Consider the following 144179-nt stretch of genomic DNA (forward strand, 5'->3'; position numbering starts at 1 on the left):
GTAGTTAAATATGTATTGGAATCATAACCAAAAGGATTTTGCATGACACAAGTTATAACATAACGATTTCTTCCACGGAAGCGAGGTGGGGTCGAAGTCACAACACTGCGCGATAAATTTCTTGCTACATTCACATGGTTAATGTCCACTCACCAGTATGTAGATACTAGTCAATGTGCGTCTTTATATTTGGTCTTATAATCCTAATTAGTTTATTATCATACTTTATGCATTTTGAAACTAAATAAAAAGCTGACGATCTGCTGATACTTATAGTGAATTTATAACAGAACTGTAATATCTAGACATTTTATAGTTTGCCAATGTGAATCATAATTCGCACACACACCCTAGTGTATGTTGTCTGTCTCATTACACTTCACGGCGAAAACAATGATTCTGTTGAATGCTACGACAAAATGAATCAAAAACAAAATGCAAATATTAAAATTAAAACAGATTAAAGTTATAGGAACAATATCAGGCCATTACCTTGTTTGAGGAATGTATCCATCAATATCCACAAAACTGTTCCAAATGATGTGTCTTTAACAGTTTAATATACGAAAAAAGTGATAAATCTTTTCAGGTATTGGTGTATAGTCTCATTGGTCACCCAAGATAGCACACCTGGCAACTAATTGCATAATGTCCGCCTTTCATTAAAAACAGCAATTTAGTTAGCTAATAATGGGCAATCAATCAATGTATTGCCGGTTAATCCTTTGAAAGAAGGACGTTGTTTTACGCAGACACCGACACGGCAGAGTGTATTCAGTATAGATTAGTAAATCTGCATACATAAACACTACCTTTTGACAATTCCGCTGTGTAAGATAAAAGTAATTAATCAATCAGCGTGTTATCGGTTAACTTTGATCGATGTTTATAATGTTGAATATTTACTCCAGACACAAGAAAATGCCAAATGGGAACCTTTGTCGGGTAATCTAAGTGTGTTACCACTAATAATTATACCTGTTATAAATTCATTAACTGACCATCAAGTGAATGATGACAAATAACATGTGTAGGTTTATACCACCGAACACGGGTTACAACAAGGGAGTATTAATTGCTGTATTGCATGTGAAAATTTATGGGCCGACACTGTTTTGAGAATACAAACAGATTTTTACATGACATGATTAAATATCGAGGTAAAAAACACAGAAATGGGATCAATTTGGATCAGTCATTATACAAATAGGGCCTAACGACACCAATCAATTGTGACAGAAGCGTCTATGAAAACAAGTTGTAACTCGGAAACTAGGCAAAGCAGGAGACAAAATTAAATGCCAGTAGATTGTGAGAACATATAGCTTTCATTTTCCACAACAATTGTCACGATTTCAGGTTTATACAAGCCTGTAAACAAGATAATATACCCCTAAAATGTAGATGAATTCTGCATCGGCCCCTCAAAGCTATTCCCTCATATGACGTCACAGAGTCGCGCCGCTCTGATTGGTTGAAATTTCGTTCGCGGGTGAGGATTGTGCACTGTTGTCAAAAAGGTCGATTTAAGCCAATTAAAGGTCGAAATGAGTAGTTTTAATGACGGGGTTTCATTTATAACGATGCCAGTTAGTGATTTATGTATTTTACCCCTAGGGTTTATGTGACCTTTAAACAGTTTTCGGCTGTGTCCAACTTCGGATAACTCGAAGTATTTATGCATGTCCCTTCAACTTCGACACAAGGCGTTTGTTATTTTGTACAGCCATTGTTTTTCCTTTGCTGTGAACTTTGTAAACTTTGATCAAAATTGTAAATTTTCTTTGCAGTTCATCATTGTTTGTTGATTCCTAAACGAGTTACAAACTGATTTCCAATTGTCTTATTGTCATCTTGGGAGTCGACATGTAACAACACACGCACACGCATGCGTTGCCTCATTATTGGAATCATTTTAAACATGCCTATAGACACCATCTGACCTCTTCAAACAATAAGAGTTTGTTTAATGATAAAACTAAATGTTTCTTTGTTTCTTGTATGAAGCCACACTATAGACACCATCTGACCTCTTCAAACAATAAGAGATTGTTTAATGATAAAACTAAATGTTGCTCGGCATTAATGGGTACAACAAGGACTGGTCGGCTCGGAGTCAGTATAATGTGTTTGAGTGGGGTAATCATGCTTCACTGTGGAATGGTATCTCAGTGGGCTAGCACTATAAAACCAGCTTAAGTCTGGGCTAGTACAAGCAGCCGCACATACACATACACACGCACGCACGTCGTCATATGAGCGAAATATTCTCAAGCACGACGTTAAACCCAATTTCACCTCACCTCACCTCAAACAATAAGAGTTTGTTTAATGATAAAAATGAATGTTTCTTTGTTTCTTGTATGAAGCAACACTATAGACACCATCTGACCTCTTCAGAAAATAAAACTTTGTTTATTGATAAAAATGAATGTTTCTTTGTTTCTTGTATGAAGACACGCTATAGACACCATCTGACCTCTTCAGAAAATAAGACTTTGTTTATTGATAAAAATGAATGTTTCTTTGTTTCTTGTATGAAGCCACACTATAGACACCATCTGACCTCTTCAAACAATAAGAGTTTGTTTAATGATAAAAATGAATGTTTCTTTGTTTCATGTATGAAGCTACACCTGCCAATATTGTAAGTTGTCAAGGTGGGACCAGGTGAACACGTGTTAGGATCAATGAAGTACATCCACCAAGGCAAAGGGTGTCACAAATCTAGAAAGTCACCATATCTGACCACCCGGTGTGCTTTAGATTTTAAAAATTTACGTGCAATTTCAATCCACTGCACAGGAAATGTAAAACCAATGGACTTACATCAACTTGCTGGCTTGTCAACACATTTTCTTAAAGCCCAACTCTTTTTGCTGTTTGACAGATGGCACCAAAGCTGATGTAGGATGTTTAACGATGCATGCAGACATAAAGATTCGTGGTTGCGGGGACAACAATGCACTAGAAGGTGACAATCCTGGGACAACAATCCCCAACATGGTGACAATGCAGGGACAACAATCCCCAACATGGTGACAATGCAGGGACAACAATCCCCAACATAGTAAAAATGCAGAGACAGCAATGCCCTAGAAAGTGACAATGCTGGGACAACAATGCACTAGGAGGTGACAATCCTGGGACAACAATCCCCAACATGGTGACAATGCAGGGACAACAATGCCCTAGAAAGTGACAATGCAGAGACAACAATGCTCTACATGGTGACAATACAGGGACAACAATGCCCTAGAAAGTGACAATGCAGGGACAACAATGCCCTAGAAAGTGACAATGCAGGGACAACAATGCCCTAGAAAGTTACAATACAGGGACAACAATGCCCTAGAAAGTGACAATACAGGGACAACAATGCCCTAGAGAGTGACAATACAGGGACAACAATGCCCTAGAAAGTGACAATGCAGGGACAACAATGCCCTAGAAAGTGACAATGCAGGGACAACAATGCCCTAGAAAGTGACAATGCAGGGACAACAATGCCCTAGAGAGTGACAATACAGGGACAACAATGCCCTAGAAAGTGACAATGCAGGGACAACAATGCCCTAGAAAGTGACAATGCAATGTGACAAGGGACAACAATGCCCTAGAAAGTGACAATGCAGGGACAACAATGCCCTAGAGAGTGACAATACAGGGACAACAATGCCCTAGAAAGTGACAATGCAGGGACAACAATGCCCTAGAAAGTGACAATGCAGGGACAACAATGCCCTAGAAAGTGACAATGCAGGGACAACAATGCCCTAGAGAGTGACAATACAGGGACAACAATGCCCTATAAGGTGAAAACAATGCCTTACGTGGTGACATTTTAGGGAAAACATTGCCCTAGAAAGTGACAATACAGGGACAACAATTCCCTAGAAGGTGACAATGAAAGGACAACAATGACCTACGTGGTGACAATGAAGGGACAACAATGCAGCGACAAAAATGCCCAAGAAAGTGACAATGAAGGGACAACAATGCCCAACATGGTGACAATGTATTGAAAACGTTGCCCTACATGATGACAATGCAGGGACAACAATGCCCTAGAAAGTGACAATGCAGGGACAACAATGCCCTAGAAAGTGACAATGCAGGGACAACAATGCCCTAGTAGGTGACAATGCAGGGACAAGAATGCCCTACATGGTGACAATGTATTGAAAACGTTGCCCTACATGATGACAATGCAGGGACAACAATGCCCTAGAAAGTAACAATGCAGGGACAACAATGCCCTACATGATGACAATGCAGGGACAACAATGCCCTAGAAAGTGACAATGCAGGGACAACAATGCCCTAGAAAGTGACAATGCAGGGACAACAATGCCCTAGTAGGTGACAATGCAGGGACAAGAATGCCCTACATGGTGACAATGTATTGAAAACGTTGCCCTACATGATGACAATGCAGGGACAACAATGCCCTAGAAAGTAACAATGCATCCCCCACACACCCCTTTTCTCCTGAAAGTATATTAAATGACCATTGTAACTCGTGGAAAGGGGTGAAATTGAACTGTGCAACACCCCCCACCCCACCATCTCCCCCTTTCTCAAAAAGCTGCATCCACCCTGTAACTATACCACATACATCGACGCAGTACTTACATTTTGTACTTGATGTTACAAGAGTGGAGTGGAGCCTCTCGGTCGGCCGTCGTCCAACTGTTGTGTAGTTCTCCCCCGATCAACCCAACGCTGCAGACGTGACTATATAGTGGTCGATGTTTGAGCTAATGCAAACGTCAAAACCAACTAGGTGCGTGAAATCAATCGTCTCTCGTGTTGTAGTCCATTCATTGGCTTTCTATCTCCTACGCTGGATTTTCCGTACGAATATTTTAACAGATGAATTTGAAATTGATTATGAAAGAAATTATATCATAAGATGCCTTCTAAATTAAAGGGGCGGTGGGGTAGCCTAGCGGTTAAAGCGCTCGCTCATCACACCGAAGACCTGGGTTCGATTCCCCACATGGGTACAATGTGTGAAGCCCATTCCTGGTATCCACCGTCGTGATATTGCTTTAATATTGCTGAAAACGGCGTAAAACCATACTCACTCACTCTGAATTAAACTGTTTTCAATCGAATATTGTTTAAGCCACTGCGAGTTGTACACTGTGAGTGTTCTGGTCGTCTATTTTTGTAATTAAGTCTGGGCCAGACGAGAGAAGGTTGATATGAGGAGCAACATTCGCTATCAGGAAATAACTATAGTTACAGACCCGTGAAGGTCCGGGTTAGAATGAACCTTCAGTAACCCATGCTTGTCGTAAGAGGCAGCTAACGGGATCGGGTGGTCAGGCTCGCTGACATGGTTGACACATGTCATCGGTTCCTAATTCCGCAGATCGATGCTCATGTTGTTGCTCACTGGATTGTCTGGTCCAGATTCGATTATTTACAGACCGCCGCCACATAGCTGGAATATTGCTGGGTGTGGCGTAAAACTAAACTCACTCATTCACTCACTCACTATAGTTATATATCATAGTGGAGTACCTCAACCTGACCATGCCCCATGTAAGGCTCAACGGGACAAGTGTTTCTCTCCACTGTTTTTCGTTATGGATACTTGGACATTATGACCAACAAACCATGTTTAACCACAGACGTCGCAACGAAGTCCTGTTTTTTGTGGGGCGGTGGGGTAACCTAGTGGTTAAGCCGTTCGCTCGTCGCGCTGAAGATCCGGGTTCGATTCCCCACATGGGCAGGAGGGAGGGGAGGGAGGTTCCCAATTGCGCAGGTCGATGTTCATGCTGTTGATCACTGGATTGTCTGGTCCAGACTCGATTATTTACAGACCGCTGCGGCGTAAAACTAAACTCACTCACTCACTCTACACAGTAGTCGTAATTCAAAATGATCCAACTCAATTGTCCGTCCACCAATCACTTGATTGTCTGCTTTGTTAGCGGCCGCCCTCGCGTGGCAGAGGTACTGCAGTGAGGCTTCAAGCAAAAAATACTTTCCTTTTTAGGCAGACTTTTTTTCCCCTAAACCAGAAGGAATTGTTTCTGAGGATAGCAAAGACTGGGTGTTTTTTTGGCTGGTTGTTGTATATCGCGGTACAATAGTCCAGCTATATGGCGGCGGTCTGTAAATAATAGAGTTGGAGCATAGAGATGGTCGAAGTAATATATCTGATATTTGACGTTTTAACATCAACAGGGGTATTACACCCACTGGTCAATTAACCGGGTTGGAATTGGTTTCCAGTAACCCATGGTTGTCGTAAGAGACGATTAGTGAGTGAGTGACTTTAGTTTTACGCCACAGTCAACAGTATTCCAGCCATATGGTGGTGGTCTGTAAATAATTGAGTCTGCACCAGACAATCCAGTGATTAAAATCATGAGCATCGATCTACGCAATTGTTATACGATGTCGTGTGTCAACCAAGTCAGCGAGCCTGACTACCCGATCCCGTTAGTCGCCTCTTACAGCATGAGCATCCTTGCTTTTCCAAAATTCTCTTACAAGCTTTGACCCGTGAAGATCGTGGATCGATGCTCATGCTGTTGATCACTGGATTACCTGGTCCGGGAGTAAAGCTAAACTCAATCACTCACTCACTGTTACAAGCTTTCGTGGCAGCTAGATGTCACGTCACACAGTTAATCATTAACGTGTTCAAGATACGTCTTTTAATAATGAAGACTTTAAGCCACAGTTGGCATTAATAAACACAGAATTAAGATTTGCTAATAAATGAAAAATGACGTTCAGGAATTTCAATTTATGACCATATAAATAACGAATTGTAATGTGACAAGCCTCGTCAACTGAAGGAATTTCAGCCAACTGTTTAACGTTAATTATGGCATAAATACATAATTACTATGCATCTTCACATGCAATCATGTGACGCTCGTCGTTATGTCATGAATTTCATTTCGAAAGATGTATTTTGTGTTTAAAGTGGAATCAAGTTTGGAGAAAATGTACAGCCGTTTGGTTAAAATAACTGAGTGAGTGAGTGGGTTGGGTTTTACGCCGCTTGTAGCAATAATCCAGCAATATCACGGCGGGGGACACCAGAAATGGGCTTCACATATTGAACCCATGTGGGGAATCGACCCCGGGCCTTCGGTGTGACGAGAAATAAAAGACTATTTTCAAATGATGGCTCGATCACTCTGTATATAAGTGAGTGAATATGATGTTACGCCGCTTTTAGCTACATCATGCCGGGGACACCATAATTGGGCTTCACAGATTGCACTCATGTTCGGAATCGAACCCGGGTATTCTACAAAACAACTTTATGCACCATTGCAGGGAACTTGGCATCATCTTCAACCCAGGTGCTGGTGACGTAGTCGTTGAAGGCTGCTACTCTGTCGCCGTCGGGAGACTGCTCGATGACTTCAAACCAAGCATCTTGGACCTGGTTCAGGGAAGGAGTGGCAAAGCAGCTGCTCGTCGAACGTGGGCTTGACTGCTGGGTTGTTCATGTAGTCGCGAGACAGTCCCCTCTCCAAAACTTGACGCCACAAAGCTTGAGAATAATGGAATAGGCAACCTCGGACGGAACTGTCGGGGAAGACTTCACTAATAGCACTGATAACTGCTGCTTCATAGTCGATCTGGAATATTTCTGGTGAAAGTTCGATGCCAAGTCGTCTCACAACAATATCCTTCAGCAAAGTGAAAAGCCTAACATACGTCCGCTTGGTCTTGTTGGGAAGCAACGCAAAAGCGACAGGAAACATTTTACCATTCACCAGACAATGAATGATGTACACTTGTAGCCACAGGTTAGGACACACAAAGAATGTACCATCCATAAAGAGAATGTCAGCGTCGCTCAATAATTCCAGCATCTCGGTTGTAGCAAACAGCAAAAGTCTGTCATCTTCACCGTCGTCTACACAGAGGAACTCTCGGCCATCATCGGTCTGGGTCCATATTCCTTCTAGAGTGACGCCAGCCCTGCTCTCAGGCAGTGGTGGGATGGACTTAGCTCTGTGTCTGTACAGTGCGGCCTGAATATTAGAGTACGTGGGTGCAGTTGCGGCATCATCTTCATCAAGGAGGTCGAGCTCGTTGTTGTAGATCTGCAGCACCGGTGAGATGTCAGTCTTTACACGCTCTTTTACACGGGCGACGAGTCGGATGTGTTCTCCATTCTCAAAGGGTGGGTGGCTGTGAATAGTGGAGGACACTACGTGGTCTCCGATGGTGCTGCTGCGACCATTGCATCCTGTGAGGACACACTTCCAGTGTGTAGCAACCTGTCGCTTGACATTGAGCCTGTACCGGTAGCCTGCATACAGTAACTGCTGTCCACCTCTCTGTGAAGTCACGAACTCAGCTCTCTGGAGATTTGCCATTTTGATACCGACTAAAGATCAGTGGCATGTATATATACTTTGAGAAAATTATGTTGAGATGACCCCTCATTGCAACCACAACAGACCTAATTATAATCTTTTTACTTTTATAAGATAAATCTTTTGAAGTATTAATTCTAATCAAAACAATGGGATTATCTCACCCAGGGGTAAGCATAACCCCTTCACTAATATCCTTCACTGTATACTTAAAACAAATCATGTATCAATAGTAACTTCTCAAAAGTCTTCTCTCCCATTTAGTTGCATTCGATGAAACTACAGTGGAATAGGGCCATTCCATTCCCCTGAACAGGGTAGATGGGATTTGACAGGATGTTTATATAAGCTGTAGGCGAAATAGTGGTGTAGGCGATATGAGGTCAAACCCGGGTATTCGACACAACGAGCGAACTCTTTAACCACTGGGCTACCCCATCGTCTCTCTGTATATGACCGCACCGCACCGCACCGTACCGCACCGCACCGCAACGCAACGCAACGCACCGCACCGCACCGCACCGCACCGCACCGCACCGCACCGCACCGCACCGCACCGCACCATTTCCCCTACCCAACCCAACCCAACCTCCCAATTTGTTAACATGACAACCCGGTAAACAAATGCATTACTGATCACCAAAACGCACCTGCGCATTATTCTGAAACAGACTTTGGAAAAGATCATCACACAACACAAGGGTTTCAACCTTAGATAAGCAATTTGTGGGCGTTACATCTGACAAGCGAATGTTTACACCAAAAATGTCATGTTTCAGAAGATTACGAAAGGGAGCAGACAGTTACATAAAATGCCACATTTACGTAATAATATCTTTAAACAGCTGGTGACAAGACTGGTAGTTTATCAAACGATGTGTAAACAATCTCGACCCATCCCATGTTGACACGTGCGCGACAATAACAACATGTCAATGTCATGTGCTGTCATTTGTGGACACTCGTTTGGGTCCAGAAGCCCTTCTAGCACAGCCCCCATCGTGTATACATATATCATTCGTGCATGCTTTTATTATTATTAGTTATATCGGCGTAGAGTTCAAACATGACACTTTCATTTCTTTAAACTCGAAGATCACTATAAAGATGTTTGTCGGAGAGAAATGAGATACATCTGGTGAGGTAGGCTGGGATCAAGGTATTCTTTTCAATCTATACAGTTTTCCAATAGAATATGTCTGTCTGTGTATGGGCGTGCGGGGGCGGTGGGGTAGCCTAGTGGTTAAAGCGTTGGCTCGTCACGCCGAAGGCCCGGGTTCGATTCCCCACATGGGCACAATGTGTTAAGCCCATTTCTGGTGTCCCCCGCCGTGATATTGCTGGAATATTGCTAAAAGCGGCGTAAAACTAAACTCAGTCAGTCAGTCAGTATGGGCGTGCGTGCATGCGTGTATGTGTTCTAAGCGCGCGTGCGTATGTCTGTCTCTGTTTGTGTGTGTATGTCTGTGTGTCTGCGTGCGTGTGTGTATGTGTGTCTTTCTCTGCGCGCGTGCGCGTGCGTGAATGTGTGCATTTATACCTTGTTTCTGTTGGTATTCGGTAAGTCAGGACTGTGCTATATTTAGACTGAGCGTTCTGGAAGCTACTGCAAGGTACATAAAAACGAATGGAACGTTCCAGCATAGTCTAACCCAGTATATTATGGAACGTTCCAGCATAGTCTAACCCAGTATATTATGGAACGTTCCAGCATAGTCTAACCCAGTATATTATTGAACGTTCCAGCATAGTCTAACCCAGTATATTATGGAACGTTCCAGCATAATCTAACCCAGTATATTATGGAACGTTCCAGCAGATAACCCAATTGTTATATTATGGAACGTTCCAGCATAGTCTAACCCAATTAGCTATGGAACGTTCCAGCGCTAGATCTAACCTTAGATATGTGGAACGTTCCAGGATAATCTAACCTAGTATATTATGGAACGTTCCAGCAGAGTTCCACCCAGTATATTATGGAACGTTCCAGCATAGTCTAACCCAGTACATTATGGAACGTTCCAGCATAGTCTAACCTAGTATATTATTGAACGTTCCAGCATCAGTCTAACCCAGTATATTATGGAACGTTCCAGCATAATCTAACCTTAGTATATTATGGAACGTTCCAGCAGAGTCTAACCCAGTATATTATGGAACGTTCCAGCATAGTCTAACCCAGAACATTGCGGAACGTTCCAGCATAACCCAGTATACAGGAACGTCTGTTAATAGACCCAGTATATTATGGAACGTTCCAGCATAGTCTAACCCAGTATATTATGGAACGTTCCAGCATAGTCTAACCCAGTATATTATGGAACGTTCCAGCATAGTCTAACCCAGTATATTATGGAACGTTCCAGCATAGTCTAACCCAGTATATTATGGAACGTTCCAGCATAGTCTAACCCAGTATATTATGGAACGTTCCAGCATAGTCTAACCCAGTATATTATGGAACGTTCCAGCATAGTCTAACCCAGTATATTATGGAACGTTCCAGCATAGTCTAACCCAGTATATTATGGAACGTTCCAGCATAGTCTAACCCAGTATATTATGGAACGTTCCAGCATAGTCTAACCCAGTATATTATGGAACGTTCCAGCATAGTCTAACCCAGTATATTATGGAACGTTCCAGCATAGTCTAACCCAGTATATTATGGAACGTTCCAGCATAGTCTAACCCAGTATATTATGGAACGTTCCAGCATAGTCTAACCCAGTATATGTGTGTGTATGTCTGTGTGTCTGCGTGCGTGTGTGTATGTGTGTCTTTCTCTGCGCGCGTGCGCGTGCGTGAATGTGTGCATTTATACCTTGTTTCTGTTGGTATTCGGTAAGTCAGGACTGTGCTATATTTAGACTGAGCGTTCTGGAAGCTACTGCAAGGTACATAAAAACGAATGGAACGTTCCAGCATAGTCTAACCCAGTATATTATGGAACGTTCCAGCATAGTCTAACCCAGTATATTATGGAACGTTCCAGCATAGTCTAACCCAGTATATTATTGAACGTTCCAGCATAGTCTAACCCAGTATATTATGGAACGTTCCAGCATAATCTAACCCAGTATATTATGGAACGTTCCAGCAGAGTCTAACCCAGTATATTATGGAACGTTCCAGCATAGTCTAACCCAGTACATTATGGAACGTTCCAGCATAGTCTAACCCAGTGTTACAAGGTTCAGAATACACAATACATAATGGGTGTGTTTTTGCCTCTGTCATCTCACATTACATCATCTCACGTTACAAAAATATCATCAGTTGCGTGAAGATCATTTTTCACCCTCGATACTCGGCCTTGGCCTATTTTGGAAACTTGACCACTGTTGCAGCAATTTGAATATTATCACCACTTTATTGCTTTTATCACTGTTTTCATTGCCACTGGATTTGAATGGTCATTGAATTTTAACTGCCATTCTAACACTGAGACTGAGAAAAGCATATAGCATATAAATTTGCAATATTGTGAATACAAATTAAATAAAATACACAAAAATCAAACAAAATCAAGTAAATATTATTTCTAATAACTATATAGATAACTATTCCGAGTTTTCATTCCCAATGCCACAATTTCAAACTTTGGATAAAAAAAACTAAGAAAAGTATTTACATCAAGGAAAAACATTTTCCAAATACCACAGAGGCTTGTATTGCTGAAAATAATACGCCCTGGGTCCTACAAGCGTACACTGATATCCATATACATATAAAAAATGACTTCTTTATATGTATATGGATATCAGTGTACGCTTGTAGGACCCAGGACGTATTATTTTCAGCAATACAAGCCCATGTGCCAAATACTTGGCTCATCGTTAAATAGAAATGACCTATATTGAGGGTTTCTTAGCGTTTTAATCATATAGTTTGTTGGCTCTTGTTACTTCATTTATTAAAAAACGTTAAAATACGACCAGTTGCAATGAGTTACGAAAATCAAAGATTTTCGACAAATACACAGGTTGGATCGACCAATTTTGATGAAAAACGCACACATTTTAAGAAGTGATAAGCAGACAAGAGTAGCCTCCCTTGTCATTACCGGAAGTGATAGTGTCAGTCACCAGCTGTGTTGGGGAAAGTGTTTAGTATGGACATTTAGCGTTTTGGTACCTTTTTATTTTCAAATTTCACTATGATTAAGGCCATTCTCGTATTTAATAACCATGGGAAGCCTCGAATGAGTCGATTTTATCAGCACTACGTGAGTATAGCGTCTGAATTTTCCCTATCGCATTTCAAGATGTCTGAATTTCATTTTTCCACTCTGTAAACTGAAATGTTTTGCAGCACTTGGTATCATCGACATGGCTGTCGTTTTCATTGACTATTTCGCTCTTGTCATTATGATCAGTATATCGTACCAGATCTTTTCCAATCCTCAATAGATATCCTATTGTTTCTCGATGCTGTTCCTGAAATGACACACCCCTTTTTCAGTATTGGCCCTCACTTTAATCCATGTAAATACTACACAGTAGGCATCTCTCTCTCTCTCTCTCTCTCTCTCTCTCTCTCTCTCTCTCTCTCTCTCTCTCTCTCTCTCTCTCTCACTCACTCACTCACTCACTCACTCACTCACTCACTCACTCACTCACTCACTCACTCACTCACACACACACACACACACACACACACACACACACACACACACCAGACTCCAAAACACTTTTGAGTTGAGGCCTATAGATAAGCACAATGGTTTCAACTTGGCTTAACTGCTACTGTGTTTGCTTACAACTAGACAAACGTCACATGCTGTGCAAATTGACTCGTTGTGATGTAGTGCTAACCTAGTTGCAATGTTAAACAACAAACGCAAAGAATATGCCTCGTAAAGACTTGATAATTTACACGTAATGGTAAGAGTTCCTCCCGTTCCACCATCCCAAATATTATTTATAAATATACAAAAATTATTAACACAACTTAACACAACAATTACAAGAGAACTCACAAGCTGTGAACAATATTTACATCCATACGTTTTTCAACACTTCATGTTGTATTTTATGTTGATGTTCTTGTTGGCATTTTTTACAGGCAGAAGACATTCAGCAACAGATCATCAGGGAAACATTTCATCTCGTGTCAAAGAGGGACGACAATGTCTGCAACTTCTTGGAAGGGGGAACGTAAGGATGTCTTCAGTGTCATTTTTAAAATTAAAGATTACTCTTTACAATGTACCACACTACGGGCCATATTATTCCGGGTCAGAACTGACAGTTTGCTGCTGAATGAGTTACATGTTTCCGTTCTCCAGTATATACTGGATTTTGGCCCAGGACTGATAAATTTGGAGGCTATCGGTCACTGTGTCCAGTAAAATACAAAAAGTATTTTTTGTCCTGCTTAAAATGTTACCAAAATTAAATTATAATTGCTAAAATAATCCTCTAATAATAGAAATTAGAATCGGCTACTTACGATTTTTGTGTGTGAGACAAGGTTTCCTTCTTAATTCATTATGCTATGCGCAATGTGATTGGTCAGTTTGACAGTCATTCGGAAATGATCAATGTATTTTGTACCTCGAAATGTCACAATAATTGCTTTTGTCATGAGAAATGACTGAAAATATCGATGTTATCCAATTGTTAACAACCATGTATTTGTTCAAATGGCAAGTGGAAAGCAGACAAAGCTCTCCAATTTGGGGAAGTTGCCATCAGTCTTCAAAGCTAAGACCTAGTAAATTATGGAAATTTAATTCAGACTGTGACCGGCAGATTTCATGCAGGACCGATAAATTAGGAGATCGTGGGACACGGTGACCAGCTGTTAAAAAACTAGCAGAAACACTGTGTTTGTGGGTCATTTGTACCCATGTGGGGATTCTGTGTTCGAATGGTTCCCTGATAATCTGCAATGTTTGTAACAGGCAACCGAGTTGATTGGGTGATCAGAACAGGTTCATAGCATGCACTCCGACCCTGACGGTGTAGATATTTGCTCACAATATTGATCTCTGGATTGTCCAGACTTGATTATTTACAGACCAAGCAACCTAAGGATTTTTCTTGCATTTCAAACAAAGATTCCCCCCCACAATGAAATTGGGGAAATCGTGATGTGCTAAAAGTTCATGTATATACAGGGGCGGTGGGGTAGCCTAGTGGTTAAAGCGTTTGCTCGTCATGCTGAAGTCCTGGGTTCGATTCCCCACATGGGTGCAATGTGTGAAGCCCGTTTCTGGTGTCCCCCGCCGTGATATTGCTGGAATATTGCTAAAAGCAACGTAAAACTAAACTTACTCACTCATGTATATACACTTATGTTGCACTTAAGTGTATATACACTTAAGTCACCAAGATGTTTAATCCACTTCAGGCTCATCGGAGGCTCTGATTACAAGTTGATCTACCGTCATTACGCCACGCTGTACTTCGTGTTCTGTGTGGACTCCTCGGAAAGTGAACTGGGGATTCTGGACTTGATACAGGTCAGTGTACTGATGTCAACCTGACAGTTACTTGTTTTATCCCCTGTAACCCAGAGCACAAAACACAAAAACTGTGTAGTCATATAAATATACTAAGAGTTTATCGGGATAAGAATAAGTGTGTTTGTCACAACCTGACTGTGAGTCCAACACAACCCGACTGTGAGTCTGACACAACCTGATTGTGAGTCCGACACAACCTGACTGTGAGTCTGTGAGTCTGACACAACCCGACTGTGATTTTGACACAACCTGACTGTGTCTGACACAATCTAACTGTGAGTCTGATACAACCTGACCGTGACATCGACACAACCTGACTGTGAGTCCGACACAACCTGACTGTGAGTCTGACACAACCTGACTGTGATTCTGACACAACCTGACTGTGAGTCTGACACAACCTGACTGTAAGTCCGACACAACCTAACTGTGATTTTGACACAACCTGACTGTGAGTCTGACACAACCCGACTGTGAGTCTGACACAACCTGACTGTGTCTGACACAATCTAACTGTGAGTCTGATACAACCTGACCATGACATTGACACAACCCGATTGTGAGTCCGACACAACCTGACTGTGAGTCTGACACAACCTGACTGTGATTCAGACACAACCCGACTGTGAGTCCGACACAATCTAACTGTGAGTCTGACACAACCTGACCATGACATTGACACAACCCGACTGTGAGTCCGACACAACCTGATCGTGACATCGACACAACCCGACTGAGTCCGACACAATCTGACCATGACACAACCTGACTGTGAGTCCGACACAACCTCGCAGTGACATCGACACAACCTGACCATGACATCGACACAACCCGACTGTGAGTCCGACACAACCTGACCGTGACGTCGACACAACCCGACTGTGATTTCGACACAACTTATTTGCGAGTTCAACGCAAAGTTTCTGTATGACACACCAGGTTTGACCAGTACATCAAAATTTGTGAGAGTATGGGAACATGACAGTCATTTAGTCCCTTTCAATAATCTGACATAAAATTGAATATGCTGAACATTTTGTTTGTGGCACCACGTGATTCAGATGTCTGTTGTTGCAGGTATTTGTGGAGACGCTAGACAAGTGTTTTGAGAACGTTTGTGAGCTGGACTTAATCTTCCATGTCGACAAGGTATGTGTGTGGTCCCCCTCGTAAGAAATAACGAAAAGAGACAACAAAGTAATGATCGTTTGTTAAACAATGTTTTATTCGGGTGTCCAAAATTATGAGACAAATCATCAGATTTTGTCGATTTCACGGGACTGTGCAAAATTTGGTTTTGTTACAATTATTAGATTTTGTGTTAGTGAGCAATTCATCGGTCTAAAATGAAATCAAACGGACTAAATCAACAAATCTTGATGGGCATATGCTGGGATGTATCTATCTGTAACTCCACATACATAGGCTCACACACACTGGTACATGTGTCACAGTGGATCAGCTAACTAAGAATTTATCTTCCCCATGTGAGTCGGCTACCAGAGATGCCATACCATACAATTTTTTCGTATTTGTTTCGATTTGACACCCAAATTTACACCAGTCCCATCTTCTTGGAGAAGGAACAAATTTCTGAATTATTTTGCATGTGGTTATTTGATATTATTAAAAGAATGTGTCTCGTTCTATTGTGTAAACCATTAACAACACTTCCATCTGTGAAACTAGTGAAAGTTTTGGACATGGGTGAGCCAGTTATGTTCGTCAAAATAAAGTGTTTGATAAATATTGTTTCAGTCTTATTTTTAAAACTGGGTAAATATCACTTTGAACTTTCCTTTCACGTCAAACAAAATTAATCCTAACGGCGTTAGTTTGAATTTCTACTTAGCGCCCCCCCCCCAAATAAAAATGTCAGTTCACGGTTACCCGATCAACACTAAACCTATTTTTAACCAAGTCAAAATCATGACTGGAGTGCATTTCAACTCATCATTTTCATCCAAGTGGAGTATGATATTTTCATGTTTTTCAGTGTACGTTTGCATGGATGGATTGCATTGAATGGATTGCATTGAAGTGTTATAATGGCCTCTCACTGACAAAACCTGCAAATGAATAACATAAATAATGATTTGATATAAAAATCTTTCAATGTTTCATCACAAGGCATTGTAACAACATGATATGGTATCCTTGAAGACATTCTCAGGTGCCCACCTGGTGCTGCTAAAAAAATTAAAAGTGAAAAATAGAGATAAAATCAACCAACCTACCCTATTTTTAAAAAGCATGTAACAGAAAACGGACATATAATTTTTTTGGCCTTAAATCCCTTCTTTTTCCCTCACTCACTCAGGTCCACTACATCCTGGCGGAGCTGGTGATGGGTGGTATGGTGCTGGAGACGAACATGACGGAGATTCTCACCCGCATCGAGGAGCAGAACAAGATGGAGAAACAAGAGGTAGTCACACAAACATTCATCCTCCCCTGGGCTGGCATATTGGTAGCATTACAGCAACCCCAGATCCCCTACCCATTAATGCCAAACGGCAGGCAGGGACCAACAAGTACCATATTTTAACGTTTGGTATGACGCAGCCGGGGGTCGAACCCGTGACCTTCCACTCTCTGGGCGGACACTGTAACCACTACACCACTCAGGTTGTTGATATCACCAACCCAACATTGAGGCTTATTATCCCCCGCAACGCGTTTTGCGGGGGGTATTAAAATGGACTCCGTCCGTCCGTCCGTCCGTCTGTCCGTCCGTCCGTCCGTCAGGCACATTTGTCTTTTCCGGAGCAGAACTCTAAAACCGTTCAATATTTCTTCACCAAACTTGGCACATACATGGATCTGGTGGTGTTGTGGTGCCTTTTGGTAGTTTTGGAATTCTGAATAAAATATTTTTGGTGTTTCCATGGCACAAGTTCGACTTAGACTGAAATTGGTGGTAGTGCTCTTTTCCGGAGCAGAACTCTAAAACCGTTCAATATGTCTTCACCAAACTTGGCACATAGATAGATCTGGTGGTGTAGTGGTGCCTTTTGGTAGTTTTGGAATTCTGAATCAAATATTTTTGGGGTTTCCATGGCACAAGTTCGACTTAGACTGAAATTGGTGGTAGTGCTCTTTTCCGGAGCAGAACTGTAAAACCGTTCAATATGTCGAGTAAGCCAAACATGGCACATAGATTGATCTGGTGGTGTACTGGTGCCTTTTGGTAGTTTTGGAATTCTGAATCAAATATTTTTGGCGTTTCCATGGCACAAGTTCGACTTAGACTGAAATTGGTGGTAGTGCTCTTTTCCGGAGCAGAACTCTAAAACCGTTCAATATGTCTTCACCAAACATGGCACATAGATTGATCTGGTGGTTTACTGGTGCCTTTTGGTAGTTTTGGAATTCTGAATCAAATATTTTTGGCGTTTCCATGACAACAAGTTTGACTTAGACTGAAATTGGTGGTTGTGCTCTTTTCCGAAGCAGAACTCTAACACCATTCAATATTTCTTCACCAAACTTGGCACATAGATAGATCTCGTGGTGTACTGGTGCCTTTTGGTAGTTTTGGAATTCTGAATAAAATATTTTTGGCATTTCCATGGCAACAAGTTTGACTTACACTGAAATTGGTGATAGTGCTCCTTTCTGTTGTTATTCACCCTTGTATTGATCAGCTCATTAGAGTAGCATAGAGAATCAAAGTGGCTGATGAAAATCAAGAATGAGTCAGTATGGTTTAATGCCACTTTTAGCAATATTCCAGCACTATCATGGCAAGGGACACCAGAATGGGCTTTACACATTGTACCCATGTGAAGAATCGAACCCGGGTCTTCAGCATGACATTGACAAGCAAACATTTTAATGACTAGGTTACCCCACAGCCCCTGAAAATCAAGAGTGGGTGCTTTAAGATCACAAGAGTCATTGGAATGGATCCAGGGTTGGTGTAGGTTTACCAAAATGTGATGCCTGAGATACAGAGGATTACTAACATTGTTGATTGATAGTGATTTGCCCTAAAAGGCCCAATATTTAGCAGAACTGTCAAGTTATGATTTTACATGAAAGTAATACATAATGAATTACCTTGCAATGACATTGGGTGTTAATTAATCTCCATAGCAAAGCAAAACTTTCCTAGTACAGCTATGTAGTCTACATGCATGCTGAAAGCTTTTCCCTTGATTATTAGATGTCACATCATATTTTCAATCTCAACTCCCTGGGAGCATACAACTCGTGCAGCCACGAGGCATGTCAAGTTAATATGGCTTTCCCAACCTTGTGTGTATTCAACTAGTTATGTAAATATGTGTGTCTATAGATCCTTAAAATTGTTCATTGGGGCTTTAAAAGGCTCTAAAAAGGCTTACCCATGAAGGTCCGGGTTAGAATATTGATCTTCAGTAACCCATGCTTGTCGTAATAGGCGACTAACGGGATCGGGTGGTCAGGCTCGCTGACTTGGTTCCCAATTACGCAGATCGATGCTCATGCTGTTGATCACTGGATTGTATGGTCCATACTCAGATTATTTACAGACCGCCACCATATAGCTGGAATATTGCTGAGTGTGGCGTAAAACAAAACTCACTCACTCTAAAGAGGCCTACAATGTGATGGCTGATAATCTGTACGAACCCTGAAGTGGATGACTCTTTGTTTCAGGCTGGTATTGCTGCAGCTCCAGCTCGAGCTGTGTCGGCCGTCAAAGACATGAACATTCCACAGAAGATCAAGGACATCAAACTCCCAGACTTACCATCAATAGGCAACCTGAAGTTCTAACTGCCCTCATCGTGTCGATGTACATCAATCACAAAGATACCATTGGTTGGCAATGTCAAGGACAGAAATTCCTTGACTCGCCACCAATGGGCTACATCAAGCCCTGACTTTCATGTGTCGATGAATATCAATCATATAAGTTACCATCAGTTGGCAATGTCATGGACAGAAACTCCTTGACTCGCCACCAGCGGGCAATGTCAAGCTCTGACTTTCATCGTGTCTATGTATTTTAATCATATAGGTTATGCTGGATCAATCAGTGTCTGAAATGAAGAGAAATTTGCGTGTCCTTAAAGTTTTGAATTTAGTGTCTTCAGACCAAGAATAATGTTAGGTTATGACAGGGACCCATTGATTTTCATCCTTAATTCTGTGCTCTGATCCTGATCAAAATATCATTATTCCTGAGGTCTCACTTAGTCCACTTCACATGATTTAGAGCTGGAATATACCAGGACGATTAATGACCGTTTGTGCATGTTGAGGTGCATGCATTGTTTTGTGTACATTAAGTGCAATCTTCATTGTGTGTCTGTTTGTTGAATCATTTGGTGATAGACATGATCATTTATGGGTATCACTTATGGGACTTGATGTCGAGAAGGTGCCTGTTTGTGTTTCCATTATTAAAGGCAGAATATCACATCTCCATTATTTTTGTTCTTTTTCAGCTCAGGCCAGACCAATTTTATTTCATGTTTTACGGATCCACTGGTAATATTTATTCAAGAATATGAAAAAAAAAAAAACTTAATTTTCCTCCGCTCAAAAAATACAATCCCAATGTTCTTATTGGCCAAAAATGTAAACTTACAAGAATTTTTTTACATTGTTTTTTTTAGCCATATACACTTCATAAATTGCTTGACGACATTAGAATCTATGTCGAAACATCGCCTATGTAGAATAAGGAAGTTGTATATCCATAAAAAAAATATAGTCCTCATTCTTCATCTACCCAACTTCTAGAATGCCGGGGCGGTGGGGTAGCCTAGTGGTTAAAGCGTTGGCTCGTCACCCCGAAGACCCGGGTTCGAATCCCCACATGGGCACAATGTGTGAAGCCCGTTTCTGGTGTCCCCCACCGTGATGTTGCTAGAATATTGCTAAAAGCGGCGTAAAAACCAAACTCAGTCAGTCAGTCTAGAATGCCAATCAGAGAAGTCAAAAGTTAAATACTTTTAGTATTTAAAAGGAATATTACTATGGCTGATGATATTTTTTTTTCCTCCTGCCTTTAGGTTTTCTGACAAAAATCTGTAAAACAAGAAATAAAATTGGTCTGGCATCACCTAAAAATTAGGTGAGCTTGTGTCAAGTATCAGTCGTCCATCACACACATCTTCTGAGAAGCCTGTTGACAAATGAAGCTGAAATATCACATGCTTATTTCAACCAATGATGATGAGAGAGAGAAGTCCCTGTGGCTTGTCAACAACCTATCGCTGTGGGATCAAATCCCTGTCTACCCTGATTGTTTCTAGGTTTATCTGTACCATAATCCATCAGAGTGGTTGATGTCCAAGACCTGTATCATTTCAGAGTTTCCTCCCACTTTAAGTGGGGTAGCCTGGTGGTTAATGCGTTTGCTCGTCACGGCGAAGACCCGGGTTCGATTCCCCACATGGGTACAATGTGTGAAGCCCATTTTTGGTGTCCCCCCGTAGTGATATTGCTTGAATATTCTTAAAAACGGGCGTAAAACTATACTCACTCACTCACTCACTCTAATGGCGAACAATTCACAGAGTGTGACCATCAAACCATCAATGCTGAAACCTGTGACCGTTAGAATTGGTCTTCAGCAAAGCAAACATTTTCAAGAACTGAATTATTTGTTTAATTCATGTAAAGTAGAGATTTTCACCAGGCAGATAAAAATACCTTGTGTTAGGTTAGCATCTAGAATATTGTTAAAAGCGGCATAAAACTAAATTCACTCGCTCACTGGAATACTGTCTAAAGTTAAAACCAAACTCTCATTCACTCTCTACGACATGATAAAGGACTATTAATAGTCCACATTCTCTTGAAAAATAACGTAAATTCAAATTTGGTTGCAATTGATCCAACTCAACCGGTTTGAATGTACTCGAAGCAGGATTCAAAATGTCTTTGTGCAAGAGGTCACAAAATGTGTGTGTGTTGGGGGGTTGTTGTTTTTTGTCCCTCTCTCCTTCCACCCCCCAACACACACTTTTGAGATTGACTCAAGACCACATAGAAGTTAATGTTTTGCAGTGGCGGAGCCAAGGTTGGATTCAGGGGTTAAGCAAGTGTTGCTTAAAATGGCTTGTTAATTTGAAGCGTGGAATATGTTTGTATGCAAGTAGTACGAAACATAAGTCCAGACAAGACATAGTCACGCACATTGTGCTCGCGCTCGTGTGTGTGAGAGAGAGAGAGAGAATGTGTGTGTTGTTTGTACGAGAGATTCAAAATGAACTGAGAGTTGAATACTGGAAAGGGGTGGGGGTCATTTCGTGACAACAGCCAATGAAAACGATGAAAAAACTTGAACCCGGCATTGTTCAAAGCTGATTCCCTCTTATCGCGACGGAAAGCTTCTGAAGTGGAGTAAAATCCTTCTAATTGCCTTGTAAACCATTATACTGATGCAAGACGATGCAGAACTTCCGACATTTCTATGATATCATTAATGTTAAGTTGATGGTGATGTAAGTTACAGTCAGTGGCCAAAAGTCTGTTCGCACCGGTGACGTCACGGCTATTTCTAGCGGAGTCGGGTCCCCTTTTAAAATTCGCGTATCTATGTAAATAATAAAGGTACTCACCTCAAATTTTCAGAATTTAGAGATATGACCGTGTGCTCTTAGGACATCTCGGAGTCGTCTTGGTAAACTGTCATATAGACGACGAATGTAAACGGGACTAAGCCCAGTCCAAATGTCATTCACCACACGGATGAGATCTTGTCTGGAGTTAATGTCACCTAATCTGGCTTTGAGTTGATATTTAACAGTTTTCCATACATTTTCAATGATATTGAGATCTGGACTTTGTGGGGGCCACGGCAAAGTCGGAATATGATTTTCCTGTTTCCAACGGTTAGCCCGAATGGACACATGACAAGGGGCATTGTCTTCTTGGAAAATCCAATTGCGGTTGACAAAATGCCTGGCAACTACAGGCCACAAGTGGTTATCAAGAATGGCAATGTACTTTATCAGTGTTCATGTTGCCATCAACGACAGTTAAAGTTCCCATCCATACGCAGACACACACCCCCAAAACATCACTGAAAACTTCGAATTTCGTTCATGATCGGTACGAACCCCCAAACAATCGGGTCGTAACCGCTCATGCGACTTTCTCCACACAGAAACTTTTCTGTCTATCCCGATCTGGACTTGTGTCTCATCACTGAAAATGACATTATCCCACTCATTTCTTCCCCAATGCAATTTTGTCCGACAAAATCGGAGTCTCTTCTCTCTGTTAACACGAGAAATGGTGATTTTCTTGCTTACCACATGTCTACGGTACCCCTCAATGAACAATCTTCTTCTGACAGTGCGAGAAGACAGAGTAGTCGGTCCCTGATTGTTATATTTTGCTATCAAATCCCCAAGTGTTTGCCGGCGATTTCTTTTCATAAGACGAAAAAGCCGTCGTTCGCTTCTTGGTGACGATTTTCGGGGCCGCCCACTTCTCGGCAACGATTTAACTGAACCTCGCTCCCGAAAACGTTTTAAAATTTTCTGAATTGTTCTTGGGTTTATACCTGTCAAATCAGCAATTTTGTAGCTTGATTGGCCTTGCTGTTTCAAGTCAACAATTAAATTTCTTTGGTCAGGTGTCAATTCTCGGTTGACAGGCATGATAGCAGACGACAAAAATATAAACAAAGCAAGGGAGATAATCGCATATTATCGGTGCTAAACATATTTTGTGACCTGTGAAATTTGTACCCCAAATCACATTGTTGGCTTATCAGCACGGCGAAACGCTCTCAAAGTCAACCTACCCCTCAAAACATGGGCAACGTAACATGTTTTGCGAACAGACTTTTGGCCACTGACTGTAAATTTACATATGCACCATTGTCCGTCCGTCCGTCATCACTTTGGGGTTTCCTCCCCCCATGATACTGGCATACCGTGAAATAAACTTGAATACAGTTTAAACCGCTTCTATAGTTGACTTTATAATAATAATAATAGTCCAATTTTCATGCGCATTGCTCCATGCACAATGCATGCTCGAAGCGCCCACACAATCTGATTATTATTACCCCAGATAACCCAATCTGCGTGTAAGTCGCTAGAAGGTTATAGTCACATGACTTTTTCCCCACCGGGTACCCATTTACTGCTGGGTGAGCAGAGGCAATTTTGAACAAGCTCACTGCCTAAGGTGAGACCACATGTATCACATGTGCTTCGTTGTGGGGAAGGACAGAAGTCTCTCCGGAGTCAAGCTGCCAAACACGGTCACCCATCCGAAGACTCTCCGCGCCTAACGCTGCTTATTATAACTTCACCTGATTTGTGACCTGAGCTCTATGCACAGGACCACGTGCCACCACTTCTATAGTTGTAAAACATGTAACGGTAAACTTTGGTCATTATCACATTAACCTCGATTCGGGATTTCAGTATCATCATGTCGCATTATCTTTATGTGGGACTGTGACTCCCAAACCAGTGTGTCTGACATTTATCACTTTTCTGAGACCACAAGCAGGTATGGTGCTCACAAACCATCGGACTGAATTCAAACCTAGGATCTTCTGTTAAGTCTAACAGACTCGCCCCAGCAGAGGCACCGAAGACATTTTCATGTGATGATGATGATGATGATGACTACCCCCAACATCAAAGGAGAAACAACATTTAATTTCATTCTTATTTCTACAATACTTCTCAGTTTCTCAATTTAAAGAGCAACTATTGCGAAAAGCAGAGAAAAACAATACTCACTATATCCATCTTATATATTTTTTAAGTCAAAATGATATCTTGTACCTCGATTTAAATTAGGTTAAAAAAATTATTTGAATTTTGAAAAGCCATGGAATAGTGTTTCAATTGACTTGCAGTAAATATGTTTTTGATTCTCAATTACATTCATCAGTAAATGTATTCAGTTTATATAAATTGTATACACATATATGTCGTGATCGAGAGGCAATGGGACTAATCTGACTTGGTTGGTGCAGGTCATTGTATGCTAATTGTATAGGTCGGCGCTCATGATGTCAGTCTGAACGACATCTTATTATCAATCTCTTTCAGCCACCGAGTTATAGCGGCTTTCCCATCCTTACAAGGTACCCATGGGCGGATCCAGGAATTTTGAAAGGGGGGAGGGGGTTGGTTTCAGGGGTTTTTTGCTCCGCCAACGCAAAAAAAACAAGCATTGTCACTAAGGTGACATAATCCCCGGCCGCAAATTATCAAATCAAACTTAAAAAAGTAATGAAAGTGAAGGTCGTAATTTAAGATGAAGTTAAATGTCAACAAAAACATGACGAGACAACCTCTCTTGATATCTTGCTCTGTAGTTGTTCAAACGCACAAATATTTTCAAGACTCACTTTGACCTTGACATAAATGTCTTAGTGTATGAAAAAAAATTTAGTAATAAAGACATTGCTTATTGAAAAACATCCAAGGGAAGTCTTGAAAGTCTATGAAGAAAATCCAGTGAACTGCTCTTGAGATATCTCGCTGACAACCTTAACATGCTGAAATCTTCAAAGTGTCGCCTTGACCTTGAAAGTTATGTGAAGGTCACCAAAATCGACTGGGCCCTGTGCCTTCCCTAGATGAAGTTTGGTGTCCAATATGAAGAAAATCCAGTGAACGGTTCTTGAGATATCTCGCTGACAAGGGTAAAACGTTAAAGTCCCCTTGTGACCTTGAAATGAAGGTCAAGGTCACCAAACCTGACTGGGACCTTTCTTTTACTGTGAACCTAGGAACCAAATATGAAAAGAATCCAGTCAACGGCCCTTAAGATATTCCAATTCGTACGGACGGACGGACGGGCGGAGCCTAATACTATATCCCCCGCTTCGCGCTAAACGCGCGATGGGGGATAAAAAATCTTCAATGTGGTCTTAAGTCAATGTCGCCATTTGACATCTCAGTGTCCAGATATCGCCAGCAATGTCCTAACTTTCTTCTAAAAAGAAGCTACAAGATGGTTTAATGTTTCCGATTCGGGCTTTTAGGCAGCGAGCAGCAGCAGCAACTGGGTGTAGAGAGTGATAGCGAGAGTGAATCGGATTGTGAAAGTAACTGACGTCTGCACGTTGTAAAGGTAGTAAACCAAACTAGATAGCATATGACTGTATAAACCAATTCAATTAAAACATGAAATGATTGTTTTTGCAGAAGTGTTGTTTTCCGGGACAAGTTCTGTAACGAATCCATGTATCCATGTATGCTTCGCACGAAGCAACATTAATAACATTCTCTGCTCCCCTATTAACGACCTGCCGTTTGTGCCATTTGACCTCCCGGGTCATGCATATGTAGCGTAGCTCAGGTCAAGCTGAACAAACTGTAGAACAATCACAGTTATGCACAGTTATAGTCAGGAAACAGCGTATCACTGAACACGCAGAAGCCAGGTGTAAGAAACAACACGTTTAATGTATATAACAACAATAGGTTCACTTTGTTAAGATTCTGAACTTTTGAAGCGTAAATTTCAGTACGACATTGATTAAGTGAGTGAGTGAGTTTAGTTTTACGGCGCACTCAGCAATAGTCCAGCTATATGGCGGCAGTCTGTATATAATCGAGTCTGAACCAGACAATCCAGTGATCAACAGCATGAACTGCAACCTACGCAATTGTGTTACGATGACATGTGTCAATCAAGTCAGAGAGGCTGTCCACCCGATCCCGTTAGTCGTCCCTAACGACAAGCATTGTTTGGTGAAATAGCATAGGCGGATACAGGTGTGCGTGTGTGTGCGTGCGTGCGTGTGCGCGCACGTGTGCAGGGGTGCGCACCCCCACCCCCTTTTATCCTGAAAGTTTATAAAATGACCATTGAAACTCGTGAAAATGAACTGTGCACCCCGACTTCTCCATAAACTGTCCCTGAGCCTATTTGAATATTTACAGACCGTGTCGTACAGCTGTAATATGTCAAATGCGGCATAAAACAACAAAAACATAGACAATGTTTTAAAATGCATTTCAATAGTGCATGCATACACACCCATAGGGTCTTGTAACGAAAAACTATCCGTGAAGATCAGGGTTAGAATTGATCTTCAGTTGATGTCTCTTGGTCCGAACACCCGTGAAGGTCCGTGTTAGAATACTGATCTTCAGTAACCCATGCTTGTCGTAAGAGGCGACTAACAGGCTCGGGTGGTCAGGCTTGCTAACTTGGTTGACACATGTCATCGTAACCCAATTGCGTAGATCGATGCTCATGTTGTTGATCACTGGATTGTCTGGTCCAGACTCAATTATTTACAGACCGCTGACATATACCTCTGGAATATTGCTGAAACTAAACTCACTCATTGAAGACCCCGTCAGTGACATTATATACATTGAAGACCCCATCGGTGACATTATATACCTTGGAAGACCCCGTCATTGACACTATATACCTTGAAGACCCCGTCAGTGACATTATATACCTTGAAGACCCCATCAGTGACATTATATACCTTGAAGACCTTGAAGACCCCAAGACCCGTCAGTGACATTATACCTTGAAGACCCCACCAGTGAAGATCCTTGAAGACCCCATCGGTGACAGTATATACCATGGAAGACCCCACCAGTGACATTATCTACCTTTAAGACACCGTCAGTGACATTATACACATTGAAGACCCCGTCAGTGACACTATATACATTGAAGACCCCGTCAGTGACACTATATACCTTGAAGACCCCGTCAGTGACACTATATACCTTGAAGACCCCGTCAGTGACATTATATACCTTGAAGACCCCGTCAATGACATTATATACCTTGAAGACCCTGTCAGTGACATTATATACCTTGAAGACCCCGTCAATGACATTATATACCTTGAAGATCCTGTCAGTGACATTATATACCTTGAAGACCCCGTCAGTGACATTATATACCTTGAAGAAGACCCGTCCAGTGACATTATATACCTTGAAGACCCCTGTCAGTGACATCATATACCTTGAAGACCCCATCAGTGACATTATATACCTTGAAGACCCTGTCAGTGACATATATACCTTGAAGACCCGTCAGTGACATCATATACCTTGAAGACCCCGTCAGTGACATTATATACCTTGAAGACCCTGTCAGTGACATCATATACCTTGAAGACCCCATCAGTGACATTATATACCTTGAAGACTCCGTCAGTGACATTATATACCATGAAGACCCCGTCAATGACATTATATACCTTGAAGACCCCAATCAGTGACATTATATACCTTGAAGACCCCATACCTTGAAGACCCCGTGTCAGTGACACTATATACCTTGAAGACCCCATCAGTGACATTATATACCTTGAAGACCCCGTCAGTGACATTATATACCTTGAAGACCCCGTCAGTGACATTATATACCTTGAAGACCCCGTCAATGACATTATATACCTTGAAGACCCCATCAGTGACATTATATACCTTGAAGACCCCGTCAGTGACACTATATACCTTGAAGACCCCGTCAGTGACACTATATACCTTGAAGACCCGCATCAGACCCTTGAAGACCCCAGTGACACTATATACCTTGAAGACCCCGTCAGTGACATCATATACCTTGAAGACCCTGTCAGTGACATTATATACCTTGAAGACCCCGTCAGTGACATTATATACCTTGAAGACCCCGTCAGTGACATTATATACCTTGAAGACCCCGTCAGTGACATTATATATATACCTTGAAGACCCTGTCAGTGACATTATATACCTTGAAGACCCCATCAGTGACATTATATACCTTGAAGACCCGTCAGTGACATTATATACCTACCCCGTGAAGACCCTATCAGTGACCCGCTTATATACCTTGAAGACCCGTCAGTGACATATATACCTTGAAGACCCCTGTCAGTGACATTATATACCTTGAAGACCCCAGTGACAGTGACACCTTATATGACATTATATACCTTGAGACCCGTCAGTGACATCATATACCTTGAAGACCCCATCAGTGACATTATATACCTTGAAGACCCCGTCAGTGACATTATATACCTTGAAGACCCGTCAGTGAAGACCCCACCAGTGACATACCTTGAAGACTCATGGCCAGTGACAGTGACATCATATACCTTGAAGACCCCGTCAGTGACATTATATACCTTGAAGACCCCATCAGTGACATTATATACCTTGAAGACCCCATCAGTGACATTATATACCTTGAAGACCCCACTATATACCTTGAAGACTGTGACAGTGACATTATATACCTTGAAGACCCGTCAGTGACATTATATACCTTGAAGACCCCATCAGTGACATTATATACCTTGAAGACCCCGTCAGTGACATTATATACCTTGAAGACCCCATCAGTGACATTATATACCTTGAAGACCCCATCGTCAGTGACATTATACCTTGAAGACCCCGTCAGTGACATTATATACCTTGAAGACCCCATCAGTGACATTATATACCTTGAAGACCCCATCAGTGACATTATATACCTTGAAGACCCCGTCAGTGACATTATATACCTTGAAGACCCCGTCAGTGACATTATATACCTTGAAGACCCGTCAGTGACATTATATACCTTGAAGACCCGTCAGTGACACCCGTCATGACATTTGAAGACCCTGTCAGTGACATTATATATACCTTGATACATTGAAGAAGACCCGTCAGTGACATTATATACCTTGAAGACCCGTCAGTGACATTATATACCTTGAAGACCCGTCAGTGACATTATATACCTTGAAGACCCCATCAGTGATATACCTTGAAGACCCCTGTCAGTGACATTATATACCTTGAAGACCCATCAGTGACATTATACCTTGAAGACCCCGTCAGTGACATTATATACCTTGAAGACCCCGCCAGTGACACTATATACCTTGAAGACCCCATCAGTGACACTATATACCTTGAAGACCCCGTCAGTGACATTATATACCTTGAAGACCCCGTCAGTGACATATACATTGAAGACCCTGTCAGTGACATTATACCCTGAAGACCCCGTCAGTGACATTATACCTTGAAGACCCCATCAGTGACATTTTATACATTGAAGACCCCATCAGGGACATTATACCTTGAAGACCCCGTCAGTGACATTATATACCTTGAAGACCCGTCAGTGACATCATATACCTTGAAGACCCCGTCACTGGCTTCATCGAGTGAGTGACATATCCCTTGTATATAAACGTTAACGCACTTTTACTGTAACATGGCAAAACATCTAATATTTATCGACCATTTACTCTACATCACATGACGTTGGGTTCTAAAGGATTCCTGTGTCACACACGAAAATGTCGCTTCAACGTTTTTTGTACAGATGCGATCTCAATGTTAACTGCTGTATCACAGAAGCCCCAGCCACCATGTTGTGTGTCACAACGCGACACACCCTCAAACAGTCACTTGTATTCCTAACATAATTGTAGACCACTTTGTCTCTCTATATTCACAGGCAACTTCTAATCAATATTCGTCCTGTTACCAACGATCACCTGTTACACTGTGAATATATTCCAACGCCTCCCACCTGCCACGCGCTGACCCCTGTCACCTATATCACATGACACTATATCGACCAATCAGGTTTGTCCACTGACTGGCTTGTCTCTTCCGGAAGTGAGCGTACGGTTTAAGCAGAGACTTGTTTATGTTTGAAGGCTGAACTTCGTCTTAGAATATTCTAAGCAGGTGGATTAGACTAACAACACAAGTGGTAAGTGAACTATTTTAACATTTTTTAATCATTATTTATTTTCAAGAGGATTTGTATGTCAGTTTCTCACTGAAACACTCACGCCGGGTTTTAACCACCTGTCAAACTGCTGTCTGCGAGAGAATTCACCGAGTCAATATTGATAGCATGTACTGTTGAGCAGGAGTGTGCAATATGGTAATTTCGCTTGCACTTTTCATGCAAACAGTCTGATTCATAACTTTACACAGGTAAACGTATCTCAACCTGATTACAGTACATTTCCCAGAATTGTTGAACGTTTCAAAGATTGTTGTCACGCTTGATGATTTCCACGTGATTTTATCTAAAAATAACACTGGCCTACTTTTCGTGTTCACCGAACCGTGAAATGATACCTGATGCTGGTTGTGACTGGAAATGGAATGTATACTGGGTGCAATGTAGGTCTATGTGTCAGTTTATTTCCAGAATACATTTACACCCTGAATTTTTTTTTATTCTTGTCAAATACAGTTCCCCATGTAGACATAATCAGGGCTCCAGATAATTTTTCAACATCAGGAGTACGTACTCCTTATTTTTTCAATATAGGAGTACTGGAAAAACTTAAGAGTACATTTAGAGTACTGAATGGAAATTAGTAATCAGTATTCTTGTGTTTCGTTTGGTATATGCACCACAACATTGCTACTCTTGTGTAAACAGGTCAATAAACAATAAAACAATACTTTTTCATATAAATACATCTGTAAATGATTCGTACACCATTGCTGTGGTGCGTATCTGCTACGTTTTCAAAATTATTTCCTACCGTATCGTGCATATTTTTTATCCGTACATATCTGGAGCCCTGCATTATCTTTCACTAAACGAGGCCAATAGGTATCATCAACAATAGTTTCGGTTTTTTAAGCAATTGAAGTTTTTTCCTACCATTACATGTTGAGTTGATATTGAGTTCCAAAGTTTGAAAACAATGGATTCATTGAAGCTAAATCCATGTTTATCTTTCTGAAGATAATATTAGCGTTGGGCGATTCTAGTGTCAACCCAAGAAAAAAATTAACTTGCATGAATCATCCTAGTTAATTATGTTAACTCCTGAATTCCACCCAATTTAAAGCATATATAAGTTTCTGTACAGATTTCAGGGTCTGTTTTATGGGGTACACCTGGGTACTTTTTTTTTTTATCCCTCCTTGTGATTGACCGCCTCTGTGCTGTAGTGGTTAGAGCGTCTGCCCGGAGAGCGGAAGGTCGCGGGTTCGATCCCTGACCGTGTCATACCAAAAGACGTTAAAATATGGTACTTGTTGGACCCTGCCTGGCTCTCGGCATTAATGGGTACAACAAGGACTGGTCAGCTCGGAGTCAGTATACTGTGTCTGAGTGGGGTATTCATGCTTCACTGCGGCATGGTATCTCAGTGGGCTAGCACTATAAAACCAGCTTCAGTCTGGGCTAGTACAAGCAGCCGCACATACACATGCATGCATGTCGTCATATGAACGGAATATTCTCAAGCACGACGTAAAACCCAATTTCACCTCACCTCACCACCTCCTTGTGATTAGATCTCTGTTGTTTTCATGTTGTTATATTTAAAAATATTCCTGTATTCCCCATATTAACTGATCTGTCCAATGAGAGCTCTAAACAGATTTTCTTAACCAATCAGTAATAAATGTTCATAAGATCCCACTGAACTTGCTGAGGGACAGAGCTTACTTGGACAGAGCGATCTTAGCGCAATGACGATCTCAACTCCCATACCTTATAAGAATAGTCATGGTGCATGGAGTTGGACTGCCCAGGGCCCTGTTCCACAAATGATCTTAATGCTACAATGATCGTAAGCCTAAGTTAAAGTATGGGCCTTACGATCAGCATTGCGCTAAGATCGCTTTGTTGAACCGGGCCCAGTTCAGTTAATAAATGAAAGGTTGGCAGATGCTCTTAGGACTGCATCATATTATATTCTCAGTCACCCGCCATCTCTGTAATAAATGTCCAGATCCTGAAACCATATATATGAAAATCCATAGTTGTTTCTACATGTCTTTTTTGAGGATGACAGTCAAAACATAGTTTAAACAGAGACTGTCACAAAACAGACAATCTGAATACTACTGCTATTTTTACCCTTATTACAAAATGACTTTCTCTGAGTTTAAAGATGTATCAAAAGTATTTTTGTCTTGATGGCACTCTTAGATTCCAATTTTTGGGGAGTGCCGTGTAGCACACTTGAAAAGACTCTCTCTCTATTTCACTCATGTGTGCAAGTGCAGTGTGCTAAATAGTTTCGTTCGTTATGCCTAGAGCCCAGGTTCGTTTCCCCACATGGGTACAAAGTGTGAAACCCATTTCTGGCGTCCCCCGTCATGATATTGCTGAAATATTGCTAAAAGCGGCGTAAAACCATATTTAGTCAATCTGATTGGATAGCGGGTGGTGGGGTAGCCACGTGGTTAAAGCGTCTGCTCGTCACACTGAAGACACTGGTTTGATTCCCCACATGGATACATTGTGTGAAGCCTATTTCTGGTGTCCTCTGCCGTGATATCGCTTGAATATTGCTAAAAGCAGGGTAAAACATTCTCACTCACTCTGACTGGATAGAAAGAAGGGAGATAATTCGTGTTGTGATTATTTGCTGCTAGGGAATTTTACGAGAACAGGGAAATATGGCCGTATTAGAACATAGGTTCTTAGGAAGATATGACTTGAGTAACCTCTGTGGGAAGAGAATGGTAGTAACCTTGACACTGCAGAAATTCTGCTCATATATGTTGCTATACATAAATCAGGGAAAGAAATCCAATTTTTTCAAACAGTGCCATAGGGTACCAGACCGATAATGTAGATGTGCCTTTGTAAATATATGTGCCCATACCTTTTGATGATCACAACAATAAGGTCATTTCAATTTATTGTAAATAAACCAGTAAACATCATTTAAATCTCTAAACTTGACAGTGGGGTAGCCTAATGGTTAAAGTGTTCGCTCGTCACGCCGAAGGTTCTATTCCCCACATGCGTACAAAGTGTGAAGCCCATTTCTGGTGTCCCCCGCCGTGATATTGCTGGAATATTGCTAAAAGCGGACGTAAAACTAAACTCACTCACTCACTAAACTTGACAGCGGGATTTCTTTACATGAATGCAAGAATAGTGAATCCTCATTTGTCCTTGACCCATAAAATAACCCAGGTGCCATGTTACCATAGTTTCATGTATATAGCAATGTATATCAATTTACAAGCACAGTACTTCAATGATGACTGATCCTGAAACATGTAATTTGTTCCTCCAGGTTGAGTGAGTGAGTTTGGTTTTACGCCACCTTTAGCAATGTTCCAGCAATGTCACGCAGGGGACACCAGAAATGGATTTTACACGTTTTCACCTATAAGGGGAATAGAAGCCAGGTCGAGCACCCTTAACCACTATGCTCCCCCCCACCATCCCTCCTCTAGGGAATTTAGAGGTCAGATTGGTTCCTATCACACAATGTTTGCTCTCCAGGCTAGGATTTACATCAGATGGTGAAAGCTAAACCTTGCTGATTGTGATTGGTTGTTCATGCTATCGACCACAAGTTTGCCTACAAATTGTTTGATTACTTGCACTCTTCCAGCTCAGGTTGTCTATTATGTTATTAATTTAATACGGCCTTTTACATTTTTTAACTAGAAAATCTACTTTAAGTTTCACATTAAGAAAATAAATGGTTGTCTTCAGTGAAGGACATAAAATGTTCACGAGTAGCATAAAATTCAAAGAATACTGATAGAGTGATATATGCTTTGGATCAGTCCAAACAGAGCTCCAGATAATTTTTCAACATCAGAAGTACTTACTCCTTATTTTTTCAATATAGTAGTACTGGAAAAGCTTAAGAGTACATTTAGAGTACTGAATGGAATTTAATGGAGTATGACTACGACAACACCAGTGCTCCACAGAGGTACAGATAAGCTGCGTATCTGAGTAAATTACGCAAATATTTATGTGAAAACTCAATTCCTATTAAGTCTATTGCGTATAGGTACGCTTGAATTTTTGTAAATACCCAATAAATGTGATCTTACATGCGTACACACAAACATGTCAAATCTTAGCTTGAGTACCAGTGGATAGATAAAATAAGTGAAGAGGTTCTATTTCAGGACATGAACTTGACAACTTGTAGTCTTTTTTTATTGTTTATCATATTACAGATCAAATATAAATAACAAACAGTAACATTTAAACTTTATTAAATTTTTACAATTAATGGAAATGGCAAAATACCCAATTGAGTTTGAGTGAGGTGAGTACAATTTATTTGGTTACTCAAAAGAAAATTAGGATACCCAATTGAGATGAACACAAGCGAGTACATAACTCAATGACCCAAAAAGTTATCTGTAGCTCTGGCTCCATTCACACTAAAAAATATGCAATGGCACTTTTTTTCAATGCTAGAGCGCCCATTGGTGCAACATTTAATATAATCCACAGGTCTTCTATACCATGGTTACCATGAATGGCAAAAGTCTCAACTGCATTGGCACACATGTTAGTAGTTAAGGTGGCAACTGGCAACACTCAAAAAAATTCTGGCTGAGGCACTGCAAGACGAACGAGTGATACTAGTAGCAGTTCTTTCATTATTCGTACAGCATTTTGATTACTTGACCGTTTACAACTACAAGTCGTTGAGGTACAGTCTTGTTTCTGAAAGAAACTTGTAATTTGTTTCTGTGCAGCCAAGTTTGACCAATCAAATTTAACTGAGATGATTCGCTGCAGTACGCTCTTTCCTTAGCAACCGGGATTCCGAAAACACAACAAGGGAAACCCCTATGTGTCGCTATCACGTCAATTCAAATATGGGACACTGCTTGAAATCAGATAGATATGTTTTAGATAAATACGTCTGTACATGATTCTAAGATCATGCACCATGACTGTGGTGTGTATCTCCTACATTTTCTAAATTATTTCCTACCGTATCTTGCATAGTTTTTATCCATACATACGCCTATAAGGTCCTTATCTGGAGCCCTGCCAACATGGTACGAGTCAATGGTGACACTTGTAACTATAGTCAATAGTGTAGAGCTGTGACGATATATTGTAATATTGAAAATCGTGATACTTTATCTAACGATAAATATATCGATACGTTTTTTCGTATCGTGATATGTATCGTTGACCTTAAAATTGTTAATTTTTTCTAGATATTGACGGTTATGTCAAAATTTACACTGTCACTTGCTATTAAAATAAGATTTTTTAAAGAACATAACTAAAGATAGCATATCGTGATATGCATCGAATCGAATCGTTCCAAGATATCGCGATATATATCGTATCGTGAAATTTCTGTATCGTCACACCTCTACAATAGTGCCTCTTTTTGGTCGAGCAGGAAAGCACCAATCTCCAGTTTTGACATTAAACTTGAAGCTCAAGTCCATCAGGGTTGTTAATTGTTTAATTACAATTTCATGGTTACATGGCATTGTGTAATCATATAATTTCATTGCTTAACAGTATTAGTTATTCAAAACATTAATTAGAAAAAAATCTGGGCAAACACTCTGAAAATGGTGATTACATTAAAAATGTATATATTTTGATTTCAATCAATAATCGTTAGCCACAAGTCCTCCAATAATCAATAGTGAATTTGATTTCCGATTCCAAACTCTATAATTCTTATGAAAGTGATGGGTGTCATGGAGACCATCTTTATCTTGTTGCTAACTTCATCATGTTAAAGACTATCTCCTGCATCATTTTCTTTCATTACTGAATCCAAGTTATCCCAAAGAAATGCTAGTACATTTCCATGGCAACACTTACTTTTTTGCTAATGTTTCTCAGAAACATAGATCATTTGTAAGTTATATTGTAATAAGATCTCAGCTCCATAATGGAATATAAAGATAAATGGCTGCCTTTGAGGTGGAACTGACAGTTATGGCGTCTGCTTGCTCTTCTGCAAGAGGAATAATAAGGAATAAATCGAGCTCTTGTCATTTTTTTATGAGCTCAACATTATTTCAATCTTGTATGCATGGTAACTCACCTGGTCATTCTTTGATAGTAGTCAGGCTCACTGACTTGGTTGACACATGTCATCGTATCCCAATTGGGTAAAATGATGCTCATGATGTTGATGTCTCTTGGTCCCATCACCCGTGAAGATCTGGGTTAGAATTGATCTTCAGTAATCCATACTTGTCGTAAGAGGCGACTAACGGGATCGGGTGGTCAGGCTCACTGACTTGGTTGACACATATCATCGGTTCCCAATTACGTAGATCGATGCTCATGCTGTTGATCACTGGAATGTCTGGTACAGACTCGATTATTTACAGACGGCGGGCCATATAGCTGGAATATTGCTGAGTGTGGCGAAAAACTAAACTCACTCACTGAATGCAAAACATATATGATGTTTCCAGGAATCAGTCTCTTTGGCCAGTCACATGCTAAACAAATACTGCAAAATATGAGTAAGTGAGAGAGTGAGAAGGGTAAAATCATACTCACTCACTCACTCTTGCCTCAGGATATTATAATAGATTAATAGTGAGTGAGTGTAGTTTTTAGGGACGTCACGATGCATAAGTTTCATGAATCGATACGTATCACAATACCCACATCACGATTCGAGACGTTTGATGATACCTATTTTCGTGGCATTATTGCGTAAATTTAGTTACATTTTGAACATTAATATTTCATATTTTATAATTGTCCATGAAAAGATCAACATTTTTTTATTCTCAGAGATTAAGAAGTTTCCCATCTTTGTGCATGAAAAATAATCATTTATAACTCTCATAACATAAAAACCATGATACAACTGGAAATGTAAACGATATATAAACATATTTAAACTGATACTTTCAAAATTAAATATTGATACAGTTTTGAATGTATCAATAATTGTATCGTTTGAGAAAAAGTATCGATGTATCATGGCATCCCTAATAGATTTATGTCACTTTTACAAATTCCAGCAATATCGCAGCGGGGGACACCAGAAATGGGCTTCACATAACGTACCATGATTGGATTTGAACCCAGGTCTTCAGGGAACTGACTGACTGACTGACTGACTGACTGACTGACTGAGTTTGGTTTAACGCCGGTTTTAGCAATATTCCAGCAACATCACGGCGGGGGACACCAGAAATGGGCTTCACATAACGTACACATGAATGGATATGAACCCAGGTCTTCAGGGAACTGACTGACTGACTGACTGAGTTTGGTTTAACGCCGCTTTTAGCAATATTCCAGCAACATCACGGCGGGGGACACCAGAAATGGGCTTTACACATTGTACCCATGCAGGGATTTGAACCCAGGTCTTCAGGGAACAAACGCTTTTACCACTAGGCTACTCCACCGCCCCTGGTTCAATAGAGATAATCAGACACATTGTCCTCTTTAAATATCCACTTGACCACTTGTTGACAAGAGAATCGTTGTGTGCATCAAGGAAAGATATCCCAATAAACATTGAAGCACTATATCAACAAAGAGCTGAGGTAGGATATTGACTGGGGTACCATGGGGCCTTACAGTGGGAAGCCATAGTGACAAGCGTTGTCAAGAGTAGCAAGCTTATATATCTGTATAAACAGGGAGACATAATTGTGGAGTGTTCATCGAGTGAATGCTGTGGCTAGTCCATTGAGGAAATACCTGACCATGCCAACATGGGTGCCATGTACGTATAGCTGTTAGCTGGTGTGGGATTTAAGTCCCTGGTCAATATTTACATGTTCATGTTACAGCACTGTAGTGTCACGGTGTTACAGATAACAGTTGTATTTACTTAACCGTAGACTGACTTCAGCAAAAGCTGTTGTATGATTCATACTGTGTGGCTCAGGATGGGATTTAGATGTGGTTGTGAATACTTTTGGGTCAAACTGTTTTATGTACCATAGTAAGTGACCGGTCATTTATTATGGCGGTTTGTTATGGGGGTGGGGGGGAAAGCGTGGTTGGCCTTGGGACTGTATGATATTTGCTGACCTCCAATCTTTTTGTATGACATATTTTTGACTCATTCGCTTCCCCAAACTCTCACCAACTCAACCCATAGTCGCTACATTTTGGTGTCCTGTCTCTTTTGCTCTTTCATTTAAAAAAAAAAAATTCATTTTCACCTGTACTCTCCCTCCATAACATGCTGTTGATCACTGGATTGTCTGGTCCAGATTCGATTATTTACAGACCGCTGCCATATGGCTGGAATATTGCTCTGTCCATAGCTGATACATTTTAGCAACCCCTCTCTTTTGCTATTTCATTTTTCCGACGTTCTCTCCCCTCTGTGCTGATAATGTCTCTTTTGCTCTTTCATTTAATCTGCATCCTCTCACCTCTGAGCGTTTCTTTTTTGCTCTTTCGTTTTTTCATGACAGTTCCCCTCCTCGTCATAGATAAATGTGATACATTTTGGCAACCCCTCTCTTGTGCAGCGTCATTTTTCCTGACAAACTCACGGAATAGGTTACCAGTCCTTCTGTCATTAATTTCATCCTTGTTCTGAAGTCATGGATAGAAACGTTTTCGTTTTTGTCACTGTTACCAGATTGACAACAGTGTTCTGGCATTTGTTAAACAGTGAGAATCTCGGGTGACATTCAAGATGTTAGCTTTCTAGGAGTATTTCCGAGCTTGCTGTGTTGCGAATAGAATTACCTGAATCATTGGGTTGTAGTTTTGTATGAAAAAAGAAGCGTATATCTACTTATAAAACCTGGAAAACCTCACGTTTCCTAAACATGTGACGTACATCCTCATAGTTCCGACCTCTGATCTTTTGCACAGGTTGACACCTTATAGATACAACATTTAAGTGTCATGTGTTATGTAAAGAGCATTAGGAACTTTTAATGGGCATTTGCATATATTATCTCTTAATAAGGTTAAAAAGAGATTTTAGAAAAACACAACATAAACGTGTTTGTTTTTAAACACAATCTTGTTGTTTCAACAATTCACATATATACGGTTTGCAAATGTCAGACAATTGCACAGTTATCAAACCTGTGCAATCTGTGTTTGAGAAACCTGTTTATTTACGACTGGCATAAACAATTATGCTGGGGGGATTTTATGGGACGCATTAATCACACTTGCTGGGTTCGCACCTGAATTGGTTTGTCACGGTGATTGAATTAATTAGATCTGAGCGCTTCACTTAATACCCCAGAGCACGCCCATCTCGTATCCAAAAGACAGTAGGTCATATCCTGTGTTTCCTCTGGCATTTTTACGGTAAAGTGATCGCGCTTTTCATTGTGCGCGAGACCTTGCACCCTAACAACCAATCAGAAAGGTAGAGGGGTTTGCAATGCGTCAATGCCACTATTTTTAGCCTGGGTTTTTTTCTTCTAAAACTGATATTTTTTGTTTGACAACACCTCAATGTCATTAAGTAAACATAATCTTTTGTCGAGGAGAAACAAAATTGACAGAGGTAATTAGAAAATTGATTTAAAAATTTGCTGGATATGATGACCGACAGCCTTTGAAATTACCGGACATTCTAACTTTTACATTCAATGTCCGGTATATACCAGATATTTACGGAAACATTATCAGGGGTTGAAATAACCCATTACCCGACGTCCGAGTCCAGTGTTTTTTTCTGTCGGGCAAGCAAATTTGTACATCACACTGTACCGGTCTCCAGTTGACTTTCCAATGTTTATTATGTTGTTATTTAAAAAATCAACAAGAAAACGGTTGGTATAGTGGGAAAATAATCAGGGCAAGTGACTTTACATGTGCCACTGTACCGGAGTACACTAGCAATTTTAAACTTATTTCCACCCCTGCACTATACATGTTACATTTGTGACTGGTTCTACTCATGCACTACTCATGTATCTTTGTAAACGTGGAACAGTAACCGCAAGTCTTTGTTTTTTCAAATGACCGTCACAAAAACTCATTCAAACACAATTGTTTTCACTTTCGCTAAACTACGAGTGTCTTTTTAGTCCTCCTGTTACGATTCACTCGCAAATTCCTTCAAATAAACTGCATCCCTTCATGAATTCAATTAGTTATTCGTGGTTACTAGAATCAAATATATTTGCAAATATATTTTCAAACAGTGTTTTCTCTTGGAACTTGTCCGATATTTATCTTAAGTGTGAGACGCAAAACTGGAATATATACCAGGGGTGGAAATAACTTTAAAATTGCTAGTGTACTCTGGTACAGTGGCATATGTAAAATCACTTGCCCTGATGATTTTTCCACTATACCGTCCGTTTTCTTGTTGATTCTTTAAATAAACAACATAATTAACATTGGAAAGTCAACTGGACACCGGTACAGTGTGATATACAAATTTGCTTGCCCGACAGAAAAAAACACTGGACTCGGGCATCGGGCAATGGGTTATTTCCACCCCTGTATACAAGTCATACAATAGCGTAACTTGTGTTGTTTTCCCAAGGCCCCTGTCGTTCAGCTATAAGTGGCATTGTCACAATGTGTTGCTTTTTCACCTTTACAAAATATCATGAAATGTTTCAACCTACACAGATACATATTTAATGTTTTCAACATTAAGTATTCATGAATAAATATTCATATTCGTTACCATATATTTGTGAAATATATCGTATTTCTCTCAAGGTGTATTTACTGCAGGCCTACTTTTTAGGTGTGCTACTCACATGATATATGGGCTGAAAGTTTAGTGAAAACAATCATATCACCTGATATCTTGACAGTAATGCAAATCTCAACATCAACATAGAGGTTTATCAATGCAAATGTCTTGACAATGATTCAAATCTCAACAGCAACATATATATCAATCCAAATGTTTTGACAATGATGAAAATCTCAACATCAACACAGAGGTCCATCAATGCAAATGTTTTGACAATGATGCAAATCTCAACAGCAACATAGAGGTCTCTCAATGCAAAGGTTTTGACAAAAACACCTCTATGTTTTGTCTCATAGGTACTAATTAATGGCTTGTAACAACAGGGATCTAGGGGGACGGGGTCTAGAGGGATGGGGGCTAGAGGGATGGGGCTAAAACAGGGACGGGGCTAGAGGGATGGGGTCTAGGGGCGGGGGCTAGAGGGATGGGGGGCTAGAGGGGCCATGGGATGGGGGCTAGAGGGATAGGGTGATGGGGGCTAGAGGAATGATGCCTCTATGATATTGCTGCAGTATTACTAAAAGCGGCATAAAAATAAACTCACTCACTCCTTCACATGTCGGGACTGAAGAAATAATCTGGTTTAGACAGCGTGTCGGATTGTAGAACTGACACAGTTACCTACGACTAGAACTGGAGCTAGTTTCAACACAGGATTAATTTGTGACAAAACACATCCGTCCGACTCCTGGCCACACGCCAGATTAGACAGCACTGATTACTATATAAACACATATTCGGCGGCTCATTTCATCCCGAGATCCAGAATTGACAGCCGCCGGATTGCAGAGCTTTTAAATGATGATAAATGTACTAGCCACGGAGGGACTGAGATTTTGACAGCTGCTGATTTTGACAGCTTCCACTGTACCTTAATATTAATAGCATGATTGTGATAGTCTTAAATTTTTACTTAAACTAGGTAGCTTTGGAATAGCGCCCTTGACTTTGACTTGGCGAATGAGTGCTTTAACCACTACACTGTTCACTACCTTGACACTTAAGTCAACTGAATCCCAACTGGATTTGAATTGTGAGATGTTAATGCTTACAGCTTCAATAGGGTTAATCAATAAGACGGACTTTGAACCTACGGTACCTCATCAGGATTTGAATGAAACTGAATAAAATGTTTAAAATTTTAAATGTTTGAGTTGCTCATTAATGTCTCTTTAATGAATTTCATGGAAAGGGAAAATATCACTTTATAATTTATTCATTCTGCTGCTACTTTAGCGATGACATTGTTGAAATATGTTTAAACAAAAATACTTTTGTTTATAGTTACCATGGAAACCGATTGTTTTTGTAATCAAAGAGTTTTTGTCACATCTATAACGTAGTTAGGTGTATGCATTAATGTCAAATATATTTTCCTACAACATGAAAGAAATAGTATTTTGTTATTAATAAAATTGCACATTTGTAGCGACATATTTCCTGAACCAGTAACAGATTCGCCTCTTGATAACACTCCAGGCTACTAAATTTAAACTACCAAGGACAATTCACTGCTTGATCCGAAAGTTCACGCCCACAAACCAGCAGTAAGACACAAGAATTTCCTGGCTCATACTCAATCTCACCTGTCACCAGCTGTGAGTCGTCCCTTGGTGGAACGAGTCGCTGGTTATCCAGCGGTCAGGGCCATTGACCTATAACCTACAGGCTTATAGCCATTTAATGTCAACAGTTACGTAATATGCCCCAGCACTTTCAAAGGATGGAGTGTTTCGATAGACTGACATCGAGTACATTGTGAATATTAATGATGAATTGACCGCGTGTGTGGGTGGCTACATTTGAGTGTTTCTCGGCCAGCTGGAGGTACTGTGGCAAGCTCATTGTAGACTTTGAGTAATCAATTGTTAGTGTGTGGAGTTGAAGACGCATCATTAAAGGTTCGTCTGTTTGGATTTGAAGAGACTGATTTTCAGGTACGTTTTTCTATGCATCTCTATAGCCACTTATCTGACACCCGAGTCAAATAAAATCTGTTTGGTCTGTTATGTTCGGTTAATAATTACAAACTCAATGAGATAACACTGAGATGTTAAAAATTATACTGAGACCCAACTTTGGCAGGTGGGCTCAAATATATTTGACACAGACTAATGAACTTGAAGTTTCCTTGAAAACTGAGAGGTAATTAAAAGTTTTTACTGATGAATTGCAGTATTTTCTCAATTAAAGTGTTCTCAGGGTGCCAGATGGGTTCATTTTTAGGAAATTGATTTATTAGCCAATATTGTCATCCAAATATCATCTAGTCACCTTGAATGATAACAGATGCTTAATAATGTTCTATTTTCTATTTGATTGGCAGTTGTTGTCATCCAAATATGCTATAGTCACCTTGAATGAGAACAGATACTTACTAATGTCAACATGTACACACAAAAAGAATTGGAAGAATTAATGAGTGACAGGGTTTCCATTCAGCTAATTTTCTTGGTTAATTTGCCATAGCTGCAATGAATGTATACTATGAGGAGAATATGTTTTATAGGAAAAGGGTTGTGAATACGGATATTTATTCATAAATACTTGATGTTTAATATTGAGGAAGTTAGGGATGCCACGATACATCTATGCATCAATACTTATTCTAAGACGATACAATTTTCAATACATTTAAAACTGTATCGATATTTGGTTTTGAAAGTATCGTTCTAAATATGTTTATGTATCGTTTACATTTTGCAATTGTATCATGTTTTTTGCTGGTATGAGAATTATAAATGATTATTTTTCATGCACAAAGGTGGGAAATTAGAACTTTTTAATCTCTGAGAATCAAAACTGTTGATCTTTTCATGGAGAATTATAAAATATGAAATATTAATGTTAACTAAATTTATGCAATAATGCCGCGAAAATAGGTATCGTGATACATATTGAATCGTGACATGGGTATCGTGATACGTAACGATTCATGAAACTTATATGTCGTGACATCCCTAATAAGGGGCTTCACGAAATGACATAAGTTACGCAGGTGTGTCTCAGGGTCTTGGGATCCTTGAAAGCTGCTGCCATAGTATTTGAATCGAGGAACCTTTGACAGCTTTGGGTTCCTTTAATTCTCATGCATAATTTTGCCATATGGCTTGTGTAGTACATCCTTCGGTGAATTAAATGTTACACTTTGGGATTTTTTAAAGTAAAGCTTTAAGTCGAGGGGCCCTTGACATATAATATGCATTGCTGAATGAAAAAACAAATAAACAAAATTATTGTCATATTTCTGATGTTGATAGTACCTAAATTCTAATAGTAACTATAAAAGCATATCATCGGGTCAGAGATGTTTTCGGACATCAAATGTTTTCCGACACAGGTACTATTAATAGAAGGAAGATGGCTTTTCTTTAAAATACAGTTGTCTTTAATAAGTTAGTGACATGTTTTACAATTGTTCATGTGACAATCGAGACAACAGCGGATGTTCTTAAGTATCCGAAAACCCATCACATGATGAACAACATCCCAAATTACCAGGATCTTGATTCAGATGATTGCTTTTCCCACATTTTTCAAATGATCACTAAACAAGCAAAGACAAGGATAATTCTGTTTGTTATATACAGTTTACAGGGGAATAATATGCACTCAACTTAACATTTTTTATATTTCAAAAGATTTTTTTATTCATAGTCTTTTAAGGCACAATTTAATTATTTTAAAAAGTAATTAATTTATGGGTGTGATCATGGGAAAATGCAAAAGCCTGTTGTCAATGAGTGATGTTTTCATCCAAGTAGATCATGGTGTCGACTGATGTTCTTCAAATAGAATTTAGATTCTTTATGATTCAGATCAGTATAAAGCCACTAAACATGTTGAAAGCTCAAAATTGGGCTAGCACTATAAAACCAGCTTAAGTCTGGGCTAGTACAAGCAGCCGCACATAAACATACACATGCATGCCCGTCGTCATATGAGCGAAATATTCTCAAGCACAACGTTAAACCCAATTTCACCTCACCCTACCTCTGGATAAGAATTGGTTGTCTGCAACCCATGCTTGTCGTAAGAGGCAACTAACAGAATCAGGTGGTCAGGCTCACTGACTTAGTTGACACATGTCAATGTCTCTCAACTGTGTAGGGGACAGTGGGGGTAGCCTAGTGGTTAAAGCGTTAAGTTAATCGTCATGCCAAAAACCGGGGTTCGATTCCCCACATGGGTACAATGTGTGAAGCTTATTTCTGGTGTTCCCCGACGAAATATTGCTGGAATATTGCTAAAAGCGTACTCACTCACTCACTCACTCACTCACTCACTCACTCAGCCCACTCAATTGTTGTTTTTTTTGGTTAAAGGGTAAATAGCCTTTACAGCATTCATGAGTTAGGGTAACATTTGAATGTACTTTACCATCCTATTTTGTAAATAAAAAATGTCTCTGAAAACAAGAGAAAAGAAAACATGACACAAAGCAGCGAATATGATCTAGTGACATTTCGTAATTGTGAAAGTCTTGACAAAGGCAGGTATACATCTGCACTGCGGAGGTCACACCACCTCGGTGAAATGCCAGGGCGTGTGGTATTGTAAACACCATCAGTTTGTTGAATACATTCTCAGTGATGACAAAAGGTTCATGACAAAGAGCTGACTTTGCCTGCTTAGTCATGTGGAGAGCTGTGTTCTTTAAAGTAAGTTAGTGAGTGAGTTTAGTTTTACGCCGCACTCAGCAATATTCCAGCTATATGGCGTCAGTGTGTATATAATCGAGTCTGGACCAGACAATCCAGTGATCAACAACATGAGCATCGATCTGCGCGATTGGGAACCGATGACGTGTCAGCCAAGTCAGCGAGTCTGACCACCCGATCCCGTTAGTCGCCTCTTACGACAAGCATGGGTTGCAGACAACCTCACTGTATTCACAGGGCCCAGTGCGCAAAGAGATCTAGCAGCATGACTATCATAAGCCGTAAAATGTTGGGATTATGATTCGCTTAGCTCTGAGCATGCTGAGACATCTTCAAGCTACGTGTGATGTTGAGGCAGATTGTGTAAGAGTTATTGCGTGGCTGTGTACATGTCTGAATTGAGACAGCAGACGTAGAAGTGGAATCATAGATATGCGAAATGGAGTTTATCACCATGATAAGGATTATTGCACTTCTTGTTATGACTTGCATTTGTTATCCTACCTGGTACCCATTCACTGCTAGGTGAACAGCAGGTAGGGTGAATATTACACTCTATATAGGCAGCAGACGTAAAAGTAGAAACACTGGCTTGTTTGACGTTAGGTAGACTGAGTATCACACTCATGCATGTTTTCACGTCTACGTCAGCTGTCTGTCTCATCTAATCTACGTCAGCTGTCTGTCTCATCTAATCTGTGTCTGCTGCATGTCTCGTCTATTCCATGTAGACGGCAGACGTAAAGATGGAAACACTGACGACCGAGTGACCTGGTGACCAGGGTAGACTGAGTATCGCACACATGTATATTTTCACCTTTACGTCTGCCGCATGTCTCGTCTATTCCATGTAGACGGCAGACGTAAAGATGGAAAAACTGACGACCGAGTGACATGCGTAACACAGGGTAGACTGAGTATCACACACATGTATATTTTCACCTTTACGTCTGCCGCATGTCTCGGCTCATCCATACAGACCGACATTTCCTGTCTGTGATAGGATGACCTCACAGAGTAATACTCTTATCTAAGCAGACGGCAACTATGCCCGGCAGATGGCATGTGTGTCTAGTGTATATGGATGTATGAGGATTTCAGTGATTCAATCTCGCGGTACCATATCACATTAATTTCGTACTTGTTGCCCTGTCTGACGATAGGTAATAATTAACAAGATAAAACGGAAGTGACCAGATCCATGTATTCTGTGTGTGAGTTGGCTATCCATGTAAATCTGTAGCATGGTATCGGAGTGGGCCTGTACAAAATACAAAATTGTTTTTCTCTCTGTCTCTGACCCACATTATATTCCTTCCACCCAGACCTTTCTGTGGCTAAAGTCCTAAATGTAGCAAATCTTGGTTTTCCTCGGGTTCTGAGTCCCCCATGTCACTTGGTCTCCTTTTAAATTTAAAATGAAAGAGGCGACTAATGGGATCGGGTGGTCAGACTTGGTTGACACATGTCATCGGTTCCCAATTGCTCAGATCGATGCTCATGCTGTTGATCACTGGATTGTCTGGTCCAGACTCGATTATTTACAGACCACTGCCATATATCTAGAATATGGCTGAGTGTGGCGTCAAACATCAAACTAACAAAACTTACTTCTCATCTCACTGCAAGTTTTGGTTGCTGAAGAATTCTAACCCAGGTTTTCACAGGTCTTTACAAAAATGGGGTTGGAGGATGGGAGTGCTCTGTTGGTGTTTTTAGCACGTTCAGGGTATTGAGTGAGTGAGTGAGTTTAGTTTTACGGCGCAGTCAGCAATATTCAGCTCACTCGCTCACTCAATTTAAAGTGGATTATTATTTTCTATATATTCAGATACTAAGTGTTAGTCTTTGTGTCCAGTGTGAGTTCATACAAGCACAAGCAGACAGCTTCACACACACGGAAACACACACGCACACACACGTGCACGCACCAGGGCTGGGACGATACACTATGTCACGATGCGATACGTATCACAATATTTTACCTGCGATACGATACGTATCATGATACATACGCCTTGAAAGAATGACACAGTTATTTAGATTTAAAATGATTTATTTGAAGGTATTTGTGTATAACAATAACACTGTTGTAATAATCAAACAAGTAACTCTATCATACTAACATATTTTTCTCTACATAAGTACTTTAACATGCTTATGATAATACAGTTTTGAAAAAAAGTTGTGTATCGGTTTGTATCGATACACCAGTTGATGATACGATAACTGTATCAAACTAAAATGTATCATGATGTATCGGTGAATCGTCCCAGCCCTAGCACGCACACACACACACACACACACACACACACACACACACACACACACACACACACACACACACACACACACACACACGCATGCACACACACTGCATGCACACAAATTCGTATCGCTGAGTAAGTGCAGGGGTGGAAATAACTTTAAAATTGCTAGTGTACTCCGGAACAGTGGCACATGTAAAATCACTTGCCCTGATAATTTTTCCACTATACCGGCCAGTTTTCTTGTTGATTTTTTAAAATAAACAACATAATTAACATTGGAAAGTCAACTGGACACCGGTACAGTGTGATATACAAATTTGCTTGCCCAACAGAAAAAACACTGGACTTGGACGTCGGGCAATGGGTTATTTCCACCCCTGAAGTGCAATAATCTTGAACAAGTCATTAAATCACATTTCCCCCACCTCTAATCATATCTCAGAGTATGTCCATGACTTCTGTCAGTGTAGAGACCAAAACCTCTACAGACTAGCATTGAGAGAACCTCAATAACTAGTCAGCAATGAATTATGAGCTAGTCCATGTTGATTCAACTCTTGACATCTTCCCGTGCGATAATAGGTCGTATTACTCTTCCCGCAAGATCTGGACTATAATCACCGTAGTGTCAACATAGGCACAATCTGTAACCATATGAAATCAACCATCATACTGAAGGGTCAGTTCAAATGGACGATAATGTCCCTCAGGTGCCTTTAATGGCTGACCAGGGTTTGTATAACACGGAGTTCCTCTCCTTCCATGGACATAATCACTTTACGATAGCTCTTCAGCGCCAGAGAAGTTCTTGTCAATTGCCATATAATCGGTGGCAGTAATTAGGCAGGAATGTTTCTGTTGGCACTGTGTTCTTGTGTTCTCTGTCTGTACTAGGGCTGGTGGGATAGCCTTGTGGCTAAAGCGTTCGCTAATCACGCCAAAGACCCGGGTTCGATTCCCCGCGTGGGTACAATGTGTGAAGCCCATTTCTGGTGTCACCAGCCGTGATATTGCTGGAATATTGATAAAAGCAGCGTAAAACCCAACTCACTCACTAACTTTGCCTGTACTGTAGATTCCTCCAGCAGTCCTGTAAACATTGTGAACGACAGATCCGAATCATATTTCTGTCTTATCCGTAGGGACCAACTATTATATTTTAGGGATTTTTTTTGTAACAAAATCTTTTGGGGTAGTTTTTGTGACTCATTTTTCTGACATTGTGAAACATTGAAAATCTCGGATGACATCTGATGGTGCAGGGTTCCCTCAAGACCTGGAATACCTGGAAACTTCACATTGCATTTTCCAGCCTTGAAAAATCATGGAATTTGATAAAATGGATGAAATCATGAAAAAATTATTGAATAATCTTGGGGTTTTTTTGTTTTACAAAACTGTATTATATATTCTATATAGGTTATATGTCAATATAGATAGTTAAAGAGTTAAAGAAAAATTGCTACACTTGATTTTTAAATTTTGTTGTGTCATCTTATCAATTAAGGTGTGAATGGACAGCTGTTAGGGGAGATTGGAAACCGTATATCAAATATTATTTTATTTCAGGCACATTAATATATGTTTACAGGTATCAAAATTCCCTAGGACATATATTGTTGTGTCAGGAAAAAAGCAATATTTGTCTGGAGAAATCATAGAAAAATATCACAAAAATGTGGGAAGTCTGTAGTGGTGATTTATTTAACATCAGAGCCAAATATTTTTTTAATGATATCATAATATTATTTCCATTGGAATATGTTGAGATACAATGATCAGGCAGAGATGAGGTGAGGTGAGGTGAGGTGAAATTACTTACCTGGCCTCCTGTATTTAACACGGGAGGGGTGCTGACTCACTGTTTAAGAAGCTGTAGCCGTCTACGGATGTACTGACTCTGCTACAGGTGAGCGTGTGTTCGAGGTGAGGTGAAATTGGGTTTTACGTCGTGCTTGAGAATATTTCACTCATATGATGGCGCATGTGTGTGTATGTGTACGTGCTGCTTGTACTAGCCCAGACTGAAGCTGGTTTTATAGTGCTAGCCCACTGAGACACCATGCCACAGTGAAGCATGAATACCCCACTCAGACACATTATACTGACTCCGAGCCGACCAGTCCTTGTTGTACCCATTAATGCCGAGCGCCAGGCAGGGACCAACAAGTACCATAATTTAACGCATTTTGGTATGACACGGTCGGGGATCGAACCCGCGACCTTCCGCTCTCCGGGCGGACGCTCTAACCACTACACCACGGAGGCGGTCACGCAGAGATGAGAATAGAAGTATCTGAATAAATGAGTTGCATTGTTGTGTGAAAGAAGGTATCATATACCTGCATGTTTATCTTGGCTAGAAAGTCCACATTTCCTAAACATGTTACATATGTTCTCATAGTACATATTTGCCATCATTAAGGTATAGACGACTTTGAAGTGTGCTAGTGGGCACCTGTTATGCTGTTATATGTGCCCTTTGGAATTTAAGTGTGCCAACACTTTGTGTGGATTCAGTGTTATAATAGGTCATGCTCATCTTTAGGTTTTTTAAAAAGATTTTGGGGAATTTTTAAAAAAAAACGAAAAAATCATGGGGAATATAGAATAAAAAGGTGTTTCAAGGATTGATTTTCAGTTCTTCTTTTTCTGAACTTTAGATGAGAATCCAATGAAAAGAATGTTTTTGAAACTGTATTTGTGTTGTCCAAACTCATTACTTTTTAGGCTATTATAATTCACTCACTCACTCACTCACTCTGGTAACTCTCTCTCTCTAATGGTAATGTGCATAATAATGTAGAGGGATAATCGTATTTCCAGCAGTTGCAATCAGTTACCATGGCAACTTGAATAAATAATAGCATGTAATCTTCCGAAAATTACAGGATATTTTGATCTCAGAGTGGTCAAATTTTCTTATCTTGTAAGGAGCCCATATCGTGGGAAAGGCAGAGTTGTTTACCAGAAAACAGGAGGAAATTGTACCTAAAAATATATCAAAATGCTTGTTTGTACAATTGTTGCTATGGAAATCATGTTAATACCAAAATCTTAACCTATTTATCATGTTTATCTGGATGGTTGGCCAATTAATTACCATCATATGGTCAATGACCTGGTCCAATTAGGCAAGGCTATGTTTAAACAATGGGGAAAGTTCTGTGGATATACAGCTTCTTTATTACAGTGTTAGCGACGATTCTGTGTAGATGCTAACACTAGTATAAAGCAAGTGTCAGCAGCTACACCAAAACATTGCTTACATTATAATAAAGAAGTTGTATATCCATAGAACTCTCCCTGTTGTTCATCACACCAACTACCGCCTCCATGGTATAGTGGTTAGAGTGTCCGCCCGGAGAGCGGAAGGTCGCGGGTTCGATCCCCGACAGCGTCATACCAAAAGATGTTAAGATATGGTACTTTTTGGTCCCTGCCTGGTGCTCGGCATTAATGGGTACAACAAGGACTGGTCGGCTCGGAGTCAGAATAATGTGTCTGAGTGGGATATTCATGCTTCACTGCGGCATGGTATCTCAGTGGGCTAGCACTATAAAACCAGCTTCAGTCGGGGCTAGTACAAGCAGTCGCACATACACATACACACGCATATCATATGAGCGAAATATTCTCAAGTACGACGTTAAACCCAATTTCACCTCACCTCATCACACCAACTTCTAAATGCCACTCAAACAAGTTCAGGTTGTGTCTGTGATGTTTTTTGGATCACAGATATAAATTAAGGTACTGGTATTGCTTGCAGATTAAGAAGAACATATTCTATTTGTACAATAGCTAAGGTCAATTGAAAAATTACTTTCCATTTTTTGTTTCATATCTTTGCGTGATGATATAGGGCAGTTTGGTAGCCTAGTGGTTAAGGCTTTCACTTTTTACAGGGAAGATCCAGGTTCTACTCCAGGTACAATGTGTGAACCCATTTCTAGTGCTCTCACCATGATATTCTGAAAACGACCAAAAAAACCCCTCACTCACTCACTCACTCTGATATTGCTGAAATATTATTAAATACAGCCTAAAACCTAGCTCACTCTCTCACTCACTCACTCACTCACTCATTTGCTTGATGATATATAATGTTAATAGCTATAGTAACCATGTAACCGATTTTTCTTGTCCAGTAAATTATATCGCCATGGTGATATGAACAAGAAATGAGGTGGCAAAATATGAAAGCCGTTACAGATTCAATGCTGTAGCTCAGGGGTTTTCATTGGTTTATTTTCTAGAACGTCGACTAGTTGTTATCCAAGATGCCTGCAGTTATTTTCAGTTTGAGTTATGATATGGAAGAATTCCATCAGAATTGGTAAAGTAATATGAATGACATTTGTATCTTGAAGATCATGGCAATTTCATTCTGTTTTCAATGTTACAGTGACAAAATTAGATGTCTAGTCCATATATTCTTTTCTTTCACGATTGAATCAAGTGACAATGTCACAATACTGGAATTAAGTTTTGAATGCTGATTCACATATACATGCAAAGTATTGCAAGAAAATGACTTATCTCTCCTGTTTTAGTACTCTGGGAAACATATCCAGATAAACGGTTGATGATATTGTTTATGTTTCGATATTAAAGATTCTGATGGTTGTCTGCAAAATGTCACAGTTTTGAATGTCCATCTATGCTGTATCATCTTTCAGAAGAGGCATTTTGATTGGTCAGTGATAGGTGTAAAACTATTTTCGGAGTGTTGTAGTGAATGAGGGTAGTTTTATGATGATTTTAGCAATATTCCTGGAAATTCATGTACAGTAAGGCTGTAATGATTCACTCGCATATTCAGTGAATCGAACCGTAGCCCTTCATGAATTCAATTCGTTATTCGTGGTCACCAGAACCGAATATTAACGAATATTTACGATTTTTTTAAGGGAGCATGTTTTACTTGAACCCTTATGTCCTTTCCAAAGTGAGATATGCAAGAATGGAACATGTACTAGCATTGCAGTAGAGCAAGTCATGTTAGTTTGCCAAGACTGCACATGGTACTGTCGATTATAACTATTACATACCAAATTTGAGTGTCATGTTATTGCTGTGACAAATCAAAACTGTCAACATGGGCATTCCATATTGTACATCAATCACTTAAAGAACCACTAAACTTTGTTTTTTGTTACTCTTTTAACCATTACATATGAAAGATTTGTGGTTAGTCTTATGCGGAACACCAAATTTATTCTTTAAAAACTTGTGGTTAATTAATACCGAGCGATTAAAAGTGGCCAAAAAGTAGCCTGCTTCCCTCTCGCACGCCAAGCGAAACCACAGACAGGTTACGTAACTCTGTCGCCAGAGCACTGCAGTGACGTCATATGAGGAACGATTTTCAGTTAGTTGTATAGAAAGTGTGTAGCACGCTCATCATTTTGATGATTTCTCGACATCAACGGCGACATGCCGAATCGTTGCTTTGTTAGCCAATTGCTCCTAGGGTCGGGCGATGGTGTCACCATGCACAGATTTCCACAGGACCCGCAGCAGTTCGTGCTAAATGGGTTATGTTTGTGAGTGCGTCGCGGCGCCAGGAAGCCTGAAACGATATCTTACTTGTGTTCAGATCGCTTCACGGAAGTTAAAGAATCAAAACTACTTACTAGTTGTAGTAAAATATGCATATGATTGATGACCATAAAGATTTTCTATGACACAACTTGTAACATAACGATTTCTTCCTCGGAAGTGAGGTTGTGGTCGAAGTAACAATAATATTGTAAGTAGTATTATATTGACACCCACCTCGCTGCCACGAGAGAAATTGTTATGTTATACGCTATGTCATGCAAAATCCTATTGGCCATCAATAAAATACATATTTTACTACCAGTAGAAAGTAGTTTTGATTTTAGTAATTCGGTGAAAACAAACCTAAATACCATTTATCCTCAGACTGGCGGATGTTCCCGACAGTATGCATTTTTAAAAAATAAAAATCTGTTAGAATTAATGAGATTATAGTTTGTTTTCATCAAGTTAGAAAATCAAGACTACTTTCTACTGTAGTTAAATATGTATTGGAATCATAACCAAACGGGTTTTGCATGACACAACTTATAACATAACGATTTCTTCCACGAAGCGCAGGTGGGGTCGAAGTCACAATACTGCTGCGCGATAAATTTCTTGCTACATTCCCATGGTTAATGTCCACTCACCAGTATGTAGATACTAGTCAATGTGAGTCTTTATATTTGGTCTTATAATCCTAATTAGTTTATTATCATACTTGTATGCATTTTGAAACTAAATAAAAAGCAGACGATCTGCTGATACTTATAGTGAATTTATAACAGAACTGTAATATCTAGACATTTTATAGTTTGCCAATGTGAATCATAATTCAGCACACACACCCTAGAGCATGTTGTCTGTCTCATTACACTTCACGGCGAAAACAATGATTCTGTTGAATGTTACGACAAATGAATAAAAACAAAATGCAAATATTAAAATTAAAACAGATTAAAGATAGGAACAATATCAGGCCATTACCTTGTTCGAGGAATGTATCCATCAATATCCACAAAACTGTTCCAAATGATGTGTCTTTTAACAGTTTAATACACGAAAAAAGTGATAAATCTTTTTCAGGTATTGGTGTATAGTCTCATTGGTCACCCAAGATAGCACACCTGGCAACTAATTGCATAATGTCCGCCTTTCTTTAAAAACAGTAATTTAGTTAGCCAATAATGGGCAATCAATCAATGTATTGCCGGTTAATCCTTTGAAAGAAGGACGTTGTTTTTATCATGAACACCGCACACCGACAGAGTGTATTCAGTATAGATTAGTAAATTTACATACATAAACACTACCTTTTGACAATTCCGCTGTGTAAGATAAAAGTAATTAATCAATCAGCGTGTTATCGGTTAATCCTTTGATCGATGTTTATAATGTTGAATATTTACTCCAGACACAAGAAATGCCAAATGGGAACCTTTGTCGGGTAATCTAAGTGTGTTACCACTAATTACACCTGTTATAAATTCATTAACTGACCATCAAGTGAATGATGACAAATAACATGTGTAGGTTTATATCACCTAACACAGGTTACAACAAGGACTATTAATTGCTGTATTGCATGTGAAAACTTATGGGCCGATACTGTTTTGAGAATACAAACAGATGTTTACATGACATGATTAAATATCGAGGTAAAAAAAACACAGAAATGGGATCAATTTAGATCAGCCATTATACAAATAGGGCCTAACGACACCAATCGATTTTGAAAAAATCGTCTATGAAAACAAGTTGTAACTCGGAAACTAGGCAAAGCAGGAGACAAAATTAAATGACAGTAGATTGTGAGAACATATAGCTTTAATTTTCCACAACAATTGTCACGATTTCAGGTTTATACAAGCCTGTAAACAAGATAATTTAACCCCTAAAATGTAGATGAATTCTGCATCGGCCCTCAAAGCTATTCCTCATATGACGTCACAGAGGCGCGCCGCTCTGATTGGCTGAAATTTCGTTCGCGGGTGAGAATTGTGCACTGTTGTCAAAAAGGTCGATTTAAGTCAATTAAAGGTCGAAATGAGTAGTTTTAATGACGGGGTTTCATTTATAACGATGCCAGTTAGTGATTTATGTATTTTTACCCCCTAGGGTTTATGTGACCTTTAACTACAATACTGTATTCGTGAATAACTATTTGTATTTGTTACCCAATATTCATGATACGTATCATATTCGCCACATAGTGTATTCGTTGCAGCCCTAATGTACAGTGACATGTATTGACAAAGTCAGCGAGCCTGACCACCTCATCCCATTAGTTTGCGGAAGACCAAATCCAGCCCGGATCTGCACGGGTTCCAAGATAGTTTAACATATGTTATATTTGGGATTACACTTTCTTAGTAAAGTACAGATTCTAGTACTTTTGTTGGGTTGAGTCCCATCTGGGATTATAACCCACACCCTCAGAGTCAGGCACCAGCACACAAAGTCAGATGCCTAGACCGCTCAGCCACCGCGGCTTCCCGCGGTAATCCCAAATATAGCATATGTTACATTTGACCACTTTCTAAAATGGCATTGTGTAATGGCAAGTTAGTTGTAAGACAGATGGAAGTTCTGTGGCAGGATTTCTGAAAGGGGTGAAACGGTATACCGCGGTATTTTGCCTTCAGTTCGGTATACCGTAATGCTATAAAAAAAAATTGAAATGTTCGGTTTTCGTATTGTCGTTTCTATCTAGTCATAAAATGACAGTTTTGTTCATTCAAAATAACAAAGATTATGATTATTTCTTTCCATGCTATTAAACAATATAAGGTTTGGCTCTTGTTGCTAATCAATATTCTGCATTACGATCATATCTCATATACCGCAGCAAAAGGGACTGAATCGAAGGCCTTGTACTGTAATACGTACTGTACCATAGTAAGAGCGTATCGTTTCACCCCTAGTTACGGTAGTGAAATGTCCAAGCTATATATTACAACTATTAAAATATATAATAGAGATAATTAATCATCAACTGAATATTGATTGATTATCGATAAACATTTCAGAAATTTTGAGCAAGACTATATTCTGTTTGAGTATGCTTGTTTATATCTGACCCAAGAGACTTCCCTTGCTATAATGGCCCTTTGTTATTATTGCTGGCCACAGGCCAGAGGGCCAGCAGTTAAACCAGCCTCTGGGGCCTGCAGTCATGAATATACTGTCATCTGACTTATTCTGCTCCATAGGGATTCTGGGTCAAGCGAGTTCACTAACATATTGAGGCATAGTGGGGTGGCCTAATGGTTAAACGTCCGCTCATCATGCTGAAGATCCAGGTTCGATGTCCCACAGGTGAAATAATTTTTCAACTCAACCTGACAGCGGGCTGGTGGCCCATAAATGTTGCCTGCCCAACTTGAAAGTTGCCTGCCCACTTTTTAATTTACATTTTGCAATAACTGACAAAACAAACACATATCATTCATAAATCAAATTTGTATTGATTAGGCAACATATTATGAGTGAGTGAGTTCATTTTTATTCCACACTCAGCAATATTCCAACTATATGGAGGCGGTCTGTAAATAATCGAGCCCTGGAAAGCAACTTATTATGAACAATAACTTAATGAACCATTAAATATTTACAACCTGTGCACTGTGTGCTTATACAACTTTGAGCTAGATATCAATGTCACAGTCAGAGTAGTCACTTTCGAGACAACAGATTCTTCAGAATCATAACAACTATCATCAGAACTGTCAGAGTCCTCTACTGTTGCCTTGAGAGCTGGATCTTGCAGTTCTGTTTCATTCTCAACATAAACAGTATCATTGTCATCTTTAGCTGTGAGAGTGGTGAGTTTTCTTTCTAGGTGTCGTGTTCTGCGAGGTTTTACTCGCAACCAATGATGGATGGCCTGAGTTGCATCGTAATCTTCCACCTCTTCAGAATTTAGTTGGACTGTCAAGAGATTTGACACTGTGGAGCTGCTCAGTTTGTTTCTGATTTCCGTTTTGATAATTTTTAGCTGAGAAAATCCACGTTCACATTCTGCTGTGGAGCCAGGTAAAGTCAACAGAAGGTCAATCATGTGCAGACAATTCTTGTGTGTCTCTCCATAGGTTTCCCACACAACATTCCAGGACAGTTCTGAAGGCTTGTGACTGAAAATAACGATATCACATTTTATAACTGAATGAAGGTTATCATTTTACTTTAGGCAGACTATATTCAAAACCTTACTAACATAAACATTTCTTCTTTACTTTCTTTAGTAATTCAACATAGCTGATGTTTATTTCCCATGTTAGTTACAAGCATCCATACTTGACAGTTCCCTTTTGAACATACCTAAACTGTAGATATGAAATGCAATGTACATCACCAAGTGTATATAAGCCTTTGCATTCATAGAGTGAGTGATAACCCTGAATGATACTTTCCACAGCATGCATCTTGTATTTGTCTATAGAGACTATAAAACACAAGTGCACTGTAATTACTGATGTCTATACAATAAGAAGAAGATAAATCATGGCCTGCAATTGTTTTCTTTACCTATTGTAGATCTTAGTTTTAGACTCATCCACTCCTGGTCAATCAGATCAAGCTCAATGTCAGTGCGGTTGGTGAGGAACTCTCTGTAGTGGTCTGTGTGATGGCTGTAAGTTTGTCTGCTCCAAACTCTTTGAAAAAGATCACATTTGCAAAAATAAATGCCATATGGAGCATTTGTTGTTTCATGATTGCAACTGACATGTTTCATGAATTGTATTATGAAATCATCATCTGTTAACATATTAATGGCGTAAAATGCCTCACATACTAGAATGCCTCTCAAAAGTTCATCCATGACATAAATACTCAATAAATTAGGAGTTTTTGCATAATATACAACACACCTGAATCAAATGTATCTGGCCATGACTTCAAATCTGCAAGGGAGGATGCAGAAAGTAGAGAATCAGTTATGTCGGAGAAACGACTTGACATGGATATGATGACTTCATTGAGCACCTTTTTCAGAGTGGGCGATGAAACAGCCTCTCAGACAGTGACTGGCCATGGAAAGTGTTCTTATTCTCTACTGCACGTAGATGAAATCCAGGTCTAAAATTAAACACAGTGCAAACTGTTAATAATGTAATATGCAAAATCAAAACATAGATGAATTTGCAATATTAAAAAATAAAACAAAAACTTTCTCAACAAAATGACTTACTTTTCTTTCATCTGTTCCAGAGTAGCAATAGTAGCCTTTAACTGTTAGTGGCACTCATGGATGGTCACATCCTTTCGTTGTAGTTCTGCTGATAGTTTGCTCAATGTGTTCAGGACGTCATGAAGGAAATGAGCATACACTATAAGTGATCTCTGTGTTAGGAGCTTGAAGAGGGACTTTGCTTTGATCTGAGCAGAACTGTCTGCACCACTGCCAGGCCCTGCTGTCTGTAACAAGATTAACATGAACACTGAAATTAGTAACATTGGAACTTGATAATTTATAGCAGTAACTCAATATTGTGCAAGATGGTTTTAAACAGGTGAGCTGCTTGTTTAGTTTTGAATTTTAGTTTTTTTCGTTTAGTCAGTGCCGAACCGGCAAAGAAAAGTTTGATATTTTATTAATATCTTTAAAAGATGCCAGAGAAGTTTGATGTTTCACAAATATCATTACTTATGTTACAGAAATATTACCTGGCCAGTATGGTGAACAAAAGCTTTATAGCCTTTCCACAACTGCTGCAGAGCTGTGACAGTATGCCCAACCCATCTGGTGCCCCAATCCTCGTAGGCATCACTGGTGCAACACCAAGTGATTCAAAAGATCCCTTTAGCATTGATCTGAATCAAAATTTTTATCATTAATAAAACACATAATAAGTTTGACAAATTCAAACAACAGTAAGCTCAACATCTAATTCTTTTATAACTGTCAAACACTGACTGTCACTGACAAGCAGAAAATTTAGAAAAAAGAACATTTGCCAAACTTATGCTCAAAGAAGCCATTATAATCTGATTGTATGATATTTTAAACAGTACTAAATTGATTGAACTCAATACTGAAGCAAAACTAAAAATAAACAAACCTTCAACCTTGAACTTGCAAGTAAGCTAATGAAATTATGAAGTTTCATGGCTGTACAATTTACTGAAATTAAACAAAATAAAATTGGTGTACAAATTATAAATTACAAAAACAATTATAAAAAGCAAAGACAATAAAATTATGTACTTCATGAAACAGAAGTTTACAAAACTAAAAAAATTACATAGTCAAATTAAAATTTATGAATAAATAAGGGTAAATTAAACCAACAATGAATGTGAAGAACTGAAGCCTTAATTCTTAACTGTCATTACAGTTTTAAAATGTGTATGCTAACTGCCAAGTCCTTCAGATTTTAATACCTTTCAGTTTGTTGGGTAAAATTAAACACCATGTTTTTAGTTATTTACAAGAGCAATTGAAACATTTAATTATAATAATCATTTTCACAAATTTGAATTACTTAAGCGGTATCTTATCTTTAATAACAAAAAGAAAGGATTGACATTAAAAGTTAACTTACCTTTGGAGATAACCTTTGTAGAAAGAGTAGAGAAGATGAAGCATTTTCATAACGTCTGCATACTGTTTTGATGTTTTGAAAGCTGCCTTGAAGCACAATTCAATCTGTGGGCCATGCAGTGAATCATGACAATGGCAGAAGAAATGTTTTTCTGAAGATGGACGATGACACCATTCTTTTTCCCAGTGTTAACAGATGCACCATCACAACCAAAGGCAATCAGCCTATTCTTGACTGGAATATCTGTGAAAGTGTTCATTGCTTTGAGCAATGCTTGATAAATGCCAAGAGAATCTGCTCTTTTGACATGGATTAACTTGACGAAAAATACAAAGATTTTTCCTCTGATAGCACATCTGAGGTAGACAATTTCATTTTCTTGTGTGCTAACATCTGTGGAGCCGTCACTCAATATTGAAAAGAAATTGGCATCTTTAATCTGTTGTTCAATTTTCAAATTCTCAGTTTCTGCAATAGCTTGTGTAAACGAAGCAGCAGATTTATCTGATGCATATGCTTTACCAGTTTCAATTCCTTTTCTGGCATCAAGTTTTCGTTGCCAAACGTAATCCATAAATGGTCTTGAATTTTTAGCTAGGGCATGACAGTTGCTAAACAGTGTATTCAGGGTTTTGAAAGCTTTTGCATTCAGTTTTCCATCGATTGCTCCGCTGGAGATTCCCGGGTCTCATTTCCTTCGCTTTGTGAAATTCCACGGCCCTAGTATGACCAAATGACAGATGATGGGTTTTTAAAGCATCGTGTTTCAAATTGAGACAACCAAGCACAAAAGGTCCACGTTTATATCTATCATAAGAGGAAGGAATCCTTGTTTGCGACAGCGGGCCGTAACACGATCTGCATACTTTACAAAACAGAGATTGTTGGTCGGTTATCAACCAGGGAAATTCACCGCTCCACTTACTCTGGTATTTACGTGTTCGTTGGGTTGTTTCATACTCCTTACTCTTTTCTTTCTTCTCAATATCCTTTTCTTCTTGTGTTTTGGTATGAAAATCTTTACAATTAGTCAAAAAACTGAATATTTTTGACTGCGACATCGTGGTCTCCCTCACGCCGCCATTTTGTAACCAATACAAACGAGTAAGTAACGCTCTCTTTGATTGGTTCTTTTTTAACCATGTGCCTACTGATATCCAATCATAGCGTAGCTTACTAAACCAGCCAGTTTTAGTGTCCTATTACTATCTTCACTGGCAGAAGAGTTGTCCATGTATACTCGTGGCTTCCATTCATCTTTCTTAAATCTAAATATGACATGACAGTTAAAATGGAATGATCGTCCTGAGTGCGAACTGAAAAATGTCAACCATAAAAAATTCCAGCCAGACCATCGGGCTGGTGGAGAGAATTTCCAGGCAGCCCGACTCAACGTTTACCGGCCACGGGCAGTCGGGCAGGCCGTTATTTCGATCACTGGCCCCGCCCCATAAGGTGGTCTCAGCTCTACGGTGTTAGCAAGTCTTGAATTAAGGCATTGAAGCTTCGATTCTTGTAGCCTTGAGTCAGTGCCCCGCCCCATAAGTTGATCTCAGCTCTACAGTGTTAGCAAGTCTTGATTTTGGTATTGCAGCTACGATTCTTGTAGCCTTGAGTCAGTACCCTGCCCCGTAAGGTGATCAGAGTGCTACGTTGAGAGCAGGTTTTGAGTTAATGTACAAGGGCTACAATCGTCGTAGCCGGAAGCCTGATCAGCCCCTAATTACCAGTCAGGACGCTGCGGCATGATAACAACTATGTATCTAGTCAGATAGTTAACTCGGATTAGAACGTCTGCTAGCCAGGCAATCAATAACCAATTACTGAAACCAACAATCAATATGGATTGGCTGGTTTTCTGAATCAATAAGCAATCAATTATTATCCCACATTCAGCATCACATTTGTCAGCCTGCCATCTTGATTTAATTTCCTTTGTGCGTGAAGTTTAATTACGATGCTGTTTTGATGTATTTGTCTCAATACGCATCATTGCATGGACAGTTTGTCGGCCATTCCAGAAAGCTAAAGAGTTGAAATGACCACCAAGGTTTTACATGACACATATTAACCTGACGTGTGCTTCTCACTATATATTAAGCATCTCTTGTTTTCCCGGAATAACCGCATTTGAGGTTTTTGTTTGCTCTCAGGTTTTGTAAGTAAGAGCTCTTCCCAGGTTTTACCTTTTGTAAGTAATACCTCTTTCCAGGTTTTACTTTTTGTAATTATTTTTTCCTAACTGTATATGAACATCAGCATTCAAATGATATATGAGTGTTTGAAATATTGAAAATATATCGTCCAAGATCAATTTCAAAGTGCAAATGTTTTCTCAAGCAGGATTAGAACCGCATCTACCAGGTTAATAAGCAGACACTCTACCTCATGGCCTCATGGTCACCGAGCCGACGAAGATGTTGGGGTTGAATTATCTATTTATAGTTACTGTCAATAAATTGATTTTACTTGCGCTTCATTTATTGTTATGTAGCTTCATTAAATGATCATTATAATTATCCATCACTGACGGTTTATATGTTAGGGAAAACACTTCCCCTCGGTTTTGGTAGAGAATGTAAAACCTTGGGAGGACTGAAATCCCTCCTCCCTCAGTTTTACATTCTCTACCAAAACCGAGGGGAAGTGTTTTCTAATTCCTGCATATTTGACTGAAATATTTTAAAATGCTCCCAAAATATTTCCATACGAGTCATAGCAGACACAAGATCATTTCAGTTTGTTGGCTGTACCAGAAGGCTAAAGAGTTAATATGATGAGCACCTAGCTGGGTTTTACAAGACACATATAATTCCTGCATATTTGACTGAAACATTTTGTAGAATGCTCCCAAATTATTTTCATACAAGTTATAGCTGACACGATATTATTTCAGCTTGTCAGCCGTACCAGAAGGCTAAAGAATTAATATAAACAGCGCTTATCTGGGTTTTGCATGATGTATAATTTGTGCATATTTGATGTAATTTTTTTGTAAATTTGTAAAATACTCCCAAAATATATTAATATGAGTCATAGCAGTGATGGCTGAATAGAAATTGCCTTTTAGGAAGTAGACAGATGAAAAATGGGTAATATTTAGGATTATCAGGGTTTTACCTTGCCTTACAAAAGCGGAGGTGTGGGGAACCCCCATCAGTAAATATTACAGGTCCTTGCTGGTATTATGAGGGTCCTGTAAAGTATACTACCTATCAAAAGATTACTTTCACTTAAAACAATCACTATATGTTATGTATATATATATATGGTTACATCGAAGATTAATTTCTCCACTAACTTGGGGGAACCAACTGCAAACCTTATGCAGATGAATTACACGAGGATCATGCATCAAATTGATGAAAAGCATGTGCAAATATTGTGCCTGTGAACAGCTGCGTTTTGGTGTAAGGTTTTGTTAAGAATTCGCCAATTTTCACTGATTTTTATCATTTATTGAACTCTTGACAATAATCTTTTCAACGTTACAAATTTGTTTTACAATACATCAGTTCATGTGTAAACAGTCCCTTTAAACATTATGGAATATTTTGCAAAATGTAGTTTAGAACAGTTGCCTGAAGTAAGTTACACTAGTGAGTGTAAACTATTGATGGGAAGTATATTTAAATGGTGTAGTGCACTATATGTTCAGATAATGACTTCAGAGCCTGGATTGAATCAGTGGTCATGTGGTACAGTGGTCATGATTGACGGAGAAATAACAGGCACTGATACTACTCTTGATGTACTGTTGGTAGGTTCTTGGTATTTTTGTGGTTCTCTCCGGACATGGTATTTTGGGTTTTATGTGTACATTCTCAACAAGTTTGCTTAGTTCACTCACATTTGGGCGTCACGTAAAATCCTGGATTACGCTTCCTCAGTGAAGTACAAATTCCAGATTACATGTTATCAGATTCCATTTTGTGGAAGCCTTGGTGGCTGAGAAGGTAAAGTCACTGAATTCAGGCGATTACTCCGAGTGTGAGTCCCAGATATGAATCGACATCCCAAAACTACTAGAATATTCAACTTTACTGATAGTGTAATCTCAATATATTATATACATATGGTTTTGTTTGTTGGAAGTGAGTGAGTGAGTTTGGCTTTACGCCTCACTCAGCAATATTCCAGCTATATGGTAGTGGTCTGTAAATAATCGAGCCTGGACCAGACAATCCAGTGATCAACATCATGAGCATTGATCTAAGCACATTGGGATGCGATGACGTGTCAACCAAGTCACCGAGCCTGACCACCCGATCCCGTTAGTCGCTTCTTACAATAAACATGGGTTACTGAAGATCAATTCTAACCCGGATCTTCAAAGGTCACAAATAAAGGGTAATCTCAAAACATACATATGTTTTTGTTTGTTTGGTAGCTGAAAGAGAAAACAATTTCAGTGATGTATCAGTCACATGTAGCAAAATGACATATGTCCATTTGTCATACTGATATAGCAAATATTGTCCTGACTATCAGTCGAATAATGCCCTGAATAGTTTAATGATGACAGATGTTACCTTGACCAACTGATAATGTTCTGGAATTGCTGGCTGCTTTCATGGTAATTTTTAAGGGTTTTTAGCTCAGGGGCACAGGTAGGCTATCGATAACTACAGCTTGTGTGTAGAATTGTTGTATCTGCCCCCTGGGGACTGCTGTAGGTGTGTTGTATCCGCTGCCATCTGATTGTGGCATCATGCTGTATCTTAATCTCTTCATCTCTTTGAGCTAGCCTAGTGGTTAAAGCAATCGCTTGTCATGTCCTGGGTCTGACTGCCCACAATGTGGACAGTGTGTTAAGCTCACTTCTGGTGTCCCTCGTCGTGATATTGCTGGAATATTGCTGAAAGTGGTGTAAAACTACTCACTCACTCACTCACTCACTCACTCACTCACTCACTCACTCACTCACTCACTCACTCACTCACTCACTCACTCACTCACTCACTCACTCACTCACTCACTCACTCACTCACTCACTCACTCACTCACTCACTCAGCTGTTATGCTTGGCCTTCTGCAATGCATGCTTTTGTAAGAGGTGATTGTGGATCATGAGGTCAGACTTATGTTGTTGTTGTATGGGGCCGGTAGTTTTAAATAATTGCAGACCCTTGTGGCCTTCAGTAAATTATCTGTCATTTTTTCTTTCAACTAGAATATTTCCCATAATTTGTTTCTTTATTCAGGAATCATACACGATCCACTCTGTTGTGACAACTCACAGTTTTACTTCCTGGTATTTCAGCGCGTTACACATAGGAATGTCAACACCAGTCTTTAACAAATAAAAACATCTCTCTGCGCCAAGGGCTTCGCTAATTGATTTTATAGAAACTGTGTGAATCTGTGTACAGTGTAGTCTATGATGATTTATTGGTTTGACTTTAATAAAATGGGCCTGCAGATTTCATTCAGGGCCTGTAGATCTTAAAGCCTGCAGGCGACAGCAGGCCCTGATGGCCAACTGGCAAATTAAAGTGTTGCAAACACTGGACAGACTCCCTGACGTGACTGGTGCATGTCATCATGTCACAATTATGTAGATAGATGGTCATGATGCCAATCACTGGATTGTCTTGTCCAGATTCTATAATCTACAGAGACCGCCTCCATGGTGTAGTGGTTAGAGCGTCCACCCGGAGTGCGGAAGGTCACGGGTTCGATCCCCGACCGCATCATACCAAAAGACGTTAAAATATGGTACTTGTTGGTCCCTGCCTGGCGCTCGGCATTAATGGGTACAACAAGGACTGGTCGGCTCGGAGTCAGTATAATGTGTCTGAGTGGGGTATTCATGCTTTACTGTGGCATGGTTTCTCAGTGAGCTAGCACTATAAAACCAGCTTCAGTCTGGGCTAGTACAAGCAGCTGCACATACACATACACACACATGCACGTCGTCATATGAGCGAAATATTCTCAAGCACGACTTTAAACCCAATTTCACCTCACCTCACCTATAATCTACAGACATCCATTAGTATGGATATTGCACAGTGTGGTATTAAACAAACAAAAACAAAAGCGAAAGACTGTCGATCACTGGATCGTCTTGTCCAGGTTCTATGGCGTACAGACCACCATATGGAAGGAATATTGACGAGTGTGACATATAACAGACAAACACAGAGAAAAGATAAAGACTATCAATCACTGGATTGTCTTGTCCAGATTCTATAATCTACAGACCGGGAAGGAATATTGACGTGTGTGACATACAACAGACAAACACAGAGAAAAGATAAAGACTATCAATCACTGGATTGTCTTGTCCAGATTCTATAATCTTCAGACCACCATATGGAAGGAATATTGACGAGTGTGAAGAACATACAAAAAAAGAAAAACACCCAGGTAAATTAGATCTTATTCAAATGTTGTAGTGTGTCTGTCACCATGGTTACCTGACTCGGATCAGTCTCGGAGAGTAATTACCTCAGTGTTCCCATGGATTATATACTGCTTGCAACAGATTCCTTTTCACCAGTAGTGTATGATGTGGTAATTAGCCAGCTGTGTCCCAATCTTCTTGTGAAAATCTGGGTTATTATTGCAATAATCGTGCAACACATCTCGAGATCCGTCAACACCATCCTTGAGATCCGTCAATTAGGTTTGGTTTGGTTGTTGTTTAATGCTGCACTCAGCAATATTCCGGTATGTGGTGGCGGTCTGTAAATCATAGAGTCTGGACCAGACAATCCAGTGATCAACAGCATGAGCTGGACACGGTATTGAAAGTGAGTGAGTGAGTCTAGTTTTAGTTTAGGTTACAGGGGTGGAAATAACCCATTGCCCGACGTCCGAGTCCAGTGTTTTTTTCTGTCGGGCAAGCAAATTTGTATATCATGCTGTACCAGTGTCCAGTGGACTTTCCAATGTTAATTATGTTGTTTATTTAAAAAATCAACAAGAAAACGGACGGTATAGCGGAAAAATTATGAGGGGAAGTGATTTTACATGTGACACTGTACCGGAGTACACTAGCAATTTTAAAGTTATTTCCACCCCTGGGTTAGAATTAACCTTCAGTAACCCATGCTTGTAAGAAGTGACTAACGGGATCGGGTGGTCAGGCTCGCTGGCTTGGTTGACACATGTCATTGTATCCCAGTTGAGCAGGTTGATGCTCATGCTGTTGATCACTGGGTTATCTGGTCCATACTCGATTACTTACAGACCGCCGCCATAAAGCTGGAATATTGCTGAGTGCGGCGTAAAACATCAAACAAACAAAACTTCTCATCTCACTGCAAGTTTTGGTTGCTGAAGAATTCTAACACTGGTGACCCGTGAAGATCCGGGGTAGAATAGGTCTTCAGCAACCCATACCTATGCTTGTCACAAGAGTCTTTTTAAAAACTGGGTTGACACATGTCATCGGTTCCCAATGGAAGATGCTCTGTTGGTGTCACTTTGTCTGGTCACGTTATTTACAGACCGTATTGAGTGATATTGTGAGTGTGGCATAAGTTCACTACTTGGTTTCACAGGTCTTTTAAAAAGCAATGGATTCAGCTTCAGGGTATTGAGTGAGTGAGTGAGTTTAGTTTTACAGCGCACTCAGCAATATTCAGCTATGTGGCGACGGTCTCAGGGTATTGAGTTCAGGCTTTATAAAATTTAAAAATGCACAGTATAATCCCTTGTGGAAATAGGATTTTCAAGAAACACTGTTGCTGTTTTATCTTGAACACACACAAACCACTGTGCATGTCACAGCTGTATTAGTGGCCTGAGAAATAAGGCCAAATAAAAAATATGTGTGTTTACGGTTTCCCGACCGACCCAATCACAAACTTCCCGACCTTAAACTTTTTTTAAAAGACGGTTTTATAATTTCGAAACATTTTGCTATTCCAACAGTATGTACTCCCCAATGTTGAGGGGCCCACCATATGTGACCTGTGCTCACTTACTCTTGTTTTTCATAAATGTTGAATTTAGAAAGTGTTGATGCTTCAGTTATTAAAATTTTAAATCAATTTTGTACACATGTACTAGGAGCCGGTCATTGATTTTGTACATGGAATGAAGGGGGGGGTGGTGGTGCTAACTGTCACTTACTTTGTACATGGCGGTCATTCACATTGTACATGCTGCTCCATAAAAATCATCATCACCCCCACCCCTTGCCATATTTTATGAAGGGTCTCAGCACCAAGTTTGAGCTTGTGGACTCGAAAGTTTCTGGCAATTAAACTGAAGGCTCGATAAAAAAGAAACAGAATAACAATCATTTCAAACAACAAATCAAACTATTTTTTTCTCATGCAGCTCAAAACTTAGTTTTTTCGCCTACTACTTTGATTTCCATTTAAAAGGTCTCTTCATTTTCACCTCCAGCTAATAAACCCATCTAAAACATGTGTGAATCTAGCAGAAATACACATTAGTCTTGAGAATGAATATTTTCCCAGTTAAATGAGTAGACCTCCAGTCTCACCCCAAGAGAGTTTGCGTAGCCAAATGTCTTTGCATGGAACAGTTTAGCCTGCAGCGTTATTGGACAAACAGCATCTCATTGTTACTGACATTCCAGTTCAGATTCAGGAATAGACAACGTAGACGAAACACTACCTCGTAATTAATTTCCGGGGAGGCGTCATTGCCTCATAATCGCAAGGGCAGATGTCAACTGCAAAAGGAATTGATCCGAAACATGAGGCCTTTAGTACATTCCAGTAGCCTCCCTGTGAGACCGTCTGGGCGAAGTGTGTGTATTATCAAATGAGGTTTAGTCGTTCATCCCGGACAGGGCCTCCAACATAATTATTTCCATCTCTAAACTTCCTGATCATTTGTCAGCTCAGCATCAATGGAAGCAGGAATATGGGAGGCGATTGGGGTGGCCATTTTGGTTGCTGAGCATCATGGGAAATGTGCAAGCTGTTAAGGAACATAGCTTCTATGGTAACAGTCCGGTTCTGTGTTGTTTGTCCTCTTGATTTATACAAACGTGGTGCCGGTGTTGAGATTAGTGTTGTGTGGTTTTAGAATGATTGAATTCACTTGGCATTCATGATTTTCCTGGCTTAAATGTTTGCAGTTTTATGTTCAATGGTTGTCTTTGAAATGAAGAGTTGCGGAGGGGATGGAGAGTTATTCGGCATGTGTTTAATGTCAGGGAAACCTGAATCTGAAAGTCAGACTAACCCATGAATACAGACAAGCTGGATTAAGATTAATGGGTTGTCAATGTATATAAATTATCCACTGCAGAGGAAAGTGTCGCCATGTTTGTTAATGTTTGTGTGCAGAGCTTAATTACATTATCCTTACGTATTCATCGTCCTTGTTTGACAATCACGTAATATGGTTAAGGGAGATAATTGGATCACATTATCCAATAATTTTCAATTAAATGTTAAATTGAGTGTTGCTTTGAAGAATAGAAGGATAATTTGAGTTTGTTGATAAAATAATTATTGGGGAGGTTTAACCTATTGTCTGGGTCACTCTATAGTTTCTTGTGTTTTTTTGCTATGTTTTTTTACAGGAATCACAACAGTGTAGAATGCGATAATTATACTTGCCTGGATACTGATATCAAATGTTTTTTTGTTTCATCATCATTTGGTGTAAGTTTCGTCTTTGCCACTTGCTTTCAGACAAGTTCTTTTGTATGTTGTTTTTTGATAAGCCGCCTCATTTGTGAATATTTTAGGCAAATATGGCATTGTTTGATTTGGCATGATAGCAGACATAGTTTCATACATGTGGATCATTTAAGATGCCATGTTGTTTTGGTTCAGAGGTGTGAAACGGTTTCCTTCCATATTTGCTGACAAATATTGAAGTACTGAGAAGATCTTATGATAAACTCACTCACTCACTCACTCACTCACTCACTCACTCACTCACTCACTCACTCACTCACTCACTCACTCACTCACTCACTCACTCACTCACCTCACTCCACTCACTCAACATACTACTGGGTAGCCTAGTGGTTAAAAGCTTTCATTGTCACGCAAACACTTGGGTTCAATTTCCCACATGGATACAATTGTGAAGCCCATTCCTGTCCCCCCACCATGATATTGCTGGAATATTGCTAAAAGCGGGGTAAAACTAAACTCACTCACTCAAACATACTGGGGTAGCCTAGTGGTTAAAGTGTTTGCTTGTCATGCCTAAGACTTGGGTTCAATTTCCCACATGGATACAATATGTGAAGCCCATTCCTCGTGTCCCCCACCATGAAATTGCTGGAATATTGCTAAAAGCAATGTAAAACTAAACTCACTCAAACACACACACTCACTCACTTATCCACTCAAACATACAACCAACCAATGTGCTTTTATCTGACCAAGCTTGAAAGGAAAGACAAACAATTGTGCCTTATCTCACTTCCAGCATGAAAAAAATAATAATAATCATACCAGCAGAAGCTTATTCATTGTCCTCAAGTATGTTCTGGAACAGGTATTATTCAAATATAATCCCAGTTCCTCCATCAGAATAGCTGATCCTCATCTAACAGTTACTATGATTAAAGGATATAGTGAATGTGTTTTGAACCAATAAGCAATGTTCAAAATATAACCAGAACAATAGCGCGAGTTCATGTTCCGATCACTATCAGAGCTGGAAGCTACCTTCTGGTGTTGGCAGGTGGTGACAGACCAGCGTTATCACCTGTTGTCTGTCGGGAGATTTTCACACACCTAATCAGGGAATAAGGTCAACAATAACCATTTTCGTATGGTGGAGAGTTTCGCAATTATATTTTTGTAGACATGAAATACGGGATATTATTCACTGGCAGCTGAAACTGGTCTAGTGGATTGACCGTCTGCTTGGACTGCAGAATGACAGACAAACAGACAGACAAATTTATTCTGTAAAAAGGCCCTAGGCCCATAATACATGATAAATTACAAACATATTATCCTGCATGCATGAAGTTTAAGTTTTTGAGGATGATTTTATGGTGAATACTTTAGATAGATAGAGTCCAATATGATATGATACATCGTTGTCAGTAGTAGCCATCAAGTGTATGAAGTTAGCAGTTGTTGGGTAGTTTGTAAAGCGAGCTGGTAGATATTTTCTTCTTAGATGAGAGAATTTTTCACACTGCAGAAGTACAAGGTATTCATTTCCCACAGTCTTTATATTTTTCTCTAAACAGTAATCACAAATTTTTTCTTCATGAGGTATATTGTTGTGTCTTCCAGTTTCAACTTTTAATCTAAAATTGTTACATCTGAATTTTGATATATAATATTTTAAATACAGTGGTATGTCATTTCTTATATATGATTCAACGTTGAGTAGAGACTTATATTGATGATAAAATTCACATTTAGAGGAAGATTCTAGGAATTTAAGAATTAAAAATAACACTCTCAGACAACCTCTATCAAGACTGCAGAATGAAAGGGGTTTAGTTCCAAAACATGTCACATCATAAAACTATAAAAGGTGGTGTTTGTTGTTACTCTGCCTGGTGGTCAGTATTTGGGATATGAAACAAGAACTGGTTGGGTTAGAGTCAGTATAGAGTGTTGGAGTATGACCAGTCTTTCTATATTCGAGCAAAGCAAAGGTTGGCAACGTACTTCCCTCGCTTCGGTTCAAAAATATATTTTGAAAAATAAAATATCCCCACCATCAAAGGATGACACCCATTTCCTCACAGCATTGTGCTCTCAGATTTCCAACCTCATATTTACTAATAACTCACGTAAAATATATTTAATTCAACATTTTAAGCACCACTCGAGGCATGTCAAATCGTTCTTCGCCTCCATTACCCCAGCTTGACGTTTATTAAGATTAACCAGTGACTCTTGACAAATATACACCATGAGAAGTCAGAAAAATTACCTTTACATGATAAGTTGGAAAAATCCGTTTTACAAGTTAGAGTTATGAACATTAATGGATGATTTTAGCCTGAAAAAGGTCAATTGCAGGTCCTCACAGATAATTTTTATCTGAACACACAGAATAATTCATTGTATCAATGATAGGGGTGAAAATGTATACCGTGGTATTAGTAGAACCAAATTAATTTGCTTTCACTTTGGTATGCCATAATTCAATCCAGAAATTTGGTGTTTCCGTACCATCATTTGATTAACCTTTTCAACCTTTTTCCAAAATGTCTAGAAATCGAATCATGTTTTAAAAATCTATGCATTTCTTTTCTAGACGGGCATTATTTTCCCAGGAGTAAGTTCTCGTAATCCGAACTGAAACGGACCAAACCGAAGGCCTTGTACTGCAATACGTACCATACTTTGGTAAGAGCGTACCGTCTCGCCTCAATTAATGATTGATGTGAACCTACATATCCATATATCACTTGTAAAGTTTCCTGTCTGTGACACTCCTAGTTTAAATCTGAGTAAGTATAGAAAATCTATTTGCTTTGAACTAAATTGTTATCAGTTCTTTTTTTCAACATGGCTGACCTTTTGCAACAACCCCTAAGGCAAGCCTATGTTTAGCAAGTGTAGTAATTGACTCAAGCATTCATTTCATTCCTCCCTGCAGTTAGGAGATGAAAAAATCACAAATTAGTTAAAAGGGCACTGAGGTAGAGGAAAAAAATTAATTGATCAATTCTGATGTGCTGAACAAGAAAACGTAGCATGATTGTTTTCTTCAGGAAAGCAGACCTGCTCTTACAAGATCATTTTGAGGTCCGCTTTGAGTGTTTGGTGGATTGGCAAATGAACCGTCCGATATTCCAGAACCAGTTCTTTCTGTTAATAATAACAAATGATGATGATGATGATGATGATGATGATGATGATGATGATGATGACGACGACAGTTAATAGTAACTGTTAATAACAACTGATGATGACGATGATGATGATGCTGGACGACTGATGATGATGATGATGATGATAATGATGATGATGATGATGATGACGATGACAACGATGATTGTGGTGGTGATGATGGCGATGAATTTATATTTAACAAATAATGATGATGATGATGATGATTGTGGTGGTGATGATGGCGATGAATTTATATTTAACAAATAATGATGATGATGATGTTTCAACTAAACTGCACCAGATTCCATTTACCAAGTTAATGATATGGCTTTGTATGGGGGATCATGCCAGACATACATGTACACGGATACTCTGATAAATCACGTCCCAAATATACATATGATAACAGCCATCAGTGCCTTAACTCTCTCATGGCACTTTGATGACGAGACAAGAAGAATACCTGAACTGCTGTTACAAACAATGCAGAAGTTCTTATCAATAAAACATTCATGGCTTCACATTCCAAATCTCATTGTCAGACAATAAATGCGTGAGTGGTCTCAATAATGCCCCCAAACAAACGCCATACATCTCTGGAAAAATGTTGGCTGTTAATAGCATACTGCATTATCGAGACAGCCAACAGTATTTAGACTATTTGGATGTTGTAAGGGTGAATTCTCAACAGCCTCCACAGCTTCCCTTAGGGTTCACATGCAGAATACCTGTAAACATCTGCCTTGGAACTGGTCGTCGGATGTATGCGATGATGTGATTAAAAAATAGTCATATCCTTGCATTCTAATGTTTCCGAAGCTAAGCGATTCATAAATTGATTAAAGGGGTCTAAATGTTTTAGTTCCATAAAATAGGTCACACATGTAGTGATAAACATTTATAAAAATATTTGTTGTTTTTTTGTTTTTTTTTATTTTTTCAGATTTTTTTCTTTTTATTTATTTATTCATTCTCATTCATTATTTTATTTATCTATTTATTTATTTATTTTATTCTCTTTTATTCTAATCTATTGTTATTTTTTATTTATTTTTATTTTTTATTATCATTATTATTTTTGTTCATTTATAGATTTTTATTTTGTGTCTGTATTGGTGGAATATTGCTTAAAGCGGCGTAAAACAAAACCCACTCACTATTTTGTGTCAGTGCGCTCTCTTGGCAGTTGAGGTAGGAGATGAGAAACACATAAAAGGATATGGATGGTCTGAGAGGCCATTCATGTTGCCAGATGATCATCAGACGGGAAGACTTGTCACTGCTTGTCATTCTATCCCAGTTGCATAGATTCATGCTGCTGGCAAGGATTTGTCAACTATAGGCAGGCATATTTTGCAAAAATTCTGAGAAATTTGGAAATTTAAAATTCAAATTGGGAATTTGAGCTGCCATTTGCAGACTTGGGGTTAAAGTTGGCTCTCTGATCAAATCTTGATAAACTGGATAATCGATTATTCACACATGCCGTCATATTGCTGGAAAATTGCTGATTTCAACATTAAACAACGAACAAACAAACAGACCTCTGTCATATAGCTTGAAAATTGCTGAGTGGAACTGAGAAACAAAATCACAGAGTTTTGAGATACTCCAAACAACACACTCAAAAGTTGGGTGATGATGTATGGAGCTCACAATTGCAGCATCCACTGCAGAAAGCCTCAAGGGCCAAACTTGGTTTATGAATCCACTGACTCCAAAAATTGACATGTGAAAAAAATTAAAATAATAAGAGTAAACAGTTAAAACATAACATAACGCCGCTTTTAGCAATATTTCAGCAATATCACGGCGGGGTCACCAGAAATGGGCTTCACACATTGGGGAATCGAACCCGGTCTTCGGCATGACGAGAGAACGCTTTAACCACTAGGCTACCCCACCGTCCCTAAAAATAATAAGAAACAATGGGGAATTTATATTCCACTGAAGTAAGTAAATAATAATTATAATAATAATAATAGCATATTTGTAACGCGCATATATCCATGCTTATGCATGCTCAAAGCGCACAAATAAAAATGCAAGTAAGGCAAAGAGCTACAGTTCAAAGGCTATCTTGAACATGTGTGTTTTTAGATTGGATTTAAAGGTATGAAAGTCAGAATAGTCTCTGAGACTCTGTGGGAGACTGTTCCAGGCCATTGATCCTGCGTGGACAAAGGACCTGTTTCCATACTGCACTTTCTTTACTTTGGGTACAACAAGCAAGTTCTTATCCTGTGAGCGAAGAGATCGGGAAGGCGTGTACACGGTTAGAAGGTTGGATAGATAGGAAGGCGCAGTTCCAGTGAGATGGCGGAAAACAAGGCATAAGAGTTTAAACTTGATCCGGAACTCGACTGGAAGCCAGTGGAGAGTGTACAGTATAGGAGTAAAGTAAAATATAAAATGTAAGTTCTGTAAAACCATTGCTCACTGGACAAGGGCGGTGGGGTAACCTGATGGTTAAAGCGTTTGCTCGTCACGCCGAAGACCCGGGTTCGATTCCCCACGTGGGTACAATGTGTGAAGCTGACTGATATTGCTGGAATATTGCTAAAAGCGGCGTAAGACCAAACTCACTCACTCACTCATTGGACAATTCTTGTTTCTGACCTTGCCTATCTACTTTTCATCAATATGCCGGCGGTCTGTAAATAATTGAGTCTGGACCAGACAATCCAGTGATCAACAGCATGAGCATCGATCTGCCTAATTGGGAACCGATGACATGTGTCAACCAAGTCAGTGAGCCTGACCACACGATCCCGTTAGTCCCTTCATATGACAAGCATGGGTTACTGAAGATCAAATCTAACTCGGATCTTCATGGGTAATTATAGGAGAGAGGGTCCGTGGGACTAGTCTTTAGAATGTATCATATTTTTCATGTTTTGACCCCATAGACAACAACAAAAAAAAAAGACAGAAAAATACCATATGTACATGATGTACATGATCAAAGTTCTTTTCATTTAAAAATGTAAGTGTTATTTCAAAAATGTAAACTGTCCAACTGTAAATGTAAGTGTTATCATGATTTTTCCAGTCTCCGAATATATTTCTGAGAGAAAAAATAATTTTAGGGCTGTCAAACAGTCAATGACAGATATGTCTATGGGATACAAAGTTAAAAAAGAAAATGTAATTCATGAAAAAATAGTAAAACTCCCTTTTAAAACATGATTCCGGAAGCACATTGATCTTGCTGAGTCGTCAATAATTCATGCTGTAGTACCATAGGATACAGCAGAGGTCCCTCTGGGTCTCACATTTGTGAGCTGATAGTCACTGATAACATTTAATGTGATTTTTACACACTAAACGTGTTCATCATTTGACGAGAAGTAGGTCACATGGCCTCAAGACTCAAGTCTTCTGAATGAACATATGAACGACACGTTTGGACGTTAATCTGTTTTTCACCCTATGTTTCTTGAAGTGATTACTGGACCACTTCCTGAAGACACCCTTGGGAAGCAGCTAACATGAAACAATCAGAAGGGTTGTTTCTGATTTCTGATTGTTGAGGCCATTTACATTTGGCCTCGGTGTTTTAGCACATATTTGGAAGTCTAGAGTTTGGATTCATGCCTGTTTACGATTATCTCTACAACTCATCTTAGTGAACAAATCAAAGAAACCCACATCCAAACTGTCGACTTGATTAGGGCCTAGACTGACGGTGACAATTTTCGGTAATCTGTAAATTTCCCTCAGAATCTGTTTGACGGATCTTTAGAATCACCTTTCAATGATTTGACAACTGATCAATGATAACTGCCATTTGAGGTCGCAAAAGGTGACAGGTTCGTTAACAACTTTGGAAGTGTCTTCTGCCATGAGTATCATGTCGGCCATTTTGTTGTTCCCCAGTTCATGTAAATGTATCACGATGCACCATAACTGTCACTGACTTTACAAGGTAGTAGTGTTGAGAATTGGTTGAAATCGCACAATTGATGATTGGTTCATTACTAACAAGCAATCATCGTGAAAAATTGGTTTGCGTCATTTCTGAAAATTTTCCTGTTCAGGTTGTTAATGCAGATAAGTATAAAGAAAAAACATGTGATTTTCTGTTGTTTTTTGTTTCATTTAAAAACTGTGCAAATTTCACATCCAATGTAAAATGATGCAACTTGCTCCATTAAAGTGATGACTAATTTTATCATGAACATAAACTCTAATCAACTGATTAGTGAATGAAATAACATGAATTGTTGTCCAGTTGGCGAACAAAAGGATATGGATAAATTCAGATTTTAATCTTCTTGGCAAGATAAACAAGATGGTGTTATCCTCCTTGATGATTGTGCAGATGAATGAATGAATGAATGAATGTCTATTTCCTCCAGAATCCAGGTCACAAATCAATTTAATTTAAGCACCGTTGGGCGTGGAGAGTCCTTGGATGGGTGACCGTGTTAGGCAGCTTGACTCCTGAGAGTTTCGAGGACCAGTCATGCCCCACAACGAAGCACATGAGACAGTGGTCTCATCTTAGGCAAGTGAGCTTGTTCAAAATTGCCTCTGTTCACCCAGCAGAAAATGGGTACCCGGTGGGATAAGTAATGTAACCGTTAACCTTCTAGTGCCTCACAGGCAGCTTGGGTTTATCTGGGGTATTAATAATCAGATTGTTTGGTCGCTTCAAGCATGCATTGTGCATGGAGCAATGCGCATGATAAATGGATGGTTATTATTATCATTATCGTGTTTGGGGGTCTGGGCCGGTGTTAGTGTTCAAGATTGTAAACATTTGTGTGGTTTCAATGTAGTGTCTACCACGAACGTTTGAATCTACCTACTTTCTGTTCATTTTTAAGGTTTTCTCCTCATGTTGTCTGAAACTATTCTTCCTTGGGAGAAAACATTCTGCAAGAATCATTTTTGAGGCAAGTGACAGGAGATGAATACAAGCTGTGTATAAAGGAAGACTATGATTTGAGCTACTGACAGCCAAAGAGGTTCCAGTTGCCCTTTGCCTGCTAACTCCAATTCAGTCTCATTAAAGTGAGATAATTGTACCAAAATTTAGAAGACGTGACAATGATTGGCTAATTATTGAGTTCAACTGACACCATCCCGTCTGGAGGAGTCAAATCTTCATGCATCAGACGTGTTTGCCGTCTGCTGTTCAGAGCTTCAGTTCGGAAACCAAAAAGTCTGTGGTTCAGCTCCTGCCTGCGTCAAGGACATATCCAGTGTTCCATGGCTCACAAACTGGGGACAATATTGTAATATTCTCCACTTTTTTACCTTTGAAAATGTTTTATTGTGGTAAATTTTGGAAAATTGGAAAATTCAAAATTGTTACTGACATTTGTTGGAAACTCAAGGCTAAATGTTGGCCCCATATAGGTCTAGATTCCAATGCGTCATGCCAAAAGATGTCAGATGTTAGTTAGTCTGTCTCACAGTCCCTGAACCACATTATTTCCCCTACTGCCTAGCCCTCCTAGTCTGTCTCACAGTCCCTGAAACACATTATTTTCCCTACTGTCTAGTCTCCCTACAATGCTACACTCTTAAATGAAGCAAGTCTAGATTTCCCCAGGTTCACACTGTGGCTCCTTTTCAGTTTAAATGGGTTATTTGTTACTATCAAAATTATATATATTCAGGGACTAAGCATTAGTCTAGATGTTAGTGTGCCTTTAGCTTGGCAATAAGGTGAAAATTCAAGAATTGGTAGACTCAGAATCACACTGTGCTATTCCTTCATTGCTTATTGATATTAAAACTTTGGCATTGTGGGTTTGCACAATCAAACTTTCATCAATCCAGACACCCCCGCATACATTGCTATTTAAGTGTGATAATTTCAAATGCAACATTAACACCCATTCTAACACAACTTCCCACACGGAGGTATAAAAAATATTTGATTATGTTGTATGTAACAATCTAGTAGTTAATGACTGACTGACTGACTGAGTTTAGTTTTACGCCGCTTTTAGCAATATTCCAGCAACATCCCGGCGGGGACACCAGAAATGGGCTTCACACATTGTACCCATGTGGGGATTCGAACCGGGGTCTTCGGCGTTGAGCCAACGCTTTAACCATTAGGCTAGCCCATCGCCCCAGTAGTTAATGAACCTGTTGGGATCCTGGTTAGAATCGGTCATCAGCAACCCCTGCTTGTGGTTATCTCCCAATTGACAGACACCCAATTGACAGACACTGAACTAGAAGGTTAATTAGGGTAACACCTACGAGTATATTGGAACAGTCCACTGTCTAGTGAGCAGAGCAGGGTGAGACTGAAACAGGTTACAGAAAAGTTTGATTGTGTTTAAATAAAATTTGTTGTGATTAAATGATAATCAGTCTTCTCTTCTCAAAATTGTTTTTACTATCAATTACTATCGAATATAAAAACAGGTTTCTTACTGAGAGGTTTGATTGTGTTTATTGATTGAACCATCTTTTTTTCATTCAAGAAAAGGATTGGGCACAAGTTATCCAACTTAGAAAAGCCCTCTCCCAACAATAGGATATGTTCAACAGAAGTTATCTGAGAAAACGTTTTGTTTGAGAGCTATAGATATGCACATATTTAAAAAAAATTATGATTTTGAGTTAATGAGAGACCTGCACTGCAATGTAAGATAAGATTAATACCAATCAGTGTTCTAAGTTTAACAATTATTTCTAAAGATTTTAACAGTTTATGTCTTTGATAAGTCATTTTTTCATTTATTCTAAATAAATCATAATTAAGTGTACTCATCATATATCTTAATCTTGTGTGCAAAACATTGAACTCTCTTATTCCATATGAATAATATTTGGGTGCACATTTTACTTTCACTTGGAACGAAGATTTAACGATGCAACAGAGTCAGTAAGGGAATATTATTCTGTATTTTACTGCTGATGAAATAAAAGATGATGTTGAATACCTCAGTCTTGTACATGGTTGGCTAAAATAATTGGAGTTTCTCAACTCATAGAAGGTTAAACCGAAGTGTTTGTGAAAATCAACTGTTTTTATATTGCAGCAATCAAAATTCAAATGAATGTCTTTTCAGCCATCTTTCAAAGTGAATAATATAGCTTCAGTTGTATTTTCGTGTGTTCTTATTTGGACTATTCCATTATAATGTGTAGGTAACAGGTAGTAGCTAATCTGTTCATTGAACCGTAAATATTGTTGTTTTAAAGCATCTGCGAACTGCCTGTCTGCGTAATGGGAAGACACCCTGCTTGTGCTGATGCTGACTAACGGGATCAAGTTTTCAGGCTCGCTGATGCATCTCACCATATCCGAATTGCAAAAATCAATCATCATGATGTCAATCACTGGATTGTTTGGTCCAGATTCAATTATATACAGACCACCATCATATATCTGGAATAGAAAATTTAATCAAAAGTATAAGAAATGTTATATTTGATCAGTTTCTAAATGGCATTATGTATTCATAGCTTTCAGTCAGGGGATCTGTGCCAATTTACTCAACCGGGTGACGAAGTATGTGATCTTGTCTATCAATTGTCATACTTCCATTTTTGGTGGAATCTTGGTGGCTGGGTGGGTTAGATTGCTGACTTTGGTAGCTGGTGATTTGGGGCTCACTTGGACAGTGTTGGTTATAATCCCAGATGGGACTCAACCCAACAAGGTACTAGAATCCGTACTTTATGAAGAAAGTGTAATCCCAAATAAAACATGCTACCATTGACCACTGCAGTTAAGAAAAAATCAAGATGGTAGGGTGGCCTAGTGGTTAATGCGTTTGCTTGTCATGCTGAACACCCAGGTTCGTTTACCCCACATTGGTACATTTTATAAAGCTCATTTCCGGAGTACCCCGATTGTAATGTTGCTGGAATATTGCTTAAAGCGGTGTAAAACCTCATCCACTCACTCACTCACTCACTCACTCACTCACTCACTCACTCACTCACTCACTCACTCACTCACTCACTCACTCACTCACTCACTCTGCATTTACAAACACTTAAAATGATTGCTTAGGTTTAGAAGAGACAATGTTTTGATCCTATAAAACAGACAAGCAACGATGTTCACATTTCTGGTTTTGCAATATAGCTAAAAATATACAGATACAACTTTAATTTTAAACACTCACTGAAACTCACAGAAGACAGTGTCTTGATCCTTTAAAATAGTCTAGCAACAATGTTCAAACTTTTGGCATTGCAATATGGCTGAAAAACTACAGATGCAACATTGTTCAAACTTCTAGCATTGCAATATGGCTGAAAAACTACAGATGCAACTCTAATTTTAAACATACTCACTGATACCGGCATCAGACCATGAACCATGACCCCTTTATTGCTGTACTGGAATTAATTAAATGGTATGCAAATGAACCCACGGATAAAAACGTAACAACAAAGCATATGTTGCATCACTTCTATGATCTACAATTGAATAGTTCATTTAATATCATATATCCACAATGCAATGCCGATGGAAACAACCGTGTTCAGCCATGTTTATTCAAGGGCCATATGTTGCTGCTCGAGAAGCATAATTGGACAATTTGTGAAATGTCAAATCTTCTAACATGGTGGTCATTTAAGCTGCGTCTGCTGCAGTTATGAGGGCGTTTGGAGGAGCATCTATCTGGATGGATCGTGGTAAATACTGGATTATGTTGGTATTTGTGCCAGGAATTGTGTTATGTTACCAGCTGCAAGTAGACAAGCGTCTGGTAGGTGGAGGATTGTCACATATTTCTGACAGGACGATCGTCGTCGTCTGACTGGGGCTTGGCGGAGGACTTGTCAGCACTGGCTCTTTGTGGGAGATTGTTTTCAGAGACTTGTATAATGTCTGATTTGTTGTTCCAGATATGTTTGATAGGGCAGAGCAGTGTTCTGTGTCTTCCAGTGCTCTGTTTGAAGTAACCACCAGCAGAAGACACTGTAGCTCACCTGTAGTCTTGTATAATGTCTGATTTGTTGTTCCGACGTACGTTTGATAGGTCAGGGCAGCGGAGCAGTGTTCTGTGTCTTCCGGTGCTCTGTTTGGGTACCCACCAGCAGAAGTTCCTGTAGCTCACCTATAGTTAGTGAGTGAGTGTGATCTTATGCTGCTTTTAGCAATATTCCAGCAATATCATTGCTGGTGACACGAGGAAAAATAGGCTACTAAAGGGGGAATTGAACTCATTTCTCAAGTGTGACGAGCAGACGCTTTAACCACTAGTGGTTAAAGCGTTCGCTCGTCACGCCGAAGGCCCGGGTTCAATTCCTTACATGGGTACAATATGTGAAGCCCATTTCTGGTGACCCCCGCCGTGATACTGCTGGAATATTGCTAAAAGCGGCGTAAAACTAAATTCACTCACTCACTCATAATAGCACGATGTGGGGTAGCCTAGTGGTTAGAGCGTTCGCTCATCCCCCTGAATACCTGGGTCCGATTCCTTACAGTGTGTAATGAAAAAAAGAAAAATAGATTCATCACATGATACAGATTCCAAAACAAAGCTACAGAATGAATTAATTAAAAGAAGCAAATAGAGAATTAGAGACTATTAATAAAAAAAGAAACAGAAGGGATACTACAGCGATCTCAAGCTAAATGGAAAGAAGAAGGAGAAAATCGAAACTTTTTAAACAAAGCAATATATCAACTTGAAAACAATCAAAAGGAAACCCTCACCAAAGAAGAAGATCTTATAACTGAAACTAAATCGTTTTATCATAACCTATACACGAAAAACCTAACAGAATTGTTTAAAAAAATAGACGTCCCAAAGCTATAAAAAAATCAACAAGAAAACATAGAAGGACAATTAAGATATGAAGAAGTATTAAACAGCCTTAAAAAAATGAAAAAAAGCCCCAGCTCACCGGGTTTCCCTGTTGAATTCTTCAAAAAAAATTGGTCCAATATTCACGAGTATCTTAGAAGATCATTAAATTTAGCTTACGAGAAAGGAGAATTGACTCAAAAGCAAGGCATTATAACCTGTTTTCCAAAAAAAGGTAAATTCAAACACTTGCTTCAGAATTGGAGACCCATTTCATTGCTGAATGTAGCGTATAAAATCGGATCATCAACCATTGCAAACAGAATAAAAACTGTCCTTAACCCTCTATAATAAATGAGGATCAAAAAGGGTTTATGTCAAAAAGATATATTGGTGAGTGTACTCGCCTAATATATGACATCATTGACTATACTGAATATATGAATATACCAGCAATTCTACTTCTTATTGACTTTCAAAAGGCATTCGATTTCTGTTGGCTGGCATTTCATTCAAAAAGTTCTTCTATTCTTTAACCTAGAATCATTGATTACAAGATGGAAAAATACCTTCTTTAATAACATTCAATCATGTTTAGTTGTAAATGGCTTCCTTTCAAATTATTTCAATATCTCAAGAGGATGCAGACAAGGAGATCCCATCTCCCCTTATATTTTTATATTGTGCGCAGAAATTTTGGCAACAATGATTAGAAATAATAATAAAATAAAAGGAATACAAATTGGAGATACAGAATATCTAATTTCCCAATATGCTGATGATACTTCGCTGATACTAAATGGCACTGAAAAAATGTTTACAGGCGACATTAGAAATTCTTAGTAAATATTGCCTCATTTTCAGGCTTAAAAATAAATGTAAACTAAAACACAGGTATTATGGATAGGCTGAGAAAAAAGCTTAAAAGAAAATTTTGCAGAAACTGGAATCTAGACTGGAAGAATGACTCATTTACACTATTAGGGATTGTATTTACTCACCACATCGCAGAAATGGTTGAACGCAACAATAAAGATAAACTTAAGACTCTCAAAATATCAATGAATCAATGGTTAGCAAGAGATCTAATCCCTTAGGTAGAAATACCATATTGAAAAGTTTACTTTTACCGCAAATTATAATACCGAAAAATTATCAGGGCAAGTGACTTTACATGTGCCACTGTTCCGGAGTACACTAGCAATTTTAAAGTTACTTCCACCCCTGTTGTAATAGCACCACTGAGCATCTTTGAGGTGGATATTAGGCTCTCTTCCAATGTATTATTATTGTTATTATTATTATTTGTTTGTTGTTTGAAGCAGTATTCCAGCTATATAATGGCAATATTCAGCATAAAATAGGAGCACTTTGACATTGATGAATTAGTTTTTGTATCTCCATAGCTTTTTAAGCATCCATTGCAACCATCAAAGATTTCTGACAGTACATTGCGTAACTGGCAATATGGTACTTTGGTCAACCAATCAGACAACGAGCGTGAAGGCATGATTGATTTAGGAACAAGGAAGTAAACAACATGCTATCGTCAATTGGATTTTCCTACTCAAAATGTTAACACTCTTTCAAAGATACTTTTTGTTCATGTTACAAATATTTTATCAATCTAAAGTGAAGGTCTTCTGACTTTTAGGCTGGACCACAGCCAACTCAGGCTGTTTTATGTTTTTGACCGGCGACGTGTAACTTGCGAAGTCATTGATTTTTTACCCCTGAAGTGAAAATAAGAAATTATCACACAACGGGGGATAAAAAGATTTCTCGAAATTACCATTTTAAGCCACATTGTGAAATTCTGGTTGACAGTTCCTTGAAACAAGTAATTAAAAAAAATGCCTCGCATCTGAACTATCACACGTGATGATGGCTGGGATGATGAGATGTTCAGTTTGTGGGATGAATCATTCCTTATTGTGTCCATACATTGTGTTAAAAAGCACAAGGATCTTTCAGAGAAATGTACGACAAATCAAAACACTCCTCTTCATCAGATGAGTTCCTGTAGCCCACAGCTAGAGCATCTTGCCTTTCAGTGTGAAACCCTAGACACCCTCTTCACAGTGTTGAAAGAGTTTTTCCCAATTCCAAGATCGGAATTAACATTCTGATCACAGAAATTCCCTGATTTGCAGTTCTTTAGTTTCATCCAGCAACACAAACAAAGTCCCTGCTAAGTGGCTCCAAATAACCAATAACTGATTGTCACTGGGTCCCAATCACGTGAAGACCTCGCAAATGAGGGTTCATCCTCTCCTTAATCATGACTGAATGGTTATAGCTGCAGGCAACGATGCAAGTGTTACAACAACATCGAGTCTAAACATTGGAGAAGGAAGTATCCTCGAGTGATTACTGCTCGGAATTGAAAACACTTTTGTTGTCTACTCATGGTTAAAGATCAGCTCCTGAGATTAATAGACTGCCAGGCATTATGGCTTGGGTAGTGGAGTATGGACACTCGCTGAATATTCATGCTCGTAACTACTCGTCCCTTTCGTAACCTGAAAGAAGACACGTACCCCTCTCGTAGCCATGTCTGGGAGAAATATTCCCCCAGCCAACCAGGATGTGTGTATGTAGAGAAGAAATTGGGTAAAAATAGACAGTTGAAATAATTTAAATTTCAGCTTGCATAATTTTTTCCCAGACACTTCAAGTATATATCATTGCGTAGTCTTCCTGGGTTTCCTGAACTTTTATAACCAGGATATATTAACATTATGGCGTAGGAAAGTATTTAATCATGTTACACATACCCTTTGGGGGGCGGTGGGGTAGTCTAGTGGTTAAGGCGTTTGCTCATCATACCAAAGACCCGGGTTCGATTCCCCACATGGGTACAATATGTGAAACCCATTTCTGGCGTCCCTCGCTGTAATATTGCTGGAATATTGTTAAAAGGGGCATAAAACTAAACTCACTCACTCACTCACTTTGGCATGATGAACCAACGCTTTAACCACTAGACTACCCCTCCGCCCCTTTTTGAAATGCTAAGGTATGCAGTACACACAGGGGTGGAAATAACCTATTGCCCGACGTCCGAGTCCAGTGTTTTTTTCTGTCGGGCAAGCAAATTTGTACATCACACTGTACCGGTGTCCAGTTGACTTTCCAATGTTAATTATGTTGTTTATTTAAAGAAATCAACAAGAAAACGGCCGGTATAGTGGACAGAGTACACTAGTAATTATAAAGTTATTTCCACCCCTGACACAGGTACCAGATGAATGTATAGGTAGCTAATCTCCTCCACATGTTGTTTGTCACTTGTATATTCATAAGTTATAAGCTGGCTGAATCATTGCACGTGCACATAGTATCCTGGACAGATGTGGTAGATATAGCACAATATCGCCACGTTTCATACAAGGTCATCTTACCCATACTATCATATTGACCAGGGCCTCCTTTCACAAAGCTCTAAGGTGATCGTAAGTCACTAAGGTAACCTTAGTGCAATGTTAAAGAATGGGAGTTAAGGTTAACCTTAGTTAAGGTTGCTTCGTGAAAGGAGACCCTGGTTGTAGTACATCTGTTTCACAGAACTGTGAATGGAATTGGTAAACATGTAATAAATATGTGATACATGTGGTCTCACCTTAGGCAAGTGAGTTTTTTCAAAATTGCCTCTGTTCACCCAGCAGGAAATGGGTACCCGGTGGGATAAGTCATGTGACTATAACCTAGCTCCTCACAGGCAGCTTGTGTTATCCGGGGCAATAATAATCAGATTCTGATTACAGCATCCAGTTAGCAACTTGTCAGATGGATACTAGGCGCTATATAAATGAATTATTATCATTATTATTAATGGCTGGTAATACAACTCCAGATATCAAATGTTAACAATGAATATGTTAATATTGACTTAAGCTATCATAGAGCTAAGATCCTTTTTTTCGCTAGAGGGCTATCCTTTCTTCATTCTAATGGGGCAAAGGCGGTTACAAAGACTGACTGAGTTTAGTTTTACACCGCTTTTAGCAATATTCCAGCAATATCACGGCGGGGGACACCAGAAATGGGCTTAACACATTGTGCCCATGTGGGGAATCGAACCGGGCCTTCTATGGCGAATAGCCAACGCTTTAACCACTAGGCTACCCCACCGCCCCCGGTTACAAAGAATGAATAGTGTTGAATGGTGGAGGACACATATTGCTCTTTCAGTTAACAGTTTAAAATATTGTAATAGAGTTTAATAGTGAGATCGCACAGACTGCTATTACAATAGTTGTTAAAAAATTGGAATAGTTTTTAATAGTGAGATAGTGCAGACTCTTATTGTACAAGGGTTGTTAAAAAATTGGAATAGTTCTTAAAAGTGAGATAGGGCAGACTCTTATTATACAATAGTTGTTAAAAAATTGGAATAGTTTTTAATAGTGAGATAGTGCAGACTCTTATACAATAATTGTTAAAAATAGGAATACTTTTTAACTGTGTTTGTGGAGACTTTTCATGGTATTGCCATTGTTGAATATGTCCCTGACCCAAATAGTCGGCCCTGTCAGTCCAAGGGCTTGGTTGGGATTGACCCTCAGATAGACCATTGATGCCATCTGCTGTTCCAATATGAAGTGAGAATACAAACTGTGATAACCATTGGTGCCATCTTTGTTTCTAAAGGGATGTAAGAATTGCCTTACAGACTGTAATAACCAATGATGCCATCTTGAATTCCAATGGGATGCAAGAATTGTCTTACATATGGTAATAACCAATGGTGCCATCTTGAATTCCAATGGGATGCAAGAATTGTCTTACATATGGTAATAACCAATGGTGCCATCTTGAATTCCAATGGGATGTAAGAATTGTCTTACATATGGTAATAACCAATGGTGCCATCTTGAATTCCATTGGGATGTAAGAATTGTCTTACATATGGTAATAACCAATGGTGCCATCTTGAGTTCCAGTGGAATGTAAGAATTGTCTCACAGATTGTTGTAACCATTCACGCCATGCTCATTCCCAAAGGCACCATTGGCACCATCATCAGTTCAAGAAAATCTTGTCATAGAAAGCAGAACCATTGGCGCCATATGCATTTTTTAAGCAAAGCTTCAAGTATCCTGTTTGACTGATTTCATGATAAACTTGTGCAGGTTCTAACTAGAGAATTAATATGCACATTAAATAAACTGTACTAAGGTCATTTCCACAAAGTGATTATTGTTCTAAGATTAAGATAACATTTGTACTTTGACATAAACTAATTACTATGGTAACGCTACAGACACGTTGTTGAATGGGGCCTGGTAAGACACGACTATTGTTGAATGGGGCCTGGTAAGGTACAGGGTGCCATTGCAAAACAACCTTAGCTATGACTATGGTGTTTTGATTATGGGTAGCCCAGTAGTTAAATCATTCACACTTCATGCCAATGGTCGGTCACCTTAGGGTACCTTAATTGTACAATACCTTAAGATATGGGAGTTACGGTCACCTTAGCACTTAGTCTACCTTAAGATATGGGAGTTACGGTCACCTTAAGATATGGGAGTTACTAAGATTAAGATTTTGTCCCAAGCGATTGCTTTGCCAGCCAGATCTGATTCCCAACATGGGTACAATACATGAAGCTCATTTCTGGTGTCCCCTGCCGTGATATTGCTGGAATATTGCTAAAAGCGGCATAAAACCATACTCCCTCACTCACTTGAAGAGCATAACTTATGCATATTTATCAACCTGTATGTTTTAATGCCTGACTTTCTTTTTCATAGTTTTGATCGTTCATGGTCGATTCCGAATGTGGTAAGATTTTGTTTCTATAACAACCTACTGCAAGTGGTTACCTTGGTAACTTGGTGCTTTGAAGTATAATCCAAACCATTTTTCTTGGGGCAGAATTCCAAAACTCTGTGACTGCTGGATGTTGTTCATGATTCTATATTCCATTGAGGGTACTCTATACCAAACATCTTCAGTTTCCATGACAGTAGTAACTGAAGGGGTCGTTGTCGGTTTCTGTATACAGAAATGTACCCTAAGAGACCGTTCATAATTAAGGGGGGGTCACCCATTTTGTTCTGGGGAGGTAGGTGGGTCAACAATTATGTACACGTTTCTTGGGAGGTATGCAATTTTGTACATATAAATATTTAAAAATTATGCTTTAAAAACATGGAAAGGGGAGGGGGGTCACTTACTTTGTACATAAATTTTTAGGGGGGGTATTCACATTGTACATGCTTCTCTATAAAAATCATCAATTTGGCTAGGGTCCATTTGAGTGTACAGCAAAGTAGCTGGGATACACATCTGTAGTCCCCTTGTCGACTACGACCCCTTCAGCGACAATGGTCCTTCCTATATTTTTCATGACCATATCTCCCTTCTGTTTTGCCATTCCTTTGATTTTTCTCAAACTTTATCAATACAGTGGAATCTGTCTTCAGCTGTGAGACCAAAAGTTTGATTATGCTGAAGCTTGGATTACTGATTGGGGCTCCAAGAGCAGTTATGTCCCTTGTTTCCAAATTTGATAAAAGATTTCTTCTGAGGCAGCTTACTCTACAGATGTGTAACTGTCTATGTCCCAATATGGCCTGACCAACAAGAGATTGTTTCTATCAATGTATCACATTTCTGGTATTGCATCACAATTGAAAAAAGATTTCAGTTTATGACTGGTAAATTTTACATTTATTCAGTTTCGTTGAGTGTTTCTTAAGTCAGAGTTATCATTTTGTTCGAAATGTACAGTTAGGTAACATTAGACAAGTTATCACACCAGTGAAATATAAATATTAGTTCATGAAAAACTCGGAATGAAACCTTAAATAGATATGTAGAGTAGGGTAGGCGTATTGTATCATCAGCTTAAATATGGGATGCGTCAATGCGTTGTCCAGACAACAGTAATACGTCTGCTCCAGCATTGACAGAAATCCTGATTGGTCTTTGTCCAGTTCTGACATATTCCACTGTACCTCATTGGCTGATTTCATGTCGAAGAATAATGACAATTATTATGGATATACAACTTCTTTCATTCTGTGGAGGCAACGTTTCGACATAGATTCTAATGTCGTTGTCAAGAATAAAGACAATTATTATGGATATACAACTTCTTTCATTCTGTGGAGGCGACGTTTCGACATAGGTTCTAATGTCGTTGTCAAGCAAGTGATTGACAACGACATTAGAATCTACGTCGCCTCCACAGAATGAAAGAAGTTGTATATCCATAATAATTGTCATTATTATACCCCCGCTACGACGTAACGGGGGTATATAGCGTTCATTCTGTCCGTCCGTCCCGAAACTTTGTCCGGAGCATAGCTCTTAAAGTTTACATGCTAGGTTCACCAAACTTCACACACATGTTAATCATTACCCATTGATGTGCCTTTTGCTATTTTAAAGTTTTTGCAGAATTTTGGTTTTTTTGCTGTTTCCATGGAAACACGACTTAGTGCCAAATGTGTTTGATTGTTTTTGTCCGGAGCATATCTCTTAAAGTTTACATGCTAGGATCACCAAACTTCACACACATGTTAATCATTACCCATTGATGTGCCTTTTGCTATTTTAAAGTTTTTCAGAATTTGTTTTGTTGTTGTTTCCTTGGAAACATGACTTGGTGCAAAATGTGTTTGATGGTTACCTGGCCACAGCATATCATCGAAACTATACATGCTAGGTTCACCAAACTTAATACACAAGTTAATCATGCCCCACAGATATGCCATGTGCTAAAAAATAACAATCTTCATCTACGTCCACTTCATTGTGTGCAACAAGTTCAATTGTATGTCAGGTTTCCACGGAAAACACAAAAAAGTAATGTTTCCATAAATTATTACTGTAATCAGTACATGGCAAAACAATTATCTAACATGTATATAAAGTTTAGTAGTGTCAAGGAGAAAGGCTTGTGAGCTGCTGCTCCTTGTCGCATTATATATATCAATATCAGTCATTTCCATGTCCCAAAGTGGGAAGCGGGGGTATGTGAGCTGTGCTCACTTCTACACTTGTTCTTCATCAACTCAACTTCTAAAATGCCCATCAAAGAAGTGATTTCATGTCCATAATTATATCTACAGATTGTTTAGGCTGTGAAGATCCGCGTTAGAATTGGTCTTCAGCAACCCATGCTTGTGGTAAGAGGCACCTAACGGGATCAGGTGGTCAGGCTCGCTGACTTGGTTGACACATGTCACTGTATCCTAATGGCAGTACTCATGCTACTGGTACCTGAACCAGCATTCGAAATACCTGCCTGCTCGACCACCCGGGACGGGTTATTTTCAACATGGACTGCCAGATTCTCAAATTCACCTGCCCGACGGTCGGGTTAAAATTTAGACATGCATATGAAGATATTTTGTGGGCAGGTACTTTTTGGTCAGGGCTGGCAAGTTTTACATCTAACCAGCCCTGTGGTCTGGCTGAAAGTTTTGGGAGTTTCATGCCCTGCTACTTAGGTGTAGTGTTGGGAATTGGTTAAAATCTTATAATTGATGATTGGTTCATTACAACCGATCAATCATCGAAAATAATTGGTTAGCGTCATTTATCAAATTGTCTGGGTTATGTTTGTTAATGCACAAAAAATAAAGAAAAAAACATGTGGTTCTTTCGGGGTTTTTTTCGCAAATTTCATTTCTTTAAAGGATGACTAATATGTTAGGAACATAAATTTCCTGGAGTCTTCAAGATAAATTTTAATTATGACTTGGAATGTGCTTGTAGTGCTTATGAAACGTAACAAACAAAACCCACCTTGTGATAAATATTGTTAATGAAAACAAGTGTTCCAAAATTGTTTGTGTTCGATTATGACAAGATGTGATCGTTTGCTTGGTCATTTAGTCATTACGACCAATCTTCGATTGTTTCAATCAGTTGGACCACTACTACTTAGGTGTGTGGCATTGTGATGGCGATCTGTAAACAATCCTGTGATTGACATCATGAGCATCAATCTACGCAATTGGCATAAGTTGACGTGTCAAGTTAACGAGCCTGATCACCCGATCCCTTTAGCCACCTCTTACAGCAAGCATGGGTTGTTAAGACCAATTCTAAGTCAGATCTTCATGGGATACGACGATCATGGGTTGCTGAAGACCAATTCTAAGTCAAATCTTCATGGGATACGACCATCATGGGTTGCTGAAGACCAATTGTAAGCCTGATGTCAGGCAATGGTCACGTGATTGTTAACCTTCTTGCTGGTCGTTGTTAGCTGGGTTGTATATTCCACTGATAGTCAAGATCGGGAAATGAAATGACACTGATTGGCTGACTGCAGTAATATGAAGATCTATCATGGTCAGCGACTAACGGGATCAGGTGGCCAGGCTCGCTGTCTTGGTTGACACATGTCATCGGTTCCCAACTGCGCAGATCGATGCTCATGTTGTTGATCCCAGGATTGTCTGGTCCAGATTTGACTAATTACAGACCACCACCATACAGCTGGAATATTGCTGAGTGCGGCGTAAAACTAAACTCACTCACTCACTCACTCTATCATGGTCAGATCTCATTAACGCAGATATGAATTGGTGAAACTCTATAATAATGATAAACATATGGATTATGTATAAAGATGAACAGGAAGATTGTATGTTATCTGTTGACAGTCATCTAGCAGGAGTGTTCTATTTGGTGGCACACAAAGTCCATGATCAAGTCTACCAGTTGTCAGAACAGATTTGTGTTCAAACCTAAGTAGCTGAATGTGTTAGATCGCTGACTTTTGGTGCTGGCGATTAGGTGCCGATTAGGGTCAGAGGGCAGAGATAAGCTGCGTATCCGGGTAAAATACGCATAGAATTACTCATTGAAAAATAATTGTTGCGTACCAATTACGCATTTAAAATGTTAATAGGCAAAAAGTTTAAAACAAATGCGTACGGAATATATTTATAAAAATCGCTTGCGTAATGAAAAAGACATCGATTGCTATCAAGTTGTACTGTTAGTATAGGACAAGTGTTGTAATGTCAGTATAGGATGAGTGATTCTTTATGAAATAATTTCCATTATATTTAAGTTGGTTTTGATTAGGTATGATATAAGGCAGAACATACCTGCTTAGTAAACTTACTCAATGACGTAATACTTAGGTGAGTAAAGTGACTGAAATACGCACATATTTGAAAGCAGTGGGTAACGGAAAATGAAATACCCACTCAACATTCATAATACCCACTCCCCAAAAATACAGTGGGTACAGTACCCACATGAGCTAAATCTTATCTGGAGCTCTGAGGGTCGAATCCCGGATAGCAAAAAGTACCATATATTGTATAATAGTGTGTCTGTGTGGGCATTTGTTGTTTAATGCTGCACTCAACAATATTCCAGCTATATTACGGTCTGTAAATGTCTGGACCAGACAATCCAGTGATCAACAGCGTATTAATGATAATAATGCAGTGTATTTGTAGAGCGCTAAACTCCATGCACTAGTGCATGCTCAAAGCGCTACAACTTCTGTTACAATCTGATTATTATTACCCCTGATATCCCAAGCTGCCTGTGAGGCGCTAGAAGGTTATAGTCACATGACTTATCCCACCGGGTACCCATTTTTCTGCTGGGTGAACAGAGACAATTTTGAACAAACTCACTTGCCTAAGGTGAGACCACATGCATCACATGTGCTTCGTTGTGGGGCAGGACTGAAGTCCTAGAAACTCTCAGGAGTCAAGCTGCCAAACACGGTCACCCATCCAAGGACTCTCCAAGCTCGACGTTGCTTAACTTCAACTGATTCTTGACCTGAGCTCTGTGCACAGGACCACACACCACCACATATTGTATAATATATGTTGTACTTTCTGAAAGGCATTGTATATCTACTGTGAAACTGATACGATTGATTGATTGTTCATTATTTTCACAATTTTCCACTTGTCAGTACAAGTGTGCTAAGGGACATAACATGCATGAACTGATACAATTGAAATATTTATTCTCCCAGTAGGACGAGTGTTTGTTCATTATTTTCACATGTAACCACTTGTCAGTAAAAGTGTACAAGTGTTTTTGCAAGTCCCAAATTAGATCCAACTTCGGTTTATCCACTGTCAAAATCATCTGTAGCCCACAGCTGTAGAACCAAAACAGAACAGTTGAAGTGACTAATATGCTGAGAAGACTTTCACATTATCCCGGCAGTTCAGGATAAATCTGCACATTGGTGTGAAATGGCAAGCAAGTGCGTCTATTGTATAGAAGAATTGACAAGACTAGATTTTATCACAGACTTCGAAGCGTCTAAAATGTCAGAGAACCTGCAAAGCAGTGAAGAATTCTGGGAAATCAATACTCTCCCTCCTGAACAGACCATATCGTGTAGCATAACAGGACAGAAATCTGATGGAGTTGCGTCATCTAATCCCACAGCTTGGAAGTATGGACTTGTTCCTGGCGGTTATTTCGTCAACTTCCTATGGGGGAATTAAAGTGTGGTGGCCCATCACAAAATGCTCTTAGAGCTAGCTCTTTTTATTTTGTCAACGTCTGTGTGAAAATATTGGAATCACGAAGCTTGAACAGAAAAACATCAATTGGTGCGGAGAACTTTATCAACTACCTGACGTGGAATTAAAGTATGGTGGTCCTCCCAGCTGTCTTAGTGATATGAATTCCGTTGATTTTGGGGGATATTTTTTTTTTAAATTTGTAAGAATCTTTTGAATTTGACACTTAGCCTGAATCACTAAGAAAAGTTTGTCAACTTTGTCGACTTCCTAAGTAGAATGAAAATATGAGGCATCTCAACAATGTGACCTTAAAGCCACAACCTATACCCTTTTTAAAGTCTGTGTGAAAAATATGGCAGGCTGGCCACATAAAGCACTAAATTGTTTTGTAGAACTTACTGAGGTAGAATTAAGGTGTCTTCCCCATTCCATGAAAGCAATTTTAATGCTCTTACTTTTTTAATATCTTCATAAAAATATTGTTGTTAAGACATTTGAAGCACTAAAATGGCATTGTACAATTTTCATGACCTGAGTTATAACTATACTGTCAGTCCTATTTCCCAATGCTATCTTTGTTGTTTGGGCAATTGTATGGTTATGTGGAAGAATTTGAGTTATGACACTGAGGCACTACAGGGTTCGAAATACCCCATATATTAGTGTGCCATGGCACGGTAAATATCGAAATGACACGGATAACAAATGTTCTCGGTGCCCTTATGGCACGCCTAATGTTTTAGAGACATAACACACCTTTGGACTCTTAATAACCAAACAAAACACTTATGCAAATGACAACCAGGCAAAAACATTTTTTGACTTTATCGCCCGGAAATCACTGGAATTATGATGGTTCATGTAAAGACATCTGGTTGTTTTTTCATTTAGAGTGTTAGGAGTACTGATAGTTCAGTTATTGAAGAGGAAATTGTGTATGTTAGATAGATTGAAAAAAGTGAACCTCTCACACAATTCTTAGCTATTAAAGATGTTGGGAAAGCAGAACAAATGAAACATAAGAAAGCCATCTTAAACAGAAGACATATCAGTGATAACAGAAAACTGGTTACATTTGTTGTTTACTGACAATGAATTTCAAAAGATCATCATCCTTGCTACTGTCATTTATTCTAACAACATGTGGGCACACTTGATTTCTGAAAGGCACACCTAAAGTATTTTCCTGGTGCCCTAAGGCACACTTAGAAAAACAATTATTTCTATGCCTGCACTATATTTCTTAGTGATAACTTACAAACTTCCTCGGGCTATTTAAAAGTATGGAGACATGTTCAATAAAGAGATCTTAGCGCAATGACTTTTGTAAATTTCTGTTAAAATATGTGATGCTCTAATTCCTCAGATTACTCTGCTAGATGGTCACATCTAACCAGTGTTACTAACTGACTGAACGTGAACAAAATTCAACTCCAAGATGGCCGCTGCAGCAGCCATCTTGAAAATAGCAAAACAGTTTGGCCTCCTTCTCCCTATGTCTGCATATATTGGTGTTTTAATTATATATTCCATATGATTGGAAATGTTCAGTTTCGAATTTGTCTCCAGCAACCTTTTCTTGTCATACATGGCAATTTAATCAATCTGGAGGTTCAATTTGGTGACTCGGATGATGACATGTCGCCATGCCCTGATAAAACTGCTTACAATATCAACCACAAGTTTGCCTAACCAAGACTTGATCCTTAACAGGGTCTTGAGCAACCCATGCTCGTCATAAGAGGCAACTAATGGGATTAGGTGGTCAGGCTCACTGACTTGGTTGACACATGTCATCGTATCCCAGTTGCGCAGATCGATGCTCATGCTGTTGATCACTGGATTGTCTGGTTCAGACTTGATTATTTACAGACCGCCGCCGTATAGCTGGAATATTGCTGAGTGTACGTGTCAGTTGTTTCACTGTGCACTCGGGGCGGTGGAGGTAGCCTAGTGGTTAAGGCGTTCGCTCGCCACACTGAAGACCCGGGTTCAATTCCCCACATGGGTACAATGTTTAAAGCCCATTTCTGGTGTCCCTCGCCGTGATATTGCTGGAATATTGCTAAAAGCGGCATAAAACTAAACTCACTCACTCACTATGCACTCAACAGTTTGACACGGCCTGAAAATAATCAAGTGTGGGTTGGCAATTCAGTGATTGATATCGGGTTCGACGACACACCACCAACAAGTCACCGAACCTGACCACCTAATCCATTAAGTCTCTCAAATGACCAATTCCTACCCAGAATCCTCTGGGGCAACAACACCGAAATAGTCTCAGCAAATCGCCACAATGCCAACATGCCACGATTAGACTATTGATGTTATTCATACTGTAGACTCCTTAGATGATTACAGCTTTAAATTTAAGTAAAAAATATCTCCCATGTTTCATTTTGAAGCCAATATTTCCATAACTGTCTAGCTCAGTTGCCGAACACTCACAACACAAAGAAAAGTCTGATCTATTGTGTCTTTGTGTGACAGAGAGTATTTTTACTTTCTTAATGTTTTCTGGGTTTAAGACATCGGAAAGCTCTTCTGTGCTGATGAATGGGTTCGCCATGGTAACTGTTGCCCCATTTCTTGGGTCTTGCTGTATTCTTTGGATGTGATTGGTGACCCAAACTGTACAAGTTACAGTGGTACCTTTGAGATGCTCTTCAAATGTTTTTTATGGCAATCTCAGTTAGGTATTACAGACAGTTTGGATATGGATGTGACAAATGCCAATTGATTAGGTTTTTAAATGTCAGGTGGAATTTGAGTTCCCTGACAATAATGTCACTTGATATTAAAACCAAGTCTGGAAAACTTGGCATCTCTACCAGTGCCATGTTGGGAATATATTTTGTTAAAAGGATAATGATATTTTTTAGCTTTCTGGATATCCATGATTTGCTATCTAATCAAAGGTCTTAGACCCTGTTGAAATTCCATTAGGGCTGGGGATAGATATAGGGTTAGCCTAGTGGTTAAGGCGATTATTGATAAATATCAAGAACCGGTTGAGATCAATACATGGGTACAATGTGTTAAATATCAGCTCTTTCTGGTGTCATTAACGAAAATACCAATCGATGCTGCTGGAATATTGCTAAAAGCTTTTGTCAAACCAAACTCACTCACTCACTCCATTAGGATAAATATCAGAGAGATTATTGATAATATCTGAGATCATAAAGATCAATAATCATTAACGAAATACCAATCGATTATTGATAAATATCAGAGAACTCTTTGTGCTAAAATTTAATAACGTATAAAAAATTCAGCATATTTCATGTAACATTAACTTTTATCCTCACAATAGTTTATGTAAGATAATATCAATGACTATGTTTCCATATCAATAATCATGAATAATTCTTCGCATCAACATTATATCTGATTATATATTGGGCCAAATAGGCCCCTTATCATGGAGCCTTCCTTTGGCTTTCAATGCTCTGGGGTGGTGGGGTAGCCTAGTGGTTAAAGCGTTTGCTCGCCACGCCGAAGACCCATGTTCGATTCCCCACATGGGTACAATGTGTGAAGCATATTTCTGGTGTCTCCTGCCGTGATGCTGCTGGAATATTGCTCAAAGCAGCGTAAAACCATACTCACTCACTCTCTGTCAGTGCTCTCTGATAACTTTCATACAAAAATATACATACTCACTCACTTGACACTCACTCAGAGAGGGACTGTCAATGCTCTCTGATAACTCTCATACAAATATATATAAAATTTCAGATTTACAATTTGACATCTTCAGTTGACAGAAAGGGTCCCTTATCTAAATGGAATATCCTGTGGCTGTCAATGCTCTCTGATGCTTTCACACCAATATATTAAATTTACTCGATGTACAATTTGAGATTTTCTTTGAGCCAAAAATCCTTGTTTGGTAGCAGTGTTTGCAGTACTAATAGATGTATTGTATTTTGCAGATTTGGAGATGGGGGACTCCACTCCCACTCATGGTGGAGGGGGAACAGGGGGAGGTAGCTCTGGCGAGTATGACTATCTCATCAAGTTTCTAGCATTAGGTAAGTACTGTTCCACGTTCTGACACCATCAGCCATGTTGTGCTAAAAAGTCGGAAACAGGGGAAGGTAACTCTGGCCAGTATGACTATCTCATCAAGTTTCTAGCATTAGGTAAGTACTGTTCCACGTTCTGACACCATCAGCCATGTTGTGCTAAAAAGTCGGAAACAGGGGGAGGTAGCTCTGGCGAGTATGACTACCTCATCAAGTTTCTAGCATTAGGTATGTACTGTTCCACGTTCCGACACCGTAANCAGCCATGTTGTGCTACAAAGGTTGGGAGGAATTGAAAATAATTACACAACAAGAGACGGGGTCTAAAACCCAGTTCTTTATGTTGTCAAATGGAGGTTTGATGTCAGACTAATGCTTAGTCTCTGAATATGTATAATTTTAATAGCAACAAACAAGTCCTTTTAAATTAAAGGAGCCCCTGTGAGATGGGAGATCCTGAACCTGAGGAAATCTAGACTTGCTTCATTTAGGGCTTTAACATTGCAGGGAGGGTTGACGGATGGGAAAATAATGAAGTTCGAGGACTGTGAGACATAAAGGACTGGTTTCATGTAAAAAACATAGTTTACGTTAAGGATAACACCCAAACCAGAGGGCGTTCTAAGCTAGGGATGAGAATTTTCCGCGGATCTGACAAGTTCCAGGGATTTCATAAGGCCAAGGGTCATTTTTGTGAATCGTCTAAATCCATTGACAATTGTATGAATGTGCTTCAGCAGATTTAATTTTTTAATGGTTGTTGTGTTCATGATATTGTCATTTCTGAGCCAGTTTTTAAGGTCTAAAATGCCTAAATATCAGGAGCTTCGGCTAGTTTTCAGAGTTTTTCTCAAAACTTCATTCTCATCCCTGTAGTAAAGAGAGGCCTTTGCCCTGGGGAAAACCCAAGGGCGTGTTAGTGCACGAGGGTTTTCCAGTAGGCAAAGGCCTCTCTTATATACCGAAACCAATCACTGATGATGCCTTCGTTGATGTTTTTGTTTCAAAGTTGTCTGTCGCTCCATCCTGTTCAATCCCGTCTAAAATCCATACCCTCCTTTGAAATTAACATGACCGTGCATGTGTGGCTGGCGAGTACGTGCGGTCCTTGAAGGCGGTGCTGTTCAAATTTGTCAGTCCCGGGGAGCACAGCGAGATACAGTGTAGGATTTACCATTAGAATACAGGTATTTATTGGTTCGATCCCAGCATTTGACACAAAACCTTTTCAATTGAGAATTAAATTCTACAGATATTTTTTCAGTGGGGCTTCTAAACTTACAACTTTAAATAGTATGGAGTTAGTAGAAAAGTTAATTAAACAGCTGAAACGAGGCAGGGCCTTCCAACACCCAGATAACACCCTGCTGGGAGGGTATTAAAAGTCTGTAAGGCCCTGCTAGGAAGGGTGTTATATGGTATAAGGCCCTGATAGGAGGGTGTTATATGGTATAAGGCCCTGCTAGGAGGGTGTTATCTAGGTGTATGAGGCCCTGCTATCTCTCACCGGGATGTTCCTTTGGGAAAACAACTCGATTGAAGGAGTGTTATATGAGCATTGAGGTATATAATGTAGTATAAAACACTGTAGGCCACGACATGGGGAAGATGTTACTAAGAATAAACTACTCACTCACTCACTCACTCACTCACTCACTCACTCACTCACTCCCTGGAGAGGTATTTACATAGCAAGTTGTGCATTTTTACTGATCCAGATTTCTTTGGAAATAAGAATATGTTTAAACCAAAACTTTCAAACCCCAATAATAACAATAATAATAATTGATTTCTAAAGCGAATAGTATCCATCGACAGGTGCTCACTGGTGCTATGACAAAGTTAAAACCAAATCCAATGTGGGTGAAATGTAACAGCTCAATACCTCAGAAATGTAACTGGCTCCTTGATACCACAGTCATTCTGTTCGAACAAGAAATTACTACAGTCTACAGCGCCAGCCTCCTAAAGCCAGGAATCCATGAAAACCGTTATTTCTGTGATTCCGAATCCCTTCAAATGCCCATGAACATCAGGACAGCATGGTTTCAGAGCCCCAGGGAACTGTCATACCATTGACTTGATGCTGGAAGTTGTCCATTAGCTTTCAAGAAATCTTGCCAAGGAGTATTTTAGTGAGTTAGCCTGATGAATATTCACATGTCTCCAAACTCAGTTCATCACGGTTGGTTGATGTGATTTGTTCACAGGGAAATATGATTTGTGTTTTTTATATGGACATGTGGAACTGATGGTTGTGGAAGGATCCTGTAAGCCTGTAACTATTGTGTCTGTCAGGCAGGATGGAGAGAGAGCCTTCTTTAACCACATCACATTGTCCTCACTAACAGCCTGGGGGTACAACCGACTCTGATGTTGATGTGGGGGTAAGGTGGTGGGATGTGACTGTCAGTAAAGACCTAGGGGATATTCAGAGATAAAGTAAGGTCTCTTCTCATTAAGTAAAGCAACAATAGGGCTGCACCACTAACACTCTGTAAGGCCCTGTTCTACTATGGTACTGTTCTGCTGAAGCTCTGTTCTACTAAGGTACTGTTCCAGTAAGACCCTGTTCTACTAAGGTACTGTTCCAGTAGGGCCCTGTTCTACAAAGGTACTGTTCCAATAGGGCCCTGTTCTACTAAGGTACTGTTCCAGTAGGGCCCTGTTCTACTATGGTACTGTTCCAGTAGGGCCCTGTTCTACTATGGTACTGTTCTGCTGAAGCTCTGTTCTACTAAGGTACTGTTCCAGTAGGGCCCTGTTCTACTATGGTACTGTTCCAGTAAGACCCTGTTCTACTAAGGTACTGTTCCAGTAGGGCCCTGTTCTACAAAGGTACTGTTCCAGTAAGGCCCTGTTCTACTATGGTACTGTTCTGCTGAAGCTCTGTTCTACTAAGGTACTGTTCCAGTAGGGCCCTGTTCTACTATGGTACTGTTCTGCTGAAGCTCTGTTCTACTAAGGTACTGTTCCAGTAGGGCCCTGTTCTACTATGGTACTGTTCTGCTGAAGCTCTGTTCTACTAAGGTACTGTTCCAGTAGGGCCCTGTTCTACAATGGTACTGTTCCAGTAGGGCCCTGTTCTACTATGGTACTGTTCCAGTAGGGCCCTGTTCTACTAAGGTACTGTTCCAGTAGGGCCCTGTTCTACAAAGGTACTGTTCCAGTAGGGCCCTGTTCTACTATGGTACTGTTCCAGTAAGGCCCTGTTCTACTATGGTACTGTTCCAGTAGGGCCCTGTTCTACTATGGTACTGTTCTGCTGCTGATGTTCTACTAAGGTACTGTTCCAGTAGGGCCCTGTTTACTATGGTACTGTTCTGCTGAAGCTCTGTTCTACTAAGGTTGTTCCAGTAGGGGCCCTGTTCTACAATGGTACTGTTCCAGTAGGGCCCTGTTCTACTAAGGTACTGTTCCAGTAAGGCCCTGTTCTACTAAGGTACTGTTCCAGTAGGGCCCTGTTCTACTAAGGTACTTTCAGTAGGGGCCCTGTTCTACAAAGGTACTGTTCCAGTAGGGCCCTGTTCTACTATGGTACTGTTCCAGTAGGGCCATGTTCTACTATGGTTCCAGTAGGGCCCTGTTCTACTATGTTCCAGTAGGGCCCTGTTTTACTATGGTACTGTTCTGCTGAAGCTCTGTTCTACTATGGTACTGTTCCAGTAGGGCCCTGTTCTACTATGGTACTGTTCCAGTAGGGCCCTGTTCTACTATGGTACTGTTCCAGTAGGGCCCTGTTCTACTATGGTACTGTTCTGCTGAAGCTCTGTTCTACTATGGTACTGTTCCAGTAGGGCCCTGTTCTACTATGGTACTGTTCCAGTAGGGCCCTGTTCTACTAAGGTACTGTTCCAGTAGGGCCCTGTTCTACAAAGGTACTGTTCCAGTAGGGCCCTGTTCTACTAAGGTACTGTTCCAGTAGGGCCCTGTTCTACTAAGGTACTGTTCCAGTAGGGCCCTGTTCTACAAAGGTACTGTTCCAGTAAGGCCCTGTTCTACTAAGGTACTGTTCCAGTAGGGCCCTGTTCTACAAAGGTACTGTTCCAGTAAGGCCCTGTTCTACTATGGTACTGTTCTGCTGAAGCTCTGTTCTACTAAGGTACTGTTCCAGTAGGACCCTGTTCTACTATGGTACTGTTCTGCTGAAGCTCTGTTCTACTAAGGTACTGTTCCAGTAGGGCCCTGTTCTACTATGGTACTGTTCTGCTGAAGCTCTGTTCTACTAAGGTACTGTTCCAGTAGGGGCCCTGTTCTACTATGGTACTGTTCTGCTGAAGCTCTGTTCTACTACTAAGGTACTGTTCCAGTAGGGCCCTGTTCTACAATGGTACTGTTCCAGTAGGGCCCTGTTCTACTATGGTACTGTTCCAGTAGGGCCCTGTTCTACTAAGGTACTGTTCCAGTAGGGCCCTGTTCTACAAAGGTACTGTTCCAGTAGGGCCCTGTTCTACTATGGTACTGTTCCAGTAGGGCCCTGTTCTACAAAGGTACTGTTCCAGTAGGGCCCTGTTCTACTATGGTACTGTTCCAGTAGGGCCCTGTTTTACTATGGTACTGTTCTGCTGAAGCTCTGTTCTACTATGTTCCAGTAGGGACCCTGTTCTACTATGGTTCCAGTAGGGCCCTGTTCTACTAAGGTACTGTTCCAGTAGGGCCCTGTTCTACTATGGTACTGTTCCAGTAGGGCCCTGTTCTACAAAGCTACTGTTCTACTGTTCTACTATGGTACTGTTCCAGTAGGGCCCTGTTCTACTATGGTACTGTTCCAGTAAGGGCCCTGTTCTACTAAGGTACTGTTCCAGTAGGGCCCTGTTCTACTATGGTACTGTTCCAGTAAGGCCCTGTTCTACTATGGTACTGTTCCAGTAGGGCCCTGTTCTACTATGGTACTGTTCCAGTAAGCCCTGTTCTACTATGGTACTGTTCCAGTAGGGCCCCTGTTCTACTAAGGTACTGTTCCAGTGGGCCCTGTTCTACTATGGTACTGTTCCAGTAGGGCCCTGTTCTACTATGGTACTGTTCCAGTAGGGTCCCTGTTCTACTATGGTACTGTTCTGCTGAAGCTCTGTTCTACTATGGTACTGTTCCAGTAGGGCCCTGTTCTACTAAGGTACTGTTCCAGTAGGGCCCTGTTCTACTAAGGTACTGTTCCAGTAGGGCCCTGTTCTACTATGGTACTGTTCCAGTAGGGCCCTGTTCTACTATGGTACTGTTCTGCTGAAGCTCTGTTCTACTATGGTACTGTTCCAGTAGGGCCCTGTTTTACTATGGTACTGTTCTGCTGAAGCTCTGTTCTACTATGGTACTGTTCCAGTAGGGCCCTGTTCTACTAAGGTTCTACTAGGGCCCTGTTCTACTAAGGTACTGTTCCAGTAGGGCCCTGTTCTACTAAGGTACTGTTCCAGTAGGGCCCCTGTTCTACTATTAAGGTACTGTTCCAGTAGGGGCCCTGTTCTACTAAGGTACTGTTCCAGTAGGGCCCTGTTCTACTAAGGTACTGTTCTGGTAGGGCCCTGTTCTACTAAGGTACTGTTCCAGTAGGGCCCTGTTCTACTAAGGTACTGTTCCAGTAGGGCCCTGTTCTACTAAGGTACTGTTCCAGTAGGGCCCTGTTCTACTATGGTACTGTTCCAGTAGGGCCCTGTTCTACTAAGGTACTGTTCTGCTGAAGCTCTGTTCTACAATGGTACTGTTCCAGTAGGGCCCTGTTGTACTAAGGTACTGTTCCAGTAGGGCCATGTTCTACTATGGTACTGTTCTGCTGAAGCTCTGTTCTACTAAGGTACTGTTCCAGTAGGGCCCTGTTCTACTATGGTACTGTTCCAGTAGGGCCCTGTTCTACTATGGTACTGTTCCAGCAGGGCCCTGTTCTACTAAGGTACTGTTCCAGTAGGGCCCTGTTCTACTATGGTACTGTTCCAGCAGGGCCCTGTTCTACTAAGGTACTGTTCCAGTAAGGCCCTGTTCTACTAAGGTACTGTTCTAATGTAGCTCAGTTCCTCTGAATCTGTTGCTTTGAGGGGCCGTTACAGTAGGTCTGTGTTCCAGTAAAGGACTGTTCTAATAAATTCCCTTAGGCCCTGCTCCACTTAGGCTCTGTTCATGTGTGTGTGTGTGTGTGTGTGTGTGTGTGTGTTCCACTTGGGCTCTGTTCCAGTGTGGCCACTTGGGCTCTGTTCCAGTGTGGGGCTGCTCCACTTGGGCTCTGTTCCACTGCTCCACTTGGCTCTGTTCCAGTGTGTGGGCTGCTTCCAGTGTGGGGCTGCTCCACTTGGGCTCTGTTCCAGTGTGGGGCTGCTCCACTTGGGCTCTGTTCCAGTGTGGGGCTGCTCCACTTGGGCTCTGTTCCAGTGTGGGGCTGCTCCACTTGGGCTCTGTTCCAGTGTAGGGCCGCTCCACTTAGGCTTGTTACAAGCAGTGAAGAAGGTGTTATCCATGAAAGATTAATGTCTCCATAGACATCATTATACTTCCCAGTCTCCACAATCCAATATAGCTGGCATATAATTGAATCAGCAGTTAAAGCTTTACTATAATTTATCATGCCATATAATGTTTCGTTTACAAATATCTTGGAGACTCTTTAAGATTGGCCAAATGTCATCCTTGGAGACATATTATTGTTAACTCAGCAGTTTTAGCTGAATCCTTGGAATCACTAGAGACTTACATTACTGTTGTCACAGCAGTTTTAGCTTGCAGTGGAATGCAAGCTTGCCTATGATTTATTCACTGCACACTGAGATTTTTGTGTTGAATCATCAATTATAGCTTTACCATTGGCTTACGTATAGCAGTCATGATATATTGTTACAGCTTGACCCAGGGCAGTGGGGTAGCCTAGTGGTTAAAGCTTCGGCTCGTCATGCCGAAGACACAGGTTCGATTCCCCACATAGGTACAATGTGTGAAGCCCATTTCTGGTGGTGCCCCGCCGTGATATTGCTGGAATATTGCTAAAGGCAGTATTAAACCATACTCACTATCTCTCTCATTACCTGGAGAGGTATTTACATAAGATGTCAGACACTGGCTTCTATAGTCTAGACTTGAATACTTTCAGAATGTCATTTTAGCCCGAATATTACCCAGCATGGCGTTGGACAAAAATCAGCTTCATCTGTTAAAGCACAAATTATGAGCTGATGCCATCACCTTGTTGATAATGGCTTCCACTGAGCTGCCTCAACAATCTGTCTCACACTGACACTGCCAATTTAATATATTTTTACAATTTTCGACCTAACAGTTTTAGCAGATTATTGCTTAGTACCTGGTGATTAGTGTTCAGAATTGGATTAAATCTCATAATTGATAATTGGTTCATTACAACCGATCAATCATCGAAAATAATTGGTTAGCGTCATTTATTACATTTTTCTGGTTATGTTTGTTAATATACAAAAAAAAAACCAAAAAACATATAGTTCGTTCGGTTTTTTTGGCAAATTCCACAAAATGCATTTGCAAATTTCGCTTCTTTAAAAGATGACTAGTATGTTAGGAACATGAATTTCATGGAGTCTTAAAATAGATTCAATCATGAATTGGAACAGCTTGTAGTGCTAATGAAATGAAACAGACAAAACCACCCTTGTGAAAAATATTGTTATTGCAAACAAGTGTTCCAAAATTGTTTGTGTTCGATTATGAGAAATCATGATCGATTGCTTGGTCGTTTTGTGATTGCGACCGATCTTCAATTATTTCAATTAATCGGACCACCACTACTGGTGTACATGATTTTTATGGAAACAAATAGTTTCATTTAAACTGAAAAGGAGTCAAAGTGAGATGTGAAATTGAGAGATCCAGACTTGATCATTTAGGGCTTTCACATTGGAGAGAGGGCTGGGAGGAAGGGAGGTGATGTCATTCTGGGGCTGTTGGACAGACGAAGTCATTGTTTCAAACAGGGCAGCACTAAATGTGGTCCATTCTAATTACTGGATGGATATGCATTAGTGGGGGTCCTAATAATTGAAATAATTGAAGATTGGTCGCAGTGACTAACCAACCAAGCCATCAATCATGTTTTCTCATAATCGAACACAAACAATTTTGGAACACTTGCTTTCATTAACAATATTTATCACACGGTTGGTTTTGTTTGTTACATTTCATAAGCACTGCAAGCTTGTTCCAAGTCATGATTAAATTTATCTTAAAGACTCCAAGAAATTTATGTTCCTAACATACTAGTCATCCTTTAAAGATGTGAAATTTGAAAATGCATTTTGTGCAATTTGAAAAAACCCTGAACGAACTATATGTTATTTCTTTAGTTTTTGTGCATTAACCAACATAACCAGGAAAACTTGATAAATGAGGCTAACCAATTATTGAACGGTTGTAATGAACCAATCATCAATTATGAGATTTTAACCAATTCCCAACACTAATGTGCATTATAAAAAACACAAAATCTTAAACAAAATCATCCAATCACAGCTGTCAGATGGTTTTGCCTGCACCCTATGAAAAATGTTTTTTAGACTACAAAATCTGATTTAGTGTAGTATAACATGAGATTAGGAAATCTAGACTTGCATCATTTAGGGCTTTCGCATCACAGAAAGGGCTGGGTGGAAAATGTGGTTCAGGAGCTGTGAGACAGGCTGTAATGTGAACATAACCTGGCTCTAATCCACTAACCATGCTAACTGCTAACTGTATGGTTCACAGGGGACTCCGCCGTGGGGAAGACAAGCTACCTCTACCAGTACACAGACAACATGTTCAACTCCAAGTTCATCTCAACCGTGGGCATCGACTTCCGGGAAAAGAGAGTGGTGAGCACTTTCCTACAATGGTGTCTTCCAGAAATTGATCTGAGGGCTAAAAGCGTAGTGACTTGTGTACCACACCTTCATATAGAGCAATGCTAGGATTAAAGATACCTTTATAAAGTGGGCAAGCGTGGGCTTTGTGCCTCGAAGTGACGCCGACGATGCCGACCGATGACGCCTCTGCTGTTTAAGTTGATACATGATGGGGAAGAAGCTAATGGTGGCTTTGTGTTGCTCGGATCCAGGCTTTGATCCTTAATGTGATCGCAGCTCGGGCTCTGTAGTAATCCTGCTGCTGTTACACTCCTGTGTGATTCCCAGAAAAGTCTCCATCTAAACGATTTTTTAATAAAACTTGTGTCCGTTACAGACTTATACTGACGCTTAGCCTCTGAAAAAATCTTTTAATTGAAACAAAAAACTTCTTTTAAATCGAAAATTAGCTTCAATGAGATGAAAAATTCTGAAACCGTAGGAAAATCCAGACTTGCTTCAATTAGGGCTTCTGCATTTAGAAAGGGATGACGGAACGGGAAAGTGTGGGTCAAGGACTCTGAGAGACTGTGCAAAAAATACTTTGTGTCAACACAATACAGGACTGAGCTGGGCACATACCACAGAGGTACAGATTAGCTGCATATCTGTGTAAATTACGTAAATATTTATGTGAAAACTGAATTCCTATTAAGGCTATTGCATTTTTGTATGATTGAATTTTTGTAAATACTCAATAACTACGATCTTACATTCGTACACACAAAAAATGTCAAATCTTAGCTTGCGTACCGGTGGATAGATAAAATAAGTTAGGTATATTGAGAGGTTCTATTTCAGGACATGAACTTGACAACCTGCAGTCTTTCTTATTGTTTCTCATATTACAGATGAAATATAAATAACAAACACTAACATTTAAACTTTATTATATTTTTAAAATTAATGGAAATGGCAAAATACCCAACTGAAGTGGGTACAATTTATTTGGTTAATCAAAGAAAAATTAGGATACCCAATTGAGATGAGCACAAGCGAGTACATAACTCAATGACCCAAAACGTTATCTGGAGCTCTGTACCATCATTGTTCAGATTTTTTTGTTATAATATCATCTATTCCCAGCTGAGTATGCTTGACCAAAGGTAAAGCTTCATGTCCTTCAAACTCGTGGCGACCCGTGAAGATCCGGGTTAGAATGAGCCTTCAGTAACCCATGCTTGTCGTAAAGAGGCGACTAACGGGATCAGGTGGTCAGGCTCGCTGACTTGGCTGACACATGTCATCGGTTCCCAATTGCGCAGAACGATGCTCATGCTGTTGATCACTGGATTGTCTGGTCCAGACTCGATTAATTTCAGACCACCGCCATATAGCTGACATATTGCTGAGTGCGGCGTAAAACTAAACTCACTCACTCACACTCGTGGCTAAAGTCCAACACTGCAGGAGAATACTGACCACAGACATTCCAGAGTTTAAGACCTTTAACTAAGAATGATTTTTAGAAATATTTGTTCCAGAAAACACCTGAAAAAAAATCCAGGTTTCTCAATATCAGCAAAAAATGTCAAAGGATATGCTGGCTGTCAATATTTGTTCCAGAATACCAGAAAATATTTCAGGTTTTACGACAATAAAAAAATACTGCAGGACAAACGAGCTGTTGTCAAAAAAGTGTCGTGAGGTAAAAGTGTACAGCTCTTTATTTCAGGAAACAAATGGACATGTCTCTTGAACCAGTGGGCCAAAAAATATTTCCAGCAAGAATAATGTTTTATATGACTGTAGTTAATCTCTTAGACATATATTTCTATGAGTGGCATTTAGATAACAACTTCTTTTATTTCATTCCTGCTTGACATCGGTACAAGAATCTGTATTGCAATGTCGCGTGAAAGAAGTTGTTATCCATTAAGTTTGTTCAATATAAGGCATATATTCATGTATATCCAGGGATCCAGATAAGGGCCGTTATCGGCGTATGTACGGATAAAAAATATGCACGATACAGGTAGGAAATAATTTAAAAAACGTAGCAGATACGCACCACAGCAATGGTGTACGGTCTTAGAATCATTTACAGACGTATTTATCTGAAAAAGTATTGTTATATTGTTCATTGCCCCATTTACACAAGAGTAGCAATGTTGTGGTGCATATATGAAACGAAACAAGATTACTGATACTCCATTAAATTCCATTCAGTACTCTAAATGTACTCTTAAGGTTTTCCAGTACTCATATATTGAAAGAATAAGGAGTACGTACTCCTGATTTTGAAAAATTATCTGGAGCCCTGATATCATCAGGTATTCTTAACTTGTCTTTGGTATGAGTGGTATATTTTTAATGATGCTTTCATATTAATTATTAATATGGAGAATAATTTCCTCATATGTCCTGTAGTAAAGTGAGAATTGCACTGTGTGTAATAAACACTTCACGTGTAGAATATGCGGATCTCCTTTTCATTTGGGAAGTCGGATTGCATCTAATAAATTATCAAAATACGTAGAAGTCTCAGAATACTTTTAAGAAGTTTCATAACGCCAAAGACCCAGGTTCGATTCCCCACATGGGTACAATGTGTGAAGCCCATTTCTGGTGTCCCCTGCCGTGATATTGCTGGAATATTGCTAAAATCAGCGTAAATCCCAAATCATTTTAAGAAGTCATTGGAATTGTGGGGTGAAAATACAGGCAATGGTTGAATAAGTTTACTCCCACAAGCTAGGAGGAAGGTGACTGACGAATGTAACTTTCGTAAACCTTTACAGGTCAACATTTGTCAATACATGCTGGAGACCGCCTCCATGGTATAGTGGTTAGAGCGTCAGCCCGGAGAGCGGAAGGTCGTTGGTTCGATCCCCTGACCGCGTCATACCAAAAGACGTTGAAATATGGTCCCTGCCTGGCGCTCGGCATTAATTGGTACAACAAGGACTGGTCGGCTCAGAGTCAGTATAATGTGTCTGAGTTGGGTATTCATGCTTAACTGCGGCATTGTATCTCAGTGAGCTAGCACTATAAAACCAGCTAAAGTCTTGGCTAGTACAAGCAGCCGCACATACACATACACACGCATGCACGTCGTCATATGAGCGAAATATTATCAAGCACGACGTTAAACCCAATTTCACCACACCTCAATACATGCTGGAGCAAACTTCTGGTCTACTTCATGAGATAAACCAATCAGATGCACACCTTAGAAGCTCGTAAACACGTAGCTGATAGACAGAGTGTATTAACAGGAGTCAGTCGAAAACCTGTCGCAATTAGCTATCATGTCAGATCTGAGGAAATTGTTGATTGTATTGATATCGACTGTGGCCATAATAACTGGGGTCAGGTCATGGATTTGAAAACTTGTGTTGGGAATCGCTTTGTAAAGTTGAGTTTGGTTGACTGGGTTTTACATTATGGGTAATTTTGCATATCTCACTGACCAGATTTGTAAAGTACTCCCAAAATATTTCCATATGAGTCATAGATAATGCAATATTTTTTTCTGGAAATTGTACCTTGAATCCAAATAACAATTGCATCAGATTTCAACAGAGGACGATATCACAAAATATGCTTTCACAGGCCCTTGCTTTAGTTAGAATTAATAACAGAAATATTTTATTGACAAATATTTTCATAAATTACAAATTAAGAAAGTTACTAAAAAAACATTTATGGTGTGTCACAATGACGTGAAATTTTCAAAGAATATGTAGAAACCTGGTTGTACAGCAATCTTTAATTATTAATGCATTAAAGATTTGGCCCTTTACTTTAATGCTGTTTCTCAGTTACTTCTGTCAGCGTCAGCTAGGAAGGTCATTTCATTTAAATCTGCAAGGTAAAAGGTGGAGAGATACAGGTGAATTCATCCATGCTTTGTGTATGGATGGTGGTGTAGTCTAGTGGTTAAAATATTCACTCATCACGTCAAAGGTCTGAGTTCGATTCCCCACATGTGTGAAGCCCATTTCTAGTGTCCCCCATCATAGTGATATTGCTGGAATATTACTAAAAGCTGCGTAAAACTAAACTCAATCTCTCAGTTGTTTCAGATTTGTGAGGAATACGATATGTAGCACATAGGCTGCAGAACAACGAAGCATTATCCTTGCACATGCATTTACTTTGTGTTGTTCAGGTTTGTGAAGAATAGGATGTGTAACATTTGGGGCCAGCAGAACAACGAAGCATTATCCTTGCACATGCTTTTACTTTGTGTTGTTCAGGTTTGTGAAGAATAGGATGTGTAACATTTGGGGCCAGCAGAACAACGAAGCATTATCCTTGCAAACATTTTGACTTTGCTTATGTGGTCTTTGTACAACAGGTTCACCGAAAGCAGAACAACGCCCTTGCAAACATTTTGACTTTGCTTATGTGGATGGGTCAGTTGGGCCAAGCGTGGACGGGTCAGTTGGGCGGAGCCAGAGGATCCACTTACAACTGTGGGATACGGCCGGACAGGAGAGGTACTTGACCGACAGATAGCGTCTTTAGAACACTGACTATCTGTCCATTGTGTATGGTCTGTTGGTTGGTTGGTTGGTATCACACGTGGTCAAAGCATTAGCTCGTCACATCGAAGAGTGAGTGAGTGAGTTTAGTTTTACGCCGCACTCAGCAATATTCCAGTTATATGGCGGCGGTCTGTAAATAATCGAGTCTGGACCAGACAATCCAGTGATCAACAGCATGAGCATCGATCTGCGCAATTGGGAACCGATGACATGTGTCAACCAAGTCAGCAAGCCTGACCACCCGATCCCGTTAGAATGGGTTGCTGAAGACCTATTCTACCCCGGATCTTCACGGGTTTCGTCACATCGAAGACCCAGGTTCGATTCCCCACATGGGTACAATGTGTGAAGCCCATTTCTGGTGACCTTTGTGGTGATGTTGTTGGAATATTGCTAAATGCAGGATAAGACCTGGGTTCGATTCCCCACATGGGTAAAATGTGTGAAGCCCATTCCTGGTGACCTTTGTGGTGATGTTGTTGGAATATTGCTAAATGCAGGATAAGACCTGGGTTCGATTCCCCACATGGGTAAAATGTGTGAAGCCCATTTCCCATTGATGTTGTTGGAATGGTGCAGGATAAGACCTGGGTGATGTTGTTGGAATATTGTGTGAAGCCCATTCCTGGTGACCATTGTGGTGATGTTTTGTTGGAATGTTGCTGAATTTAGGATAATACCTTACTCATGCACTCACTTTGATGATTGTGTCTGGACCAGATAATCTAGTGATTGATATCACGAGCATTGCTGATATTTCTGAATGCAATGTCACTCACTATATGAACAAAAATAATAAATATTCTTGGCATCACCTGCATTTTTTTCTCAACAGCCCAAAATTGACCATAGGGCTTATCAAACTTATGCATCAATATGTTAAAGTCGGAAAGTCATAGCTTAAGGTCATTTGCAATGTGTCCTGTTTCTACAAAATCCTTGACATATATTTGCTTGATTTCTACACTAGATTTCGAAGTTTAACGACAGCGTTCTTCCGTGACGCGATGGGCTTCCTGTTGCTGTTTGATCTGACCAATGAGCAGTCGTTCCTGAACATCCGTAACTGGCTGACCCAGCTGCAGACCCACGCGTACTGCGAGAACCCGGATGTGGTGCTGCTCGGGAACAAGTCCGACCTCGAGGACAACCGATGTGTTGCTGAGGACCGCGCCAGGGAGATATCTGAAAAATATGGGTTAGTGTTTCAGCATACTCATGTTCTTTCTTTGTTTAACGCCGCACTCAGCTATATCGCAGCAGTCTGTAAATAATCAAATCTGGACCAGACAATCCAGTGATTGACATCATGAGCATCGATGTACACAGATGGGAACTGATGACCATGCAAACGAGCCTGACCACCCGATGTTGTTAGTCGCCTCTCACGACAAGCATGGGTTGCTGAAGAAGTGTTCTTTCACTGGGATCTCATGTTAATAAAATGACTTTAGAAATGGATGGATTGCGTGTTTGTTTCATAACTTAATCCTGCTACCAACAGTAGACAATAATATTGGTAGTCATGCTCATTTAATGGTGGTTGCTACTTGCTTTCAAAATTACAACTTTAACCAAAGTTATTGCCTAGGTTTGAGATTGTCAGCTTAATATCAAAGATCTTCCTTGTTCTTGAATGGGAAGGTGGGTGACCTATTTACATGGATATGGGGACAGCATCTGTTCTTCTTCAGAGTCCATATGGGGAGGTTGATATTTCGACCTGTTCTTCTCCTGAGTCTGTATGGGGAGGTTGATATTTCGACCTGCTCTTCTCCAGAGTCCATATGGGGAGGTTGAACTGGAGACCTGTTCTTCTGCTCAAGAATCCAAAAAGAGTGGTGACAACTGAACAAGAATCCATTGAGGGAGGTAGATATAATTGTGAACAGTCAAACACAACTCTCAATTCTACTTTCAGACTCCCGTACTTTGAGACCAGCGCCGCTACAGGGCAGAACGTAGCCAAGGCAGTGGAGTGCCTCTTGGACATGGTGATGACGAGGATGGAGAAGTGCGTCGACAAATCCCAACTTCCCGGTAGCCGAAGCAGAAACGGACGAGCATACGGACAGCAAGATGGAGATGATTCAGAAGGAGGCTGTGCATGCTGACACACGATTGGTCGAAAGTGGTTATATTCTCGACTGACTGGACAAGAGCAGAAGATGTGGTCTGAGATGCTTATACTTGCTGACTGTCGGGGAAAAAGTCGGGATATAACGCTGAAAAAGTCGGGATATAACGTTTGTTATATACACTGCTGACTGTGATGTTAATCCTTGTTATATACCTTATTGCTATAAATGACACATATGTGTGATTTATAATGTTATTGCTGCATGTTTCAAAATTATATTTTGCAATTTTTTTTTTTTTCTGGCGAAAATATTGGTTGTGAAAACAATGTTTTTAAATATTTAGTGTTAACATTCTGAGTGTAATGAATTTTTTCTATGGTACCATGAAAGCATGATTACGTTTGTATTGTTAATAGTATTGATATTTTATCATTTGTTTGAAAATTTGTTAATTGTGGCTGTGTGGTATGTATCTCTTCAATAATGGGGAGTTGGGTAGCCCAGTGGTTTAAGTGTTAGTTCGTCACACCGAACACCCGGTTTCAATTCCAGGCAAGGGTACAAAAAGTGACTCCACTTTTGGTGTCCCCCACTGTGATCTTGCTGGGCTGTTGCTAAAAGTGTGTAAAACCATACTCGTTGACTCATTCTTCCATAATGATAAATATCATGGACCTATTCTTCCAAAACGTTTCAAACGTGATGTCCCCACCTCCATTTCTCCAACTCAAACTTATCACAGAATTTGTCTCACTTCTGAGAGTACAATTTCATTGGATATTTATATATTTGTAAATCAGCAAGCTATTCAGTCCAGGCAATAGTGACATAGGTCCTGGGTATGACAAGGATGTAATGGGATATGAACAATAGGTGCTGTTGACTATATACTGGGGCGGTGGGGTAGCCTAGTGGTTAAAGCATTCGCTCCTCACACTGAAGACTCGGGTTTGATTCCCCACATGGGCACAATGTGTGAAGCCCATTTCTGGTGTCCCTAGTCATGATATTGCTGGTATATTTCTAAAAGTGGCGTAAAACTAAACTCACTCGCCCAATGAAGTTGGTCATGTGGCTCAGTTTGCGAGTGTCATCGTACCCCAGTGGCTTAATTTGTTGCTCAGAATATCAATCACTGGATTGGCTGGTCCTGAATCCATTATTAAGACCGTTGTTACACAGCTGGAATATTGTGGGTTGCGTTAGCCTACAAGCATGGTATGCATGCTTGAGTAAGGTTTAAAACATTTAGGATTGTCTTAGAACTACAAATATGGGTTGTGGTTGTCTTAGAACTACGACCATCGTAAGTCAGCGTCAGTGAGAATGGGTTGTGATTTGTCTCAGAACTACGACCATCGCAAGTCAGAATCAGTGAGAATGGGTTGTGATCGTCTCAGAACTACGACCATCGTAAGTCAGCGTCAGTAAGAATGGGTTGTGATGGTCTCAGAACTACGACCATCATAAGTCAGCATCAGTGAATATGGATTACGATTGTTTCAAAACAAACTTCAACTGTCACGAGTCAGGCATCTGTGAAAACAAGCTAGATTGTCCTTGGACTACAACTAACATTAGTATTCGCAGAATGTATGAATAACAATATTCCTGCTCGCTACTGTTTATGTCAGATCCTATTTCAACCCATTAATCTGCATCAGTTAATATGACAATCTTAGCACAGACTGCCTAATCATCGATCCTCCTTGTTCCAGGCATGGCTTAACAAGCTTAGTGTCCTCTCTGAAGGTTAATTATCTCCCTTTGGAATAGCATTTAAGTCTCAATTAACCTCCTGTTTCCCAATGGGTCTGTTTTCAAATTGCACCCATCCCTCTCCAAATGAGTCATATCTATAGTCCCAGAATAGCAGTGTGTGGTTTTTAGATATTTAGATCAGTGTGTAGTTTAGATGAATTTAGTTTTTTCTTGGGTTTTTAAATATTAAAAATCCAACGTTGTTATTTGCAGTGAGGTGTTGATATATTCTGTTAACATTTTATAACATGCATAATATTATGTTTGACTGAAAAAAATTGTTTATGGATTATAATTGCGAAAGATTTGATTCCTATTGAGTACAGTGGAGCTAAAAACATGCATCGCATGTACCTTTCAAAGTTAGGCTTCAAGAGTTGTCTCCCTTACATCAATAGATCTGCTGTCTGGGTCACTGTTCAAGGTCATATTGGCTGTGTTGATTATTATTAGTTACGTAAATACAAATTCCAAGCCTGCATTTTTCATAATAGTAACAATACCATATGAATACTGTACATCACAGATGCTGTTAATGCTTGAATTGCTGTTTTGTGATGACATGTCAAACCTAACACCATGTTTGTCACAAATCATCACTAACAAAACTCCACTACATTCAGCTTATTTTATCCCCAAACCAGTAACTTTTCAGTAAGGGTCTCTTGATCCTTTCCATCATTTTGGGGGGGCGGTGGTGAATTTTACATCTATTCTCTTATAAATAATACGGGGCAGTGGGGTAGTCTAGTGGTTAAAGTGTTAAGTTCGCTCATCACACCGAAGATCCAGGTTCGATTCCGCACATGGGTACAATGTGTGAAGCCCATTTCTGGCGTCCTCAGCCGTGATATTGCTGGAATATTACTAAAAGCAGCTCACCCATTTTGGTTGTTCACTGAAATGTAATAATCATGTCATTTTGATTATCATGTCTTAGATCATTATTATATATACACTACAGCTTGTGATAAATATTGTGATTTTGTTTATCATTATAGAATGGGGATATATAATCTGTGGATTTAAGTTATTATACTACTCAAAAATGTTAAGGATCCAATTCTTCCATACCACAATAGTTAGCATGGCATGAGAATCAGGTGATCCTTAACTAATTTTGAGCAGTATATGTAGATTCTGTTCTTTGGGGTCAGTAAACATTTATGTATTTGTTATTTTTATAGAGGTGATAATTATTATATGTAAAATTATAATATTTTTAACCGATCCAACCACTTGACTTCAGTATTTTGTTAATATTTTCAAAATGGTGTTACTTTTGATTATTCCGTGTCTAAAACTATTGTACACATTGCAACTTACATTGACTTAGCATCAGGTTTGAAAATGTTAAGTCTCAGTTGACCCATTTTCATGCTTTCTAACAGCCCTGCCTGCTTTTATTTGGGGACAAAGGGCGGTGGGGTAGCCTAGTGGTTAAAGTGTTCGCTCATCACGCCAAAGACCCGGGTTCGATTCCCCACATGGGTACAATGTGTGAAGCTCATTTCTGGTTTCCCCTGCAGTGATGTTGCTGGAATATTGCTAAAAGTGGCGTAAAACCTTCCTCACTCACTCACTCAATTATTTGGGGACATGGGTTTCTGTGTCCCTTGTACACCATGACAGCAATCTGTAAATAGTGCAGCCGAGACTAGACAATCCAGTGATTCAGTAACAATATTGAGCCAGATGACATCCATCCCGAGACAAAATCCATTGTTTTTCGGGTTTTCCAGATAACCATGACTTTGCCTGCAAATACAATGGTCTCTGGAAGTATGAATAAAGGAGAAAAGTAAAGTCATTTATTACTGCTGAAAGTTCAAATACCATGGCCGACATATTGACTTTATTTTTCATTTGGAATAGACTTAGCCACTTGGCCTTTAGTCAGTCCAGAAAATCCAGAGGGACAAAAATCCTGCCAAAATCTAGATTTTACAAACTTGGATTTGACATACTTTGTTCTCTCCAGATAAATCCAGAATTACTGTGAGATATACACCGATATATATGTTTGAGGATATACACCGATATATATGTTTGAGGATATACACCGATATATATGTTTGAGGATATACACCGATATATATGTTCAAGGATATACACCGATATATATGTTTGAGGATATACACCGATATATATGTTTGAGGATATACACCGATATATATGATATATATGTTCAAGGATATACACCGATATATATGTTTGAGGATATACACCTATATATATGTTCAGGATATACACCGATATATATGTTTGAGGATATACACCGATATATATGTTCGAGGATATACACCGATATATATGTTCGAGGATATACACCGATATATATGTTCGAGGATATACACCGATATATATGTTCGAGGATATACACCGATATATATGTTTGAGGATATACACCGATATATATGTTTGAGGATATACATATATGTTCTAGGATATACACCGATATATATGTTCAAGGATATACACCGATATATATGTTTGAGGATATACACCGATATATATGTTTGAGGATATACACCGATATATATGTTTGAGGATGTTCTACTGTATATGTATCTTCTTGACTATGCTGAATATTGTTAAATATTTGTGTACACATGTATTTACATTTTCTTACAAATTCTACGACCCGATTCCTATTTTTCTATGTTCCATGTTTCTGTGGTTTTTACTGATGTGAGCAACTGCATGATCCACACCAGCAAACAATACACCATCACAATCACCATACAAATTATATATTTATTATTAAATATTAAATAAATTATATTGGTCTTATAATTATTCCTATGACAGGCCCCATACTGCAGAAAATGTCACAGTATAGCTTGAGTTGAAGGTATTAGAAAATACAAACATCTTATTAAATTCACAGAAATCCCCCCAAACATCAGATTGTGTCCCCCAGGAATAAAGTTTTGAGGAAAAACACATTTTAAAGACCCACTGGAAATACTGAATTATATTTTTATGGAAAAAAATCATTTTCATAGAAACTGGTAGAGCATCATGTTACAGTCATTGTGAATAGTCAGATACATTGTGAATACTATTATCCTGTTTGTTAAATAAAGATGTTAATACGAAGTTGCTCTGTGATGATAAATCTGTTCATTGTAATACTTTCTGCATGAATTTTGAATTGTGTTGAGTATTGTTACAGAGATGAATATATACATTGTGTCGTTGTTGAATTACTGCATGTATGGCCACCTCCCTCCTTAACAATCATGTTTCTGTCCATGAAATCTCCCACAATTTTACCTGCTGCCAATCACGTGACACAGGAGATTAATGGCATCCATCCTGTTGCGACCCATTAAGATCCGGTTTAGAATTGGTCTTCACCAACCCATGGCCCCGTGAAGGTCCGGGTTAGAATATTGATCTTTAGTAACCCATGCTTGCCGTAAGAGACGACTAACGGGATCGGGTGGTCAGGCTCGCTGACTTGGTGACATGTCATCGGTTCCCAATTGTGCAGATCGATGCTCATGCTGTTGATCACTGGATTGTCTGGTCCAGACTCGATTATTTACAGACTGCTGCCATATAGCTGGAATATTGCTGAGTGCGGCGTAAAACATCACTCACTCACTCACTCACCAACCCATGCTTGTCGTAAGAGGCGATTAAGACTGGGTGGTCAGGCTTGCTGCCTTTGTTGACACATGTCATCGTGTCTTAATTGTGGAGATCGGTGCTCATGATGTTAATCACTGCGCTGGTCCAGACTCTGGTGCCAAGACTGGAATATTGCAGAGTTATAGACTGCCTGCCTTTGTTGACACATATGAGCGAGCTGCCGCCACATAGCTGGAATATGAGCGTGGCGTAAACAACAAACAAAACCATTCTATAGCAGACATTGCAACCCGTCGTCACACCAATTGCAGAAACAAACAGTTTTTAGTCCCCTTGTCCTTATAATGACAATAGCAAAACCTTTAGAAAGGCAAATTTATGCTCATCCGTGCAATACCTTAACTATTGTACTTTGTCAGGGAGTTTAAGAGCATTGCCAATTTCCGTAGCCTGGGGCATTAATTCTTAATTCTATATTGTATCATAGGCTTACGAATGGCATAGCGCTACGGACGGTTTCGGGGTCGGGTGCTTGATCTCTAGATAAAAACCTGTCAGTAACCAGCTGGTGATTGGGAATGTAGATTTAGATGATGGTAGATGATTAGCTTCACAGTAGCCGTTTTGTTTGACAGTAGCCATTTTGTTTGATAGTAGCCATTTTGTCCTCCACATGCCCTTGTCACATGATAAGAGACGGAGCAAAAAATCCATTGTATACTCTATGTTGTCGTGGCAATGTCCTTGTTGATTTATTTGTTATTCCACCCCGCTCAAATGTAACAGCTTCGACGCTTCCTCTTTCTGACGGAACGCAGAAGCTGACCAATGAAGCCTTCATTCAGACAGGTAACGTTGACTTGTTTCAGACAGTTGGACAGGTTTAAAGTCATAAGGTCAGGCTATGGCCAAAATACTGCAGACCTACTTCAGATTTGAGCTCACTCACTCACTAACTGAAAGTTATCAGCCGAACAACTGATTCTTTATGAATTCCTATTTTCTGATTGGTCAGTCATGTTATTTGTTTCAACAGCTTGTGTTGGTTCCCGTTCCAGTTGCTTATCATATTGAAAGGTTTATGTGAGAACATATTTCAGAATTTAGATGTGTTACTTGAAGGTGACCTAGAGCCTGTTGAATTTTACAAAGTGTATCAGATGTTGCTGTTTATTGAGGTTGTAGTAAGCCATTAATGTGACGCCATCTGTGATGTCAAGGTCAGCGATGACGATGGTGTGATCTGTAGGTGGGGTAGCCTAGTGGTTAAAGCGTTCGCTCGTCACGAAAAAGACCTGGTTCGATTTCCCACATGGGTACAATGTGTGAAGCCCATTTCTGGTGTCCCCTGCCATGATATTGCTGGAATATTGCTAAAAGCGGCACAAAACCATACTCACTCACTCACTGATGATGATGCTTCCAGTATGTTTGAAAACATTCAGAATCTCACAATAACCAGTTAGTACATAGCTATAGTACAAAGTCTATATGTCCCCAGCAGCCCATGCTTGTAACAGGTGACTAACAGGATCGGATGGTCAGGGTCACTGACTTGGTTGACACATGTTGACAATTGGGTAGATAATGCTTACAATGTCAATCACTGTCTAGTCTGGCCCAAACTGCCGTCAAATAGCTGGAATGTGGCTGAATACAGTGTTAAACAAAAAATGTCCCTTCCAAGTGTCATGTTGTTGATCTTCCAATTCTTTCCAAGTCTTTCCAAGGATATCCAAGCTTATAGTACCATAGAGAGCAGTTCAAAAGTTTGATGTTGGACAAAAAGCTTAATTCCTAAGGCTAGGGATGGAAGTTTCAGAACTACATCATCAGAATGTCAAATTTTTATAGGTTAATGCAGATGCTCCTGTCTGTAACAGGACAATAGCAACAAAAAATTCAGTATGTCCAGGGTGCCATTGTACAAAGCGATCTTAGCTCTAAGGTGACTGTAACTTCCATACCTTAACATAGATTTAAGGTAGCCTTAGCTCTAAGGTTGTTTTGTACAACGGCACCCTGTTCAATACAATAAGTATCATTTTAACCTTTAGCCTGCTGAATTAATTTGTAGAGGGTGGGTGATTTCAAACAGTTGGTGTGTTATTAAATAATGGACAACTGAACCAATATTCTACACATTAATACTAGACAGAAAAGTTAACATTATTATCCAAAAATATCCTAATATTTAACATACAGAGGTTAAGGCCAAAGTAAACATTAATATGTAATTTTTCTTGAATTTACCTGAATTACTTGTAAGTGAAAGGCCTTTCATATTAACAGCATTGAGAGGATTAACAAACTTTAAAGCTTTTTAAGTAGTATTTGAGATACTGAGCAGTATGAGATTTACCGGGGATGGGAATAAAAGATTTTTATCCTACATTGAACAATTGAAATGCTTCTTTGCTATCACTGGTAACATCCTTAACCAGTCAGATTTATTCCACCTCTTTAGATCAAATCTTTTACTGTGACCTGATGCTTGTGACTGGATCTGTGGACACCTGCATTGGAGGTCAAGGTTAACCCTAAGTGGACTTTGACCTCCCAATCAAATAAAGGGTTCTTGAGCCAGTCAGATGTCAGCCTTCAAGAATGGTTTCACTTCAGAATTTTTTATTGAAAAAAACTCAGACAACATTCAAATCTTTGGTAGTACATCCTTTTTGGTGTAGTTACCATGGTAATGACAGGGTGTATGAAATAGCTTGGCATTATTTTTATGCATTCAGAACTACCCGATTGTATTCGTTTTTTAGATACAGAAATCAGATATGCTTGTCTGAATTCTTGGATCACTCATAGAGAGACCATCAAGGCCTTAGCGCTGATTGGCTGATGAGAAACTGATTTTCAGACAGAGGGGGGTGGTATCATAGTAAAAGATCTGATTTTTAGGATATTGGGATTTGTCGCTGTGTGCATTGTGTGTAGTTGTTTATCCTAACCCAATATTTATTCCCTCCTTTACATGTATTCTTGCCAAAGTTTCTCAAAACTCCAATATCCAAACCATGCTTACACTGTTCCATCTTGCCTAGTTTGTTATTTGTTTTAAATTTGTCCGAGAACGTAACCGTTTTTAAAACTAATAATGATAATAACAATGAGCATATTTATACTTCAACAAACTCACACCCTAAAGCTGCTCATAGTGTGAGGTGTGTTGGGTAGCCTTGTGGTTAAAGTGTTCCAGGGTTCTATTCCCACATGCCGACAATGACCCGGGGTTCGATTCCCACATGGGTACAATTGTGTGAAGCCCATGACTGACTTCAGTGGTTTTAGCAATATTCCAGCAATTCACGGCGGGGACACCAGAAATGGGCTTAACCATTGGTGATATTGCTGGAATATTGCTAAAAGCGGCGTAAAACCTCACTCACTCACTGATGCAGCTAATCAACTTCCAATCCAGATATCATGGACCAATGCTCATGACAATAGTCACTGCATTGACTGTTTGAGACGTATTTGAAACACTACCTTGATGTAGCTGAAATATTGCTGAAAGCGATGTTAAACAACGAACATATGCCTGCGCACACACACGCACGCACATACACACAGAGATAGCTCATAAACAGAATGAGCAGAGATTTTTTGGGGGGGATATGAATATTCATGATGCCAGTATCACGTGATACACAGAAACATGATTTGTGATATATGGTATCATATAGCATGTGTTATTTAAATTCAACACAGCATATTATGACATAGTATCAAAAAGCATGTGTCGAACATATATATATAACACATCATGTCTAATCATCTGAATTGACTACAATAAATTCTGTCCACAAACAAAAAATTAAATTTTATTAGATATTAAAACAAAAACCTGCAAACATACTTCATGACCAATATCACTGACATTTAATATTATTTGATATATCCCTGTTACAAAACTCAGCTCTTCATGCAATAACTTCCTGATAGTTCATTATGCCAATCATGTTTACCCCGATACCTTGTTTGTTTTTACAAAGGTTTTAAATGTTAAATATATTTACAAGTTGTAAATTTTATTGACAAAACCAAAAGTTCTTGTTGATTGTACATGCTTTCCATGTGGATTTAACTATGTATATTTTTCTGAATACATATTTTTTGCTGTTGATGCCTGTATTTTTCCAAAGACCATGGTCAGTCCTCCTTGCCAAACATGGCTCTTATATCTCAATTAAATTATTATATTTTACAAATTTAATTTTTTTTCATGTTGAAGACATTTAAAAAATTCAACTGAAGTTTGGAATCAATTATTTGATCTTCTTAAAAGCCTACTTCCGAAAGAAATTATTATTTGGGTCATATATGGAAAATATATTTCCTAGGGGTTTAGTAATTCATTTTGGCTGTCTTGTGGTACAGAATAAGAATATTTCTTTGAAAATTCAAAAATATGGAAAATTAAATTTATGTACTAAAACACTTTCAGGAATTTAACCCCGAACCATCCCCACTAAATGATGAAATCATTTAATCCTAAAAACTTTGAAAACTAGTCCCCTGCTTAAAAATCCCAAATAATACGAATTTTTTGTTTTGTTTGGAAACCAACATTGTAATTAAACTAAAATTTGGGTTTAAAGCTGTAATTGTTAGATGTTTTCCTGTTAATGGATGTGATTGATAGCATCCCCTATTGATACTGTTGAACATGTTTGGAGTTGTCCAGCTGAAGAGACCCCTGCTGTGGTTTTATGTACATTCTCATTTACAGGTATATTATTGTACATTCAAACTTACTGTATTCCACGGAAATTCATCATGATCTATTTTCTATATAAAGATCTGGATTATGTCTGAAATCGTTGGTCGTTTTTGTGTTCATTTTACGACGCTTCTATCAATATTGCTTCAGCATGGCAAGAAATGGAAAATGGACTGAGAACCCATTCGTCACCACTCGCCCATTTTCGCAACCTCCAAGAAAACGAGATAACACGAGTTGGTCACGAATGGCTGAGAACCGAACCGGCTTTGCATGCATGAAGTCTTTTTGTTTGGTTGTTGTTTTACGCCGCACTCAGCAATATTCCAGCTATATGGCGGCGGTCTGTAAAGAATCGAGTCCGCAGTAGACAATCATGTGATCAATAGCGTGAGCATCCATCTGCGCAATTGGGATACGATGACATGTGTCAACCAAGTCAGCGAGCCTGACCACCGGCCTCTTCAACAAGCATAGGTTAATGAAAACCAATTCTAACCCGGATCTTCACATGTTTACATGAATTCAAGCTTAACTCTGGGAAGATACTCGACTGATGCTGTTAGTTGTCTTGGCAATGCCCTACCCATGTCGTGTTACCAGGGCTGTTCATCAACACACAGATCCTAGTTGAGTATAGAGGATGTATTTGACGATAGTCAGAACCCCTGTGAATTAAACTGGGGCTGTTGTCGGCACAGGTACTAACCGAAACAAAGTCAAACTACAGTGAGTATACTTTTACGCTGCTTTTACCAATATTCCAGCAATATCAAGGCGGGGGACACTAGAAATGGGCTTCACACATTGTACCCATGTGGGGAGTCGAACCCAGATCTTTGGAGTGAAATACAGAAATGTACCCTGTACCCTAAACGGGCGTAGCTGTTCCCGTTCGCCTGATTGCAAGTGACACTGTGTATCGCGACATATTCGTTTCTGTGTTTGCTCGTTTCTTACATAACGGGGCGGTGGGGTAGCCTAGTGGTTAAAGCGTTCGCTCGTCACGCCGAAGGCCCGGGTTCGATTCCCCACATGGGTACAATGTATCTGTAACGAGGAGCACGTGTTTACGTTTCGTGCAGACATTTTACTTCCGGGTGTTGGTCGTGATCTTACGTTGGTATCTGTACCTTTCGTTGGTCGTGGGTGCAGGAAATATATAAGCGACTGTGTTTGTATATCTTTTGTTTTCGGGACATTTTGAGAAATGTTTTGGTTTTTAATTGCTCCTCTGCATCCACGAACTGGGAACGGGACGACTTTGATTCTGAGTACACAAAACACAACGCAAAGCATCATGGTCATATGTCGTGAAGCCGTTCCCGTTACATATCAAACCCATTTCTGCTGTCCCCCCGCTCTGATATTTATCGAATATTGCTAAAACGGCGTAAAACCATACTCACTCAGTCCGTCTTGTATGACGCAATCAAATGCATCTAATACAACTGTATGCATGACCGTTCCGATCAAGCTTAGACGCCTTGAATAACCAGAAAACAGATATTCAAAACGGTGTTACTTTATGTTATGCAACCGATACAAGGTACAACTGACTGAGTTTGGTTTTACGCCGCTTTTAGCAATATTCCAGCAACATCACGGCGGGGGACACCAGAAATGGGCTTCACACATAGTACCCATGTTGGGATTCGAACCCGGGTCTTCGGCGTGACGAGCCAACGCTTTAACCATTAGGCTACCCCACCGCCCCCCAAGGTACAAGGTAGGACGGAAAACGTGGATATATCATATAAGAACAATATGATTTAGATATGGATATGGTTTTGTTTGGGAAGCACAGGGGTAGGCAATAAAGAGAATTTTTTGTTTGATCACAGATAAAACAAAATAGTCATGTGCAATCTGTATTCTCAGATTTCGTAATTGTTCGTTTATTTTTAAATGAAACGATCGTTTTGCATAAAACCGTACCTGCTAAATATAAATTAAAAAAGATGAACGGCGAATAATTACTTTATTAAGGATGGGCGAACTACCCGTTTACAAGAAATTTATAAATATTGGTAGACGTCACAACAGACGTGATGGTATTCCACGTCAGAGTCGTTATTGTAAAGTATGTAAAGAAAAAAAATGTAGACGAATTCCGCTTTATTTATAAATGTCCAGTATGTTGTGATCTTCGCCAAAACCATTTGAGAAATGTACTTTTGTACATCAATAATAACTAATGATTAGCGCTTACAATGCAGTAATGTCTCTCGTTTATAGTCTTATATATCTCGGATTATATAAGGGCTGCTCTAGTTTTACGCAGGTCCTTTCTGTAGTGTCATTGCTATGTATGTCGTAACTCTTGTTGTTTTGTTGGTAAATTGACATTTTATGGACGTGGGCCTAAGGCCTTTCTAATGAATAAATCAATGATTGATCAAGGAAACGGCACAACGCGAAACGGACTTGTTCAAGGGTACGCTTCTGTATCCTGCAGTACCCGTGCCGACAACGACCCCTTCAGCAGCACGGTGCGGGTTGGTCGCACCAATTGGAGCATTATACCAGGGAGACTATATAAGAGTTGTAGAGTATCCCTAATTATACCGACTGCACTGGTCTCGTTAAAATCACTTCTTGGTTCTACCTGTATTGATTATTTCAATAAAATTAAAACTTTCGGCACTATAACTGATCACATACTATATATAAAGAACAAAACATACAAAATAACTTACCTGTAGGCACCTCCGAGTATACCAGTCGTCGATCTACAGTGGCTTGTGTGCTGTACTGGTGAAGAGCTGAGCGTTAGTATTTTACACAAGGCCAATCAGGCGTCAGCTGTCTTAAACAAAGAGTGACCCAAGCTATCAACTCTACCCCACGCCTACCTGTTGAAAATTAAGTTAAGCATTTTATGTTTAGAGATCATCGTCGTATTTTATCCAAATTTAGATGTGGTGTTATACCCTTGTTCATTGAAACCGGCAGATATGCCAAGCCGCCTGTTCCTCTTTTACAAAGGCATTGTAAATATTGTATTATATATGATAATGATTCCCATGTACATATAGTTGAAGATGAAGTTTTTTTTTAATGAGGTGTAATTTACGTTTTATCCTATTTGAAGCTGCCTTAAAATGTAACCATCTTTTTTATAACTTACTTGATGCCAACAAGTTTTTATTTTATATATGAAAGAAAGAAAAGCAAAAAGCAAAAAGCAGTATTTAGCCACTTCACTTCTAAATATGTTTATAAGACGGTAAATGTCATTGACATGATGTATCACACATGTACATCTTATATTCATTATTATTATTACCGTTTATATGTTTTTAGTGTCTCAAGCCAGTTTGTGGCTCGACGCACGGTTTTTACTGTTGTATAATGGATTGTACTACTACTACTACTACTACTACTACTACGTACTACTACTACTACTACTACTTACTACTACTACTACTACTCTACTACTACTACTACTACTGCGTACTACGTACTACTACTACTACTACTACTACTACTACTACTACTACTACTACTACTACTACTACTACTACTACTACTACTACTACTACTACTACTACTACTACTACTACTACTACTACTACTACTACTACTACTACTACTACTACTACTACTACTACTGCTACTACTACTACTACCTACCAAAAGGCAGTTAAATAATACCAAACTTGAATGAAAGACTAAACACTCAACCAGCAGCTAAATAAGCTATACAAGTTATTTTATTCAGTATATCACAGTAAAAACTTACATTCTATTTCATTGCAACATTAAATATATTAAATGTGTAAAATACAAAAAGAACACATTTATACATGCATTCCTTTAACTCAACGCTGGGATGGTGCATGCATTTCTTCATTATCTTCATTTTCATCACAAGGGATAAATATTTCAATGTCAAAACAATCAAGAATCAATCAATGTCAATTATCATTTAATAATTTTTGTTTCAAAGGAAATAGAATTACTAGGTAAATATTGAACTATACTCATGCCAATAATGGTTGTCACCCCTTTCAATTTTTTTAATTGGAGAGGGGGTGTGATGTGTGTGTGGGGTTGGGGTGGGGAGGGGGGTGACAACCATTATTGGCATGAGTATATATGTGTTGTAAATATATGGTATAAATGGAAGTATAAACTAGGAACTACGATTGTTACTGACTATGTCCTCAAATGGGGTTACAGTATCGTAAAATTATTGTCCTCCTGGGAGGGTACTTAAGTCCCAGTTTTTTAGACGTAGTATTTTTGTTATTTTAAAGTATGGCTAAATTTTCATACAATCGACAGCGGCTGAAGGGATGGTGTAACTCCAACCAGGGTCCATGCAGGTAGCAAAGACACTGTAAGTCCCCATGGTCCCAAGTGTAGTGATCTACCTTCAGTTGTTGGCGATCTATAGCCCGTGTTTTATATCGTATTGTCTTCTTTAATCAAAATATATTAGTTTACATGCTAGTTGAATATTCATATCTGTGATACTCTAGTAGTTTTACTGTCCATCGACGACAGGTCTTACTCTTCAAAATCTTGATTGTATACATTGTTTTCGTCACGATATGGCTGAGATATTGCCGATGTGACGTTAAATATTAACTCACTCACTCACTCACCCACTCACTCATTATGTTCATTGCATTATAACCCGTGAAAATCCGGGTTAGAATTGATCTTCATGAACCCATGCTTGTAAGAGGCGACTAACGGGATCGGGTAGTCAGGTTCGCTGGCTTGGTTGACACATGTCATCGTATCCCAATATTGTGTAGATCGATGTTCATGCTGTCGATCACGGGATTGTCTGGTTCAGACTCGATTATTCACAGGCCGCCGCCATATAGCTGGAATATTGCTGAGTGCGGCGTAAACCTAAACTCACTCACTCACGCACCTAAACATCACTCACTAAACGCGAGACCTGTGTCACTTCCGGGGTTTGTGACACGCCACCGGATTACCAAACTCATTGGCCTGCTCACTTAAAATAGCTGATGTCGTTTCACATTTAGATGTGGGGCGGTGGGGTAGCCTAGTGGTTAAAGCGTTGGCTCGTCACACCGGAGACCCGGGTTCAAATCCCCACATTGGTACATTGTGTGAAGTCCATTTCTGGTGTCCCCCGCCGTGATGTTGCTGGAATATTGCTAAAAGCGGCGTAAAACCAAACTCAGTCAGTCAGTCACATTTAGATGTGGGGCGGTGGGGAAGCCTCGTGGTTAAAGCGTTTGTTCGTCACGCCGGAGACCCGGGTTCGAATCCCCACATGGATACAATGTATGCAGCCCATTGCTGGTATCCCCCGCCGTGATGTTGCTGGAATATTGCTCAAAGCGGCGTACAACCCAACTCACGTACGCACGATAAATGTGGGCCAAGAGATCCGACTTGAAGCGCAAACAGAAAATACAAGGGGCATAACTCTGGGTGCCCTAATGTACACACATCCACGTAAACTTCCAATAAGGTTCTTGTCCTTGACAAGCTCTTTTACAACTTCACTCTGTTGTTCCTATGCTCGGTCTTGTTCCACCGACTATTTACTTCAAATTATTTGACTCTCAGATACAACCGATTTTACTGTATGGATCTGAAATATGGGGTTTTAAAGAGTATTATACCATAGAAAAAATTCATTTGCTTGCCTGTAAAATGTTTCTAAATGTTGGTTTGTCAACACCAAATGCTATGGTTTATGGTGAATGTGGGAGGTTCCCATTGTACATATCATCTTAGTGTCGTTGTTTAAAATATTGGTGTAAAATAATTAATATGCCTGAACATCGTTTACCTAAAAAAGCTTTCAATATGCTTTTACATCTTGATTATCTTGGAAAGAATAACTGGACATCTCATATCGCACCTTACTATTTAGATATGGTTTTGGTTGTATTTGGTTATCACAGACAGTTCGCAATGCAAATATGTTTATTATACAGTTTCGTATGCGGACTATTGATATTTTTAAGCAGGAATGGCATTCAACTATTAATGAAAGTTCTAGATATGATTCATATCGTCAATTTAAGTCGTTGCTTGAGCCAGAGTGTTATCTTGATCACCTTCAATACAGAAATATTCGCAATGCTTTTATACTGTTTAGATTAGGCCTTAATGATTTATTAATTAACCGTGGAAGATATGTTTCTATGGAAAAATACCAAAGATTGTGTCCATTCTGTTACATTATTGAAGACGAATTCCATTTTATGTTTATTTGTCCTGTATATGAAAATCTAAGAAATAAGTATCTACCGCAACTGTATTTATCTCAAATCAACGTTAATATATTGTCTTCCTTACTTTCCTGCAAAGAACCTCCAAAACAACACAAACTTGCTCTATTTATCTACAATGCATTTTTGTTAAGAAAAGAATTGATTAGTTAGAAAGTTGAATATATATGCCATTGTCAAGATGTATCTCTTTTGTATATGGGTCTATGGCCTTTCATACAATAAAGAATTGAATTGAATTGAATTGACTAACACCTCGTCTCTGAATATATATACTTTGGATAGCAAGAACTAATTCATTTTAAACTGAAACGAGACCTTGTGAGAAGAGAGATTCAGAACCTGGGGAAATCTGGACCTGCTTCGTTTAGGATTTAGCATTGCAGAAAGGGCGTGGCTGAAGGGACAATGATGCGCCTCAAGGACAAATTGTTGTCCTTCGTATATGGAATAGTTGTGACCAACAACTCGTGTATAGTTCACTATGTTTATCACGAATACGCTTATGCCGAATTGGTTTTCTTGAAATCGAAATGCGTATTATGAACTAGAATTAGCGGTCCCTTTGAGTTCGTTTAAACCGTAGGTTACTCTGTTGTACCTAGGGTCATAGCCTTGCTCCAAGGCTTAGACTAATGCTTAGTCTCTGAATATATATAATTGTGATAGTAACAAACAAGCCCATTTAAATTGAAAAGGAGCCCCTGAGAGATCAAAGATTCAGAACCTGAGGAAATCTAGACTTGCTTTATTTAGGGCTTTAGCACTGCAGAGAGAGCTTGGCAGTGAGGAAATTAATGTTGTTCAGGGACTGTGAGACAGACTAGTTACTGTTTTCCCTAGGGTCATAGCCTTGCTCCGAGGCTTAGACTAATGCTTAGTCTCTGAATATATATAATTGTGATAGTAACAAACAAGCCCATTTAAATTGAAAAGGAGCCCCTGAGAGATCAAAGATTCAGAACCTGAGGAAATCTAGACTTGCTTTATTTAGGGCTTTAGCACTGCAGAGAGAGCTTGGCAGTGAGGAAATTAATGTTGTTCAGGGACTGTGAGACAGACTAGTTACTGTTTTCCCTAGGGTCATAGCCTTGCTCCAAGGCTTAGACTAATGCTTAGTCTCTGAATATATATAATTTTGATAGCAACAAACAAGCCCATTTAAATTGAAAAGGAGACCAGAGATTCAGAACCTGAGGAAATCTAGACTTGCTTTATTTAGGGCTTTAGCACTGCAGAGAGAGCTTGGCAGTGGGGAAAATAATGTGGTTCAGGGACTGTGAGACAGACTATCCAGGGCTGTACTGAATGCTGAGCCCATGGATGTATAGTAATTCTATCCTACGAAGAGGCAAGTCTAGATAAGCGGACAGTACAAGTCTAAGGACCTCAGTCTGTTATTTGTTATTTTTAGAAAATTATCATTTAAACTATTAATGCTTACCTTGTACAAGTCTACTAGGGTCCCAAAACTAACAGCTACACGGCTTTAAATCATTTACAGTTTGCTCAGGAATTTCTCTGATATATGCACCTAGGTTCAATGTTCACCTCAAAGCTATCGCTATATAGCTCGAATATTGCTGAGTGCGGCATTAAACAACTAGACGACCTCAATCAAATTCACTGTTCTCTTTTGAAATCAGTACTTTAGAATGCACACACTTACTGTTTTAAAATCAGTTGAAATCACTTTTAGAATGCACACACTTTCACTGTTGAAATCAGTACTTTAGAATGCACACACTTTCACTGTTGAAATCAGTACTTTAGAATGCACACACTTTCACTGTTGAAATCAGTACTTTAGAATGCACACACTTTCACTGTTGAAATCAGTACTTTAGAATGCACACACTTTCACTGTTGAAATCAAAATGCTTTAGAATGCAGACAATTTCACTGTTGAAATCAGTACTTTAGAATGCACACACTTTCACTGTTGAAATCAGTACTTTAGAATGCACACACTTTCACTGTTGAAATCAGAACTTTAGAATGCACACACACTTTCACTGTTGAAATCAGTACTTTTAGAATGCACACACTTTCACTGTTGAAATCAGTACTTTAGAATGCACACACACTTTCACTCAGTTGAAATCAGTACTTTAGAATGCACACAATCACTTTCACTGTTGAAATCAGTACTTTCACTGTTGAATGCACAGAATGCACACACTTTCACTGTTGAAATCAGTACTTTAGAATGCACACACTTTCACTGTTGAAATCAGTACTTTAGAATGCACACACTTTCACTGTTGAAATCAGTACTTTAGAATGCACACACTTTCACTGTTGAAATCAGAACTTTAGAATGCACACAATTTCACTGTTAAAATCAGTACTTTAGAATGCACACACTTTCACTGTTGAAATCAGAACTTTAGAATGCACACACTTTCACTGTTGAAATCAGTACTTTAGAATGCACACAATTTCACTGTTGAAATCTTTCACACACTTTGAAATCAGAACTTTAGAATGCACACACTTTCACTGTTGAAATCAGTACTTTAGAATGCACACACTTTCAAATCAGTTTTAGAATGCACACACTTTCACTGTTGAAATCAGAACTTTAGAATGCAGACAATTTCACTGTTGAAATCAGAACTTTGGATTGCATACAATTTCGCTCTCACGGAAATCAAAACTTAAGAATGCACACAATTTCAATGTTCAAATCAAAACTTAAGAAAACACACAATTTCATTGTTATTATTGAAATCAGAACTTTAAATGGCATACAATTCCATTATTTAAATCAGAATATCAGAAAGTATAATATGTATTCCTTTAAACCAGAACTTCACTTCGTGTTGTTCGGTAAAGTTCCTAAATTAATAGGGAATTGTTCAGTGCACGTTTCAGTCACCCCTCTGACTTTCTGCCCATCGTCGTTGAAAGCAGATCCCAAACTAACAGACGAGCAGTTTGTTTACATTGGACAGCGATAAGATCAAATGACCGGAGGCCATTGTGTTCTCTAAACTGACCGTTTCCTTATCACGTGCTGCACGTGTTTCCGCGTCCGTTGTTCAGTGCAATGGTGTCGATTTCACTTTCACAGAGCTTGGAATCGTTTGGTCAGACGCTTCTTATCGGTGTCATGTTCATCCGAATTTCCGATGAGTCAAAACAAAAATGGTAAAAGGAACAAGGGTGGTAATATTTGTGTTTACAAGTGGCGCATCGTGACATTTAGTTGTGATATTGCTGAGATATTGCTAAAAGCGCCGTATAACTCACCCATTCACTCACTCACTCACTCACACCAATCAATCAATCAATCAATTAATAACCCTCTATGGGTAACGAATTGTCGACGAACCTTCACTGGTTTTTGCTTCCGTTTTCAAATATCAAATATCAAACATCCATTTCGTACTTTCCATATAGTCAACTATACCATAACATTGGGCGTGCTAATAACAGATATAACAAATAAATCTAACTCTCCGTGATTTAATACAAGTATATATGCAAACAAGAAACACATATACAAAATATGATACAAATAGGGAAATAATTAAGAGATTAACATAATTAAGGTAAATATTTTTAATAACTGTTAGACTGGCTCTCAAGTTGTGAGTATATTAGTATAACATACAACTTTATGGATAACAGATTCTGGTGTATTGCACTTTGCAACATTTCGATGTATCTTTTTACACAGTTCTTGGGGTGGAGAACAGTATAAGAATTCTTTTTCAAAACGTCGCTTAACAATACAGTTGGTGAGATCACCATCCATAGAGCTGTACAGCTTCCTAAATTATATAAATGTGCGTCTCACCTCCACTCAAATTAACCAGTCTACCGAAGGAAAGACGGAAACCAGTCTATACAGTCGTAAAAGCCATAAATCACGTGATTACGTCGCATGACGTCACGGTAATGTGTTCAAACATTCGCTATTACGTCACAATCGCTGTCAGTCATTCGTGACATGGTTATATAACGTGATGAAGGGCGTTATAAGGAAATAAGTGTTGGATATCGGGTAGCCTCCTCCAGCATCCTGTCGCCATCACACCTACTTGCCAACGTCAAATGATTGATGTCTCTTGTTGAAAGATGGACATGCGATTTTTATCACAACTACAAATAGTTGCAGTGGGAGATGTTCATCTTGTTTCATCCTCGTTTGTCAATTGTACATTATCTCTATTCTATTACGGGGCGGTGGGGTAGCCTAGTGGTTAAAGCGTTCGCTCGTCACGCCGAAGGCCCGGGTTCGATTCCCCACATGGTTACAATGTGTGACGCCCATTTCTGGTGTCCCCCGCCGTGATATTGCTGTAACATTGCTAAAAGAGGCGTAAAACCCAACTCACTCACTCACTCTATTCTATTACGATAAATAGGCCTACATAGGTCCGTGTTCCACGGAGCGATTTTTCGATTGTTACGATGATCGTAAGCCTACGTTAAAGGATGAGAAGTACGATCTCCTTACCGCTAAGATCGCTTTGTGAAACGGGGCCCTGGCTAGATATTCTCGAAACGTTCGTAGCCCTACGAACTTCTTAAGTCCATTCTTAACACATTGGCTACGATCAAAGTTACGAATTCTTAGGGTTACGAACGTTTCGAGAATAAGGGCCCAGGTTTCATATTGTATCGTTTCGGGTGTGTCGTCACTATATCTGTATCTCAAATCACTGATATCGTACATGATTTTTCAGGAATCGACACTGTATTGTGCGATAACGCCCTCATTGGATACATGCCTGTCGACTGACTACAAACAGGGCGGTGGGGTAACCGAGTGATTAAAGTGTTCGCTCGTCACGCCGAAGAGCAATATTCCAATAATTGCACGGCGGGGAACACCAGAAATGGGCTTCTTCGGCGTGAAGAGCGAACGCTTTAACCACTAGGCTACCCCACCGCCACCGCCTAAGGAACTCTTAGTAACACTTTCTACTGCTTTCAGTAAGGACACATGCCTCCAACAATGATGATGTAATATGATAAGTTGTATACCAATGCATTGAGTCAAACCGGGTTGTAAGCCGTGACTATACTGACTGACTGACTGAGTTTGGTTTTACGCCGCTTTTAGCAATATTCCAGCAACATCACGGCGGGGGAACACCAGAAATGGGCTTCACACATTGTACCCATGTGGGGATTCGAACCCGGGTCTTCGGCGTGAAGAGCGAACGCTTTAACCACTAGGCTACCCCACCGCCCCCGCCTTAGTAACTCTTAGTAACACTTTCTACTGCTTTCAGTAAGGGCACATGCCTCCAACAATGTAATATTGTAATATTGTAATATGATAAGTTGTATACCAATGCATGGAGTCAAACCGGGATGTAAGCCGTGACTATAGCGAACACTGTTACCACTAGGCTACCCGATGTCACGACTAAACAAGGCCGCTATTTTGCACTAGTAACTTAACATGGCTATAACTCTTCATGCTGCGCAAGACATCATGACTTGTGGAAGAGATTCACTCAAATATTTCGATAAAGCAACGAGAGCATACGATAAAGCATACTCAAGAAGTGATCATATCTGATGAACTTCATGTGACTTCGAGATTTGGACGGATTCTCGCGAGATATGAAACTGGACGTGACCGGATGCTGTCGGCAGAAAGAAGTCGCCTGCCGCAAGCACGCACCTGTGTCTGCCCGTCATAGACACAAATATCGAGGGTGTCAGATTCCATTTACAAGCTTCTGGTATCTGAAATAGCAAAATGGCCCCGTGACTATTCCGAGACATAACTGGTTCCCTAGACTAAAGTACTGTCAGAAATAGAAAAAACCCTGTATTTTCTCATTTATCTCTACAATTACAAAGGACACTTTTTAAATGCCCAATTTGAAATTAGACGTTGATTCATTATAAACGATTGCTGACGTAAAAATAATAACTTTTATGCTGAAACTATTAAGGATTTAGCTACCATGGAGTCTCACTATCACAATAAAATGAAACAGATAGGAGAGGTCGTCTCAAAAGCAAATCCTGGGCCTAGATTTTCGAAGCTCTCTTAGCGCTAAGATAGTCGTAAGTTAATGTTAATGTATGGCATTTACGACTTTACATACCTGGCTGAGCGACCTAATTGCCATCTATAGTCTGATCTATTGTTTTCAGCAGCTATTCGTATTTTTTCTAAGTTTTGCCCGATTTTACGAGTAAACATGCTTTTCAGGATATCGCATTACGCATTCCACTGAACGCCCAGTTAGGCCGAAGTGGGTTATTTCGACATATGCTATTTGCAATTGTGTAAATTTTATGGATACAGAGTAACAGCCTAAAAACAGTTTTTTTTCTATTTCCGACAGTACTTTAGTCTCTGCAATGAACATATTTTACAGAAAAAAGGCTCATAGTGAAAAAAATCAAAATATAATAAAAAGGAGCCCTGAGACTTTCTTCATTCCTGAAGCTGTGGAAATCTAGACTTGCCACAATTTTCTAGACTTGCGTGGGATATCTTGGATATATTTGCTTCAGGGTCTGTATGACAGACTACTGGTTCCCAGAAGCTTGGTTAAACCTCGGAGACTTGGTTGACTGCGTGTCATCGTGACCCAATGGCATGAGATGTTTCGCATAATATTGATCACTGGCTTGTCTTGTCTCAGACTCGACTTTTTAGTATATGTCATTTTATATCTTGTAAGTTTTTGACCTGGGGGAAATTAGGAACTGGTTGTAAAATCATGATTGATGAACAGATCATTCAGACTGATCGATCATCGAGTCAGCGTCATTCTGCCATTTATCAATGTTGCAAGTACAGCCTAACATCGTTGTGTCGAAGTTGAAGGTACCTACGTTAATACTTCGAGTTATCCGAAGTTTGACACACTTGAAATGAAGTGAGTGAGTGAGTCTAGTTTTACGCCGCTTTTAGCAATATTCCAGCAATATCACGGCAGGGGACACCAGAAATGGGTTCACACATTGTAACCATGTGGGTAATCGAACCTGGGACTTCAGCGTGACGAGCGGACGCTTTAACCATTAGGCTACTCAACCGCCCTCGAAAATGATAAAAAAGAAAGCCATACGAAGGAACCAAACGTTTCCTTCAAGACAATCGTAAGTTCGACACAACAGTGGTTGACTGTAGTAGTACTCAAGAAACCTTCCCAAGAAACTGTACTATTCTGCTCCAGCAGTGACCCGTTAAGATCAGGGGTAGAATGGTCTTCAGCAACCCATGCTTGGCACAAAAGGCGACTATGCTTGTCGTAAGAGGCGACTAACGGGATCGGGTGGTCAGGCTCGCTGACTTGGTTGACACATGTCATCGGTTCCCAATTGCGCAGATCGATGCTCATGCTGTTGATCACAGGATTGTCTGGTCCAGACTCGGATTATTTACAGACCGCCGCGTATAACTAACTGGAATATTGCTGAGTCAACGATCACTAAAACTAAACTCACTCACTCACTGCTTTCTATTAAAATAAATATATTGTCCACAGGTTTAACCCAGAAGAATCAACTATACGCTGATATTGTGAACGTCTTGGTATACGATTGATCGCACCTTCCTTTCATGCAATACCATGTGGTTCTGAATCAGTCTCCCTAGAAAAAAGGGCTATAAAAATATGAAAGAGATATCCCATTCACATTATACTCTTTGTAACTTCGAGCCGACCAGTCCATATTTAATATGAAAGAGATACCCCATTTATGCCAGGGTAACAACCTATTTATGCCAGGGTAACAACAAGTACAATCTTTAACGTCTTTGGGTATGAAGTCACCAGCGGATCGAACCACGACCCCCGCTTTCTGAGAGACGCTCCTTCTACTTGACCACGGAAGTAGAACATTGCTTTTAGAAAGCCTTTTGAAATACACCGAATTCCTTTATCTGACTGACTGGGTTTTGGTTTTACGCCGCTTTTAGCAATTTTCCAGCAACATCACGGCGGGGGACACCAGAAATGGGCTTAACACATTGTACCCTAGACTAAGGCTTAGTCACTGAATATATATAATTTTGATAGTAACAAACAAGCCCATTTATATCGAAAAGGAGCCCTAGGGAGACCTGAACCTGAAGAAATCTAGACTTGCTTTATTTAGGGCTTTAGCACTGCAGAGAGGGCTTGGCAGTAGGGAGATTAATGTGGTTCAGGGACTGTGAAACAGACTAATTGTACCCATGTGGGGATTCGAACCCGGGTCTTCGGCGTGACGAGCCAACGCTTTAACCACTAGGCTACCCCACCGCCCCGAATTCCTTTATCGTAGCAAGAACCTAAATCATTTTCTGAAATATATCCTGTTCATCAGATTTCCATTGCCTGGTGCAAAAGTCATCTACTATGTACATTATTAATTTTTGTCTGGCGTAGACTAACGTTTGGTCTCTGAATATATATATATAATGTTTTATAATAACAAATAAACCCATTTTAAATTGAAAAGAAACCCAAGTCAGATGGGAAATTCACCTGAGGGAATTTAGACTTGCTTCATTTAGGGATTTAGCATTGCAGGAAGGGCTAGGCAGTAAGGAAAATAATGTGATTCAGGGACTGTGAAACACACTACATCCGCCGCTGTGTGTCTGTTTCCACAGTCAAATGAATATCTCATTCATCTGTTGTCTCTGATACCAAGCCACTAGACCAGTCAACCTCGCCATGCGCATTGAAGTTGAGTTTTTGCTCAAGTCTCGCGAGAGTTCATCGCGGTGGACGTCACGTCGAGAAAGCTCGTTATTTAATCAATGATAAAGATCGGTAGAAGCAAACGGGACGTCAGTCACGCGCGGAATATAATTGACCCCTGTGACCCTTGATATGACCCCCGCACGTGAGGAATCGGCCCCCGAGGCTGCGACATGCGCATGAGCAATCAAATACTAATCTCATCACCGAGGGAGGATTGTAAAGATTGTATCCACCAGTCGCGATCTGTTCTGATTTGATTGGATAAACTCAAAATTTGTTAAACATCATGGCTTGCATCTGTTGAGGCAGAGACCATCGGTATATGGTCTCTGGTTGAGGGAACTGTTATTATTACACTTTAGTTAAAGAGGATATCTGGAAATAAATTCTGCATATAGACAACGGAATAACTGCGTTTAAACTAATCAAAACCAGTCTATATGATAAAATCTGGCAAGTCTGGCTAGCTAAATAAACTCTTATTAAAAACAACAGAGAGCGTTCAGGGATCTATCTGGACTATGGGGCCTGTTCGACAAAGCGATCGTAATGGTTTATCATAGGCTTGTGAATGTCGTGGCGCAAGGAACGTTTTGTGTCAGAGACTGGGAGACGGTCCCGAGTCTACATCAACTGTTGCCAGTGGGGTAGCCTAATGGTTAAATCGTCCGTTTTTCACGCTGAAGATCCGGGTTCGATTCCCCACATGGGTACAATGTGTGAAGCCCATTTCTGGTGTCCACCGCCGTGATATTGCTGGAATATTTCTAACAAGTCAAAACATTGATTACACAATGTTCAGTCTCGTTCCTGCAGATTGGGTTCCGTCCTATTGCGCAAATTAGTACAATAACCAGTCCAAATAATTTTGAGACCAATTCTTTCAACTGGATATATAGATATTAATCAGTATTATTTGATACATGTAATCACTTGTATTTTGCAACACTACGCTCCTTCTAATCCTCGGAAACACGTCATGCAGCGAGCTCTGTCGTACAGCGTGCTCTGACAAACGGAAATCTGGAAATCGTGGGGGAAAAAATCTCAAAACGAGGCTTTGCCGCTAGAAAAGTTTGGCGGTCTGGTACGGATTTGATATTATATCAATCACATTGAACGTTACAAAAATACACTTGATAAGCGCAAAGAACACATAACAGGTGTAACCAGTGAGCCATATGAATTGTCGCTCATCAAAGCGGGGCAGTCTGTGACGTCTTAGTTAACGACATGCTGCCTAAACCTCGACATAAAATATAGAAATGCAATTTTTTTAAACTTTAAATTTAATTTAATTTGTAAATATCGTTTTCTTATGAAACAATGAATTGGAATTCGGTGTAACCATAGTTGTTTGTAGTGTCTCTTTTCACTTTCACACGAGAAAATTCGGATAGGCTGAAAAGTAGGTCATTGTACAATTGGTTAATGAGACTTATGTTTCTGTTTGAGCGGCGTAAAACCAAACTCACTCACACACTCAAGATTCTTCAATTACTCAAACATTCCACACTACATAAAGTGACCGTTTCTTCCCCTTTTGTCTGAAACGTTTCTCACAACACCTCGAAGCAGCGAATTCACCCCAAAATTTGCCTTGAGGAAAAAGTATCCGTATTTAAGCTGGCCCTTGCGTTAATGATTATACAGGCGGACGCGCATTTCATCAAAGAAACTAGTTAAATAAGGAATCTCTCCCCATCGTTCAGGAACCGGGTGTTGACGTATTTAATTTATGTCGGCTAAAAGATATCTGTGTAATTACCCCATACCGTGACTTGTACATGGCTTCCGTTGCTACAGCACTGAGAGGGGTAAGAAGTAAATAAATATCTCATAAAACAGTGTTCCGTTCGGCCTAGATATGGAGCAGGGGAGCGCTGTCGGGAGTTGAACAACATCACTTGGGTTCAATAGTATCTGTTTTAAAATTCAGGGAAACAATGCGTGAAGTTTGCTTTAATTTAGTCTGTCATACGGACCCTGAAACAAATATATCCAAGAAAGCCCATGCAAGTCTAGAATATGTGGCAAGTCTAGAATATGTGGCAAGTCTAGATTTCCACAGTTTCATTTCTAAAATGAAGAAAGTCACAGGGCTCCTTTTCATTATTTTTTATTTTTTTAAATTATAAACTGTTTTGGGTTTTTCTTCTAAAATATGTGGTTAAGGCGTTCGCTCGTCACGAGACTAGTTGTTAGTCTAGGGTACAATTTTAATTCTGCTTGCCGTGATATTGCTGGAATATTGCTAAAAGCGGCGTAAAACCAAACTTATGGCCATCTTTAAATATGCCATTACGCAGTGTTAGTGTAGCTTTAATTGATTTGGGGTGAGGTGAGGTGAGGTGAGGTTTTGTACCGCAGTTAACATGGATAATATGACTCCGAGGCGACAGGACCTTGTTTTATCCGCTTAATACCAGACATGGTAACAACAAGTATCGGCTTTTAACGTCTTTTGGTATACGCGCCAGGCATCGAACCACGACCATCGTCTCTCCGGGTAGACACTCTATCCACTGAACCACGGGTGGAACAAAAAGGGTATGGCACTTCTACCCTTTTGACAAAATAGACGTTTACTGCGTTTATTCACGGTAATGGGTAAGGTACCAACAAACCATGAAACCGTAGTATTCCAGATGAATCTGGAATTCGAACATACAAGCATAGGGTTCTGGCATGACTAAGGGAGGCAACTCAGCTCAGCGAACTGTGTCATATACAAGGTCGCCCTAAAACCTTACCTACCTACCTACCTACCTGTGTCATATACGACTTGACTAACAGTGAGCCGATTTGAGCTGTGATGTAGATTATGTCTTTGTTTGTTGTTTAACGCCGCACAATATTCCAACTATATGACGGCAGTCTGTAAATAATCGAGTCTGACCAGACATTCCAGTGATCAACAGCATGAGCATCTATCGACATGTGTCCGCCAAGTCACCGAGCCTGATCCCTCGCCTCCAGGCATGGGCTGCTGAAGACCACTTCAAAACCGGATCTTCACGGATGTAAATCACTGAAAACTTATCTGACTGGAAGAAAAAAGTGAGTGACAGAATTGTTTTTGAAGCCACTTTGAGCATTATTGGGGCATGTCAAAGAAAGTATGAATGAGCGAATGTATATAGTTTTACCCCGCCTTTAGTACTATCACATCATATGGGACACACATAGGTCGGGATCAGGCAATCCAGTGATCGATATTGAGAACAACGATCCATCAAACCGCCTGACCACCCAATTCACTCATTCGGGATCAGTCTAACCCGGACTTGCCACAAATGTGGTGAACATCAGGGGCGGTGCTAATCTGTCTCACAATCCCTGAACCACATTATTTCCCCTACAGCCTAGCCTCCTTGCAATGCTAAAGCCCTAACTGTAGTCTGTCTCACAATCCCTGAACCACATTATTTCTCCTACTGCCTAGCCTCCTTGCAATGCTAAAGCCCTAAATGTAGTCTGTCTCACAGTCCTCCTTGCAATGCTAAAGCCCTAAATGTAGTCTGTCTCACAATCCCCGAACCACATTATTTCTCCCTACTGCCTAGCCTCCTTGCAATGCTTAAGCCCTAAATGTAGTCTGTCTCACAATCCCTGAACCACATTATTTCCCCTACAGCCTAGCCTCCTTGCAATGCTAAAGCCCTAAATGTAGTCTGTCTCACAGTCCCTGAACCATATTATTTCCCCTACTGCCCAGCCCTCCCTACAATGTTAAAGCCCTGAAGGAAGCAAATCTAAGGAAGGATCTCCCATCTACCTCGGGCTCCTTTTCAATTTAAATAGTTTATTTGTTACTATCAAAATAATATATATATTCAGATAATAAATGTTGGTCTAGGGTGGTGCGGGTAGCCTAGTGGTTGGTGCGTTCATCCTTAAAACCTGAGTTCGATTCCCCACATGGGTACAATTTGTGAAGCCCCATTGTGGTGACTTCCACCGTGATATTGCAGGAATAGTGCTAAAGAGGCGTTAAGCTATACTCACTCACTCCTGCCTACTGTAAAAAGGCTGATATTTCCTCCTGCGACAAGTTGACTGGGCTCCTGTCTACCGAAAGTTGTACAGCGAAGCTTTGGGCGTACCAACGGTAGAACCAGTTTCAGACAAACAGTTTGTTATTCGTTCTCATGACGTCTGAATGGACAGTCGGGAATCTCGTCAATCTTTGTCATTCCGAGATTTCACGACCGCCCACGGTTGTTGCGCCCAGCTGCTGACAAAGACGTGTTGTAATGGCGTCAAACAATGGGGTCAGTCAGCACTGAACTCCCACCGGAAGTGACATTGTTATCTCATGGTGGGGCTACAGATGGCGGAACCCTGTCCACTGATATAATATAACCTCTTCTATCATCATCATCATCATCATCATCATCATAGTCGTCGTCATCATCATCATCATCATCGACAACATCATCATCATGTCCTCAGAGCTCCTAATATAGTCAGTCTCACAGTTCCTGAACTGCACTATTTTCCCTTCCGCTCAACCCTTTCTGCATTGTTTAGTGGTTAGAGCGTCCGCCCGGAGAGCGGAAGGTCGCGGGTTCGATCCCCGACCGTGTCACACCAAAAGACGTTAAAATATGGTATTTGTTGGTCCCTGCCTGGCGCTCGGCATTACTGGGTACATCAAGGACTGGTCGGCTCGGAGTCAGTATAATGTGTCTGAGTGGGATATTCATGCTTCACTGCGGCATGGTATCTCAATGGGCTAGCACTATAAAACCAGCTTCAGTCTGGGCTAGTACAAACAGCCGCACATACACATACACACGCATGCACGTCGTCATATGAGTGAAATATTCTCAAGCACGACGTTAAACCCAATTTCACCTCACCTTTCTGCAATGCTAAAGCCCTAAATGAAGCAAGTCCAGATTTCCACAGTTTCTGAATCTCTCATCCAATCGAGGTTCCATTTCATTGAAAAGGAAATATTTGTTTCTATCAAAAGTATATATATTCAGAGACCAAGCGCAAGTCTGCTTGCTGGTGATCTGTATCCCATTTTAACGATCTAACTTGTCTTGTCATGGCTCGATTTAGTGCCTTATTACTTGCACTGGTGCAACCCAATATTACAAGGTGCAGCCTAGTTATTAGTCTAACCTGCACCAGGTGCGAGTCAATTTTTGGGTTAACTTCTGAATAGAAATCTAAATAATTTAGCAAATGTCTTTCATTACATGCATATTGCAATAAAAGCAGTGCAACTGGAATTTGGCTGGTGCAGCTAGGTTTTTATCTTAGGTTGCACCTGGTGCAAGTAGGTTAACATGTCTTAAATCCAGCCTTGCTTGTATATTTTCTATAATACATGTACATGCTAGTTTTTTATCTACATCTGTGATAATCTTGTTGTCATTTGTCAACAGGTATTATGAACTATCAATGCAAAACGTGTTTTAAGTCACGATATTGAAATAATGCTGATGTAAATCTTGTCTCAGTCACTCACCATTGTCACCATCAAGTGAGTGGGAA

The 144179-nt window shown here is 39.7% G+C and overlaps 3 protein-coding genes and 1 long non-coding RNA gene across 8 annotated transcripts; 2 read left to right on the top strand and 2 right to left on the bottom strand.

The window, feature by feature from the left end:
- Positions 1 to 7403: 7403 nt before the first annotated feature.
- On the bottom strand, positions 7404 to 8369 carry LOC124283893. Its single transcript, XM_046719930.1, has one exon. The coding sequence runs from the start codon at positions 8367 to 8369 to the stop codon at positions 7404 to 7406; it is 966 nt and encodes a 321-aa protein (XP_046575886.1).
- Positions 8370 to 12427: 4058 nt separating this feature from the next.
- Positions 12428 to 20260, top strand: LOC124283872 (AP-3 complex subunit sigma-1-like). Its single transcript, XM_046719893.1, has 6 exons — positions 12428 to 12600; positions 13440 to 13531; positions 14730 to 14841; positions 15922 to 15993; positions 17165 to 17272; positions 19489 to 20260. The coding sequence occupies exons 1-6, from the start codon at positions 12532 to 12534 to the stop codon at positions 19606 to 19608; spliced, it is 573 nt and encodes a 190-aa protein (XP_046575849.1). The 5' UTR covers positions 12428 to 12531; the 3' UTR covers positions 19609 to 20260.
- A 10140-nt stretch (positions 20261 to 30400) lies between these two features.
- LOC124283874 (ras-related protein Rab-27A-like) lies at positions 30401 to 116243 on the top strand. Of its 5 annotated transcripts, XM_046719899.1 has the most exons (8): positions 30401 to 30516; positions 88505 to 88535; positions 98170 to 98268; positions 106951 to 107057; positions 111391 to 111399; positions 111456 to 111532; positions 112551 to 112778; positions 113502 to 116243. In XM_046719899.1, exons 2-8 carry the CDS (start codon positions 88517 to 88519, stop codon positions 113692 to 113694), a joined length of 732 nt encoding a protein of 243 aa, XP_046575855.1. In that variant the 5' UTR covers positions 30401 to 30516; positions 88505 to 88516; the 3' UTR covers positions 113695 to 116243. The 5 variants fall into 5 exon arrangements, with proteins under 5 accessions (XP_046575855.1, XP_046575857.1, XP_046575856.1 ...); XM_046719901.1 differs by lacking the exon at positions 88505 to 88535 and having other exon boundaries at positions 113502 to 116242; XM_046719900.1 differs by lacking the exons at positions 30401 to 30516; positions 88505 to 88535 and adding an exon at positions 38203 to 38236.
- Positions 58705 to 59438, bottom strand: LOC124283876. The gene is made up of 3 exons (XR_006900425.1): positions 59358 to 59438; positions 58882 to 59108; positions 58705 to 58769 (listed from the first exon to the last, which is right to left on the bottom strand). It is a non-coding gene; the product is annotated as an uncharacterized LOC124283876 (long non-coding RNA).
- Positions 116244 to 144179: the final 27936 nt, after the last annotated feature.

This window comes from Haliotis rubra, unplaced genomic scaffold (assembly GCF_003918875.1).
Source record: "Haliotis rubra isolate DU_JTF1 unplaced genomic scaffold, ASM391887v1 Scf324, whole genome shotgun sequence".
NCBI lineage: Eukaryota > Metazoa > Mollusca > Gastropoda > Lepetellida > Haliotidae > Haliotis > Haliotis rubra.

Excerpts from the sequence above, each read along its gene's own strand:
- LOC124283893 (XM_046719930.1), bottom strand. The coding sequence starts at position 8,369 with ATGGCAAATCTCCAGAGAGCTGAGTTCGTGACTTCACAGAGAGGTGGA.
- LOC124283872 (XM_046719893.1), top strand. The coding sequence starts at position 12,532 with ATGATTAAGGCCATTCTCGTATTTAATAACCATGGGAAGCCTCGAATG. Across the intron at positions 12,601-13,439 it reads GTCGATTTTATCAGCACTAC|GCAGAAGACATTCAGCAACA; the intron begins GTGAGTATAGCG and ends CATTTTTTACAG. Across the intron at positions 15,994-17,164 it reads TAATCTTCCATGTCGACAAG|GTCCACTACATCCTGGCGGA; the intron begins GTATGTGTGTGG and ends TCACTCACTCAG.
- LOC124283874 (XM_046719898.1), top strand. The coding sequence starts at position 81,585 with ATGAGGGCGTTTGGAGGAGCATCTATCTGGATGGATCGTG. Across the intron at positions 98,269-106,950 it reads CATCAAGTTTCTAGCATTAG|GGGACTCCGCCGTGGGGAAG; the intron begins GTAAGTACTGTT and ends TATGGTTCACAG. Across the intron at positions 112,779-113,501 it reads GAGATATCTGAAAAATATGG|ACTCCCGTACTTTGAGACCA; the intron begins GTTAGTGTTTCA and ends TTCTACTTTCAG.